The sequence below is a fragment of the Pristiophorus japonicus genome, chromosome 9 (genome assembly GCF_044704955.1).
Source record: "Pristiophorus japonicus isolate sPriJap1 chromosome 9, sPriJap1.hap1, whole genome shotgun sequence".
Taxonomy (NCBI): Eukaryota; Metazoa; Chordata; class Chondrichthyes; family Pristiophoridae; genus Pristiophorus; species Pristiophorus japonicus.
This window is the reverse complement of record NC_091985.1, coordinates 184,220,257-184,364,435: the sequence shown is the minus strand read 5'-3', so window position 1 is coordinate 184,364,435 and position 144,179 is coordinate 184,220,257. Positions and strand designations below refer to the sequence as shown.

At 47.9% G+C, this 144,179-nt stretch overlaps 1 protein-coding gene and 1 long non-coding RNA gene across 2 annotated transcripts; one reads left to right on the top strand and one right to left on the bottom strand.

Moving 5' to 3' along the window:
* Positions 1-33,762: 33,762 nt before the first annotated feature.
* Positions 33,763-65,445, bottom strand: LOC139272783 (zinc finger protein 239-like). The gene is made up of 3 exons (XM_070888895.1): positions 65,123-65,445; positions 51,572-51,659; positions 33,763-36,090 (listed from the first exon to the last, which is right to left on the bottom strand). Exon 3 carries the CDS (start codon positions 35,725-35,727, stop codon positions 35,305-35,307), a length of 423 nt encoding a protein of 140 aa, XP_070744996.1. The 5' UTR covers positions 35,728-36,090; positions 51,572-51,659; positions 65,123-65,445; the 3' UTR covers positions 33,763-35,304.
* A 560-nt stretch (positions 65,446-66,005) lies between these two features.
* LOC139273371 (uncharacterized) lies at positions 66,006-84,710 on the top strand. Its single transcript, XR_011595089.1, has 3 exons — positions 66,006-66,610; positions 74,099-74,189; positions 81,589-84,710. It is a non-coding gene; the product is annotated as an uncharacterized lncRNA (long non-coding RNA).
* Positions 84,711-144,179: the final 59,469 nt, after the last annotated feature.

Here is a 144,179-nt window from a genome sequence, read left to right as displayed (position 1 = left end):
ACGAAGGATCAATGTTATAAAAATCCAGAAGGAATATGGGTTCACCATGACGGCCGCGTGGTGGCCCCTAGATCCTTACTTCCATGGATTGCCCGATGTGTTCATACATTCACACATGCAGGCAAAGGGGGATTGGCAGATTATATTTTGGCAACTTGGTATGCACCAGGTATTTCGGCAATTGCAAAACAAATCTGTGAAAATTGTGTTACCTGTCAGACAATGAATCCGGGTAAGACGGAAAAAGTAGAATCTGCCTCCCACCCAAATCCAGTCGGGCCTTTTGTACATTTACAAATGGATTTTATTGAATTACCTATGTGTATGGGATTCAAGTATGTATTAGTTATTGTAGATGTGTTCTCTAGATGGATTGAAGCCTTTCCATGTAAAAAGGCCGATGCCACTACTGTTGCTAAATGTTTGTTAAAAGAAATTGTACCGCGCTTCGGAATCCCTGCTAAGCTTTCCAGTGATAACGGGTCACATTTCACGGGAACTGTCATAAGAGAAATGTGTAAAGCTTTACAGATTAATCAACGTTTTCATTGCAGTTATCATCCACAATCAGCTGGACTTGTTGAAAGATATAATGGAATGCTTAAAAATAAGCTGGCAAAACTATGCAATGACACTGGACTGAAATGGACAGAACTGCTGCCCTTAGCTTTGATGGTAATGCGATCTGCAACCAACAGAACAACAGGCTTGTCACCACATGAAATAGTTATGGGACGTCCCCAACGACTACCTTTTACAGCACCATTTACTGCAAAACAGATGGACATCCACAAAATGGAGGAAAATATGTTGAATTATTGTATTGCACTAACCAAATGTATTTCCAGCTTTCATTCACAGGTAAAGGAAGCCCAAGTCAAGCCAGCGGAAGGGAAGTGTCATAACCTGGAGCCAGGGGAATTCGTTTACATCAAGATTTTTAAAAGGAAAAGCAATCTACAGCCAAGATTCGAAGGACCATACCAGGTCTTGCTAGCGACCAATACTGCAATCAAGGTAAAGGAAAGACCAACATGGATCCACGCATCCCATTGCAAACGGGCACCCGACCAGGAGGAAGGGACGAAGGAATCAGAGGAACAGAAAAAGGAAGACTGAATAAGGAACTGTATGGACTATGGGGACTGATGGTGCTGGGATTGACAGGGTTTTACTTCGCATTATTGATTACACCAGGGGTACAGACCCACCACCGAAGGGAATTGCACGTAAACGTATTTATGGCACTGAGTCATAGGTATGCTCAAGAAAGAAACTTGTCGAGTTGCTGGATATGTTCCCATGTACCTGTCCACTCCAGGGGGGGTATTCCCCTGAGATCTGTCCCCTTTAACGAATCAGAAATGGTAGAATGGTTGACAGTGCAAAACAGGACAAAACTAACTAAGGGGCCAGAAACAAAGGAGCAAACAGAATGGAGGTCGGCAGGGTATAAACTTACAGCCTTCCAGGGATGGTACCAGCCCAATTATGATAATAACCATCAGCCTCCCTTCCTAAGCATTACTCCCAGAATAAGAAATCCTGAAGGTATAATATGCCTAGTGAGTAATGAAACTAAAAGAAATGGAAATGGAGAGACTGTACAAGATCAGAATGGATTGAGTTGTCCTTGTGAAGGACAAAATGGGGGAATGTGGAAATGTATTTTTATCTAAGCTGATACCAAACGGTATTTGTGTGCCTTTTGATTAAAATGGAGTCCTGGCCCTTCCAGAACTTTCTGCATTTTAGCAGCCAGCTTATTATGAACAGCTAAACCTGCTGTTAGATGGCTGATGGTTATCAGACAGCTAGGAGACAAGTCATGCTGAGACAAGTAACCCCCCATGGTGCTCTCCTATTGTCTACACTACAGGAGTTCCATGTCACCCCACCCTTATCTTCTAGCCATTATCTCTTTCCGAGACCTCATCCATTTGAAGCAAACAGGTAAACTGACCAGGAAATTGGATAATCTGTATTCACAATACAAGACAGGTGATAGCCCATTACCTATGACTCATGGAGTAATGGCCATTTGGCTTTCTGATAACCCTGACAAAAGGGAATATCTTGACACCATTTCAGTACCAGGATATAGTAATTAACTCTTTATCTGTATTCACTGACTGTGAGACAGAGCAATACACAGGGAGAGGCCAGAACTTGGGTTTTACTGTATAAATATCTTGTGAAGCTGTACCATTGCGGAGGTTTCATTTTAGCCCTTGACTGAGTGAAACTTACCCCTTGCGAGCAAGTAAATTAAAAGGGAAACTTCCATCGGAGCTGTAAGTGTCGGAGTCATTCTTTTCGGAGGTCGAGATTTCGACACCTCTAACAGACCTTCCCCTTTGTTCTTTCCTGTCCTCCCCCTTTCAGGGCCCCAGAACTTCCTTAAAAATATGTTGCATTTCCAACTATTTCCAGTTCTGTCGAAGAGTCATCGATCTGAAACCTTAACTCTGTTTCTCGCCACGGATGCTGCATGACCGACTGAGATTTCCAGCATTTATGAAATGTATCGCAGGCTGTTTTGCGAAGCATGAGAGCAAACAGCAGAGGCTTTGACCATCATTTTCCCAACCTCTCTGGCTACAGGTGTGGTGCCTGAGGACTGGAAGGCTGCTAAATGTGTACCTTTGTTTACAAAGGGAGATAGAGATACACTGAGTAGTACAGGCCAACCAACCTAACCTCTGTGGTGGAAAAATTATTTGAAAATATTCTGAGCAACAGGGTAAGAATTAATTTAGAAAGACGTGGATTAATCAAGGAAGGTCAATGTGGATTTGTTCAGGGAAGGATGTGGCTGAATAACTTAATTTAATTTTTTGCGCAGGTAACAAGGAGGGTCGGTGAGGGTAGTGTATTTGATGTAGAGTATGTGGATTTTAGCAAGGCTTTTGACAAGGTCACACATGGCAGACTGCTCCCAAAAGAGAAAGCCCATGGGATGCAGGGCAATGTGGTAAGGTGGAACCAAAGTTTTCTCAGAGGCAGGAAGCAAAGGGTAATGGTTGGTGGGTGTTTTTGTGACTGGAAGGCTGTTTCCAGTGGGGTCCCACGGGACTCCGTACTAGGTCCCTTGTTTTTTGGGGTCTATATCCGTGTATAGACTGGAATGTATGGGATAATAATTCAGAATTTTGCAAATGATACATGAATTGGCCATGGGGTTGATAATGAAGAAGAAAGCAAATAGAATTTAATCTGGAAAAGTGTGAAGTAATGCATTTGTGGAGGGCGAAAATGGCAAGGGAATACACATTAAATGATAGGACACTGAGGAATGTAGAGGAACAGGGGGACCTTGGAGTACAGGTTCACAGATCCCTGAAACATAGAAACATAGAAAATAGGTGCAGGAGTAGGCCATTCGGCCCTTCGAGCCTGCACCACCATTCAATAAGATCATGGCTGATCGTTCAACCTCACTACCCCTTTCCTGCTTTCTCTACATACCTCTTAATCCCTTTAGCAGTAAAGGCAATATCTAATTGAATATATGCAATGAACTGGCATCAACAACTCTCTGCGGCAGGGAATTCCCCAGGTTAACAACTCTCTGGGTGAAGAAGTTTCTCCTCATTTCAGTCCAAAATGGCCTACCCCTTATCGTTAGACTGTGGGCCCTGGTTCTGGACTTTCCCAACATCGGGAACATTCTTCCTGCATCTAACCTGTCCAGTCCCGTCAGTATCTTTTTTGTTTCTATGAGATCCCCTTTTATCCTTCTAAACTCCAGTGAATACAGGCCCAATCGATCCAATCTCTCCTCATATGTCAGTCCCGCCATTCCGGGAATCAGTCTGGTGAACCTTCGCTGCACTCCCTCAACATCAAGAACGTCCTTCCTCATATTAGGAGACCAAAACTGAACACAATATTCCAGGTGAGGCCTCACCAAGGCCCTGTACAACTGCAGTAAGACCTCCCTGCTCCTATACTCAAATCCCCTAGCTATGAAGGCCAATGTACCATTTGCCTTCTTCACTGCCTGCTGTACCTGCATGCCAACTTTCAATGACTGATGTACCATGACACCCAGGTCTCGTTGCACCTCCCCTTTTCCTAATCTGCCGCCATTCAGATAATATTCTGCTTTCGTGTTTTTGCCACCAAAGTGGATAACCTCACATTTATCCACATTATACTGCATCTGCCAAGCATTTGCCCAGTCACCTAACCTGTCCAAGTCACCCTGCAGCCTCCTAGCGTTCTCCTCACAGCTCACAACTCCATCCAGTTTAGTGTCATCTGAAAACTTGGAGATATTACACTCAACTCCTTCATCTAAATAATTAATGTATATTGTAAAGAGCTGGGGTCCCAGCACTGAGCCCTGCGGCACCCCACTAGTCACTGCCTGCCATTCTGAAAAGGACCCGTTTATCCTGACTCTCTGCTTCCTGTCTGCCAACCAGTTCTCTATCCAAGTCAGTACATTACCCCCAATAACATGCGCTTTAATTTTGCACAACAATCTCTTGTGTGGCACCTTGTCAAACGCCTTTTGAAAGTCCAAATACACCACATCCACTGTTTCTCCTTTGTCCACTCTCCTAGTCACATCCTCAAAAAATTCCAGAAGATTTGTCAAGCATGATTTCCCTTTCATAAATCCATGCTGACTTGGACCGATCCTGTCACTACTTTCCAAATGCGCTGCTATTTCAGCTTTAATAATTGATTCCAACATTTTCCCCACTACTGATGTCTGGCTAACCGGTCTATAATTACCTGCTTTATCTCTATCTCCTTTTAAAAAATTGGTGTTACATTAGCTACCCTCCAGTCCATAGGAACTGATCCAGAGTCGATTGACTGTTGGAAAATGATCACCAATGCATCCATTATTTTTAGGGCCACTTCCTTAAGTACTCTGGTATGCAGACTATTAGGCCCCAGGGATTTATCAGCCTTTAGTCCCATCAATTTCCCGAACACAATTTCCCACCTAATAAGGATTTCCTTCAGTTCCTCCTTCTCACTAGTCCCTCGGTCCCCTAGTATTTCCAGAAGGTTATTTGTGTTTTCCTTCGTGAAGACAGAACCAAAGTATTTGTTCCCCATTGCAAATTCACCTGAATCTTATGGGAAGAGACCTACGTTTGTCTTCACTAATCTTTTTCTCTTCACATATCGATAGAAGCTTTTGCAGTCAGTTTTTATGTTCCCGGCAAGCTTCCTCTCATACTCTATTTCCCCGGTCCTAATTAAACCCTTTGTTCTCCTCTGCTGAAACCTAAATTTCCCCCAGTCCTCAGGTTTGCTGCTTTTTCTGGCCAATGTATATGCCTCTTCCTTGGATTTAACATTATCCTTAATTTCCCTTGCTAGCCACGGTTGAGCCACCTTCCCCATTTTATTTTTGCTCCAGACAGAGATGTACAATTGTTGAAATTCATCCATTTGATCTTTAAATGTTTGCCATTGCCTATCCACCGTCAATCCTTTCAGTACCATTTGTCAGTCTAATCTAGCAAATTCACGTCTCATACCAGCGAAGTTACCTTTCCTTAAGTTCAAGACCCTAGTCTCTGAATTAACTGTGTCACTCCATCTTAATAAAGAATTCTACCATATTATGGTCACCCTTCCCCAAGGGGCCTCGCACAACAAGATTGCTAATTAGTCCTTTCTCATTACACATCACCCAGTCTAGAATGTCCAGCCCTCTAGTTGGTTCCTCGACATATTGGTCTCGAAAACCATCCCTAATACACGCCAGGAAATCCTCCTCCACCATATTGCTACCAGTTTGGTTAGTCCAATCTACACGTAGATTAAAGTCGCCCATGATAACTGCTGTACCTTTATTGCACGCATCCCTAATTTATTGTTTGATGCTGTCCCCAACCTCACTACTACTGTTTGGTGGTCTGTACACAATTCCCACTAGCATTTTCTGCCCTTTGGTATTCCGCAGCTCTACCCATACAGATTACACATCATCCAAGCTAATGGCCTTCCTTACTATTGCGTTAATTTCCTCTTTAACCAGCAATGCTACCCCACCTCCTTTTCCTTTCTGTCTATCCTTCCTGAATGTTGAATACCCCTGGATGTTGAGTTCCCAGCCTTGGCCACCCTGGAGCCATGTCTCCGTAATCCCAATTATATCATTTTCATCAATTGCTGCCTGTGAAGTTAATTCATCCACCTTATTATGAATACTCCTCGCATTGAGGCTCAGAGCCTTCAGGCTTGTCTTTTTAACACACTTTGCCTTTTTAGAATTTTGCTGCAATGTGGCCCTTTTGATTTTTGCCTTGGGTTTCTCTGCCCTCCACTTTTACTATTCTCCTTTCTATCTTTTGCTTCTGCCCCTATTTTACTTCCCTCTGTATCCCTGCATAGGTTCCCATCCCCCTGCCATATTAGTTTAACTCTTTTCCAACAGCACGAGCAAACACTCCCCCTCGGACATTGGTTCCGATCCTGCCCAGGTACAGACCATCCGGTTTGTACTGGTCCCACCTCCCCCAGAACCGGTTCCAATGTCCCAGGAATCTTAATCTCTCCCTTCTGCACCACTGCTCAAGCCACGTATTCATCTGAGCCATCCTGTGATTCCTATTCTGACTAGCACATGGCACTGGTAGCAATCCTGAGATTTGTACCTTTGGGGTCCTACTTTTTAATTTAACTCCTAGCTCCCTAAATTTAGCTTGTAGGACCTCATCCCGTTTTTTATCTATATTATTGGTACCGATATGCACCACGACAACTGGCAAGTTCACCCTCCCTTTTCAAAATGTCCTGCACCTGCTCCGAGACATCCTTGACTGTTGCATCAGGGAGGCAACATACCGTCCTGGAGTCTCGGTTGTGGCCGCAGAAATGTCTATCTATTCCAGTTACAATTGAATCCCCTATCACTATTGCTCTCCCACTCTTTTTCCTGCCCTCCTGTGCAGTAGAGCCAGCCACAGTGCCATGAGCTGCTGCTCTCCCCTGATGAGTCATCCCCCTCAACAATACCCAAAGTGGTGTATCTGTTTTGCAGGGGGATGACCGCAGGGGACCCTTGCACTCCCTTCCTTCGACTGCTCTTCCTGTTGGTCACCCATCCCCTATCTGGCTGTGCACCCTTTACCTGCGGTGTGGCCAACTCACTAAACGTGCTGTTCACATCATTCTCAGCATCGTGGATGCTCCAGAGTAAATCCACCCGCAGCTCCAGTGCCACAATGCTGTCCATCAGGTGCAGCAGGCGGATACACTTCGGCACATGTAGTCGCCAGCATCCCTGAGTACCCACATAGCACAGGAGGAGCTCTCCTGCCATGACTTAACCCCTAGATTAACTTAATTTGGCAACAAGAATGATAAAGGTTACCTACTGATAGGAAAAGGAGAAGAAAAACTACTCACCAATCACCAGCCAATCACTTACCCCCTTGGCTGTGATGTCACCTTTTGATTTCTTTCTACTTCTTTGTGTACATTCTGCCCTGGACTCCCGCCTCACCGACTGCCTCTCCGATCTCCCGCTGGACCTTTTTATTGGCCTCGGACACTGCCCCGGACTCCCGCCTCACCGACTGACTCTCCGATCTCCCGCTGGGCCTTTTTATTGGCCTCGGACACTGCCCCGGACTCCCGCCTCACCGACCGACTCTCCGATCTCCCGCTGGGCCTTTTTATAGGCCTCGGACACTGCCCTGGATTCCCGCCTCACCGACTGACTCTCCGATCTCCCGCTGGGCCTTTTTATTGGCCTCGGACACTGCCCCGGACTCCCGCCTCACCGACTGCCTCCTTGATCTCCCGCTGGGCCTTTTTATAGGCCTCGGACACTGCCCTGGACTCCCGCCTCACCGACTGCCTCCTTGATCTACCGCTGGGCCTTTTTATAGGCCTCGGACACTGCCCCGGGCTCCTGCCTCACCGACTGCCTCTCCGATCTCCCGCTGGGCCTTTTTATAGGCCTCGGACACTGCCCCGGACTCCTGCCTCCTCAACTGCCTCCTCTCTCCTGCTGGGCCTTTTTATCCCAGTTGATCAGAACAACGAGCGAATACTGATCTGGTTTCAGTTTCCAGGGTTTGAGCATTGATGTCTGCATGGTTACTGCAGTGGATTATGGTGTTACGTACTTTGACGTTCACAGGGAATGCTAGAAGCTGGAATTTACAAACCTTCTACAACCCTTCCAACTGTCAGCTGGTTAGCGATGATTCCATTGTTCGCACTTCTTTCACTGGGTCTTCTAGCCGGCCACATTCACTCCAAGAGAGATCAGCCAGTTAGTCACAGTCAGTGGTTTCCTTCACTGAAACTGTTTGTGTCTTAAGTTGCCCCAGGTTACAAACCTATTAGGCCTGAAATTCCGCTAGAGGTCTTCCCGTGGGCATTTACCTGTTGCTGCTGCGCCCGCTCGAACTTCCGAGCCTGAGGCCTTCACTCCTACGCAATGGAGCGCATGCACATCAGGACGTGCGCAGGGCTGGAGCTGGAGTCACATGGTTCTGGACAGCCAATCAAGGTACAGTATTTTCTCATTCATAACAATGGGAACTCCGTAAGTTGAAGACCCCATTATTATGAATGAAAAAAAAACAAATACACAAAAAATCAATAAAAAATAGAAAAATACATGACATATTTAAGAATCATTGAAATTAAAGTTTTTATAAAAAATAATATTTTCCTGACTTTTTATAAAGATGCCTTAAAATAAACTTACCGTAGTGGGGAGGGTTTTTAACAATAAAGTATGTTTCATATATGTTTATTTAATTTAATGTTAATGTTTTTATATATTATGAAACACTTGCGCCTGTAACAGTAGGCCATACGTACGCCTGCTTTTTCAGACGCAAGATTTTAAAGGATACTTGGAGGGCAAGATATGCATAAATATCGGAAATCTTGCCCTGCAAGTGTCCTCGCTCCCGATATGCGTGAGGCCTGTCAAGCCAGAAACTTGACAGATCGGAAAAGCCAGTTTTCAATGCATGCACATTGTGCGCTAAAACCTGGCTTTTCTGATGCCTTCCCGGGTCCGTAGGAACTCCGTACAGATGTGGGACATCGGAATTTCAGGGCCAATGTCTGATCTCACTGTAATGCACAGGGTAGGGTCAGGCTTGCCCTGTGATGTCACGGTTTGACCCATCCAGTTACAGGGCCTTACTTTGATGTAACTGTGTTTGGCCAAAAACCCCTGGGCTTTAGATTACAATGACTAGATATGCTAGAATGCAATAACAGCTTTGCACTTGGTTATGATCCAGAGAAGAGGGTGCTCAGACAATGGACAATGTTAAGATTCTTTGCTTTCTCCGTACCCACATCTCTGGGTGGAGGACGATTCTAGCATTCCAATGTCCTTCTGAAAGAAACAGCGCTTGTGTTTCTTGGGTTTGGAGTGCTGGACGCTCAGATCAACGGTGGTGCAGCAGTCATAAGAACATAAGAACATAAGAACATATGAAATAGGAGCAGGAATAAGCCATACGGCTCCTCTAGCCTGCTCTGCCATTTAATACGATCATTGCTGATCTGATCATGGACTCAGGTCCACTACCCTGTCCACTCCCCATAACCCCTTAATCCCTTATCGGTTAAGAAACTGTGTATTTCTGTCCTAAATCCATTCAATGACCCAGCATCCAAAGCACTCTGAGGCAGTTAATTCCACAGATTTACAACCCTCAGAGAGAAGAAATTCCTCCTCATCTGTTTTAAATGGGCGGCCCCTTATTCTAAGATTATGCCCCTAGTTCTAGCTGGAATAAACAAACCTTCTACAGCAACACCCTTCCGACTGTCAGCTGGTTAGCGATGATTCCATTGTTCACACTCCCTTCACCAGGTCTTCTCGCGGCACATTCACTCCTAGAGAAATCAGCCAGTTAGTCACAGTCAGTACAGCTCCCTTTCCTTCACTTAAATTGCTTGTGCAGCCTCTTCTGCCTCATGTTTCCCCTGTTTACAAACCTATCATGATGTCAGTGATCACGTGATGCACAGGGGAGGGTCAGGCTTGCCCTCTGATGTCACGGTTTGACCCATCCAGTGAAAGCGCCTCACCTTGATGTAACTGTGTTTGGCCAAAAAGCCTTGGGCCTTTGGTTGGATGTGCTAGAATGCAATAACAGCTTTACACTTGGTTATGAACCAGAGAGTCAGGTGTGCGGGCGATGGGCAGTGATGGGATTGTTTGCCTTCTCCGTGCCTCCTTCTCTTAGTGGGGCCCAGTTACATTTGTGACTGTTGCTCACCCTGCAGACTGACCCGAGCAATGCCCCGGGAGATCTACCAATGATACAGAACACGGAATGAGCACCAAACTCAAGGGCTGGTAGGAGCTGGTCAGTGAGGGAGCTGGGAGTGGGGCTCAGTAAACATCTGTGAGCAGGCTGCAGGCTCTAGACTACCTATTAACAACGCCAAAGAAAATCGAATAACAGCAAAATGAACTGTTCCAACAACCTACTGTGCATCAGTATTACAGTATCTATTAAACTCTTTATTGCTCATTCTGACTTTCACAAATGATGATACAAGATCAATAGGTTAATACCAACCTTTCAAAGCTTACAACCTTCCCTCTAACCTGCTGGTTGATGATGTTTTCATTGTGTTCTCTTCATAAAGCAAAGATGGTGAGATATTGTATCCGGCCACATTTGCTCCGAGAGAGATCAGCCAGTTAGTCCCAGTCAGTGCTTTCCTTCACTGAAACTGGTTGTGTCTCAGGTTACAAACCTATTGGGCCTGAAATTCCACTAGAGGTCTACCTGTGGGTAAACTAAAGAAAAAAGGTAAAAAACAGCACTTACCTGTTGCTGCTGCGCCCGCTCGAACTTCCCAGCCTAAGGCCTTCACTCCTACGCAGCGCAGCGCGTGCACGTCAGGACGTGCGCAGGCTGGAGCTGGAGTCACATGGCTCTGGGCAGCCAATCAAGATACAGTATTTTCTCATTCATAATAATGGGAACTCCGTAAGTTGGAGACCCCATTATTATGAATGAAAACCCCCTCAAACACACAAAAAATTAATAAAAATAGAAAAATACATGACATATTGAAGAATCATTTAAATTAAAGTTTTTATAAAAAATAATATTTTCCTGACTTTTTATAAAGATGCCTTAAAATAAACTTACCGTAGTGGGGAGGGTTTTTAACAATAAAGTATGTTTCATATATGTTTATTTAATTTAATTTTAATGTTTTATATATTTTTAAACACTTGCGCCTGTAACAGTAGGCCATACGCCTGCTTTTTAAGACGCAAGATTTTAAAGGACACTTGCAGGGCAAGATATACGTAAATATCAGAAATCTTGCCCTGCAAGTGTCCTCGCTCCCGATATGCGTGAGATCTGTCAAGCCAGAAACTTGACAGATCGGAAAAGCCGGTTTTCAGCGCATGCATGTTGTGCGCTGAAACTCGGCTTTTCCGATGCCTTCCCGGGTCCATAGGAACTCCGTACAGATGCGGGACATAGGAATTTCAGGGCTAATGCCTGATCTCACTGTGATGCACAAGGTAGGGTCAGACTTGCCCTGTGATGTCACGGTTTGACCCGTCCAATGAAAGGACCTCACCTTGATGTAATTGTGTTTGGCCAAAGACCCCTGGGCTTTAGATTACAATGACTAGGTGCACTAGAATGCAACAACAGCTTTACACTTGGGTTATGACCCAGAGAAGAGGGTGCTCAGGCGATGGGCAATGATAAGCTTGTTTGCCTTCTCCGTGCCCACATCTCTGGCTGCAGGATGATTCTAGCACTCCAATGTCCTTCTGAAAGAGCGTTTGTGTTTCTTGAGTTTGGAGTGCTCTACGCTCAGATCAATGGTGGTGCAGCAGTCATAAGAACATGAGCACATAAGAAATAGAAGCAGGAGTAGGCCATACGGCCCGTCGAGCCTGCTCCGCCATTTAATACGATCATAGCTGATCCGATCATGGACTCAGGTCCACTTCCCTGCCCACTCCCCATAACCCCTTAATTCCTCATCAGTTAAGAAACAGTCTATCTCTGTCTTAAATCCATTCAATGTCCCAGCTTCCAGAGCACTGAGGCAGCGAATTCCACAGATTTACAGCCCTCTGTGAGAAGAAATTCCTCTTCATCTCAGTTTTAAATGGACGGCTCCTTATTCTAAGATTATGCCCCCTAGTTCTAGTCTCCCCTATCAGTTGAAACATCCTCTCTGCATGTCATGTATGCAAACTTTTTGTATTCACTATGTAAGTAAGTACGATGTACCACCTGAGGGCGCTGCTGTTGGAGGCCCCAGCGGTTACCTGCCCAGGTATGAAAGGGCATATAAAAGGCGGTCAGCCATGCTGCCACTCACTTTATGTCGTATTAAATGTACTGAAGTCACACAGCTCTTAATCACAGTACAAGGCCTCGTGGAGTTATTCGATGGTAATTGCAGACATAACAACTGGCGACGAGTTACAGATCATGAACTTTTACGCAGTCATGGCTGCCGTTGGTGTTTTAGAAACGTTTGCAGAGGGTGAAGAATGGGAAGCCTTTATCGAACGGCTTGACCAGCACTTCGTGGCCGACGACCTGGATGGCGAGGCACTGGAAAGAAAACGCAGGGCGATTCTTTTGACCAGCTATGGGTCCACGGTCTACGGCCTCATCAGGGATCTGCTTGCACGAGTGAAACCAACGGAGAAGTCATATGCAGAGCTGCACACGCTGATTCGGGAACACCTCAAACCAACGGAGAGCATCTTAACAGCCAGGTATCGCTTCTAAACACACCGCCATCCGGAGAGCCAGGGCTTGGCGAAGTATGTCGCCGACTTAATGGCTCGTGGGACCGTGTGAATTTGCGGGATTTTTGAAAGATGCGTTGTGAGACGCTTTTGTGATGGACTTAGGCCACGAGGATATCTTTTGCAAGCAACTAGCTGCCGAAACCATTGACGAAGAAGGCCATCACCATAAGCCAGGCATTCGTGTCCTCGAGTCGCAATACTAAACAGATGACTTCCAACCAGAATCAGAGCTCACTGGCACATACTGTACATAAAATAATGCTGATTGCAGGCAGAACTGTTGAACGAATAAGAACTGTACAGAGCAGAACCTACATGCCTGCTGCTGCCAGACCGCCAAGCGGTGTAAATGCGAAATCTGTAACACACTGCTGGCATTGCGGGAGTAATCATGGGGCCCATCAATGTCGATTTAAAGACTATGCGTGCAAAAGCTGCAGAATACGGGGCCACCTCCAGTGAATGTGCAAATGTACTGCGACTCACCACTTGGCAGTGGAGTCGGCAGAAGAGACCCGATCCAGCGTGGATCACAAAGGACAAGCTAGAGAGGCCACTCAGCCCGAGGGAGCAGTGTGCGGGGTGCACACCTTCTCCACAAAAAGTCCTTCCATGATGATAAAAGTCAAATTAAATGGCGTTCCTGTATCCATGGAGCTGGACACGGGGGAGAGTCAGCCAATTATGAGCCAGAAGGCATTTGAAAGGCTGTGGGGCAACAACAAAGCACAAAGACCCAAGCTGAGCCTGATTCAGATAAAGCTGCGCACTTATACCAAAGAACTGATACCAGTTATTGGCAGTGTGAACGTAAAAGTATCCTATGATGGAGAGGCACTCGAGCTGTCCCTGTGGATTGTACGAGGCAATGGGCCAATGCTGCTTGGCAGAAGCTGGATGGGGAAGATTGGGTGGAACTGGGAAGATGTCAAAGTGTTATCGTCAGTGGACAATGCTTCCTGTGCTCAAGTGCTGAGCAAGTTCCCAGGCATTTATTTGAACCAGGCATTGGCAGCTTCACAGGTGCCAAAGTACATCTTCACTTGGTCCCCGAGGCACGGCCCGTTCATCACAAGGCTCGAGCCATCCCCTACATGATGAGGGAGAAAGTGGAGATCGAATTGGACAGACTTCAATGCAAGGGAATCATATCGCCAGTCGAGTTCAACGAGTGGGCCAGTCCAATTGTTCCGGTACTAAAGAGCGATGGCACGGTCAGAATCTACGGCGACTACAAAGTAACGATCAACTGAGTCTCATTACAGGACCAGTACCCACTACCCAAAGCCAATGACCTTTTCGCGAGATTAGCAGGGGGAAAGGCGTTGATCAAGCTGGATCTAATCTCCGCTTACATGACCCAGGAGCTGGCTGAGTCATCGAAAAAAATTAACATGCATTAACACGCACAAAGGACTGTTCCTGTACCAGAGTTGCCCATTCGGGATTCGCTCGGCTGCATCCATATTCCAAAGAAACATAGAGAACCTGTTGAAATCAGTTCCACACACCGTCGTATTTCAGGATGACATCCTCATCACTGGCCACAACACCTCCGAACACCTGCAAAACCTGGAAGAAGCTTTAAGTCGACTAAACAGAGTTGGACTCTGGTTGAAACGATCCAAATATGTCTTCCTGGCGCCAGAGGTAGAATTCCTGGGGAGTAAATTTGCGACAGACGGCATCAAATTCACTGACTCGAAGACGGAGGCCAACAAGAATGCACCCACACCACGAAATGTAACGGAGCTGCGCTCGTTTCTGGGACTCCTCAACTATTTCGGTCATTTCCTTCCAAGTTTGAGCACCTTGCTGGAACCATTGCACAAGCTGTTACGCAAGGGAGACAACTGGCTTGGGGTAAAAATCAAGAGGCCGCCTTTGAGAAGGCCAGAAAGTTGCTGTGTTTGAATAAGTTGCTGGTATTATATGACCCATGTAAATGTCTAGTTTTAGCATGCGATGTGTCGTCGTACGGTGTCGGGTATGTTTTGCAGCAAGCCAATGCAGTGGGCAAGCTCCAACCATTTGCATCTGTGTCCAGAAGCCTATCAAAGGCAGAAAGAGGCTACAGCATGGTCGAAAAGGAGGCTTTTGCCTGTGTTTATGGTGTAAAAAAGATGCACCAATATTTGTTTGGATTCAGGTTTGAGTTAGAGATGGGCCACAAGCCCCTAATCTCACCGTTTTTGGAAAGCAAAGGCATAAACACCAATGCTTCATCTCGAATCCAAAGCTGGGCACAAACACTGTCTGCCTACAACTATGTGATCTGCCACAGGCCAGGCACTGAAAACTGCGCCAATGCTCTCAGCCACTGCATTGCCCACCAGCCCGCAGACTTGCTACTGACCATGGATATCTTTGATAGCGAAGGGTCACCCGGAACGGCCTACAAAATTAAGACGTGGACCAGCCAGGATCCTCTGCTATCCCTTGTATAAAGTTGGGTCCTCAATGGGAGCCGGTCAGCGGTCCCTAGAGACATGCAAGAAGAGATCAAGCCATTTCACCATCGTAATGACGAAATGTCAATCCATTCATATTGCCTCTTATGGGGCAACCGCGTTATCTTGCCAAAGAAAGGCAGGGAAACCTTCATATGTGACCAACACAGCACCCACCCAGGCATAGTCATGATGAAGGCCATTGCCAGGTCCCACATCTGGTGGTGCGGCATTGACTCGGACCTGGAGTCATGCGTGCACCAGTGTAACACATGCTCACAACTGAGCAATGCTCCCAGGGAGGCTCACTTAGTCTCTAGTCCAGGCCCTCAAAACCATGGGCCAGGATCCATGTGGATTATGCGGGCCCCTTTCTGGGAAAGATGTTCCTGGTTGTTGTGTATGCCTTCTCCAAATGGATTGAATGTGTAATAATGGCATCCAGCACGTCCACAGCCACCATTGAAAGTCTCAGGGTCGTGTTTGCTACCCAGGCTTACCCAACATTCTTGTCAGCGACAATGGTCCGTGCTTCACCAGCTCGGAATTCAATCAATTCATGACCCGCAATGGCATCAAGCATGTCAGATCTGCCCCGTTCAAGCCCGCATCCAACGGCCAAGTGGAACAGGCAGTCCAAACCATAAAGCAGAGCTTGCAACATGTCACAGAAGGCTCCTTACACACCCGCGTGTCCCGGGTACTGCTCAGCTACAGGACACGACCCCACTCGCTTACTGGGGCTCCCCCTGCAGCATTACTAATGAAACGAGCACTCAAAACCAGGCTCTCCTTAGTACACCCTGACCTCATTGATCAGGTGGAAATCAGGCGTTATCAGCAAAACACATACCATGATTGCACGGCTGTATCACGCGACATCACTGTAAATGAACCTGTGTTTGTGCTGAATTACGGTCAGGGCACCAAATAGGTCGCCGGCACTGTATTACCCAAATAGTGTTTGTTGTCAAACTGCTTAACAGTCAAATGTGCAGAAAACATTTGGACCAAACCAAATTACGATTCACAGATAACCAGGAACCACCAGAAGAGGACCTCATCTTCAGCGACCTATCGACAAATGCCCAATCGACAACAGACCTCGCTGCCAACCACGAGGATGATCCCATCATCCACAACAGTCCAGCCCAACCTCATACTCTAAATCGAGGTACTCAACTTGGCAGGATGTGACAAGTGGTATCCCACAGGGATCTGTGTTGGGGCCTCAACTATTCACAATATTTATTAACAACTTAGATAATGAAATAGAAGGTTGTATACCCAAAATCGCCGATGACACAAAGATAGGCAGCATTTCAGGCAGTGTGGATTAAAACATGTCATTAGAAAGAGAAATTGATAGATTAAGTGAATGTGCAAAACAATGGCAAATGGATTTCAATGTAAGCAAATGTGAGGTTATCCACGTAGGATTTAAAAAGGGTAGAACAGGTCACTTTCTAAATGGAGAAAAGCTAAAAGCAGTGGATATTCAAAGAGACTAGGAGGTGCAGGTACGTGGCTCATTAAAATGTCATGAACGGGTACGGCGAGTATTCAAAATAGGCTAATGGAATGCTGGCCTTTATATCTAGTGGACTAGAGTACAAGGGGCAGAAGTTATGCTGCAGCTATACAAAGCCCTCGCTAGACCACACCTGGAGCACTATGAGAAGTTCATGGCACCACACCTTAGGAGGGATATTGGCTTTGGAGGGAGTGCAGCATAGGTTTATCATAATGATACCCGGACTCCAGCGATTAAGTTACGAGGAGAGATTACAAAATGAGGGTTGTATTTCCTAGAATTTAGAAGATTATGGGGTGACTGGATAGATTTTTTAAAGATATTAAGGGGAATGGAGAGGCAGAGAGAGAGAAACTACTTCTGTTGGTTGGGGATTCTAGGACTAGGAGGCATCGTCTAAAAATTACATCCAGACCTTTCAGGAGTGAAATGAGGAAACACCTCTACACAAAAAAGGTGGAAGAAGTTTGGACCTTTCTTCCACAAATGGAAATTTAAGATAATCAGTTGCTCATTTTAAATCTGAGATTGATAGCTTTCTGTTAACCAAAGATATTAAGGGATATGAGGCAAAGGCGGGTATATGGAGTTAGGTCACAGATCGGCCATGATCTCATTGAATGGCAGAACAGGCTCGAGGGTCTGAATGGCCTGCTCCTGTTCTTGTGTTCATATCTACCTGTATCTTCCCGTTATTGAATCTCCCACTCCTGGTGATCTCTTGCTCCAAACTCTCCCCCAGCTTGAGGCAATCCCTCTCCCCAGTGTGTCCCGTTCTATTCATTATTCTTTGAACAAGTACCCTTTGTGCGAACCTGCACACTCTGGGTAAGGCTCATAGAAACATAGAAAATAGGTGCAGGAGTAGGCCATTCTGCCCTTCGAGCCTGCACCGCCATGCAATGAGCTCATGGCTGAACATGCAACTTCAGTACCCCATTCCTGCTTTCTCGCCATACCCCTTGATCCCCCTAGTAGTAAGGACTACATCTAACTCCTTTAAAATTACATCGGTTGCGATGGCCGGGAATCAAACCCGGGTTAACTACTTGGAAGGCAGCTATGCTCACCACTATACCACCATCGCCCATACATGCTCAGCTCAGCTCATGCTTGAATTAACTTGGACTTTTTAGCTAAGGCAAAGGTATGGCAGACATTCTCAGATTTTGACAATGTGTGGGGATGCATTTAATTTGTGTCCATTTCTCCCTCCATACTGAGATACGCCCTGTGTTCTGCTGTCCCACTATCAATGCCGCAGGTGAACTCATAAATCCTCGCCTTTGTCCACGCTTCATTAAAAGACTATTAACCTGACTCAGAGTGAAAGTGAATCCCATGGTGTTTCTGTAATCAGTAACTATTGTGTAAATACGGAGAGAAGTTGAGATCTGCTGACTGCAATGAATCGTTGGCTGGAATCGGAGATAATAGTCAATCAGAAGTGGATGTAATAAATGAGTCACTCTTGTGGATAATTAACTTCATGTTATACTGTGACTGAATCAACAAATTATGGTTTATGATTGTCAGAAGATTATATTGAAAACATGTCATTTTAATCAATTCTGATTCCTCTTCTCCATTATACGCACCAACGGTAGAAACACAGAGCCTATAATTTATTGTGGGGATGCATTTAATTTGTGTCCATTTCTCCCTCCACACTGAGATACGCCCTGTGTTCTGGTGTTCCCACTATCAATTCTTCAGGTGAACTCATAAAACCGCACCTCAGTCCTTGCTTAACTCATGGGCTATTAAACTGATTTACAGAGAAAGCAAATCACATGGTGTTACTGTAATCTGTGGTAATGAGTAACTACTGTTCAAACCAAGGGACATTGAGATCTACTGACTACAAGGAATAGTTGGTCAAGATTCACATTCGAATCTGAGATAATGACATAAGTTCAAAATAAACAAGCAGAAGGCAGTATATTAAATAATTCACGTCATTAACTTCATGTTATACTCTGACTGAATCAACAAATTATGGTTTATGAATGTCAGAAGATTATATTGAAAACATGTCATTTTTAATAATTTCAGATTCGTTTCTCGATTATTCGCATTAAAAGTCACTCGCACAACAAAGATAGAAACACACAGCTTCTTAATTATAATTTTTGTTAAAGCGCAGACTTAAAAATGTCCAGCGAAATGTCAACCAATCTACTCAAACTTGATGAATGGAATTTGAGGAATCTCATTCCGAATCTGGCACGATATTTGTGGGGGTTTATTTAAATATAATTTAATGGAACTCGCTCTTGTGCCGGAAATTGGATCAGGGAAGCAGTGACCTTGTTGAAGAAAATAAACAGTGCAGTGAGATTAATTTCTATCATTATAGACATATCTGCACTTTTCTACAGCCACTATCAGCGGGTCATGAACGTCTTGTTTGGTTGAGCAGATGGAAATAAAGCAGAAAATGCTGCAAATACTCATCAAGTCAGGCAGCATCAGTGGAGTGAGAAAAATAGTTAACCCTTCAGGTTTATGAGCTTTCGTCAGAATTGGAAAAAGTTAGAACTGCAATAGTGTTTAAGCGAAGGCACCTCAAGTCGCTGGAGATATATCACCAACGATGTCTCCACAAGATCCTGCAAATCCCCTGGGAGGACAGGCACACCAACATCAGTGTCCTCGTCCAGGCTAACATCCCCAGTATTGAAGCACTGACCACATTCGATCAGCTCCGCTGGGCAGGCCACATAGTCCGCATGCCCCAGACACAAGACTCCCAAAGCAAATGCTTTATGCGGAGCTCTTTCATGGTAAACGCGGGTAAATTGTGGGTAGTGTACTGATGTGGATAGAGAACTGGTTGGCAGACAGGAAGCAGAGAGTCGGGATAAACGGTTCCTTTTCAGAATGGCAGGCAGTGACTAGTGGGGTGTCGCAGGGCTCAGTGCTGGGACCCCAGCTATTTACAATATACATTAATGATTTGGATGAGGGAATTGAGTGTATTATCTTCAAGTTTGCAGATGACACTAAGCTGGGTGGCGGTGTGAGCTGTGAGGAGGACGCTAAAAGGCTGCAGGGTGATTGGACAGGTTAGGTGAGTGGGCAAACGCGTGGCAGATGCAGTATAATGTGGATAAATGTGAGGTTATCCACTTTGGTGGCAAAAACATGAACGCAGAATATTATCTGAATGGTGACAGATTAGGAAAAGGAGAGGTGCAACGAGACCTGGGTGTCATGATACATCAGTCATTGAAGGTTGGCATGCAGGTACAGCTGGCGATGAAGAAGGCAAATGGTATGATGGTCTTCATAGCTGGGGGATTTGAGCATAGGAGCAGGGAGGTCTTACTGCAGTTGTACAGGGCCTTAGTGAGGCCTCACCTGGAATATTGTGTTCAGTTTTGGTCTCCTAATCTGAGGAAGGACGTTCTTGCTATTGCGGGAGTGCAGCGAAGGTTCACCAGACTGATTCCCGGGATGGCGGGACAAATATGGGGAGAGACTGGATCGACTGGGGTGGTATTCACTGGAGTTTAGAAGGATGAGAGGGGATCTCATAGAAATATATAAAATTCTGACGGGACTGGACAGGTTAGATGCAGGAAGAATCTTCTCGATGTTGGGGAAGTCCAGAACCAGGGGACGTAATCTAAGGATAAGGGGTGAGCCATTTAGGACTGAGATGAGGAGAAACTTCTTCACTCAGAAAGTTGTTAACCTGTGGAATTCCCTACCGCAGAGAGTTGTTGATGTCAGTTCATTGGATAAATTCAAGAGGGAGTTTGCTATGGCCCTTATGGCTAAAGGGATCAAGGGGTCTGGAGAGAAAGCGGAAAAGGGTTACTGAGGTGAATGATCAGCCATGATCTTAGTGAATGGTGGTTCAGGCTCGAAGGGTCGAATGGCCTACTCCTGACCTATTTTCTATGTTTCGATGTTTCTATGAATGAAATCGACTGAGGGTCACCTGGTCAGGACACTCCCAGCTTAACATCTGCAGGGATTTAATATCAAGCAGAGAAATAGAGACTTGGATTTATATTGCGCCTTTCAGGATCATCGGACTTCTGAACGTGCTTTGCAGCCAATGAAATATGTTTGCAATGTTGACACTGTAGTAATGTAGGAAAGGTGGCAGCCATTTTATGCACAGCAAGCTCCTACAAACAGCAATGTGATAATGACCAGATAAGCTGTTGTGTTATGTTGATCGATGGTAAGTATTGGCCAGGACACTGTGGATAACTGACCTGCTCTTCTTCAAAATAGTGGCCGTGGGATTTATTACGTCCACCTGAGAGAGCAGAAGGGGCCTCGGTTTAACGTCTCTTCCTAAAGATGGCACCTCCAACAGTGCAGCACACCCTCATCACTACACTGGTGTGACAGTCTAGATTTTGTGCTCAAGTCCCTGGAGCGGGACTTGAACCCATAACCTTCTGACTCAGAAGCGAGAGTGCTACCCACTGAAGCACAGCTGCTAAGAGTGTGATCAATCGTTTAGTTTCTTCAGACAGTAAGCAGCCCTTTCACAGATAATAGAAACATAGACATTTACAGCACAGAAGGAGGCCATTTCGGCCCATCGTGTCCACGCCGGCCGACAAAAAGCTGCACGGTCCTTGGTCAGCAGTCCTAAAGGTTACATTTAAACCTTTGAACAATGACAGAAAGGCAAAGAGCACTCAGCCCAACCAGTCCACCCCACACAACTGCGACACATCTTATACTGAAACATTCTACATTCGACCCCAACCAGAGCCATGTGATCTGGGAGAGGCAAAAACCAGATAAAAACCCAGGCCAATTTTGGGAGAAAAAATCTGGGAAAATTCCTCTCCGACCCATCCAGGCGATCGAAACAAGTCCAGGAGATCACCCTGGCCGTATTCTATTCCCTGCAGTAGTTACCATTATATCTGCACCATCCAACAAAAGGTCATCCAGTCTAATCCCAGTTACCAGCTCTTGGTCCGTAACCCTACAGGTTACAACACTTTAAGTGCCCATCCACCACTCTTCCAGGCTGCGAGTTCCAGATCCCCACATCACTCTCCCCACGCCACCCCCACCACCCCCGCTCAAATTCCCTCTATACATTCCACCAACCCACGCTAAAACTATGCCCCCTCGTAATAGACCAATGGAAATAGACCCTTACTATCCACTATATCCAGGCCCCTCAATATTTTGTTCACCTCAATGAGGTTTCCTGTCAACCTCCTCTGTTCCAATGAGAACAAACCCAGCCTATCCAATCTGTTCTCATAACTAAGATTCTCCATTCCAGGCAGCATCCTAGTAAATCTCCTCTGCACCCTCTCTAGTGCAATCATGTCCTTCCGATAATACAGTGACCAGAACTGCATGCAGTAATCCAGCTGCGGCCTAACTAAAGTATTATACAAATTAAGCATAACCTCTCTGCTATTATATTCTATGCCTCGGCCAATAAAGGCAACCATTCCATATGCCTTCTTAACCACCTTATACCTGGCCTACTTCTTTCAAGGATCTGTGGACAAGCACTCCAAGGTCCCTTTGTTCATCTACACTATTAAGTGGACTAATGCTTAATGTGTATACCCTTTCCTTATTAGTCCTCCCAAAGTCCATCATCTCACACTTCTCTGAATTAAATTCCATTTGCCACTGCTCTGCCCACCTGACCAGTAGATTGACATCCTCCTGCAGCCCATGACTTTCCTCTTCATTATCAACCATCCAGCCAATTTTACTGTCGTCAGCAAACTTCTTAATCATACTCCCTATATTCAAATTCAAATCGTTGATATATACCACAAAATGCAAGGGACCCAGTACTGAGCCCTGTGGAACCACACTGAAAACATCGTTCCAGTCACAAAAACATCCAGCAATCCTTACCCTTTGCAGATTTATCCTGTCTTTCAGGATTATTCCAATAATTTTCCCACCACTCAGGTTAGCCTGACAGGCCTGTAATTACTCAGCCTATCCCTTTCTCCCTTCTTAAACAAGGGTACTACATTGTTGGTGGCTCTGAAAAGAACCCACGTGTTGTTAGATTAAATCTTGTTCACTTTACTTGTTCTTGCTGGGCCCAGCATTGGATTTCTTTGTCAGAAACACCACCTGGATTTTTGGCTGTTCAGCCATGATCATATTGAATTGTGGAGCAGAATTTCCAGAAGGCATTCGACAAAGTGCCACATAAGAGGTATGGCACAAGGTAAAAGCTCATGGGTTTGGGGGTAATATATTAGCATGGATAGAGGATTGGCTAACTAACAGAAAACAGAGAGTCGGGATAAATGGGTCATTTTCCGGTTGGCAAACAGTAATTAGTGGGTTGCCACAGGGATCGGTGCTGGGGCCTGAACTATTTACAATCTATATTAATGACTTGGATGAAAGGACTGAGTGTAATGTAGCCAAGTTTGCTGATGATACAAAGATGGTGTAGAAGCAAATTGTGAGGAGGACACAAGAAATCTGCAAAGGGATAAGTGAGTGGGCAGATTTTGGCAGATGGAATATAATGTGGGAAAATGTGAGGTTATCCACTGTGGCAGAAAAAATAGTAAAGCAAATTATAATTTAAATGGAGACAAATTGCAAAATGCTGTAGTACAGAGGGACCTGGGGGTCCTTGAGCATGAAACACAACAAATTAGTATGCAGGTACAGCAAGTAATCAAGAAAGCAAATTGAATGTTGGCCTTTATTGCAAGGGGGATAGAGTATAAAAGCAGAGAATTCCTGCTATAACTGTACAGGGTATTGGTGAGGCCACACCTGGAGTACTGCGTTCAGTTTTGGTCTCCATTTTTAAAGCAGGATATAATTGCATTGGAGGCAGTTCAGAAGAGAAGGTTCACTCGGTTTATTCCGGAGATGAGGGGGTTGACTTTAAGGATAGGTTGAGTAGGTTGGGTCGATACACATTGGAGTTCAGCAGGATGAGAGGTAATCTTATAGAAACATATAAGATAATGAGGGGTCTCGACAAGCTTGATGCAGAGAGGATATTTCCACTCATAGGGGAATCTAGAACTAGGGGGCAGAGTCTCAGAATAAGGGCTGCCCATTTAAAACAGAGATGAGGAGAAATTTCTTCCCTCAGAGGGTTGTGAATCTGTGGAATTTTCTGTCCCAGAGAGCTGTGGCGGCTGGGTCATTGAATATATTTAAGGCGGTGATAGACAGATTTTTGAGCAATAAGGGAATTAAAGGATATGGGGAGCGGGCAGGGAAGTGGAGCTGATTCCATGATCAGCCATGATCGCATTGAATGGCAGAGCAGGTGCGAAGGACTAAATGGCCGACTCATGCTCCTATTTCTTATGTTCTTATGTTCTAGGCTTCGATCTGATAGAGCAGTCCCTCATACGGCACCTTACCAAAAACTTTCAGGAACTCTGGTCAGGGGAGGGTGAGGGGTCTGGGTCAGTCTGGGACAGGGGAGTGTGAGGGGAGTCTGGGTCAGGGGAGGGTGAGAATGTTGATTCCTGGATTCTTACCTCAATCTGGTTCAGTAAAATTACTGAGTCGAATACCTCTTGTGCTTTGAACAAAGCAGTCTTTATTTTACCGGCCGGCAAGACTTATCAGACAGAGGATATACATTCTCGATCGAGCGTACACACTCCCTACGGATAAGTGAAGTTACATCGTAAAGCGTCAATAGTTATACATTCTCGGCAAAAGATAACAAGATAGGGCTCGAGTGATATCCTAGTTCAACCTATCTCTTTTGGTCCCTCTTTCCCTTTATCCACTCATAAGCCGACCTAAGTATGGTCTGATTTTAAACAAAGACCTTCTGTTAATGTTTCAGGTTAATAACATGATTTAATAAGACCTTGAGGTTTTTCTGCAAGCTGTGGGTTTTGTTTCAATATGTGTTAGTGTTGTAACATTTCGCAGTCTCGAGTCCGAGATGTCATGGCTATTCCTCCATGAATTGTTTGTTAGCTTATACTGTCCCTATACAATTCCCACGTTCTCAACTTCAATGTCTCTATACATTTTAAACATTCACATTCCCCCCTTTTATCATTCCATGATAACACTTAGGATCATTCTAGGAGTAAAATGTATAGGGAATGTGAACACACCTAATATCCAGAAACGTTCCCATTTTGCGCATAAACATAAGACATGTAGCTCTCGTCTCTGTCTCCCCTCCCATGCGCCGAAACTGTCACATATCAACACTATTATACAGACTGTGGCATACAGACAGTTTCATCTTATGGCTCAGGATTCAGATACATAATCAAATTATTTTGCTGATTAAAAGAGTTCAGTTTTCCCGTCTCTCTTCTCAGGTCACCATCGGTTTAGCTGGCTGTCTATCACTACGGGTAAAAGTTCAAACTGGTCCACGTTCCAATTAGGATGCCAACGGCCTTGTTCAGATATGGAGAAGAGGAAGTCTGGAACAGAAACAGGAGTTAGAATAACCAGTAAAATAGGTTCATTAGAGGATGGTGAGCTTGCAGTGGTGCAGGTGAACCCAGGCACTTTTCCCCTCAACCTTGGCTGCAGTGGGGGTAGTGAGTAACACCTGAAAAGTCCCCTCCCATTGTGGCTCTAATCCCTTCCGAATCCATACTTCCCTGGTGCCACGAGGGACAATTCGGGTAAAACTGGGAGGTCGAGGTGAGCATCTTGAACCTGGTTGTGAACTAGTCGCAGAGCCTGAGTCAGAGAAAGAACATAGGTGGTCATCAGTCGAGCTGAGATCTCATATCTCGGAACAATTTCCCTCATTAACACCTTAACAACAGTCTGAGTCTTATTGTCCAGGTTAGGGTAGGCTTCAATCCATCTGCTAAACACATCTACTATTACTAACACATATTTGTAACACTGAACTTTTTGCAACTCAATGTAGTCCAACTGAAATGTCTCAAAGGGACCTTCGGGTAGGGGCGTTTTACCCCAATCACAGGGGACTCCCTTCCCTGGATTATGTTGCTGGCCAACCAGGCAACGACTACTGATGTTCTGGGTGAGCGCCTGGAGTCTAGGGTGCCACCAAGTAGCCAAAAGTGTGTCACTCGTGGTCCTTGCTCCACAATGAGTAGCAAAATGCATACATTCAATAACCCATGAGGCCAACTCGCCAGACATGCAAGTCTGTTCCGCGGGAGTGGTTCAGAGTTTAGAAACATTGTCATAAGTACATGCATAATGTTTCCACAACAGTTTATCTTTTTCAGGAGCATCCTCCTGTGCTTTTATAACATCTTGGATCGTTGGCATTGGTTTTTCCGAGGCTAACTTATCCTTTGCAGGATTTTTAGTCTGACTCATAATTTTGGGCACTACCATCTGTTGGTCACGAGAGGCCTGTTTGGCCTCTTGGTCAGGACAACGATTCCCTATATCAACCAGAGAATTTCCGGTAGTGTGGGCGGTACATTTGACAACGGCAATGCGTTTGGGGAACATGAGGGCTTGCAACAAATCAGATACTAGCTGTTTATGAGATATCTCATTCCCCTGTGAGGTTAGGAATCCCCTATTTTTCCATAATTGTCCGAAATCATGGGCCACCCCAAAGGCATACCTAGAGTCGGTATAGATATTGACTTTGAGATCTTTGGCCAAGATACAGGCTCGGGTGAGGGCGAATAGTTCAGCTTGTTGAGCACAATAGGCGGATTCAAAGCGGCAGATTCCAAGACCTGATTCTCCTGGTTTACTATGGCGTATCCTGAGATTCGTGTATCTTCTGGATTAATAGAAGTACTTCCGTCAACATACATAAACAATCATGACTGGCTTCTTCCTCATCTTGGGGTGGCTCAGTAAGAATACAGTCTGGATCTTCCATTGGTACATCAACTAAATCTTCCCTGACTGATGTGGCCTCTTAAATTAAAGATAAGCAATCATGACTGGGTTCTTCCTCATCTTGGGGTGGCTCAGTAAGAAAACAGGCCGCATTAATTGCAGTACAGTGCCGAAAGGTCAGTTTAGGATTGCCTGTGATTTCAGTGGGTTCTGTCGGATAGAGGGCCAGTCCACATTGCCCTGCACTGAGATCTCAATCGGATCAATGGGAGTATAACCGACTTGGGAGGGGTCCTCTGCCCACATATGAGGATCCACATAGTCAGGTATGTCCGAGCCAGTATGATGCTGTAGAGTCGTTAAGACCTTCTCGGGGTCCCCATGAAATTGGACTGTTCGGCCATGTTTTACGATTTGCACATCCCGGCTGGTAGGGTCAGCCTCATCTATGGCCTTGCGTACCATAACTCCCAAATCTTTAGCATGGTGAGGGGCTAATACTTCACGAGCAATATGCGGTGCCATTGTGAGGGGCTGTTTCCACAGATTCTTATCCACTTCCACAAAATCTGCCTCTCTTTCCAGTCCAGTCACTCTAGCCCTTAATAGAATTCCCTTCACTTCCCCTTCGTGATCCTGATAAAAGTTCTGCAGGTCCTGATTCTTTCTACTGGGATCGTATGCTAGGGTCACGTTATAGGGTGCCTGCGGCAGGTCCAGAGACCACCACTGAGGGGTTCTAGTGGTATAATACTGCCGCTTAAGGGTTTCCTGTTTTACAATAATCACATCATCTCCACACTCCAAATGCAACTGAAATTTGCAGAGGAGGTCTCTAGCCATCAAGTTACAGTCCAGATTGATTGTGATAACAACTCGATGTTCCACCGATTCTTCCTGGTAACCCATTTTAACCGGTTCTGACACTGGGAATGTCGAGATTTGTCCCAGGAATCCTGAAAGTTCCTGTGTTTCAGTAGAGGCAGGGAGTTTAAGCTTTGATTGTACAGAAGACATGAAGGCTCCCGTATCTATCAAAAAGGGTTGCCACTCATTCAGAATGGGTTCGTCGTCCGGGGAGGATCCCTGCACAATCAAGCTGCGTAGTCAATCGGGGGACAATTGACCAAAGGGGTTGTTCTGGGAGAAGTTAGTGTAAGATCCTCCTCTTCCTCCTCTTCCTTTTCCATGCTGACGGTAGGGGCAATTTTTATTCCAATGTCCTTCCTGCCCACAATTAAAACAGTCAATTCCTCTTACCCAGTCCCAGCCTCTTCCCATACCATGCCGGGGACAATAGGGAGGTTTATTAGCAGGGCTCGGGCCGTTTGTTTGTTTAGTATAACCGTGTCCTTGCTTATCCATCCAATCCTGTATGCAACACTACGGTTCTATTGATCCTTCCTCCCGAGATGGCTCTTCCTTTCTAGTCACATATTCAGTCCTGACCCGGGTTGGGGGCGCACCTCCCCCCTTCCCTTTCTTTTCCTGCCAATAATATCTAACTGCCCTTTCCATTTGTCCGGATAGCGTGAGCAATCAAATAGTTGTTCGAAGATCACATAGACATCTATAGAGAGGTGGTCTACAGCTTGTTGTGCATCAGGGTTTGGCATTGGTCTCACAGGGAATTGGTGTCGGGACTTTGAGATCTTGGAAATCATTTCTAAGTCGGAGGATGTTTCAGAGCTGTCTGACTGCTTGACAGTTCTGCGTCTCGATCGGCGGGGATGTTTGCTATGTCTTTCACAACTTGGACTGGTAGATTGACTAGAAGATTTACGGGACTGTCTGTGATGTCGAGATATAGTTCTGCCCTTTTGAGTATGAGATCTGGTTCTTTTGGCTATATTGCTTGTAAACTGGGGATCCGAATCGCTATCAGAGGATGAGGAGTCAGTTTGGGTTTGTTGCTTTGGTGATATGTGGTTGTTCCTAACTCTTTTTACCGGAGTGTTAGGTGGAGGGTGTTGGGAAGAGGACTGGAGCAAGAGGCCAGGGGGTGCGGGAGGCGCCGTTGGGCGCTGAGTCAGTGGCCACTCATCAATTTCATCATCAGCCTCGGTTAACACAAAGCCAGCCATTTTAACTTGTAGTTGATCAATACCTTTCTCAGAGGTCCCAGAGGATCTCTTAGTAAGTTTCTCATGCGCACAGTCTTTTTTTTTTAAAGACGTCTACAGTTTTAACATGTGTTCCCTCTGTCAATGAAAGTCCTAATTTAATAGCATTTGTTTGCCAACTTGACAGAAGTGATGCATCTTTTAATTAATTTTTTTTTGACAATCCCTGTGCTTTTTTTTAACTACCTCTACGCTTCTAGTGCCACCTAGAGGCCACTGGTCATCCCCTAATAATTTGTTCAGGGCTCCTGATAATTTTCTAAAGTCTTCAGCTCTTTCAGGGAATTCCTCACATAACTTTTGTAACGGACTACCCGCATCCGTTGTTTTATCTAACTGATTACCCATTACCGTGTCGTTACGCGTTCACGTAGTCGTGCGATTTAAACAAACTTAAAACAAACAGACTTTACTGAAAAACAGACTTTACTAATCTAACACATAGCCGCGTTGCCCCACGGCTTGCGTCTCCACGCGATTCCACCGAAACACGCTTGATAAACTCAACAATAAATGGACTTACTGAAATCAGCACTGACTTTCGCGGTTCGCGTTGCTGCGCGTTCGCATCGGCCCACGTTTACTCGCGCGCGTGCCCTCGCGCCGCCGCACGTCTCGCGTCACCACGCGTTTACATTGCCTTGCGTATGCGTCTGCCTTCCTCCACTCGGCCGCACGCTCGCGCCGCTGCGCGTCTCGCGTCGGCCCTACCTTCCGAGTTGCTGCGGGATTTAAATTCAATCAGAGCCTAGACGGGCCAAGTGATATACAAGGTCGACGTCATACCTGAATTGAACACCTATCCTCTATTTAATTCCCCATAAGCCTTATTTTATTCCCTGTGAGCCTAATTTTCTAAATTTGATTTCTTATGAGCCTTATTTAATTTCTTTCAGTTTCCAAATTTCCCTATCCTTTCGCGTCACTGCGCAGTTTAAATTCAATCAGTCAATGAAAGCCCTAATTTAATGGCGTTTTTCTGCCAACTGGACAGGAGTGATTTATTTTTTTTTACTGCAGTGGAATTTTTCTCATAATTTAAAATCTCAGAACATTTTGTTTTCAGCACCTATTTAGTATGTTACTTTTTTTTTGTCTTTTCCATAACTAGAGGGAAGTCTGGCACGTAGGCTGTGGACTGCTTTTTGTTATCTCAATTGTTCCAGCCTCAAGGTCGTGTTATTTAATGTAATATTTTTTTTGAATCCTTTTGAATCCATCTCAGTTGTTTTGCTGTGCCTTCTCTGAATGTTTTCTTTCAACAAGTTTGTGAGCATGTTAAATCCTTTTTATTTTAACCACCGGGACCATGTAATTTTTTCTTTTTTTCAACAAACCTATCCTTTGTGCATTTCCTGGCTCCGTAACTTATCATCCAAATATACGTAATTCAATGAGGTTCACACTCTTAAACTTCCCACATACAGGACAACACTACGAAGGGTTAAAACAAACTTTCATTCTGTTTGAGATAAAACAAACCACAACTCCCCGGCTTTTTTTTTACAATAAAAATCACAGAAGCATTTCTCATTTAAACAGACATTCACAAGAGTCTCTTTTCTTTCCTATTAATTTTTGGATCCATGATTGATCATCTATCCCTATCTAGCTCTAACTATCTTTCCAAGTCGCCGCTTGGTTGGCGTCATCGCGCAATTTCCCTATCTCTATCCCTATTCTAAGTTTGAAAGGTATTCACCAGATTGTCCTGGATCTCGTTCAGACACTACCTGAGAACCAGCGAGTGGCTAAACTTTCCTCAGACTTTTGAAAGCGGGGGAAACTGGAGCAGTATTGAAATCATACTCACTCCAGTGGCCACTTTCCCCTCGTCTCGTCCAAGGCTAGTCTGGCTCTTAATTCGCAAGTTCTCGGCAGTCGTCCTTTGAGATCCCACTTCTGACACCAAATGTTGATTCCTGGATTCTTTTCCCTCAATCTGGTTCAGTAAAATTACTGAGTCGAATACCTCTTGTGCTTTGAACAAAGCAGTCTTTATTTTACCGGCCGGCAAGACTTATCAGACAGAGGATATACATTCTCGATCGAGCGTACACACTCCCTACGGATAAGTGAAGTTACATCACAAAGTGTCAACAGTTATACATTCTCGACAAAAGATAACAAGATAGGGCTAGAGTGACATCCTAGTTCAACCTATCTCTTTTGGTCCCTCTTTCCCTTTGTCCACTCATAAGCCGACCTAAGTATGGTCTGATTTTAAACAAAGACCTTCTGTTAATGTTTCAGGTTAATAACATGATTTAATAAGACCTTGAGGTTTTTCTGCAAGCTGTGGGTTTTGTTTCAATATGCGTTAGTGTTGTAACATTTCGCAGTCTCGAGTCTCAGATGTCATGGCTATTCCTCCATGAATTCTTTGTTAGCTTATACTGTCCCTATACAATTCCCATGTTCTCAACTTCAATGTCTCCATACATTTTAAACATTCTCATTGGGGGGGGGGGGGGGTCTGGGTCAGTCTGGGACAAGGGAGGGTGAGGGGGGTCTGGGTCAGTCTGGTACAGGGGAGGATGAGGGGAGTCTGGGTCAGTCTGGGACAGGGGAGGGTGAGGGGGCTCTGGGTCAGTCTGGGACAAGGGAGGGTGAGGGGGGTCTGGGTCAGTCTGGTACAGGGGAGGATGAGGGGAGTCTGGGTCAGTCTGGGACAGGGGAGGGTGAGGGGGCTCTGGGTCAGTCTGGGACAGGGGAGGGTGAGGGGGTCGGGGTCTGGGTCAGTCTGGGACAGGGGAGGGTGAGGGGGGTCTGGTTCAGTCTGGGACAGGGGTTGGTGAGGGGGGGTTTGGGTCAGTCTGGGACAAGGGAGGGTGAGGGGCTTTGGGTCAGGGGAGGGCGAGGGGGGGTCTGGGTCAGTCTGGGACAGGGGAGGGTGAGGGGCTTTGGGTCATTCTGGGACAGGGGAGGGTGAGGGGGGGTCTGGGTCAGCCAGGGACAGGGGAGGGTGAGGGGGTTCTGGGTCAGTCTGGGACAAGGGAGGGTGAGGTGCGTCTGGGTCAGTCTGGGACAAGGGAGGGGGGGTCTGGGTAAGTCTGGGACAAGGGAGGGTGAGGGGGAGTCTGGGTCAGTCTGGCACAGGGGTGAGGGGGCTCTGGGTCATTCTGGGACAGGGGAGGATGAGGGGGGGTCTGGGTCAGCCAGGGACAGGGGAGGGTGAGGGGGGTCTGGGTCAGTCTGGGACAAGGGAGGGTGAGGTGGGTCTGGGTCAGTCTGGGACAAGGGAGGGGGGGTCTGGGTAAGTCTGGGACAAGGGAGGGTGAGGGGGGTCTGGGTCAGTCTGGCACAGGGGTGAGGGGGCTCTGGGTCAGTCTGGGACAGGGAGGGTGAGGGGGGTCTGGGTCAGTCTGGGACAGGGGAGGGTGAGGGGGGTCTGGGTCAGTCTGGGACAAGGGAGGGTGAGGGGGATCTGGGTCAGTCTGGGACAGGGGAGGGTGAGGGGGGTCTGGGTCAGGAGAGGGTGAGGGGGATCTGGTTCTGGGACAGAGGAGGGTGTGGGTCAGTCTGGGACAGGGGAGGGTGAGGGTGTCTGGGTCAGGGGAGGGTGAGCGGGGTCGGGGTCAGGGGAGGGTGAGCGGGGTCGGGGTCAGGGGAGGGTAAGCGGGGTCGGGGAGGGTGAGCGGGGTCGGAGTCAGGGGAGGGTGAGCGGGGTCGGGGGAGGGTGAGCGGGGTCGGGGGAGGGTGAGCGGGGTATTGGTCAGGGGAGGGTGAGCGGGGTCAGGGGAGGCTGAGCGGGGTCGGGGTCAGGGGAGGGTGAGCGGGGTCGGGGTCAGGGGAGGGTGAGCGGGGTCGGGGTCAATCTGGGACCAGGGCAATTGAGGGAGGTGTTGTCTGCTCCAGCCCTGTACAGTGCCCGGTTAATGGGGTACATTTCCTGAGTGTGTGCTGGAAATTGAAGATGTTTGCTTTGTATTTCTGTACCCAACCAGAGTCAGCATCTTCGGGGGGTAGGAGTGCTGCTGGGGATAAATGTAACTCCCTGCAGCTCACAGTGACAGTAGAGCTAACATGGGGGGTCTGGGGGAGCAGAATGATCGCTCCCCCAGTGTGGAGGCCCAGTGTCCCAAGTCTGTGGGCCAAAGCTCTGCGGTCTGGAGGGCTTCTCCAGGGTCTGTGAGGTCCCATGTGATCTCTGTGTCTTCCCAGGCTGCAGCGCAGAATGTGGGGAATCGGCATCAATCTGACTCAGAATTCATGACCAGAATGTTTGGAGAAGTTCCCCTTCTGTCTGTGGACCCTCCAGCAGAGTGACTACCCCAGAGACAGGGCAGTTCGTGCATCCCCCATAGTGTGCAGTATGTTCCGTGTCTGACCCTGAGCTGCCCCAGGGAGGGGACATTGTGTGATGTCCCTGTGGGGTGCAGTGTGTTCAGTGTCTGACCCTGAGCTGCCCCAGGGAGGGGGCAGTGTTTGATGCCCCTGTGGGGTGCAGTGTCTGACCCTGAGCTGCCCCAGGGAGGGGGCAGTGTTTGATGCCCCTGTGGGGTGCAGTGTCTGACCCTGAGCTGCCCCAGGGAGGGGGCAGTGTGTGATGTCCCTGTGGGGTGCAGTAAGTTCAATGTTGACCTGGATCTGCCCTCATTCCTCCTGCTCTCGGGGGCAGTCACGCTCCAATCAGTCTGAATTAATTGGAGGGACAGCGTCATCTACTGGACACCGGCGGTATTTCAGGACACATCATGTCTGGCTCCATCCCAACCTGCAGCTTCAATTCATTTTATCAATTGTTAAACTTAAGCTCCATTTATTGCAGCTTTCAATATTTGAATAAAACTCTTTTGATATTTAGTATCGGTTTTTACGGACTCTAGGGAAGGGAGAACTTAAAACAATCACTATCACTAAAGAAAAAGTACTCAGTAAAATAATGGGACTCAAGGTGGATAAGTCCCCTGGAACTGATGGCCTGCATCCTAGGGTCTTAAAAGAAGTGGCTGCAGAGATAGTGGATGCATTGGTTGAAATCTCCCAAAACTCCTTGCATTGTGGAGAGGTCTCCGCAGTTTGGAAAACCACAAATGTAACACACCTATTTAAAAAGGGAGACACAGAAATCAGGAAACTATAGACTAGTTAGCCCAGCATCTGTTGGTGGGAAAAAGCTGGACTCCTTTATTAAGGAAACAGTAGCAGGACATTTAGAAAAGCATAATACAGTCAGGCAGAGTCAGCATGGTTTTATGAAAGGGAAATCATGTTTGACAAATTTGCTGGAGTTCTTTGAGGATGTAACGAGCAGGGAGGATGAGGGGGAACCAGTGGATATGGTGTATTTGGATTTGCAGAAGACTTTCAATAAGGTGCCACATAAAAGGATACTGCACAAGATAAAAGTTCACAGGATTGGGGGTAATATATTAGCATGGATAGAGGGTGGGCTAACTAACAGAAGAGAGTCGGGATAAATGGGTAATTTTCCGATTGGCAAACAGTGACTAGTGGGGTGCCGCAGGGATCGGCCTCAACTATTTACAATCTATATTAATGACTTGGATGAAGGGACTGAGTGTAATGTAGCCAAGTTTGCTGATGATACAAAGCTGATGGGAAAGCAAATTGAAGGAGGACACAAAGAATCTGCAAATAGATGCAGACAGGCTCAGTGAGTGGGCTAATATTTGGCAGATTGAGTATAATGTGGGAAAGTGAGAGGTTATCCACACTGACAGGAAAAATAAAAATACAATTTATTATTTAAATGGAGAGCTATTACAAAATGCTGCAGTACAGAGGGACCCGATTGCCCTTATGTGTGAAACACAAAAAGTTAGCGTGCAGTTACAGCAAGTAATTATAAAGTCAATAGAAATGTTGGACTTTATTGCAAGGGGGATCGTGTATAAAAGCAGGGAAGTCCTACTACAACTGTACAGGGTATTTGTGAGATACACTGAGTATTGTGTACAGTTTAGGTCTCCTTATTTAAGGAGGGATATACTTGCATTGGAGACAGTTCAGAAAAGCTTCACTAGTTTGATTCCTGAGATGAAGAGGTTGACTTATGGGGATAGGTTGAGTAGGTTGGTCCTATACTCATTGGAGTTTAAAAGAATGAGAGGTGATTTACTTGAAACATATGATACTGAGGGGACTCGACTAGGTAGATGCAGAGAGGATATTTCCACTCGTGGGGGAATCTAGAACTAGGGGGCATAGTTTAAGAATATGGGATTTAGAACTGAGATGAGGAGAAATTTCTACTTTGAGGGTCGTAAATCTGGAATTCCCCACTCCAGAGAGCTGAGGAGGCTGGGCCATTGACTATATATAAGGTGTAGCTGACCAGATTTTTCAGCGATAACGGAGTGAAGGGTTATGGTGAGCAAGCAGGAAAGTGGAGCTGTGCCCAAGATCAGATCAGCCATGATCTTATTAAATGGCAGAGCAGGTTCGCGTGGCTAATGGCCTACTCCTGCTCCTATTTCTTATGTTTTTTTTAAAAAGGGTGAAGTAATGGATGCAAACACAATCAGCATTATTTTTTAATCTGAGCATTTTCCCGTTGATTAATTGGTCAAATATCCAGAATATTAAACTCCAGCCCAGTTATCGGGGGAATCAATATCAGCAGAAAAAAAGCCCAACTGTCAGAATGGACTCGATTCAGTCTGGGACAACAGCAGAATCCAAACCCTGCAGTCACTTGTGAACTCGCTGGTGTGTCAGCAGGTGGGATGACTGAGTGAATCCCTTCCCACACTCGGAGCAGGTGAACGGCCTCACTCTAGTGTGAACTTGCTGGTGTGTCAGCAGGTGGGATGACTGAGTGAATCCCTTCCCACACTCGGAGCAGGTGAACGGCCTCTCCCCAGTGTGAACTTTCTGGTGTCTCAGCAGGTGGGATGACTGAGTGAATCCCTTCCCACACTCGGAGCAGATGAACGGCCTCTCCCCAGTGTGAACTTTCTGGTGTGTCAGCAGGGTGAATGAGGCAGTGAATCCCTTCACACACTCGGAGCAGGTGAACGGCCTCTCTCCAGTGTGATTGCGTCGATGAATTTCCAGCTCAGACGGGGAACTGAATCCCCTCCCACAGTCCCCACATTCCCAAGGTTTCTCCATGGTCCGGGTGTCCTTGTGTCTCTCCAGGTTGGAAGATCAATTGAAGCCTCGTCCACACACAGAACGCGTGTATGGTTTCTCCCCGCTGTCAATGCTGCGATATTTTTTCGGCTGTGTCACTGGTTAAAGCTCTTTCCACAGTCAGTGTACTGGAACACTCTCACTCGGGTGTGTGTGTCTCGGTGCTTTTCCAGTCACACTGATGTTTGAAATCTGTTCCCACAGACAGAACAGACAAACATTTCTCCTTCCACATTCAAAGGCCGATGATATTCAGGTCCTGATGAATCGAGTGATTCTGACAGATCTTGACATGATGTTTGGTTTGAGTTTCCCGTCTGCAAATCCTGCCCTTCGAACAACCTGGAAAAGGAGTTTACAAAAATCATTACTGCAAGTAAAGGACAGTAATTCACAACCGACAAATTTAGATTGTATGGAACATTATTTCCTCTCTTGTTCCTCCAAAGCAGTAAATCCCTGCCCCATTCTCTCTTCCCTGTCCCTGTCCTGAAATTCAAACACATCGCACGTCTCAAGCCAGCTTGTCCTCCGCTCCCAATTATCATCACCAACCCTGGCTGGGTTCAGTTCTACACTCACTGGTTCCTGTGGAAAGATAGAAAAAGGAGCAACCATAGATTGCAAGGCTTGCTGGGACATTATATTTGGTCAACCTAAGAATTAGAGCTTACTTCAGCAACTATACCAAAGAAGCTGTCAGCAGTTGAAACCACGGGTTGCGATACCTTGCAGCAACTGAGGTCATCTGTCTTTTCTGTTTAATTATAACCACAATGAGGATGTGATAACCAAAAACTGGACACTGGAGTGTACAGGGGGCAAGGAAAAGGTTAGCCCAAATAAGGAAAGGATAGCAAAGACAAGTATCCATTGGGTAACACTGATGAGGTAATTAATTACACTGCTGTAGAAAGAGACTGTTGAATCTTGCAGACTCTGCACTATTACAAAAAAGAGGAACCATTACACATGATTCCCTGGGACTTGTTTACTTGGGTGTATAAATATGTTCCAATTTCTGTGGATTGCAGAGTTGGTAACCCTAGCCTTTGTCAAGGGCACTCTCCCCTTGTATACAAGTAAAATAAACTAACAATCTGCTTGTGTCAAGAGTCTGGCTGGGTTCAGTTCTACACTCACTGGTTCCCCTCCCCTGAAGGTACTGACTCTGGCTGGGTTCAGTTCTACACTCACTGGTTCCCCTCCCCTGAAGGTACTGACTCTGGCTGGGTTCAGTTCTACACTCACTGGTTCCCCTCCCCTGAAGGTGCTGACTCTGGCTGGGTTCAGTTCTACACTCACTGACTTCCCTCCCTCTCGCTCAATCCCAGAGGGTGCTGACTCTGGCAGGATTCAGTTAACATAAGATAAGAAATAGGAGCAGGAGTAGGCCATTTGACCCCTCGGGCCTGCTCCCCCATTCAATAAGATCATGGCTGATTGCATCATGGGCTCAGCTCCACTTCCCTTCCCGCTCCCCATAACACTTTACTCCGTTATCGCTCAGAAATCTGTCTATCTCTGCCTTAAAATGTATTGAATGACCCAGCCTCCACAGCTCTCTGGAGCAGAGAATTCCATAGATTTACAACGCTCTGAGAGAAGAAATGTCTCCACATCTCAGTTTTTAATGGGCGGCCCTTTATTCTAAGACTATGTCCCCTAGTTTTATTTTCCCCTATGAGTGGAAATATTCTCTCTACATCCACCTTGTCGAGCCTCCTCATTATCTTATAAGTTTCAAAAAGATCTTCTCCACTGTGTATAGGCCCAATCTACTCAACCTATCCTCATAAATTAACCCCTGTTCTCCGGTATTGAACCTTCTCTCAACAGCTGCCAGTGCAAGTATATCCTCTCAAATACGGAAACCAAAACTGTATGCAGTACTCCAGGCATGGCCTCACCAATAGCCTGTAAAGTTGTAGCAGGACTTCTCTGCTTTTATACTCTATCCCCCTTGTAATAAAGGCCAACATTCCATTTGCCTTCCTGATCACTTGCTGTACCTGCATACTAACTTTGTGTGTTTCATGCACAACGACCCCCAGATCCCTCTGCACTGCAGCACTTTGCAATTTTTCTCCATTTAAATTATAACTTGCTTTCTATTATTTCTGCCAAAGTGAATAACCTCACATTTTCCACATTATACTCCATCTGCAAAATATTTGCCTACTCACTTAGCCTGTTTATATCCCTTTGCAGATTGTGTGTGTCCTCCTCAGTTTGCTTTCCCACCCAGCTTTGTATCAGCAGCAAACTTGGCTACATTACACTCGATCCCTTCACCCAAGTCATTAATATAGATTGTAAATAGTTGAAGACTTAACACCGATCCGTGCGGTACCCCACTAGTCACTGTTTGCCAACCGGAAAATGACCCATTTATCCCGACTCTCTGTTTTCTGTTAGTTAGCCAATCCTCTATCCATGCTATATATTATTCCCAACCTCGTGAACTTTTATCTTGTGCAGTAATGTTTTATGTGGCACCTGATGAATGCCTTCTGGAAATAATCCAAACACACCCCATCCACTGGTTCCCCTTTATCCACCCTGCTCGTTACATCCTCAAAGTACTCCAGCAAATTTGTTCAACATAATTTCCCTTTCAAAAAACCATGCTGACTCTACTTGATTGAATTGTGCTACTCCAAATGTCCCATTACTGCGTCCTTAATAATAGAAGTTGGAAAGATGCTGTCTCTTGTCATTCTCTGATACTATGTGACAGGTGAGTGTAGGATAGATACTGTCTCTCTCATTCTCTGATACTATGTGACAGGTGAGTGTAGGATAGATACTGTCTCTCATTCTCTAACACTATGTGACAGGTGAGTGTTGGATAGATACTGTCTCTCATTCTCTGACACGATGTGACAGGTGAGTGTTGGATAGATACTGTCTCTCATTCTCTGACACTATGTGACAAGTGAGTGTAGAATAGATACTACCTCTCATTCTCTGACACTATGTGACAGGTGAGTGTTGGATAGATACTGTCTCTTGTCATTCTCTGACACTATGTGACAGGTGACTGTAGAATAGATACTGTCTCTTGTCATTCTCTGACACTATGTGACAGGTGAGTGTATGATAGAAACTGTCTCTCTCATTCTCTGATACTATGGGACAGGTGAGTGTAGGATAGATACTGCCTCTCTCATTCTCTGACACTATGTGACAGGTGAGTGTATGATAGATACTGCCTCTCTCATTCTCTGACACTATGTGACCGGTGAGTGTTGGATAGATACTGCCTCTCTCATTCTCTGACACTATGGGCCCAAGTTTCCACATGATTTGCGCCTGATTTTTAGGAGCAACTGGTGGAGAACGGACTATCTTAGAAATCGCAATTCTCCACATTTTTTTTTCTGCAGTTCTAGTGAGGTAGAACAGTTCTACTTTGGAACAGAATGTTTTCTTCAAAAGGGGGCTTGTCAGGCCACTGACGCCTGATTTGAAAGTTTCCACAGTGAAAACATACTCCAAATTAAAGTAGAATGGAGCAAGTGAAGATTTTTGTAGAACTGAAAAAACCTGTTCTACACATTAAAAAATCAGACGCAGGTTACAAAGTAGGCGTCCAGAACGAGGTGGGGGGCAGGGGGGGGGGGGGGGGAGTCATTCAATTCTACAATCAATCCTTATTTATACTTCTACAAATATTATACAAATAAACCCAACCTGAATAAACATTTATAAGCAAAGAAAAGATTAAATAAACCATCTTCCTACCTGTGTGAAAGTGCTTCAGCCATCGTTCGTTCCCATGGGGGTTGGGGAAGGAGACAGCGGTTTGTTGCCGCCGTGGATGGGAGGGAGGGGAAGGAGACAGCGGTTTGTTGCCGCCGTGGATGGGAGGGAGGGGAAGGAGACAGCGGTTTGTTGCCGCCGTGGATGGGAGGGAGGGGAAGGAGACAGCGGTTTGTTGCCGTGGAGGGGAGGGAGGGGAAGGAGACAGCGGTTTGTTGCCGCCGTGGAGGGGAGGGAGGGGAAGGAGACAGCGGTTTGTTGCCGCCGTGGATGGGAGGGAGGGGAAGGAGACAGCGGTTTGTTGCCGCCGTGGATGGGAGGGAGGGGAAGGAGACAGCGGTTTGTTGCCGTGGAGGGGAGGGAGGGGGAGAAAACCGCCGTTTGTTGCCGCCGTGGAGGAGAGGGAGGGAAAGGAGACAGCGGTTTGTTGCCGCGGAGGGCAGGGAGGGGAAGGAGACAGCGGTTTGTTGCCGCCGTGGAGGGGAGGGAGGGGAAGGAGACAGCGGTTTGTTGCCGTGGAGGGGAGGGAGGGGGAGGAGACAGCGGTTTGTTGCTGCCGTGGAGGGGAGGGAGGGGGAGGAAACTGCCGTTTGTTGCCGAGGAGGGTGGGGAGGGGAAGGAGACAGTGAGAAGGGTAGCCTCAGTGCTGATGGCAATGTGCTTTTATTTAAAAAAATTTCAAAAATCAAACAGCTATAAAGAACTACAAAAATGGTCGAGTGCCAATGTTTCCTTCACACTGCGCGTACGCGAACGCTCCAACGCGCACGCGCAGCGTTGCAGGCAGGAAAAAAACTAATTTAAATAGTACCCGCCCCCTCCCACTTAGAAAATCGGCGCGAGTGTAGGCTCCGCCCCCGTGGGCGCCGCGCCAAACAGACAAGGACATGCAAAGCGCTCGAGAATAGCGCGTTATTTTTCTGGCACCGTTTTAGGCGCGAAAAACGGGCGCCCAGCTTGGAGGGGCGCCCGTTTTTTATCCTGTGGAAACTTGGGCCCTATGTGAGGTGCTGATTGACAGGTGAGTATAGGATGTACAATGCCACTTTCAATCTCCGGTGCAGTGTCAGTGTGGGACTGACTGGTGATTATCGGATAGATACTGACACTTTCACTCTCTGAACCATTGACAGTTAAATATAGAATTAATATTGTGGGTGTCTGGTATGGGGGTGTGAATTTGACTCTGTATCTGTCCATCTCTTGAGGGTTTTACTCTGTATGTTAGTTTCTGACAGGAGAGTGTGGGTTTTATTCTGTACCTGTCAATTTCTGGTAACTGCCTGTGGGTTTCATTCTGTATCTTTCCATTCCTGTTGTGTGAGTGTGTGTTTTGTCCTGTACCTGTCCATCTCTGTTATGTGAATGTGAGCTCGACTCCACACCCGTCATTCTCCAGTCTGTTAGTATTGTTTTACTGTGCACCACCAATTCCTGATAGAGTATTGGTTTTACTTTCTAACTGTCAATTTTTGGTGAGGAGATGAGTATTTACCCTGTATCTGTCGGTCTCTGGTAAATGAGTCTGAGTTTCACTCTGTATCAATCTGTCTCTGGTATGTGAGTGTGGGCCTTTCTCTGTATCTCTTCAGTTCTGTTTTATTCTATATCTGTCAAGTTCTGATATGTGAGTATGGGGTGTAATCATTTTATTTTATCAATTACTCTACGAAGTTGTATATTTTATACTATACCTGTCAGTTTCTGGTATGAGTGTGGGGTACAATCTGTACCTGTCAGTCTCTGGTATGTGAGTGTGGAGTATAATCTGTATCTGTCAGTCTATGGTATGTGAGTGTGGTGTATAATCTGTACCTGTCAGTTTCTGGTATGTGAGTGTGGGTATAATCTGTACCTGTCATAAGAACATAAGAATTAGGAACAGGAGTAGGCCATCCAGCCCCTCGAGCCTGCTCCGCCATTCAACAAGATCATGGCTGATCTGGCCGTGGATTCAGCTCCACTTACCCGCCCGCTCCCCGTAACCCTTAATTCCCTTATTGGTTAAAAATTTATCTATCTGTGATTTGAATACATTCAATGAGCTAGCCTCAACTGCTTCCTTGGGCAGAGAATTTCACAGATTCACAACCCTCTGGGAGAAGAAATTCCTTCTCAACTCGGTTTTAAATTGGCTCCCCCGTATTTTGAGGCTGTGCCCCCTAGTCCTAGTCTCCCCGACCAGTGGAAACAACCTCTCTGCCTCTATCTTGTCTATCCCTTTCATTATTTTAAATGTTTCTATAAGATCACCCCTCATCCTTCTGAACTCCAACGAGTAAAGACCCAGTCTACTCAATCTATCATCATAAGGTAACCCCCACATCTCCGGAATCAGCCGAGTGAATCGTCTCTGTACCCCCTCCAAAGCTAATATATCCTTCCTTAAGTAAGGTGACCAAAACTGCACGCAGTACTCCAGGTGCGGCCTCACCAATACCCTGTACAGTTGCAGCAGGACCTCCCTGTTTTTGTACTCCATCCCTCTCGCAATGAAGGCCAACATTCCATTTGCCATCCTGATTACCTGCTGCACCTGCAAACTAACTTTTTGGGATTCATGCACAAGGACCCCCAGGTCCGTCTACACCGTAGCATGTTGTAATTTCTCCTCATTCAAATAATATTGCCTTTTATTGTTTTTTATGGATGACCTCACATTTTCCAACATTGTATTCCATCTGCCAAACCTTAGCCCATTCGCTTAACCTATCTAAATCTCTTTGCAGCCTCTCTGTGTCCTCAACACAACCCGCTTTCCCACTAATCTTTGTGTCATCTGCAAATTTTGTTACACTACACTCTGTCCTCTCTTCCAGGTCATCTATGTATATTGTAAACAGCTGTGGTCCCAGCACCGATCCCTGTGGCACACCACTAACCACCGATTTCCAACCCGAAAAGGACCCATTTATCCGACTCTCTGCTTTCTGTTAGTCAGCCAATTCTCGATCCATGCTAACACATTTCCTCTGACTCCGCGTACCTTTATCTTCTGCAGTAATCTTTTGTGTGGCACCTTATCGAATGCCTCTTGGAAATCTAAAGACACCACATCCATCAGTACACCTCTATCCACCATGCTCGTTATATCCTCAAAGAATTCCGGGAAATTAGAGTTAAACATGATTTCCCCTTCATGAATCCATGTTGCGTCTGCTTGATTGCACTATTCCTATCCAGATGTCCTACTATTTCTTCTTTAATGATAGCTTCAAGCATTTTCCCCACTACAGATGTTAAACTAACCGGCCTATAATTACCTTCCTTTTGTCTGCCCCCTTTTTTAAACAGAGGCGTTACATTAGCTGCTTTCCAATCCGCTGGTACCTCCCCAGAGTCCAGAGAATTTTGGTAGATTATAACGAATGCATCTACTTTAACTTCCTCCATCTCTTTTAATACCCTGGGATGCATTTTCTCAGGACCAGGGGACTATTCTACCTTGAGTCCCATTAGCCTGCCCAGCACTACCCACCTAGTGATAGTCTCAAGGTCGTCCCTTCCCACATTCCCGTGACCAGCAATTTTTGGCATAGTTTTTGTGTCTTCCACTGTGAAGACCGAAGCAAAATAATTGTTTAAGGTCTCAGCCATTTCCACATTTCCCGTTATTAAATCCCCCTTCTCATCTTCTAAGGGACCAACATTTACTTTAGTCACTCTTTTCCATTTTATTTCTCGGTAAATGCTTTTACTATCTGTTTTTATGCTTTGCGCAAGTTTACTTTCATAATCTATCTTTCCTTTCTTTATTGCTTTCTTCGTCATTCTTTGCTGTCGTTTAAAATTTTCCCAATCTTCTAGTTTCCCACTAATCTTGGCCACCTTATATGCATTGGTTTTTAATTTGATACTCTCCTTTATTTCCTTGGTTATCCATGGCTGGTTATCCCTTCTCTTACCGCCCTTCTTTTTCACTGGAATATATTTTTGTTGAGCAATATGAAAGAGCTCCTTAAAAGTCCTCCACTGTTCCTCAATTGTGCCACCGTTTAGTCTGTGTTTTCAGTCGACTTTATCCAACTCTGCCCTCATCCCACTGTAGTCCCCTTTGTTTAAGCATGCATAGTATGCTCGTTTGAGACACTACTTCCTCACCCTCAATCTGCATTACAAATTCAACCATGCTGTGATCACTCATTCCGAGAAGATCTTTTACTCGGAGATCGTTTATTATTCCTGTCTCATTACACAGGACCAGATCTAAGATAGCTTGCTCCCTTGTAGGTTCTGTAACATATTGTTGGAAGAAACAATCCCGTATGCATTCTATGAATTCCTCCTCAAGTCTACCCTGTGCAATTTGATTTGACCAATCGATATGGAGGTTAAAATCCCCCATGATTACTGCCATTCCTTTTTCACATGCCTCCATTATTCCCTTGATTATTGTCCGCCCCACCGTGACGTTATTATTTGGGGGCCTATAAACTACGCCCACCAGTAACTTTTTCCCCTTACTATCTCTAATCTCCACCCACAATGATTCAACATTTTGTTCATTAGAGCCAATATCGTCTCTCACAACTGCCCTGATATCTTCCTTTATTAACAGAGCTACCCCACCTCCTTTCCCTTCTTGTCTATCTTTCCGAATTGTCAGATACCCCTGTATGTTTAATTCCCAGTCTTTGCCACCCTGCAACCTCGTTTCTGTGATGGCCACCAAATCATACCCATTTGTAATGATTTGTGCCGTCAACTCATTTACTTTATTTCGAATGCTGCGTGTGTTTAGGTAGAGTGTTTTAATACTAGTTTTTAAACCATGATTTTTAGTTTTGACCCCTCCTGCAGCCCCTTTATATTCATACATATTGTCCCTTCCTATCACCTTGTGGTTTACACTTACCCCAGTGCTACTCTGCTCTGTTGCCTCCTGCCTTTTGCATTCTTTCTTGGGGTCCTGTTCATCTGAGCTCTCAGCCACTCTAACTAGCTCAAAGCCCTCTTCTGGGTTCCGAATACTCCTTACATTGAGGCACCGAGCTTTCATGCTTGCCTTTTTATTACACTTTGACCCTTTAGAATTTTGCTGTACAGTGGCCCTTTTTGTTTTTTGCCTTGGGTTTCTCTGCCCTCCATTTTTACTCATCTCCTTTCTGTCTTTTGCTTTTGTCTCCATTTTGTTTCCCTCTGTCTCCCTGCATTGGTTCCCATCCCCCTGCCATATTAGTTTAACTCATCCCCAACAGCACTAGCAAACACTCCCCCTAGTACATTGGTTCCGATCCTGCCCAGGTGCAGACCGTCTGGTTTGTACTGGTCTCACCCCCCCCAGAACAGGTTCCAATGCCCCAGGAATTTGAATCCCTCCCTGCTGCACCACTGCTCAAGCCACGTATTCATCTGTCAGTCAATGGTATGTGAGTGTGGGGTATAATCTGTACCTGTCAATTTCTGGTATGTGAGTGTGGGGTATAATCTCTACCTGTCAGTGTCTGGTATGTTAGTGTGGAGTCAAATCTGTACCTGTCAGTTTCTGGTATGTGAGTGTGGGCTATAATCTGTACCTGTCAGTTTCTGGTATGTGAGTGTGGGTTTAAGCGGTACCTGTCAGTCTCTCGTATGTGAGTGTGGGGGGTAATCTGTTCCTGTCAGTCTCTGGTATGTTAGTGTGGGGTCAAATCTGTACCTGTCAGTCTCTGGTATGTGAATGTGGGGTATAATCTGTACCTGTCAGTTTCTGGTATGTGAGTGTGGGGTATAATCTGTACCTGTCAGTATCTGGTATGTGAGTGTGGGTATAATCTGTATCTGTCAGTTTCTGGTATGTGAGTGTGGGTATAATCTGTACCTGTCAGCCTCTGGTATGTGACTGTGGGGTATAATCTGTACCTGTCAGTTTCTGGCATGAGTGTTGGGTATAATCTGTACCTGTCAGTGTCTGGTATGTGAGTGTGGGCTATAATCTGTACCTGTCAGTTTCTGGTATGTGAGTGTGGGTATAATCTGTACCAGTCAGTGTCTGGTATGTGAGTGTGGGTATAATCTGTACATGTCAGTTTCTGGTATGTGAGTGTGGTGTATAATCTGTACCTGTCAGTTTCTGGTATGTGAGTGTGGGGTATAATCTGTACCTGTCAGTTTCTGGTATGTGAGTGTGGGTATAATCTGTACCTGTCAGTTTCTGGTATGTGAGTGTGGGTATAATCTGTACCAGTCAGTGTCTGGTATGTGAGTGTGGGTATAATCTGTACATGTCAGTTTCTGGTATGTGAGTGTGGTGTATAATCTGTACCTGTCAGTTTCTGGTATGTGAGTGTGGGGTATAATCTGTACCTGTCAGTTTCTGGTATGTGAGTGTGGGTATAATCTGTATCTGTCATAAGAACATAAGAATTAGGAACAGGAGTAGGCCATCCAGCCCCTCGAGCCTGCTCCGCCATTCAACAAGATCATGGCTGATCTGGCCGTGGATTCAGCTCCACTTGTGGATATCTGAACGGAATATATGGAATTAAGGACAGTAAAGTAAACGGGATATATGAAAATGTATAAGCCATGGAAGAATAGCTGGGAGAATGTCAGATTGCAAATAGTGCAACATCAGCATAGCTAACAGTCTGTCTCAAGGTTTCAAGTCACTAATCCTGCCAATAATATATAATTGTAACATGAAATACATCTGCAGAATTGCAAGGTCTCAGTAAATAGTCACACCATTAGATTGAAACATTTGGAGGCAATACTTGAGCTTTCAAGAAGAACATCTCATATAGATTGACTAATGAGTGGCTGAGTTAGACTGTCAATCCATTTGTATTTTGTTATCTGATTTCAAAACTGTATAACTGTTAACGCTTTACGATGTAACTTCACCTATCCGTAGGGAGTGTGTACGCTCTATCCAGAGAGTATATCTTCTGTCTGATAGGTCTTACTGGCCGGTAATAAAGACTGCTTTGTTCAAAGCACAAGAGGTATTCGACTCAGTAATTTTACTGAACCAGATTGAGGTAAAAGAATCGAGGAATTAACATTCTTACCCGCCTGCTCCCCGTAACCCTTAATTCCCTTATTGGTTAAAAATTTATCTGTGATTTGAATACATTCAATGAGCTAGCCTCAACTGCTTCCTTGGGCAGAGAATTCCACAGATTCACAACCCTCTGGGAGAAGAAATTCCTTCTCAACTCGGCTTTAAATTGGCTCCCCTATATTTTAAGGCTGTGCCCCTAGTTCTAGTCTCCCCGACCAGTGGAAACAACCTCTCTGCCTCTATCTTGTGTATCCCTTTTATTATTTAAAATGTTTCTTTCAGATCACCCCTCATCCTTCTGAACTCCAACAAGTAAAGACCCAGTCCACTCAATCTATCATCATAAGGTAACCCCCACATCTCCGGAATCAGCCGAGTGAATCGTCTCTGTACCCCCTCCAAAGCTAGTATATCCTTCCTTAAGTAAGGTGACCAAAACTGCACGCAGTACTCTAGGTGCGGCCTCACCAATACCCTGTACAGTTGCAGCAGGACCTCCCTGCTTTTGTACTCCATCCCTCTCGCAATGAAGGCCAACAATCCATTCGCCTTCCTGATTACCTGCTGCACCTGCAAACTAACTTTTTGGGATTCATGCACAAGGACCCCCAGGTCCCTCTACACCGCAGCATGTTGGCATTTCTCCCCTTTCAAATAATATTCCCTTTTACTGTTTTTTTTCCCCCAAGGTAGATGACCTCACATTTTCCAAGATTGTATTCCATCTGCCAAACCTTAGCCCATTCGCTTAACCTATCTAAATCTCTTTGCAGCCTCTCTGTGTCCTCTACACAACCCGCTTTCCCACTAATCTTTGTGTCATCTGCAAATTTTGTTACACTACACTCTGTCCCCTCTTCCAGGTCATCTATGTATATTGTAAACAGTTGTGGTCCCAGCACCGATCCCTGTGGCACACCACTAACCACCGATATACAACCCGAAAAAGACCCATTTATCCCGACTCTCTGCTTTCTGTTTGCCAGCCAATTCTCGATCCATGCTAACACATTTCCTCTGACTCCGCGTACCTTTATCTTCTGCAGTAACCTTTTGTGTGGCACCTTATCGAATGCCTTTGGAAATCTAAGTACACCTCTATCCACCATGCTTGTTATATCCTCAAAGAATTCCAGTAAATTAGAGTTAAACATGATTTCCCCTTCATGAATCCATATTGCGCCTGCTTGATTGCACTATTCCTATCTAGATGTCCCGCTATTTCTTCCTTAATGATAGTTTCAAGCATTTTCCCCACTACAGATGTTAAACTAACTGACCTATAATTACCTTCCTTTTGTCTGCCCCCTTTTTTAAACAGAGGCGTTACATTAGCTGCTTTCCAATCCGCTGGTACCTCCCCATAGTCCAGAGAATTTTGGTAGATTATAACGAATGCATCTGCTATAACTTCCGTCATCTCTTTTAATACCCTGGGATGCATTTCCTCAGGACCAGGGGACTTGTCTACCTCGAGTCCCATTAGCCTGTCCAGCACTACTCACCTAGTGATCATGATTGTCTCAAGGTCCTCCCTTCCCACATTCCCGTGACCAGCAATTTTTGGCATGGTTTTTGTGTCTTCCACTTCCGAAGCAAAATAATTGTTTAAGGTCTCAGCCATTTCCACATTTCCCATTATTAAATCCCCCTTCTCATCTTCTAAGGGACCAACATTTACTTTAGTCACTCTTTTCTGTTTTGTATCTCGGTAAAAGCTTTTACTATCTGTTTTTACGTTTTGCGCAAGTTTACTTTTGTAATCTATCTTTCCTTTCTTTATTGCTTTCTTCGTCATTCTTTGCTGTCGTTTAAAATTTTCCCAATCTTCTAGTTTCCCACTAATCTTGGCCACCTTATATGCATTGGTTTTTAATTTGATACTCTCCTTTATTTCCTTGCTTATCCATGGCTGGTTATCCCTTCTCTTACCGCCCTTCTTTTTCACTGGAATATATTTTTGTTGAGCACTATGAAAGAGCTCCTTAAATGTCCTCCACTGTTCCTCAATTGTGCCACCGTTTCGTCTGTGTTTTCTGTCTACTTTATCCAGCTCTTCACTCATCCCACTGTCGTCCCCTTTGTTTAAGCATGCATAGTATGCTCGTTTGAGACACTACTTCCTCACCCTCAATCTGTATTACAAATTCAACCATGCTGTGATCACTCATTCCGAGAGGATCTTTTACTCGGAGATCGTTTATTATTCCTGTCTCATTACACAGGACCAGATGTAAGATAGCTTGCTCCCTTGTAGGTTCTGTAACATATTGTTCTAAGAAACAATCCCTTATGCATTCTATGAATTCCTCTTCAAGGCTACCCCGTGCAATTTGATTTGACCAATCGATATGGAAGTTAAAATCCCCCATGATTACTGCCATTCCTTTTTCACATGCCTCCATTATTCCCTTGATTATTGCCCGCCCCACCGTGACGTTATTATTTGGGGGCCTATAAACTACGCCCACCAGTGACTTTTTCCCCTTACTATCTCTAATCTCCACCCACAATGATTCAACATTTTGTTCATTAGAGCCAATATCGTCTCTCACAACTGCCCTGATATCTTCCTTTATTTACAGAGCTACCCCACCTCCTTTCCCTTCTTGTCTATCTTTCCGAATTGTCAGATACCCCTGAATGTTTAATTCCCAGTCTTGGCCACCCTGCAACCTCGTTTCTGTGATGGCCACCAAATCATACCCATTTGTAATGATTTGTGCCGTCAACTTATTTACTTTATTTCGAATGCTGCGTGTGTTTAGGTAGAGTGTTTTAATACTAGTTTTTAAACCATGATTTTTAGTTTTGACCCCTCCTGCAGCCCCTTTGTATTCATACATATTGTCCCTTTCCATCACCTTGTGGTTTACACTTACCCCAGTGCTACTCTGCTCTGTTGCCTCCTGCCTTTTGCATTCTTTCTTGGGGTCCTGTTCATCTGAGCTCTCAGCCACTCTAACTAGCTCAGAGCCCTCTTCTGAGTTCCGAATACTCCTTACATTGAGGCACCGAGCTTTCATGCTTGCCTTTTTATTACACTTTGACCCTTTAGAATTTTGCTGTACAGTGGCCCTTTTTGTTTTTTGCCTTGGGTTTCTCTGCCCTCCATTTTTACTCATCTCCTTTCTGTCTTTTGCTTTTGTCTCCATTTTGTTTCCCTCTGTCTCCCTGCATTGGTTCCCATCCTCCTGCCATATTAGTTTAACTCATCCCCAACAGCACTAGCAAACACTCCCCCTAGGACATTGGTTCCGATCCTGCCCAGGTGCAGACCGTCTGGTTTGTACTGGTCTCACCTCCCCCAGAACAGGTTCCAATGCCCCAGGAATTTGAATCCCTCCCTGCTGCACCACTGCTCAAGCCACGTATTCATCTGTCAGTCTATGGTTTGTGAGTGTGGGGTACAATCTGTACCTGCCAGTCTCTGGTATGTGAGTGTGGGGTATAATCTGTACCTGTCAGTTTCTAGTATGTGAGTGTGGGTTTAAGCGGTACCTTTCAGTGTCTGGTATGTGAGTGTGGAGTCAAATCTGTACCTGCCAGTTTCTGGTATGTGAGTGTGGGGTATAATCTGTACCTGTCAGTTTCTGGTATGTGAGTGTGGGTTTAAGCGGTACCTGTCAGTCTCTCGTATGTGAGTGTGGTGGATAATCTGTACCTGTCAGTCTCTGGTATGTTAGTGTGGGGTATAATCTGTACCTGTCAGTCTCTGGTGTGTGAGTGTGGAGTATAATCTGTACCTGCCAGTCTCTGGTATGAGAGTGTGGGGTACAATCTGTACCTGTCCGTGTCTGGTGTGTGAGTGTGGGTATAATCTGTACCTGTCAGTTTCTGGTATGCGAGTGTGGGTATAATCTGTACCCGTCAGTGTCTGGTATGTGAGTGTGGCTTTAATCTGTACCAGTCAGTGTCTGGTATGTGAGTGTGTTTATAATCTGTACCTGTCAGTTTCTGGTATGTGAGTTTGGGGTATAATCTGTACCTGTCAGTTACTGGTATGTGAGTGTGGGTATAATCTGTACCTGTCAGTCTCTGGTATGTGAGTGTGGGTATAATCTGTACCTGTCAGTTACTGGTATGTGGGTGGGAGGTGTAATCTGTATCTGTCAGTTTCTCGTAAGTGACTGTGGGGTACCATCTGTACCTATCAGTATCTGGTATGTGAGTGTGGGGTATAATCTGTACCTGTCAGGTTTTGGTATGTGTGTTGAGGTTTAATCTGTGCCTCTCAGTTTCTGCTATGTAAGTCTGGGTTTAATCTGTACCTATTTGTTCCTGCTCTGTGATTGTATGTTTTAGACAGTGCCTGTCAGTTCTTGCTATGTTTGGAATTCACTGTATCTGTCAGTCTCTGCTATGTGAACGTGAGAATCAATTTTACTTTTTACCTGTATTTCTCTGATATGTGTGAGTGAAGATTTTGCCTTCTACCTGTTATTTTTCTGATGTGTGCGTGTGGGTTTTACTCTGCCCCTATCAGTTTCTGCGATGCAAGTAACAATTTTACTTACTGCCTTTCAGTTTTCCGGTATGTGCACATGGGATTTACACTTTATCTGTCACTCTCTGGTAAGCAAGTGCGGAGTTTATTCTGTTACTGTCACTTTCATATATGTGGGTGTGTGTTGTATACTGTATCTGTCAGTCTATGGTACGGGAATGTGGGTTTTATTCTGCACCTGTCATCTTCTGGTATGTTCGGGGGGTTAAATACTGAATCCGTCAGAATCTGAAACCAAATATCGCTTTTGCTCTGTACCCATCAGCTTCTGATATGCACGTGTGGTTTATACTATCTGTTTGACATTTTTTCTGATAGATGATTGTGTGTTTTATTCTCTACCTGCTAGTTTCTGGCAAGTGAGCGTGGGTGTTTAATGTACCTGTCAGTGTGATCTGTTTCAATGGTTTAACAGCATCTGATTCTACTGCTCCATGTGGCTGTAAGATTCACAATGTAACTCTGCCACTTCGGATCACCATGGGACTGACAGCTTCTGCTGCCTGTGACAATAGGATTGAGGCCAGTTCTGGGTCTCTGCTCTCTGTGAGTGATAATCTACTTACTGTGTGTGAGAAGGAGCTGTCTGCACTGTTCCTTGTGTTCCGGTGGAGGAAAAATCATATTTGTTCTGGCTGGTTAAAGAATTTTGCTCTGAGAATAATAATACGAGAACATTATTAGTTATAAGATATGGATGCGGGGGAGAATATGATGTAACTGAGGGAGTGACAATGTATCTCTCGATCACCAGCGACACGGTTCTGGAGAACTCAGCTCACCGCAACAATATAACCCGTCTTTAAAATATCTTCTCCCACACTCCTCTTCTGGTGCCTGTAATAGATGCACTTTGTGAAACTCCCCACATCCTCACTGCCAGGCTGTGTTTCCACTGCTCTCTGTCCAAGAACAACAGACACGGTGAGATTGGAACTGAATCAGGGACATTCACTGCTGATTTGTGGAAAGAAAGCAGCAATGATTTGAAACAGTGAGGTGATTTTCTTTCTCTGTTACCTTACACTGTTCACACACAGTCCGAGAATTGTCTCTCCCTTCCCCCACTCTCTCCATGTTCCGGAACTAGTTCCTGCTCCACTCTGCCTCTTACACACAGTCCCCAACTCCCCCTGACCTCCTCACTTAATCTATGATCATGCCCTCGAGTTCTACTCTTCCCCATCAGTGGAAACATCCTCTTTGCATTCACCTTGCCATGGCAGGAGAGCTCGGACACATGTCGTGCTCCTTCTGCGCTATGTGGGAAGTCAGGGATGCTCCCAGTGTCCCTGACGACTACTTATGCAGTAAGTGTATCCGCCTGCAGCACCTGACAGACCACATTGCGGCACTGGAGCTGCGGGTGGATTTACTCTGGAGCATCCACGATGCTGAGGATGACGTGAATAGCACGTTTAGTGAGTTGGCCACACCGCAGGTAGAAGGTACACAGCCAGATAGGGGATGGGTGACCAACAGGAAGAGCAGTGGACGGAAGGTAGTGCAAGGGTCCCCTGCGGTCATCCCCCTGCAAAACAGATACACCGTTTTGGGTACTGTTGAGGGGGATGACTCATCAGGGGAGAGCAGCAGCAGCCAAGTTCATGGCACTGTTGGTGGCTCTGCTGCAGAGGAGGGCAGAAAAAAGAAGGGAAAGCTATAGTGGTAGGGGATTCTATTGTAAGGGGAATAGATAGACGTTTCTGCAGCCGCAATCGAGACTCCAGGTTGGTATGTTGCCTCCCTGGTGCAAGGGTCAAGGTTGTCTCGGAGCGGGTGCAGAACATTTTGAAGAGGGAAGGTGAACAGCCAGTTGTCGTGGTGCATGTCGGTGCCAACGATATAGGTAAAAAATGGGATGAGGTCCTACAAGACGAATTTAGGGTGCCAGGAGGTAAATTAAAAAGTAGTACCTCAAGCGTAGTCATCTCAGGATTGCTACCAGTGACACGTGCTAGTCAGAGTAGGAATCGCAGGATAGCTCAGATGAATATGTGGCTTGAGGAGTGGTGCAGAAGGAAGGGATTTGAATTCCTGGGACATTGGAACCAGTTCTGGGGGAGGTGGGACCAGTACAAACCGGATGGTCTGCACCTGGCCCAGGATCAGAACCAATGTCCTAGGGGGAGTGTTTGCGAGTGCTGTTGGGGAGGAGTTAAACTAATATGGCAGGGGGTTGGGAACCTATGCAGGGATACAGAGGGAAGTAGAATGGTGGCAGAAGCAAAAGATAGAAGGAAGAAAAGTAAAAGTGGAGGTCAGAGAAACCCAAGGCAACAAGCAAAAAGGGCGACATTACAGCAAAATTCTAAAAGGGACAAAATGTGTTAAAAAGATGAGCCTGAAGGTTCTGTGCCTCAATGCGAGGAATATTTGTCATCAGGTGGACGAATTAACTGCGCAGATAGCTGTTAACGGATATGATGCCATTGACATCACAGAGACGTGGCTCCAGGATGACCAAGGCTGGCATCTCAACATCCAGGGGTATTCAACATTCAGAAAGGATAAACAGAAAGGAAAAGGAGGTGGGGTGGCATTGCTGGTTAAGGAGGAAATTAATGCAATAGTAAGGAAGGACATTAGCTTGGATGATATGGAATCTGTATGCTTGGAGCTACAGATTACCAAATGGCAGAAAACGCTAGTGGGAGTCGTGTACCGATCACCAAACAGTAGTAGTGAGGTTGGGGACAGCATCAAAACAAGAAATTAGGGATGCGTGCAATAAAGGTACAGCAGTTATCATGGGTGACTTTAATCTATATATTGATTGGGCTAACCAAACTGGTAGCAATGCGGTGGAGGAGGATTTCCTGGAGTGTATTAGGGATGATTTTCCAGACCAATGTGTCAAGGAACCAACTGCAAATGTGACGCCCCTATTTAAAAAAGGAGGCAGACAAAAAAGCAGGAAACTATAGACCAGTTAGCCTAACATCTGTAGTTGGTAAAATGTTATTGTCCATTATTAAAGAAGCAGCAGCAGGACATTTGGAAAAGCAAAATTCGGTCATGCAGAGTCAGCATGTTTGACAAATATGCTGGAATTCTTTGAGGATGTAACAAACAGGGTGGATAAAGGGGAACCAGTAGATGTGGTGTATTTGGACTTCCAGAAGGCATGTGACAAGGTGCCATATAAAAGGTTACTGCACAAGATAAAAGCTCACTGGGTTGGGGATAATATATTAGCATGGATAGAGGTTTGGCTCACTAACAGAAAATAGAGAGTCGGGATAAATGGTTCATTCTCTGGTTGGCAATCAGTAATGAGTGGGGTGCTGCAGGTATCAGTGTTAGGACCCCAACTATTTACAACCCATATTAACGATTTGGAAGAAGGGACTGAGTGTAACGTAGCCAAGTTTGGTGACGATACAAAGATGGGAGGAAAAGCAACGTGTGAGGAGTGCACAAAAACTCTGCAATAGGCGAAGTGAGTGGGCAAAAATTTGATAGATGGATATAATGTTGGAAAGAGTGAGGTCATGCTCTTTGGCAGAAAAAAATCAAAGAGCAAGTCATTATTTAAATGGAGAAAGATTACAAAGTGCTGCATTACAGCGGGACCTGGGGGTACTAGTGCATGAAACACAAAAGGATAGTATGCAGGTACAGCAATTGATCAGGAAGGCCAATGGAATCTTGGCCTTTATTGCAAAGGGGATGGAGTATTAAAGGAGGGAAGTCTTGCTACAGCGACACAGAGTATTCTTGAGGCTACACCTGGAATACTGCATGCAGTTTTGGTTTCCATATTTATGAAAGGATATACTTGCTTTGGAGGCAGCTCAGAGAAGGTTCACTAATTGATTTTAGAAATGATGGGGTTGACTTATGAGGATAGGTTGAGTAGGTTGAGCCTCTACTCATTGGAATTCAGAAGAATGAGAGGTGATCTTATCGAAATGTATAAGATTATGAGGGGGCTTGACAAACATAGAAACATCGAAAATAGGTGCAGGAGTAGGCCATTCGGCCCTTCAAGCCTGTACCACCATTCAATAAAATCATGGCTGATCATTCACCTCAGTACCCCTTTCCTGCTTTCACTCCATACCCCTTGATCCCTTTAGCCGTAAGGGCCACATCTAATTCCCTCTTGGACATATCCAACGAACTGGCATCAACAACTCTCTGCGGTAGAGAATTCTACAGACTAACAACTCTGAGTGAAGAAGTTTCTCCTCATCTCAGTCCTAAATGGCTTACCCCTTATCCTTCGACTATGTCCCCTGGTTCTGGACTTCCCCAATAACGGGAACATTATTCCTGCATCTAACCTGTCCAGTCCCATCAGAATTTTATATGTTTTTATAAGATCCCCTCTCATCTTTCTAAACTCCAGTGAATACAGGCCCAGTCGATCCAGTCTCTCCACATGTGTCAGTCCTGCCATCCCAGGAATTAGCCTGGTGAAGCTTCACTGCACTCCCTCAACAGCAAGAATCCTCAGATTCGGAGACCAAAACGGAACACAATATTCCAGGTGAGGCCTCACTCAGACCCTGTATAACTGCAGTAATACCTCCCTGCTCCTATACTCAAATCCCCTAGCTATGAAGGCCAGCATATCATTTGCCTTCTTCACCGCCTGCTGTACCTGCATGCCAACTTTCAATGACTGACGTACCATGACACCAGGTCTCGTTGCACCTCCCCTTTTCCTAATCTGCCGCCATTCAGATAATATTCTGCCATCGTGTTTTTGCCAACAAAGTGGATAACCTCATAGGTATCCACATTATACTGCATCTGCCATGCCTTTTCCCACTCGCCTAACCTGTCCAGGTCACCCTGCAACCTCTTAGCAACCTCCTTACAGCGCCACCAAGCTCAGTGTCGTCTGAAAACTTGGAGATATTACACTCAATTCCTGCATCCAAATCATTAATGTATATTGTAAATAGTTGGGGTCCCAGCACTGAGCCCTGTGGCACTCCACTAGTCACTGCCTGCCATTCTAAAAAGGGTCCGGTTATCCCAACTCTATGTTTCCTGTCTGCCAACTCGTTCTCCATCCACATCAGTACATTACCCCCAATACCATGTGCCTTAATTTTGCACACAAATCTCTTGTGTGGGACCTTGTCAAAAGCCTTTTGAAAGTCCAAATACACCACATCCACTAGTTCTCCCTTGTCCACTCTACTAGTTAGATCCTCAAAAAATTCTGGAATATTTGTCAAGCATGATTTCCCTTTCATAAATCCATGCTGACTTGAACCAATCCCGTCACTGCTTTCCAAATGCGCTGCTATTTCATCTTTAATAATTGATTCCAACATTTTTCCCATTACTGATGTCAGGCTAACCGATCTATAATTACCTGTTTTCTCTCTCCCTCCTTTCTTAAAAAGTGGTGTTACATTAGCTACCATCCAGTCCATAGGAACTGATCGAGTCGATAGACTGTTGGAAAATGATCACCAATGCATCCACTATTTCTAGGGCCACTTCCTTAAGTACTCTGGGATGCAGACTATCAAGCCCCAGGGATTTATCGGCCTTCAATCACATCAATTTCCTTTATATAATTTCCTGCCTAATAAGGATTTCCTTCAATTCCTCGTTCTCACTGGACCCTCGGTCCCCTAGTATTTCCGGAAGGTTATTTGTGTCTTCCTTCGTGAAGACAGAACCAAAGTATTTGTTCAACTGGTCCGCCATTTCTTTGTCCCCTATTATAAATTCACCTGAATCTGACTGCAAGGAACCTACGTTTGTCTTCACTAATCTTTTTCTCTTCACATATCTATAAAAGCTTTTGCAGTCTTTTTATGTTCCCAGCAAGCTTCCTCTCATACTCTATTTTCCCCCTCCGAATTAAACCCTTTGTCGTCCTCTGCTGAATTATAAAATTCTCAGAGTCCTCAGGTTTGCTGCTTTTTCTGGCCAATTTATATGCCTCTTCCTTGAATTTAACACTATCCTAAATTTCCCTTGTTAGCCACAGTTAAGCCACCGACCGTTTTATTTTTACTCCAGACAGGGATGTGCAATTATTGAGGTTCATCCATGTGATTTTTTAAATGTTTGCCATTGCCTATCCACCGTCAACCCTTTAAGTATCATTTGCCAGTCTATTCTAGCCAATTCACGTCTCGTAGCATTGAAGTTACCTTTCCTTAAGTTCAGGATCTTAGTCTCTGAATTAACTGTGTCACTCTCCATCTTAATAAAGAATTCGACCATATTATGGTCACTCTTTCCCAAGGGGCCTGGTACAACAAGATTGCTAATTAGTCCTTTCTCATTCCACATCACCCAGTCTAGGATGGCCATTATTAAGGAAACAGTAGCGGGACATTGAGCAAAGCATGATTCAATCAAGCAGAGTCAGCATGGCTTTATGAAAGGGGAATCACGTTTGACAAATTTGCTGGAGTTCTTTGAGGATGTAACGAGCAGGGTGGATAAGGGGGAACCAGTGGATGAGATGTATTTGGATTTCCAGAAGGCATTTGATAAGGTGCCACATAAGAGGTTACTGCACAAGATAAGAGCTCACGGGGTTGGGGGCAGTATATTAGCATGGTTAAATAACAGAAAATAGAGTCGGGATAAGTGGGTCATTTTCCGGTTGGCAAACAGTAACTAGTGGGGTGCCACAGGGATCGGCGCTGGGTCCTCAACTATTTACAATCTATATTAATGACTTGGATGAAAGGACAGAGTTTAATGTAGCCAAGTTTGCTGATGATACAAAGGTGGGTGGGAAAGCAAATTGTGAGGACACAAAATATCTTCAAAGGGATATAGACAGGCTAAATGAGTGGGCAAAAATTTGGCAAATGTAGTATAACGTGTGAAAATGTGAGGTTATGCACTTTGGCAGAAATAAAAGAAAAATTAATTTTAATTTAAATGGAGGAAAACTGCAAAGTGGTACAGTACAGAGAGACCTGGGGGTCTTTGTGCATAAAACACAAAAAGTTAGTATGCAGCTACAGCAAGTAAGCTGGAAGGCAAATGGAATGGTGGCCTTTATTGCAAGGGGGATAGAGTATAAACACAGAAAATTCCTGCTACAACTGCACAGGATATTGGTGAGGCCACATCTGGAGTACTGCGTACAGTTTTGATCTCCTTATTTCAGCAGGGATATACTTGCATTGGAGGCTGTTCAGAGTTTGATTCCGAAGATGAGGGGGTTGTCTTATGAAGATAGGTTGAGCCTATACACATTGGAGTTCAGAAGAATCAGAGGTAATTTTGTTGAAACATATGATAACAAGGGAGCTTAAAAAGGTGGATGCAGAGAAGATATTTCCATTCATAGGGTAAACTAAAACTAGGGGGCATAGTCTCAGAATAAGGGGCCACCCATTTAAAACTTAGATGAGGAGAAATTTCTTCGCTCAGAGGGTTGTAAATCTATGGAATTCTCTGCCCAAGAGAGCTGTGGAGGCTGGGTCATTGAATATATTTAAGGTGGAGATAGACAGGTTTTTGAGCGATGAGAGTAAAGGGTTATGGGGAGTGGGCATGGAAGTGGAGCTGAGTCCATGAACAGATCAGGCATGATCTTATTGAATGGCGGAACAGGCTCCAGGGGACAAATGGCCTTCTCCTGCTCCTATTTCTTATGAGATAACAACCCTGGGACTGTACGTGGGGATTCTAACCCTGGGACTGTAGATGGGGATTCTAACCCTGGGAGTGAACAGCTCTGGGGCTTTCCTGTTACAATTGTCTGGGACGTAAACCGTAAGCTTAGCACTGAGCAGCGCCTTCAGGAGATGGTGAGAAATCCGAGGTGTTGAGTGAGAATAAAATTAAGTTGTTGCTTTATGCAGGACCGGTTGGAAACAGACACTGACGCACCTGACGTTGCTCCTGCACCAAGATGGCCGCGCATGCGTTTTGCTGCTCAATAGTTCAAGATGGTGGAACGCTGAACTTGCCTTCCTGTACAAAGGTGGCCGCCGTTACCCTGGGCCTGTGACCGGGAGAAAGTCTCGAGGCAGCAGTCGCCGATATTCCGGCGGGCACCAGTTGTTTATGAAGCCTCCCCGGCTCCCCGCTGGTCCCTTACTCCTCTCCGTACAGCTGAAAATATGTCCTTTTGCGCAGCAGATTTTGACCTTATCCGCTCCGCCATTACACGCTCCGCGCATGCTCCAAACAGCCTGGTCCTACGCCTGCGCACTGGGTCCCTGTAATCTGGGCTCAGCACATTCTCCCCCGCGGGGAATGCTGGGTAAATGCGAAAGGCCGCGTCAGTGGATGGAAGAGGATTTACTGGGATTGCATTGGGCACTGAACTATGTTCATTCTGGTAGTTAGACTTTGTTCCTGCTGCTCTTTATAACCCTTGTACCTGCGCTGGAGATTGATGTTCTGTATAAATATTAAATAAATCAGCTTGTTTCAAACACCTTGTGTGGAATATTTGATTTCTCCATAATAAGAGGAGACTAATTAATGTTCCCGTCCCTTCCATTTTGGGCCTTTTCTTACTCTAGATTATTTCACTTCTCACCCAGTTCATCTTTTCCCACATCAAATCCCAAGCTTGTTTCGTTTGAATCTACGGCTTGTGGGTGTCATGGACTGAACCGGCGTATCTCACTTTACACTCATTTGACGTTCTTTTCAACCAACCCTTGAAAGCACGATCTTGCTTAAGACTGGAAATCTGTTATTTTCTGTATTGTTTAATGATTTTTGAATGCAGTTAATAGAACGTCACACATACTGCATGTGATTGCCGATGAAATGTTCTTATCTTTGTAAATGTCTTTGCTAATTTTGATGGGTTAGTTGATTATAATTGTTTGTTACTAACATACCTTGCAGTATTTTTTGCATCAAAATAATTGTTTAAATACTTCCTTTATCGGGTCATTAGCTCCTCTGCCGATCTCTGTTTCCTCTTATGGGGAAATCTAGAACTAGGTGGTATTGTCTGAGAATAAGGGGTCGCTCATTTAAAACGAAAATGAGGAGGGATTTCGTCTCTTGGAGGGTCATAAATCTTTGAAATTCTTTACCCAAGAGAGCAGCATAAGCTGGTCATTGAATATATTTAAATTGGAGATAGACTGAATTTTGAAGGGGAGTCAAGAGTTATGGGAAGAGAGCAGGGAAGTGAAATTGAGGCCACGATCAGATCAGCCAAGATAAGATCAGCCATGATCTTATTGAATGGTGGAGCGGGATCAAGGGGGCAGTGTAAGTGGGCCCTGGATTTGTTGCCTCAGTGTCAGTGGTCCCTGGATTTGGTGTCACAATGTATGTGGTCCTTGTATTTGGTGTCACAATGTAAGTGGACCCTGGATTTAATGTCACAATGTATGTGGTTCCTGAGATGGAGAGTGACACAGTTAATTCAGAGACTCGGGTCCTGAGATTAAGGAAAAGGTACTTCGATGGTATGAGATGTGAATTGGCTACAATAGACTGGCAAATGATATTTAAGGGTTGACGGTGGATAGGCAATGGCAAACATGTAAAGATCACATGGATGAACTTCAACAATTGTACATCCCTGTCTGGAATAAAAATAAAACGGGGTAGGTGGCTTAACTGTGGCTAACAAGGGAAATTAAGGATAGTGTTAAATCCAAGGATGAGGCATATAAATTGGGCAGAAAAAGCAGCAAACCTGAGGACTGGGAGAATTTTGTAAAACAGCAGAGGAGGACAAAGAGTTTAGTTCGGAGGGGGAACATAGAATATGAGAGGAAGCTTGCTGGGAACATAAAAACTGACTGAAAAAGCTTCGAAAGATATGTGAAGAGAAAAAGATTAGTGAAAACAAACATAGGTCCCTTGCAGTCAGATTCAGGTGAATTTATAATGGGGAACAAAGAAATGGCAAACCAGTTTGACAAATACCTTGGTTCTGTCTTCACGAAGGAAGACACAAATAACCTTCCGGAAATACTAGTGGACCGAGGGTCGAGTGAGAAGGAGGAACTGAACGAAATCCTTATTAGGCAGGAAATTGTGTGAGGGAAATTGATGGGATTGAAGGCCAATAATTCCAGGGGGCCTGATATTCTGCATCCCAGAGTACTTAAGGAAGTAGCCCTAGAAATAGTGGTTGCATTGGTGATCATTTTCCAACTGTCTATCGACTCTGGATCGGTTCCGATGGACTGGAGGGTAGCTAATGTAACACCACTTTTTAAAAAGGAGGGGAGCGAAAAAATGGGTAATTATAGACTGGTTAGCCTGACATCAGTAGTGGGGAAAATGTTGCAATCAATTATTAAAGGTGAAATAGCAGCACATTTGGAAAGCAGTGACGGGATCAGTGCAAGTCAGCATGGATTTATGATGGGGAAATCCTGCTTGACAAATCTTCTAGAATTTTTTGAGGATGTAACTAGTAGAGTGGACAAGGGAGAACCAATGGATGTGGTGTATTTGGATTTCAAAAGGCTTTTGACAAGGTCCCACACAAGAGATTGGTGTGTAAAATTAAGGCACATGGTATTGGGGGTAATGTACTGACGCGGATAGAGAACTGGTTGGCAGACAGGAAGCAGAAAGTCGGCAGAAACCGGTTCTTTTTAGAATGGCATGCAGTGACTAGTGGGGTGCCGCAGGGCTCAGTGCTGGGTCCCCAGCTATTTACAATATACATTAATGATTTGGATGAGGGAATTGAGTGTAATATCTCCAAGTTTGCAGATGACACTAAGCTGAGTGGCGTTGTGAGCTGTGAGGAGGACGCTAAAAGGCTGCAGGGTGACTTGGACAGGTTCGGTGTGTGGGAAAATGAGTGGCAGATGCAGTATAATGTGGATAAATGTGAGGTTATCCACTTTGGTGGCAAAAACACGAAGGCAGAATATTATCTTAATGGTGGCAGATTAGGAAAAGGGTAGGTACAACGAGACCTGGGTGTCATGGTACATCAGTCATTGAAAGTTGGCATGCAGGTGCAGCAGGCGGTGAAGAAGGCAAATGGTATGTTGGCCTTCATAGCTAGGGGATTTGAGTATAGGAGCAAGGAGGTCTTACTGCAGTTGTACAGGGCCTTAGTGAGTCCTTATCTGGAATATTGTGTTCAGTTTTGGTCTCCTAATCTGAGGAAGGACGTTCTTGCTATTGAGGGAGTGCAGGGAAGATTCACCAGACTGATTCCCGAAATGTCAGGACTGACATATGGGTAGAGACTGGATCGACTGGGCCTGTATTCACTGGAGTTAGAAGGATGAGAGGGGATCTCATAGAAATATATAAAATTCTGACGGGACTGGACAGGTTAGATGCAGGAAGAAAGTTCCCAATGTTGGGGAAGTCCAGAACCAGTGGACATAATCTAAGGATAAGAGGTAAGCCATTTAGGACCAAGATGAGGAGAAACTTCTTCACTCAGAGTTGTTAACCTGTGGAATTCCCTACCACAGAGAGTTGTTGATGCCAGTTCATTAGATATATTCAAGAGGGAGTTAGCTATGGCCCTTACAGCTAATGGGATCAAGGGGTATGGAGAGAAAGCAGGAAAGGGGTACTGAAGTGAATGATCAGCCATGATCTTATTAAATGGTGGTGCAGGCTCGAAGAGCGGAATGGCCTACTCCTGCACCTATTTTTATGTTTCTATGTTTCTTTGTGAGAGTTAATTCCCTTTCCCACTGAATACTGCGGACAGACATGGTCACCGTAGTAAGAGAATGATCAGTGTGACATCACTTTTTAAACAAGAGCACACAAGACAATGGGTCATCAATAATGGTAAAGGGATTAAACACTCTGCAATTACATTGTAAATAATAGGAAACAAAATGCTGGAAAATAACTGGTGAAGATAATAACTTATGTCTGTCGAATTGTCTAGCAAACATTAAGAATGATGTGTTTAGTTTACAAACACACACACGGACATATATATACACTGTTATATGAAATATCAAAATATTACACTCCAGCCCAGTTTTATGGGTTATCATCAACAGAAACAAATCCCAACTGACAGGACGAACACCATTCAGTCAGAATGCGATTAACAACAGTAATAACAGTCGAACCCAACCCCTGCAGTCACTTGTGAACTTGCAATTCAGGTGACTGAGTGAATCCCTTCCCACACTTCCCCAGTGTGAACTCACTGGAGTTTCAGCAGATCGGATGACTGAGTGAAACCCTGCCCACACACAGAGCAGGTGAATGGCCTCTCCCTGGTGTGAATGCGACGATGAATTTCTAGATCAGACGGGGAACTGAATCCCTTCCCACAATCTCCACATTCCCACGGTTTCTCCATGGTGGGGGCGTCCTTGTGTCTCTCCAGTTTGGACGATCAGTTGAAGTTTCGTCCATACACAGAACACATGTAATTTCTCCGCTCTGTGAATGGTGCGATGTTTTTTCAGGCTTAGTAATTGCTTGAAGCTCTTTCCACAGTCAGTACACTGGGACACTCTGACTCGGATGTGTGTGTGTGTGTGTGTGTGTCTCGGTGCCTTTTCAGTCACACTGATGTTTGAAATATTTTTCCACAGACAGAACAGACATAACAACATAAGAAATAGAAGCAGGAGTAGGCCATATGGCTCCTCGAGCCTGTTCCGCCATTCAATACGATCATTGCTGATCCAATCATGGACTCAGGTCCACTTCACTGCCCGCTCCCCATAACCCCTTATTCCCTTATCTCTGTCTTAAATGTATTCAATGTCCCAGCTTCCACAGCGCTCCGAGGCAGCAAATGTCACAGATTTACAACCCTCTGAGAGAAGAAATTCCTCCTCATCTCTGTTTTAAATGGGCGGCCCCTTATTCTAAGACATGCCCTCTAGTTGTAGTCTCCCCCATCAGTGGAAACATCCTCCCTGCATCCACCTTGTCAAGCTCCCTCATAATCCTGTACATTTCAATAACATCACCTCTTATTCTTCTGAACTCCAATGAGTAGAGGCCCAACCTACTCAACCTTTCCTCATGTCAACCCCCTCATCCCCGAAAGCAATCTAGTGAACCTTCTCTGAACTGCCTCCAAAGCATGTATATCCTTTCGTAAATATGGAAACCAAAACTGCACACAGTATTCCAGGAGTGGCCTCACCAATATCTTGTATAGCTGTAGCAAGACTTCTCTGCTTTATCCGCCTTGCAATAAAGGCTAACATTCAATTTGCCTTCCTGATCACTTGCTGTACCTGCATACTAACTTTTTGTGTTTCATATTCCAGTACCCCCAGGTCCCTCTGTACTGCAGAAATTTGCAATTTTTCTCCATTTAATTTATAATTTGCTTTTCTATTTTTTCTGACAAAGTGGATAACCTCACATTTTCCCACATTATACTCCATCTGCCAAATTTTTGCCCACTCACTTAGTCTATCTATATCTCTTTGTAGATTGTTTATGGCCTCCTCACAATTTGCTTTCCCACCCATCTTTGTATCATCAAGAAGCATGGCGACATTACACTTGATCCTCTCATCCAAGTCATTAATATAGATTGTAAATAGTTGAGGCCCCAGCACCGAACCCTGCGGCACCCCACTAGTCACTGATTGCCAAACAGAAAATGATCCATTTATCCCGACTCTCTGTTTTCTGTTAGTTAGCCAATCCTCTCTCTATGCTAATATATTACCCCCAACCACGTGAACTTTTATCTTGTGCAGTAACCTGTTATGTGGCACCTCGTCAAATGCCTTCTGGAAATCCTAATATACCATATCCACTGGTTCTCCCTTATCCACCCTGCTCGTCACATCCTCAAAGTACTCCAGCAAATTTGTGAAATGAGAGTTCCCTTTCATAAAACCATGCTGACTCTGCTTGATTGTATTATGCTTTTCCAAATGTCCTGCTACTGTTTCCTTAATAACGGACTCCAGCATTTTCCTAATGACAGATGTTAGGCTAATTGGTCTATAGTTTCCTGCTTTTTGTCTACCTCCTTTTTTTAGGACAAAGCAGCCCACTTGATTGGCTCTGCATCCACCACCTTCAACATTCACTCCCTCCACCACCGGTGCACCGTGGCTGCCGTGTGCACCATCTACAAGATGCACTGCAGCAACTCACTAAGGCTTCTTTGGCAGCACATCCCAGACCCGCGACCTCTACCACCGAGAAGGACAAGGGCAGCAAGCGCATGGAAACACCATCACCTGCAAGTTCCGCTCCAAGTTACTCACCATCCTGACTTGGAAATATATCGGCCGTTCCTTCATAGTCGCTGGGTCACAATCCTGGAACTCCCTCCCTAACAGCACTGTGGGAGCACCTTCACCACACAGACTGCAGCGGTTCAAGAAGGCGGCTCACTCTCACCTTCTCGGGGGCATTTAGGGATGGGCAATAAATGCTGGCCTCGAGAGCGCCGCCCACATCTGAAGAACAATTGAAGAAAGGAATCAAATTAATCAGAATGCACCAGATTAAAGTGACAATTCAGCACTTTCTGGGGAGGTGATCGGCCCAGACACATTGGGACTGAATAGTATTTAGAAAGATCCAGATAAAGGGGCAGGGGAAACACAGATACAAACAGAGACACAAATATAGCCACACGCGTACACACAGACACACATATAAGCAGACACATAATCACACACACACACAGGTACAGACATCTCCCAAACACACACACAGCCCGGACACAGACATATATCACACACACAGCCTGTACACAGACATATATCACACACACACAGCCCGTACACAGACATATATCACACACACAGCCCGTACACAGACATATATCACACACACAGCCCGCTCCTGATGCCAGCTTACTTGACGTCACACAGACTGCGTTGCCAAGTTACCGACGTCACAAAGCTCGCGTTGCTGGGTTACGGACTCTACACGCGCTGGGGCGGTTGAAGGGCGCGCCAGGATTCAAATCAGGAGCCACGTGACTGGGAGCGGGGCGCTTTTGGAGCTGTGCCGGGCGTGGATTGGTGGGAACAGCTGTCAATCAGCTGCTTTCACCCAATAGCAGCGACGGAACATGTCCACTCGCAGAGCGCGCTCAGCGCATGTCTCGGATCCCCGGATGTTGACTGTTGGTGAAGGAACTGCAAAATGGCGGCAAGTGATGGGCGGTTGAGGGAAACTGTCGTGGGGGCTGAGGGGGGGGGGAGATTATATCTCTACCTCCCCCTCTCCCCCTCCCTCTCAGACAGTGTGTAACCCGGGGGTGGGCCCAGTTAAATCAGACAGTGTGTAACCCTGGGGCCCAGTGAGATCAGACAGTGTGTAACCCTGGGGCCCAGTGAGATCAGACAGTGTGTAACCCGGGGGCCCAGTGAGATCAGACAGTGTGTAACGCGGGGAGAATTCTGGTGATTTTCTGTAAGCCCAGAAGGGCGGGACAGAGATCTGAGGAAAAGGATAAAATCAAACAGAAATACTGGACATGTACTTTGCTGAAATGTTGGGAAAACACTTTACACTCCATTCCATTTCACAACATTAATATTCTTCTCATTTTCTGCCCTGTCATAATTAGCTCTCCCCCTGGTGAATGGCAGAGTGACTGAGAGAGTTCCACAGCTGGAAGGAAACAGGGATTGTGGACTGAGGAACAACAGCAGGTGAACCAGCGCAGGATTGTGAGAGCACCAACCAGTGAGCCCCTTCCGATTGAAAGTGCTTCAATAGATCGACTGGGGAGGAAGGTAAGAGAAAGTGCCATTTACTCAGATACACACCGGTCCTGTGGACAGTACACACAGGTTACACAGTAAGCCAGGAAATGAGACTGGGAGAGTCTGACCACCGAGCACAATTATCCAGCATGAGGCCGTGTAATGGGATGTGAAGTGAGATCAGTTTCTGTCTCTAAACACAGTCACAGTGAATCTTGTGTGTGTTTTAGAGTAAAGGGCTTTGATCTAAGAGGTGACTCCAGTTTGAGGCAGAGCCCAGCAGATGGACCGGTCTCTGTACATTAGGTGCGGCTGCACTCACACTGACACCATCAGATCTCAATGTTCAAATATTTCCCATCTGGTGAGAAAGCCAATGGAAAGATTGAAGCGGAAGCTCAGAGACAATTCACTGATCACGATGCACAGACCCATCTGAAAGACCAGCACGGCCTATCACCCATAGAATCAATTATTCATTCATCAACATTTAGAATTATAAGAAAATATATTGATAACTATTTATATTGATAACTACTAATATTGAAGCATTGATCACTAGAGATATGTAGTATTCTAATATACTGAAACACAGATATTGAGAGTTGCAGTTTATTGATTGGCGTCGTACTTGACCCCGAGATGAACTGCTGAACCCATATTCCCTCAATCACTGAGTACGCTTACTTCCACCTCCATAATATCGCTGGTCTCTACCCCTTCCTCAGCTCATCTGCTCAAACCCTCATCCATGCCTCTGATCGGCCTCGCACCTCGCACTCTCTGTAAACTTAAGCTTAAACTTAGGGGGCATAGTTTTAAGGTGGTTGGTGGAAGGTTTCGAGGGGATTTGAGGGGGTGGGGGACTTCTTTACGCAGAGGGTTGTGGGGATCTAGAACTCACTGCCTGGAAGAGTGGTGGATACAGAAACCCTCACCACTTTTAAGAGATGGTTGCATAGGCACTTAAAGTGCCATAACCTGCAGGGTTACGGACCAAGAGCTGGTAATTGGGATTAGACTAGATCACCTCTTGTTGGCCGGCGCAGATATAATGGTAAGTGCTGCAGTGAATCGAATACGGCCAGAGTGACCTGGACTAGTTTCGATTGCCTGGATGGGTAGGAGAGAAATTTTCCCAGATTTTGTTTCCCTAAATTGGCCTGGGTTTTTACCTGGTTTTTGCCTCTCCCAGGACATCACATGGCTCTGGTTGGGGTGAAGTGTAGAATGTTTTGGTGCAAGGGGTGTCGCAGTTGTGTGAGGCGGACTGGTTCGGCTGGTGCTATTTACCTTTCCGCCATTGTTCATTATTCAAAGGTTTATATGTAACTTTAGGGCTGCTGACCAAGGGCCGTGTGGCTCTTTGTCGGCCAACGTGGACACGATGGTCCGAAATGGCCTCCTTCTGTGCTGTAAATTTCTATGTTTCTAAAACACTCCTGCCCGTATCCTTACTCAAGAACACAAGTAGCAGCAGCAGGAGTAGGCCATACGGCCCCTCCCATCTGCTCCGCCATTCAGTACGATCTGTATTCGATAGAGAATTTTAAAAGATTCACAACTTTGAATGATGAAATAGCTCCTCCTCATAGTCTTAAATGGCCGATCTCTTATCCTAATACTAGGACCTCTAACTCTAGACTATCCAGCCCTTGTCAATTCCTCTAAGAATTTGATATGTTTCAATGATATCACCTTCCGTTCTTCTAAACTCCAGAGAATATCGGCCTATTCTACTCAATCTGTCCTCAGCCCTCTCATCCCAATTTGTAACAATTTCTGTTCACCCATCACCCCTGAGCTCGCTGAACTACATTGGCTCCTGGTCCATCAATGCCTCGCTTTCAAAATTCTCATCCTTGTTTTGAAATCAGTTCAGGATCTTGCCCCTCCCTATTGCTGTAATCTCCTCCAGCCCTACAACCCTCAGAGATCTTTGCATTCCTTCAATTCTGGCCTATGAGCAGCCCCAATTTTCATCCCACCAATATTGGTGGCTGTACCTTCAGCTGCCGAGGCCATAAGCTCTGGAATTCCCTCCCTAAACCTCTCGATCTTTATAATACTCCTTAATACCTACCCTTTTGAACAAGCTTTTAGTCACCTGTGCTAATATTTCCTGACGTGAGTGGGTGTCAAATTTTGTTTGCTAACGGTCCTGTGAAGTACCTTGGGACATTTTACTACGTTTAAGGCGCGTTATAAATGCAATTTGTTGCTGATAACTGAAGATATTTCGAATTGTAATATAATGAAACTGCAGGCATGGGGAATTGCAATCGATTGATAACTGCAGAGGAAGAGGATTGTTATGTATTGCTAATAGCGTGAATTCTTTTAACGTGAGGTGGCTCTTGCACATTAGCTACCACACGGGCTTGGCAGAGAAAAGGTCTTGGTCCAATGGCAAGGGGAACCCAAGATGATTGGAGACCAGGCTCTGCTGCATGATTCCTCTGGCACTGATTCTCACTGGAATACAGTTTCCTCTGGCACTGACTCTCACTGGGGCAGTTTCCTCTGGCACGGATTATCACTGGAATACAGTTTCCTCTGGCACTGACTCTCACTGGGGTAGTTTCCTCTGGCACTGACTCTCACTGGAATACAGTTTCCTCTGGCACTGACTCTCACTGGGGTACAGTTTCCTCTGGCACTGACTCTCACTGGGGTACACTTTCCTCTGGCACTGACACTCACTGGGGTACAGTTTCCCCTGGCACTGACTCTCAGTGGGGTACAGTTTCCTGACACAGATTTACTGTTTATCTAATTTGTGCTGCCCCTGCCCTGGGACTGCTTGATGGGACAGTTTAGAGGGAGTTTTAACCTGAAACTGATCAGGAGCTGCGGGTGGAAAGTTGTCAGTGCAGTGGCAGATCGTACTGCTGCTGAATTTTAATTGATAAGCTGCCAGCAGCGCATTCGGGACGGACACCGAAGTTTGCCCTGCAGCAGTGTAGATGGAACTTTACTCTGTATCTAACCCATACTCCACCTCGTCTGTGGGAATTTAGTGTGAATTTGAAAGCAATTGCTAGGGTAGATAGAGAGAAATTGATTCTGCTGCGGTGGGTGTCTAGGACGAGGGGACATAACCTTAAAATCAGAGCCAGGCCATTCAGGAGAGATGTTAGGGAACACTTCTTCACTCAATGGATGGTTGAAGTATAGAACTTCCCAAATAAGCAATCGATGCTCGCCCATTGAATAATTCTGGGCCGGTTGTGATTTCTGCCCAATGACCCGTTGCTTGTTCCCTTGGATTGGATCTTTATTTATTCCCTTTGGTTTCATTTCAGTTTCACTGCTGGACCCACCACTCAAAGCACTTTGTCTGATCTGCCCCTGGGAATGAGCAGACTCCTCTCTCATCTCCCACACTGCACCAGCTCTCCTCCTCTTTCCCCCTGGGTTGTGTTACACACTTTGGGCCTTCCCCGGGGATTCTCAGTATGAACAGGGGGATGTGTGTTGAGACAGGATGTCCCAGCTCTCCACCTTTAAAGGGACAAGGAGAGGACCAGCTGGGCTGAATGGCCCTGCTTTATGACATCACTACAGTGCCGAGCAACCACCCTCCCAGGGCCCTGCTCATTATGGGCTGGGTTGAGCTCAGTGCTGTTACAGGAAGGGAAACAGGAGCAGGATTCGAGCCGTGTGTTGCCCAGGATTAATGGGGAGAGGTACAGGATCAATTTATACCTTATTGAATGAGAAATGTCAGTGTCCTGGACACTCCATGTCCCTCAGTATCTGTGTCGGGGAGCGACCGATGGGTTCACTCTGTATCGAACCCGTGCAGTGCCTGACTGGAGAGTGGTTGATGCTGGTACGAGCTGCTCAGCTCAATGAGCACAACATTTAACCCAAAGATAAACCCTGGACACAGGTCCTGAAGGACAGGGAGTGTCTAATAATTTGACTGGTGTCCTTGATCAAATTTAAACACCTCACATCTCTTTTTAGATTTGTTCATGGGATGTGGGCGTCGCCTCTCACCTCTCATTCTAAATACTCGAGAATATAGGCCTGGTCTACTCAATCTCTCATAGGACAATCCCCCCATCCCAGGAATCAGTCTGGTGAACCTTCGTTGCACTCCCTCTATAGCAAGTTTATCTTTCCTTAGGTAAGGAGACCAAAACTGTGCACAGTACCCCAGGTGTGGTCTCACCAGGGCCCTGTATAATTGCAGTAAGACGTCTTTAGTCTTATACTCAAATCCTCTTGTAATAAAGACCAACATAACATTTGCTTTCTTAATTGCTTGCTGTACCTGCATGTTAACTTTCAGTGATTTGTGTACAAGGACACCTAGGTCCCTCTGAACACCAACATTTCCCAATATCTCACCATTTAAAAAAAATACTCTGCCTTTCTATTTCTACCATGTGTATAACTTAACATTTCTTCACACAATATTCCATTTGCCATGTTCCTGCCCACTCATTGAGCCTGTATATATCCCCTTGAAACATCTTTTTATCCTCCTCACAACTTACATTCCCAATTAGCTTTGTATCCTCAGCAAACTTCAAGATATTACATTTGGTCCCCTCATCCAAATTATTGATATAGATTGTGAATAGCTGGGGCCCAAGCACCGATCCTCGCAGCACCCCACCAGTTACAGCCTGCCAACCTGAAAATGACCCGTTTATTCCTACTCTCTATTTTCTGTCTGTTAACCAATTCTTAATCCTTGCTGGTATATAACGCCCAATCCCATGAGCCCTAATTTTGTTTAATAATCTCGTGTGGCACCTCATCGAATTCCTGCTGTAAATCTAAATAAACCACATCCAGTGATTCCTTCTGATCTATCCTACTAGTTACTACCATGCCAAGAACAATTTCCCTTTCATAAATCCATGTTCATTCTTCCCAATCCTGTTATTAGTTCCGAAGTGACCTGTTACTATGTGCTGAATAATAGATTTTAGCATTTTCCCTACTACTGATGTCAGGACTACCGGTACTGCACGGGTTTGATACAGAGTAAATCTCACTCCATCCTGTCCCAAACACTGCCAGGGTTGATAGAGTAAATCTCAGTCTACAATATCCCAAACACTCCCAGGGCAGTTATACACGGGTTAGATACAGAGTAAAGCTCCCTCTACACTGTCCCATCAAACTCTCTCAGGGCAGGTACAGCATGGGTTAGATACAGAGTAAAGCTCTCTCTACACTGTCCCATCAAACACTCCCAGGGCAGGTACAGCACAGGGTTAGATACAGAATAAAACTCCCTCTGCACTGTCCCATCAAACTCTCCCAGGGCAGGTACAGCATGGGTTAAATACAGAGTAAAGCTCCCTCTACACTGTCCCATCAAACACTCCCAGGGCAGGTACAGCATGGGTTAGATACAGAGTAAAGCTCTCTCTACACTGTCCCATCAAACACTCCCAGGGCAGGTACAGCACAGGGTTAGATACAGAATAAAACTCCCTCTGCACTGTCCCATCAAACTCTCCCAGGGCAGGTACAGCATGGGTTAAATACAGAGTAAAGCTCCCTCTACACTGTCCCATCAAACACTCCCAGGGCAGGTACTGCATTGGTTAGATACTAAGTAAAGCTCCCTCTACATTGTCCAAATAAACACTCCTAGGGCAGGTACAGCATAATTTAGATACAGTGTAATTCTCTCTCTAACTTCATTCTACAATTGTACAGGGCCTTGGTGAGACCACACCTGGAGTACTGTGCACAGTTTTGGTCTCCTAATCTGAGGAAGGATATACTTGCCTTGCTTAGATACCGAGTAAACTCCCTCAACATTTTCCCACCAGACATTCCAAAGGCAGGAGTAGGCTACTTGACCCCTCGAGCCATTTAATAAGATCACGGCTGATTGGATCATGTATTCAGCTCCACTTCCCTGCCCGCTCCCCATAACCCTTTATTCCCTCATCGCTCAAAAATTTGTCTATCTCCGCCTTAAATTTATTCAATGAACCAGCCTCCACAGCTCTCTGGGGCAGAGAATTCCACAGATTTACAATCCTCTGAAGAAATTCCTCCTCATCTCAGTTTTAAACGATCAGTCTTTTATTCTGAGACTCTGTCCCCTCATTTTGGTTTCCCCGATGAATGGAAATATCCTCTCTGCATCCACCTTGTCGAGCCCCCTCATTATCTTATCTGTTTCGATAAGATCACCTCTCATTCTTCTCTACTCCAGTAGGTATAAGTCCAACCTACTCAACCTATCTTCATAAGTCAACCACCTCATCTCCGGAATCAAGCTAATGAACCTTCTCTGAACAGCCTCCAATGCAAGTAAATCCTTCCTTAAATACAGAGACCAAAGCTGTATGCAGTACTCCAGGTGTGGCCTCACTAATATCTTGTACAGTTGTCGCAGAACTTCTCTGCTTTTATACTCTATCCCCCTTGCAATAAAGGCCAACATTGCATTTGCCTTGCTGATTATTGCCGTACCTGCATACTAACTTTGTGTTTCATGTAAAAGGACCCCCAGGTCCCACTGTACTGTAGCACTTTGCAATTTTTCTCCATTTAAATTATAATTTGCTTTTCTATTTTTTCTGCCAAGTTGGATGACCACACATTTTCCCACATTGTACACCATCTGCCAAAATTTTGGCCAGTCACTTAACCTGTCTATATCCCTTTGCAGATATTTTGTGTCCTCACAATTTGCTTTCCCACCCATCTTTGTATCATCGGCAAACTTGGCTGCATTACACTTGATCCCTTCATCCAGGACATTAATGTAGATTGAGGACCCAGCACCAATCCCTGTGGCACCCCACTAGTCACTGTTTGCCAATAGAAAATGACCCATTTATCCCGACTCAGATACAAAGTAAAACTCCATCTACACTGCCCCATCAAACACTCCCAGGGCAGGTATAGCACAGGTTAACTATAGCGTAAAGCTTCCTCTACACTGTCCCATCAAACACTCCCAGGGCAGGTACAGCATGGGGTTAGATACAGAGTAAAGCTCCCTCTACACTGTCCCATGAAACACTCCCAGGGCAGGTACAGCACAGGTTAGATACAGAGTAAAGCTCTCTCTACACTGTCCCAACAAGCAATCCCAGGGCAAGTACAGCACAGGGTAGATTATAATATAAGAAATAGGAGCAGGAGTAGGCCACTTGGCCCCTCAAGACTGCTCCACCATTTAATAAGATCATGGCTGATTGATCTAGTGCTCAGCTCCACTTTCTTGCCTGCTCCCCAGAACACTATTCCTTTATCGTTCAAAACTCTGTCTATCTCTGCCTTTAATATATTCAATGGCTCAGCCTCCACAGCTCTCTGGGGCAGAAATCCCACAGATTTACAACCATCAGAGAAGAAATTCCATCTCGTCTCAGTTTTAAATGGGACGCCTCTTATTCTGAGACTATGTCCCCTAGTTTTAGTTTTCCATATGAGTGCAAATATCCTCTCTGCATTCACCTTGTCGAGCCCCCTCATTATCTTATATGTTTCGATAAGATCACCTCTCATTCTTCTCTACTCCAATAGGTATAAGCCCAATCTACTCAACCTATCTTCATAAGTCAACCACCTCATCTCCGGAATCAACCGAGTGATCCTTCTCTGAACAACCTCCAATGCAAGTATATCATTCTTTAAATACGGAGACCAAAACTGTATGCAGTACTCTAGGTGTGGCTCACCAATATCCTGTACAGTTGTAGCAGGACTTCCCGGGTTTTATACTCCATCCCCTTTGCAATAAAGGCCAACATTCCATTTGCCTTCCTGATTACTTGCTGTACCTGCAGACTAACTTTTTATGTTTCATACACAAGGACCCCAAGGTGTGACTCTACTACAGCACTTTGCAATTTTTCTCCATTTAAATTATAATTTGTGTTTCTATTTTTTCTGCCGCAGTGGATAACCTCACATTTTCCCACATTATACTCCATCTGCCAAATGTTTGCCCACTCACTTAGCCTGTCTATATCCCTTTGCAGATTTTTGTGGCCTCTTCACAATTTTCTTTCCCACCCATCTTTGTATCATCAGCAAGCTTTGCTAGATTACACTTGGTCCCTTCATCCAAGTCATTAATATAGATTGTAAATAGTTGAGGACCGAGCACCGAGGCTTATGGCACCCCTCTAGTTACTGTTTGCCAACAGAAAAATTACCCATTTATCCCGATACAAAGTAAAGCTCCAGCTACACTACCGTCAAATACTCCCAGGGCAGGTACAGCACGGGTTAGATACAGAGTAAAGCCTCATCAATATTGTCCCATCAAACACTCCCAGGGCAGGTACAGCACAGGTTCGATACAGAGTAAAGCTCCCTCGACACTGTCCCATCAAGTATTCCCAGGGCAGGTGCAACACAGGTTAGATGCAGAGTAAAGATCCCTCTACGCTGTCTCACCGGACGTTCTCAGGGCAGTTACAGCACGGGTAACATAAAGATTAAATCTCCCTCTAGCCTGTCCCAAACACTCCCAGGTTAGGTACTGCATTGGTTAGATACAGAGTTAATCTCCCTGTACGCTGTCCCATCAAACACTGCAGAACAGATACAGCATGGGGTAAGATACAGAGTAAAGCTCCCTCTACAGTTCATTGGATATATTCAAGAGGGAGTTAGATATGGCCCTTACGGCTAAGGGGATCAAGGGTATGGAGAGAAAGCAGGAAAGCAGGTACTGAGGGAATGATCAGCCATGATGTTATTGACTGGTGGTGCAGGCTCGAAGGGCCGAATGGCCTACTCCTGTTCCTATTTTCTATGTTTCTACACTGTCCCATCAAATCTTATTGAATGGGGAGCAGGCTCGGGGGTCCGGGTGGCCCACTCCTGCTCCTATTTCTCCTGGTCTTATGTACCCAGCATGCCTCGCGGGGGAGAATGTGCTGCACCCAGACTACAGGAGCTCAGTGCGCAGGCGCGGGTCCTGGCTGTGTTTGGAGCATGCGCGGTGCGTGTAATGGCGGAGGCGACATGTTTTGGACAGGCTCCACAGAATTGTCCTTTTCAGCGGGACGGAGCGGAGTAATGGACCAGCGGGGAGCCGGTGAGGCTTCATAAACAGCCGGTGCCCACCGCAGGCCCGGAATAATGACCGGAATATCGGCGGTTGCAACTTCGGGGCTTTCTCCCGGTCACAGGCCCAGCCTAACAGTAGCCATCTTGGTACAGGAACTGAACTCAGCCAGAGTCAGCACCTTCAGGGGAGAGGAACCAGTGAGTGTAGAACTGAACCCAGCCAGAGTCAGTACCTTCTGGGGAGGGGAACCAGTGAGTGTAGAACTGAACCCAGCCAGAGTCAGCACCTTCAGGGGAGGGGAACCAGTGAGTATAGAACTGAACTCAAACAGAGTCAGCATCTTCAGCGGGGGAGAGGGGAACCAGTGAGTGGAACTGAATCCAGCTAGAATCAGCACTTAAGGGAAAGAGAGGGAGGGGAACAAAATAATATAATAGCAGCAGGAATAGTCCATACGGCCCCTCGAGCCTGCTCCACCATTTAATACGATCATGGCTGATCCGATCATGGACTCGGGTCAACTTCCCTGCCCAATCCCCATAACCACTTAATCCCTTATCGGTTAAGAAGCTGTCTAGCTCGGTCTTAAATTTATTCAATGACCCAACTTCCACAGCTCTCTGAGGCAGCGAATTCCACAGATTTACAACCCTCCGAGAGGAGAAATTCCTCCTCATCTCAGTTTTAATTGGGTGGCTCCTTATTCTAAGTTTATGCTCCCTAGTTCTAGTGTCCCCCATCAGTGGAACATTCTGCAACGGCCTTCTCAAGACCCCTCCTAATCTTACACGTTTCGTTAAGATCACCTCTCATTCTTCTGAATTGCAATGAGTAGAGGCCCAACCTCCTCAACCTTTCCTCATAAGTCAACCCCTCATCTCCGCAATGAACCTAGTGAACCTTCTCTGAACTGCCTCCAAAGCAAGTATATCCTTTCATAAATATGGAAACCAAAATCTTTACGCAGTATTCCAGGTGTGGCCTCACTAATACCCTGTATAACTGTAGCAAGACTTCCCTGCATTTATACTCAATCCCCTTTGCAATAAATGCCAAAATTCCATTGGCGTTCCTGATCAATTGCTGTACCTGCATACTAACCTTTTGTGTTTCATGCACAAGTACCCCCAGCTCCCACTGTACTGCAGCACTTTGCAATTTTTGTCCATTCAAATAATAACTTGCTCTTTGATTTATTTCTGCCAAACCTCATACTTTCCAATATTAGACCCCATCTGCCAAATGTGTGCCCACTCACTTAGCCTGTCTGTGTCCTTTGCAGGTTTTTTGTGTCCTCCTCACACATTGATTTTTCTCCCATCTTTGCATCGTCGACAAACTTGGCTACGTTACACTCAGTCCCTTCTTCCAAGTCGTTAATATAGATTGTAAATAGTTGGGGTCCCAGCACTGATCCCTGCGGCACCCCACTAGGTACTGATTGCCAACCCGAGAATGAACCATTTATCCCGTTTTTCTGTTAGTTAGGCAATCCTCTATCCATGCTAATATATTACTCCCCAATCCGGCGATATTTTATCTTGTAGGGTAACCTTTTATGTGGCACATTGTCAATGCTTTCTGGAAGTCCAAATACATCACATCCACTGGTTCCCTTTTATCCACCCTGTTCGTTACATCCTCAAAGAATTTCAGCAAATTTGTCAAACATGACTTCCCTTTCATAAATCGATGGTGACCCTGCCTGACCAAATTATGCTTTTCCAAATGTCCTGCTACTACTTCTTTAATAATGGACTCAAACATCTTCCCAACCACAGATGTTAGGCTAACTGGTCTATAGTTTCCTGCTTTTTGTCTGCCTCCTTTTTTAAATAGAGGCATTACATTTGCAGTTTTCCAACCTGCTGGGACCTCCCCAGAATCCAGGGAATTTTGGTAAATTACAGCCAATGCTAATTCCCCGGTCTCATCCTCCTAGATTTCATAGGGTGCATAAGGGACAGATTACTTGAGCAGTATGTAACTGAACCAAACAGCGGGCAGGCTATTTTGGATCTGGTTCTGTGTAATGAGACAGGATTAATAAACAATCTCCCAGTAAAGGATACCCTTGGAATGAAAGCCCATAGCATGGTTGAATTTCAAATTCAGATGGAGGGTGAGAAAGTTGGATTTCAACCAGTGTACTCAGCTTAAATAAAGGAGACTTCAAAGGAATGAGGGATGAGTTGGCTGAAGTGGACTGGGAAAATAGATCAAAGTGCAGGATGGTTGATGAACATAAAAGATTCTGACGAGACTGGACAGGTTAGATGCGGGAAGAATGTTCCCGATGTTCCCGGGGAAGTTCAGAACCAGGGGACATAGTCTTAGGATAAGGGGTAGGCCATTTAAGAGAAACTTCTTCACTCAGAGAGTTGTTAACCTGTGGAATTCCCTGCCGCAGAGAGTTGTTGATGCCAGTTCATTGGATATATTCAAGAGGGAGTTAGATATGGCTCTTACGGTTAAGGGGATCAAGGGGTATGGAGAGAAAGCAGGAACGGGGTACTGAAGGAATGATCAGCCATGATCTTATTGAATGGCGGTGCAGGCTCGAAGGGCCGAATGGCCTACTCCTGCACCTATTTTCTATGTTTCTATAACTGAAATCGACTGAGGGTCACCTGGTCAGGACACTCCCAGCTTAACAATGTGTACATTTAAGGAGATATTTCACAACTCTCAAGAAAAATATATTCCAGTGAGGAGGAAAGGTCGTAAGAAATAAAGGACAGTATCCAATTTAAAAACAAGGACATACAATGTGGCCAAAACTAGTTGGAGGACAGAGGTTTGGGAAGCTTCTAAAAGCTTACAAAGAATGAATTAAAAAATGATCAAGAAAGGGAAGATAACTATGAAAGTAAACTAGCACAAAATATAAAAACAGATAGCAAGAGTTTCTATCGGTATATAAAAAGGAAAAGATTGACGAGAGTAAATGTTGGTCCCTTAGAGGACGAGACTGGGGAGTTAGTAATGGGGAACATGGAGATGGCAGAAACTCTGAACAAATATTTTGTATCAGTCTTTACGGTAGAGGACACTAATAATATTCCAACAGTGGATAGTCAAGGGGCTACAGCGGGGGAAGGAACTTAACACAATCACAATCACTGAGGAGGTGGTACTCAGTAAGATAATGGGACTAAAGGCGGATAAATCCCCTGGAACTGATGGCTTGCATCCCAGGGTCTTAATAAAAGTAGCGGCAGGGATAGTGGATGCATTGGTTGTAATTTACCAAAATTCCCTGGATTCTGGAGAGGTTCCAACAGATTGGAAAACTGCCAATGTAACGCCCCTATTTAAAAAAAGGAGGCAGACAAAAAGCAGTAAACTATAGACCAGTTAGCCTAACATCTGTGGTTGGGAAAATGTTGGGGTCCATTATTAAAGAAGTAGTAGCAGGAAATTTGGAAAAGAAAAATTCGGTCAGGTAAAATCAGCATGGATTTATGAAGGGGAAGTCATGTTTGACAAATTTGCTGGAATTCTTTGAGGATGTAACGAACAGGGTGGATAAAGGGGAACCAGTGGATGTGGTGCATTTGGACTTCCAGAAGGCATTTGACAATGTACCACATAAACGGTTACTGCATAAGATAAAAGTTCACAGTGTTGGGGGATTGCAAAGTGCTGCAGTACAGCAGGACCTGGGGATACATGTGTATGAAACACAAAAGGTTAATATGCAGGTACAGCAAGTGATCAGGAAAGCCAATGGAATCTTGGCCTTCATTGCAAAGGGGATGGAGTATAAAAGCAGGGAAGTCTTGCCACAGTTGCACAGGGTATTGGTGAGGCCACACCTGGAATACTGCGTGCAGTTTTGGTTTCCATATTTACGAAAGGATATACTTGCTTTGGAGGCAGTTCAGAGAAGATTCACAAGGTTGATTCCAGAGATGAGAGGGTTGACTTATGAGGAAAGGCTGAGTAGGTTGGGCCTCTACTCATTGGAATTCAGAAGAATGAGAGGTGATCTTATTGAAAAGTATAAGATTATGAGGGGGCTTGACAAGTGCATGCAGAGAGGATCCACTGATAGGGGAGACTAGAACTAGGGGGCATAATATTAGAATAAGGGGCCACCAATTTAAAACTGAGATGAGAATTTTTTTCTCTGAGGGTTGTTGATCTGTGGAATTCACTGCCTCAGAGAGCTGTGGAAGCTGAGACATTGAAAAAATTCAAGACAGAAATAGACAGTTTATTAAATGACACGGGAATAAGGGGTTATGGAGAGCGGGCAGGGAAGTGGACCTGAGTCCACGATCGAATCAGCCAAGATTGTAATCAATGGCAGAGCAGGCTCGAGGGGCCGTATGGCCTACTCCTGCTCCTATTTCTTATGTTCCTACGTACGAGCATACCATCCGCCCCCTCCCCCCAGCGAGGATATTGGTACCGGCGCTGTTGAGGTGCAAGCCATCTGGCCTGTACAGGTCCCACCTCCCCCAGAAGCGGTCGCAATGCCTCAGGAAACTAAAGCCCTCCTGCATGCACCATCTCTCCAGTTACGCATTTATCTGCTCGAGCCTCCTATTTCTGTACGCACTAGCTGGTGGCACCGGGAGTAATCCGGAGATAACTACCTTTGAGGTCCTGCTCCTAGCTCCCTAAACTCTGCCTGCAGGACCTCATCCCTCTTTCTACCTATGTCATTGGTCCCGATATGGACCACAACCTCTGGCTATTCACCCTCTTCCCCCCAGAATGCCCTGGAGTCGCTCGGTGACATCCTGGACCTGGTACCTGGGAGGCAAACATACCATCCTGGAGTCACGTCTGCGGCCGCAGAAATACCAGTCTGCTCCCCTGACTATTGTATTCCCTACCACTATAGCTCTTCCATTCTTCTTCCTCCCCCCTGTGCAGCTGAGCCACCCGTGGTGCCGTGGACTTGGCTCTGGCTGCACTCCCCAGAGCCACCATCGCCCTCACCGGGACTCAGAACAGAGAACCGGTTGGCGAGTGAGATGGACTCGGGACTCCTGCACTACCTGCCTGGTCCTCCTCTTCTGTCCGGTGGTCACCCACTCCCTCTCTGCCTGCACACTCTAAAGCTGCGGGGTGAGCACCTCTAGAAACGTGCTATCCACAAGCTCTCAGTCTCACGGACGCACCACAGTGATTCCAGACGCTGCTCAAGCTCCAAAACACACAGCTCGACTTGGTGCAGCTGAAGACACCTCCTGCACACGTGGTCCTCCCGACAGCACGAAGCATCCAGGATTTCCCACATGCCACAGGATGTGCAATCCACGGGACTGGGCTATCCTGCCATCCCTCTAGTTACACTCGGAACTATCAAGTAGAACTAAACTCTAAACCTTAGAAAAACACACCCAACCACTATTCAGCAATCAGCTGATTTAACTAACCTTTATTTAAAGACTAAGTACTAACTTAACAGAGAGAAAAAAACCTTCAGAGGAGGAGAAGGAGGGGAACCAGTGAGTGTAGAACTGACTCCAGCCAGAGTCAGTACATTCAGGGGAGGGGAACCAGTGAGTGTAGAACTGAACCCAGCCAGAGTCAGCACCTTCAGGGGAGGGGAACCAGTCAGTGTAGAACTGAACCCAGCCAGAGTCAGCACCTTCAGGGGAGGAGAGGGAGGGGAACCAGTGAGTGTAGAACTGAACCCAGCCAGAGTCAGCACCTTCAGGGGAGGGGAACCAGTGAATGCAGAACTGAACCCAGCCAGAGTCAGCACCTTCAGGGGAGGAGAGGGAGGGGAACCAGTGAGTGTAGAACTGAACCCAGCCAGAATTGGTGGTGAAAACTAGGAGTGGAGGAGAAACAGTTTAGAAATGTGCGATGGATTTGGATTTCAGCACAGCAGGAGGGACAATGTGTGGGACAGGGATTTACAGCTTTGGAAGAACAAGAGAGGAAAGAATGTTCCATGGAAACTAGATGTGTCTATCCTGAATTTCTGTCTTGTACTGACAGTGATGAGTTTTGTTATCTCCTTTTACAGCGTATTCGAAGGGGAGATTTTCAGACAGGAAACACAAACCAAACAACACGTCAAGATCTGACGGAGTCAATCCATTCATCAGGACGTGAATATCATCGGCCTTTGAAAGTGGAAGGAGAAATGTTTGCCTGTTCTGTCTGTGGGAAAAGATTTCAAACATCAGTGTGACTGGAAAAGCACCGAGGCGCACACACACCCAAGTGAGTGTTCCAGTGCACTGACTGGAAAGAGCTTTAACCAGTTACACAGCCTGAATAAACATCGCACCATTCACAGTGGGGAGAAACTGTAAATGTGTTCTGTGTGTGGGCGAGGCTTCAACTGATCGTCCAACCATGGAGAGTCACAAGGATACCCGCACCACGGAGAAACCATGGAAATGTGACTGCGAAGGGATTCAGAAAACCATCTGAGCTGGAAATTCATCGACACAGTCACACTGGGGAGAGGCCGTTCACCTGCTCTGAGTGTGGGAAGGAATTCGCTCATTCATCCAACCTTGTAGCTCACCAGCGAGTTCACACTGGGGAGAGGCCGTTCCCCTGCTCTGAGTGTGGGAAGGGATTCACTCGGTCATCCCACCTGCTGAAACACCAGCGAGTTCACAAGTGACTGCAGGGGTTGGAATGTGCTGTTATTGCTGCTGTTAATCACATCCCGACTGAACCATGTTCATTCTGATAGTTGTGGTTTGTTTCTGCTGATGTTAATAACCCTATATCTGGGCTGGACTTTAATATGCTGGATATATTGCTGATTTTGTTCTTGAGGCTGCAGTGTCCATTTATGAAACGCTGTGTGTTATCTTTCCCCTTAATTCAGCGACTCACAACAGAAATTCAATTTGGAATAAAATTATGAACTTTTACTTTAATTCTAAATTGATCTTTGGTTCAAAATCTACACTTGTGTGTGAAAGATTCTACTGAATAAAATCTCCAATTAGAAAGAGCTTGCTGACAATTCTTACTGACTTGCACATTTCACACAGGGCCCCTCCATTATCCACCAGAAAGAAAGGGAATGGGAATTGGCGGGAAATCAGTGTCCCCAAATGTTGCCTCTCCCGTCTTGTGTAGCAATACCCTCGGCATGGGAATAGAAACATAGAAAATAGGTGCAGGAGTAGGCCATTCGGCCCTTCTAGCCTGTACCGCCATTCAATGAGTTCATGGCTGAACATGCAACTTCAGTACCCCATTCCTGCTTTCTCGCCATACCCCTTGATCCCCCGAGTAGTAAGGACTTCATCCAACTCCTTTTTGAATACATTCAGCGAATTGGCCTCAACAACTTTCTGTGGAAGGGAATTCCACAGGTTCACCACTCTGGGTGAAGAAGCTTCTCCTCATCTCGGTCCTAAATGGCTTACCCCTTATCCTTAGACTGTGACCCCTGGTTCTGGACTTCCCCAACATTGGGAACATTCTTCCTGCATCTAACCTGTCTAAACCCATCAGGATTTTAAACGTTTCTATGAGATCCCCTCTCATTCTTCTGAACTCCAGTGATTACAAGCCCAGTTGATCCAGTCTTTCTTGATAGGTCAGTCCCGCTATCCCGGGAATCAGTCTGGTGAACCTTCGCTGCACTCCCTCAATAGCAAGAATGTCCTTTCTCAGGTTAGGAGACCAAAACTGTACACAATACTCCAGGTGTGGCCTCACCAAGGCCCTGTCCAATTGTAGCAACACCTCCCTGCCCCTGTACTTAAATCCCCTCGCTATGAAGGCCAACATGCCATTTGCTTTCTTAACCGCCTGCTGTACCTGCATGCCAACCTTCAATGACTGATGTACCATGACACCCAGGTCTCTTTGCACCTCCCCTTTTCCTAATCTGTCACCATTCAGATAATAGTCTGTCTCTCTGTTTTTACCACCGAAGTGGATAACCTCACATTTATCCACATTATACTTCATCTGCCATGCATTTGCCCACTCACCTCACCTATCCAAGTCGCTCTGCAGCCTCATAGTGTGGATATCTGAACGGAATATATGGAATTAAGGACAGTAAAGTAAACGGGATATATGAAAATGTATAAGCCATGGAAGAATAGCTGGGAGAATGTCAGATTGCAAATAGTGCCACATCAGCATAGCTAACAGTCTGTCTCAAGGTTTCAAGTCACTACTCCTGCCAATGACATCTAATTGTAACATGAAATAGTCACACCACTAGATTGAAACATTTAGAGGCAATACTTGAGTTTTCAAGAAGAACATCTCATATAGATTGACTAATGAGTGGCTGAGTTAGACTGTCAATCCATTTGTATTTTGTTATCTGATTTCAAAACTGTATAACTGTTAACGCTTTACGATGTAACTTCACCTATCCGTAGGGAGTGTGTACGCTCTATCCAGAGAGTATATCTTCTGTCTAATAGGTCTTACTGGCCGGTAATAAAGATTGCTTTGTTCAAAGCACAAGAGGTATTCGACTCAGTAATTTTACTGAACCAGATTGAGGTAAAAGAATCCAGGAATTTACATTTGGTGTCAGAAGTGGGATCTCAACGGACGACTGCCGAAAACTTGCGAATTAAGAGCCAGACTAGCCTTGGACGAGACGAGGGGAAAGTGGCCACTGGAGTGAGTATGATTTCAATACTGCTCCAGTTTCCCCCGGTTTCAAAAGTCTGAGGAAAGTTTAGCCACACACTGGTTCTCAGGTCGTGTCTGAACGAGATCCAAGACAATCTGGTGAATACCTTTCAAACTTAGAATAGGGATAGAGATAGGGAAATTGCGCGATGACGCAAACCAAGCGGCGACTTGGAAAGATAGTTAGAGCTAGATAGGGATGGATGATCAATCATGGATCCAAAAATTAATAGGAAAGAAAAGTGACTCTTGTGAATGTCTGTTTAAATGAGAAATGCTTCTGTGATTTTTACTGTAAAAAAAAAAAGCCGGGGAGTTGTGGTTTGTTTTATCTCAAACAGAATGAAAGTTTGTTTTAACCCTTCGTAGTGTTGTCCTGTATGTGAGAAGTTTAAGAGTGTGAACCTTATTGAATTACGTATATTCGGATGATAAGTTACGGAGCCAGGAAATGCACAAAGGATAGGTTTGTTGAAAAAAAAAGAAAAAATTACATGGTCCCGGTGGTTTTAAAAAAAAAGAAAAACTTGTTGAAAGAAAACATTCAGAGAAGGCACAGCAAAACAACTGAGATGGATTCAAAAGGATTTTTAAAAAAAATTATATTAAATAACACGACCTTGAGGCTGGAACAATTGAGATAACGAAAAGCAGTCCACAGCCTACGTGCCAGACTTCTCTCTAGTTATACAAAAAAAAGTAACGTACTAAATAGGTGCTAAAAAAAAAATGTTCTGAGATTTTAAATTATGAAAAAAAATTCCACTGCAGTAAAAAAAAAAATCACTCCTGTCCAATTGGCAGAAAAACTCCATTAAATTAGGGCTTTCATTGACTGATTGAATTTAAACTGCGCAGTAACGCGAAAGGATAGGGAAATTTGGAAACTGAAAGAAATAAATTAAGGCTCATAAGAAATCAAAATTAGAAAATTAGGCTCACAGGGAATAAAATGGGGATTTAAATAAAGGATAGGTGTTCAACTCAGGTACGACGTCGACCTTGTATATCACTTGGCCCGTCTAGGCTCTGATTGAATTTTTAAAAAAAACCCCGCAGCAACTCGGAAGGTAGGGCCGACGCGAATGCGCAGCGGCGCAAACACACAGACAACACGAGACGCGCAGCGGCGCGAGCGTGCGGCCGAGAGGAGAAGGGCCGAAGCGAACGTGCAGGGAAGCGAACGCGCAGTAAAGCGAACGCGCAGTGACGTAGACGCGCAGTACGTAAACGTGCAGTGACGTAAACGCGTAGTGACGCAGAGGCGCAGCAACGCGAATCGCGAAAGTCAGTGCTAATGTCAGTAAGTCTTTGTAAGTCCTAAGTGTTTCGAGTTTTAAGTATTGAAATCGCGCGGCGACACGAACCGCGCGGCGACGCGGGTAAGTGTTAGAAGTCTTTGTCTATTTTGTATTGAAATCACGCGGTGACGTGAACCGCGCTGCGATGCGGGTAAGTGTTAGAAGTCCTTGGTTATCTTTTAAAGTTTTAAGTATCTTAACTTGCGCGGCGACGCGAGCCACGGGTCGACGCGGGTTGCGCGGCGACGTGAACTGCGAGGCAACGCGGATTGCGCGCGACGTGAACTGCGAGGCGACGTGAGAATTTTAAGTATCCTAAATCGCGCGACGACGGGGGTCAGTGTTAGCATTAGTAAAGTTTGGTTATTTGGAGTTAGTTAAAGTCAGTGTTAGTTTCTGTAAAGTCTGTCTATTTTTAAGTTTGTTTAAATTGCACGACAACACGAACGCGTAGCGACACAGTAATATGAGGAGCAGCGTGAAAATGGGTAATCAGTTAGATAAAAGCATGAATGCGGATAGTCCGCTACAAAAGCTATGTGAGGAATTCCCTGAAAGAGCTGAAGACTTTAGAAAATTATCAGGAGCCCTGAATAAATTATTAGGGGATGACCAGTGGCCTCTAGGTGGCACTAGAAGCGTAGAGGTAGTTAAAAAAAAAAAGCACAGGGATTAATTTGGAGAAACATAGAAACATAGAAAATAGGTGCAGGAGCAGGCCATTCAGCCCTTCTAGCCTGCACCGCCATTCAACGAGTTCATGGCTGAACATGAAACTTCAGTACCCACTTCCTGCTTTCACGCCATACCCCTTGATCCCCCGAGTAGTAAGGACTTCATCTAACTCCCTTTTGAATATATTTAGTGAATTGGCCTCAACTACTTCCTGTGGTAGAGAATTCCACAGGTTCACCACTCTCTGGGTGAAGAAGTTTCTCCTTATCTCGGTCCTAAATGGCTTACCCCTTATCCTTAGACTGTGACCCCTGGTTCTGGACTTCCCCAACATTGGGAACATTCTTCCTGCATCCAACCTGTCCAAACCCGTCAGAATTTTAAACGTTTCTATGAGGTCCCCTCTCACTCTTCTGAACTCCAGTGAATACAAGCCCATTTGATTCAGTCTTTCTTGATAGGTCAGTCCCACCATCCCGGGAATCAGTCTGGTGAATCTTCGCTGCACTCCCTCAACAGCAAGTATGTCCTTCCTCAAGTTAGGAGACCAAAACTGTACACAATACTCCAGGTGTGGCCTCACCAAGGCCCTGTTCAACTGTAGCAACACCTCCCTGCCCCTGTACTCAAATCCCCTCGCTATGAAGGCCAACATGCCATTTGCTTTCTTAACCGCCTGCTGTACCTGCATGCCAACCTTCAATGACTGATGTACCATGACACCCAGGTCTCGTTGCACCTTCCCTTTTCCTAATCTGTCACCATTCAGATAATAGTCTGTCTCTCTGTTTTTACCACCAAAGTGGATAACCTCACATTTATCCACATTATACTTCATCTGCCACGCATTTGCCCACTCACCTAACCTATCCAAGTCACTCTGTAGCCTCATAGCATCCTCCTCGCAGCTCACACTGCCACCCAACTTAGTGTCATCCGCAAATTTGGAGATACTACATTTAATCCCTTCGTCTAAATCATTAATGTATAATGTAAACAGCTGGGGCCCCAGCACAGAACCCTGCGGTACCCCACTAGTCACTGCCTGCCATTCCGAAAAGTACCCATTTACTCCTACTCTTTGCTTCCTGTCTGACAACCAGTTCTCAATCCACGTCAGCACACTACCCCCAATCCCATGTGCTTTAACTTTGCACATTAATCTCCTGTGTGGGACCTTGTCGAAAGCCTTCTGAAAGTCCAAATATACCACATCAACTGGTACTCCTTTGTCCACTTTATTGGAAACATCCTCAAAAAATTCCAGAAGATTTGTCAAGCATGATCTCCCTTTTACAAATCCATGCTGACTTGGACCTATCATGTCACCATTTTCCAAATGCGCTGCTATGACATCCTTAATAATTGATTCCATCATTTTACCCACTACTGAGGTCAGGCTGACCGGTCTATAATTCCCTGCTTTCTCTCTCCCTCCTTTTTTAAAAAGTGGGGTTACATTGGCTACCCTCCACTCGATAGGAACTGATCCAGAGTCAATGGAATGTTGGAAAATGACTGTCAATGCATCCGCTATTTCCAAGGCCACCTCCTTAAGTACTCTGGGATGCAGTCCATCAGGCCCTGGGGATTTATCGGCCTTCAATCCCATCAATTTCCCCAACACAATTTCCCGACTAATAAAGATTTCCCTCAGTTCCTCCTCCTTAATAGACCCTCTGACCACTTTTATATCCGGAAGGTTGTTTGTGTCCTCCTTAGTGAATACTGAACCAAAGTACTTGTTCAATTGGTCTGCCATTTCTTTGTTCCCCGTTATGACTTCCCCTGATTCTGACTGCAGGGGACCTACGTTTGTCTTTACTAACCTCTTTCTCTTTACATACCTATAGAAACTTTTGCAATCCGCCTTAATGTTCCCTGCAAGCTTCTTCTCGTACTCCATTTTCCCTACCCTAATCAAACCCTTTGTCCTCCTCTGCTGAGTTCTAAATTTCTCCCAGTCCCCAGGTTCGCTGCTATTTCTGGCCAATTTGGGGAAGGGGACGAGGAAAAGGGGATAAAAATTTAATTGCAACCTGGCGATATTATTGTCAGAAATTAAAAGATGCATCACTTCTGTCAAGTTGGCAAACAAATGCTATTAAATTAGGACTTTCATTGACAGAGGGAACACATGTTAAAACTGTAGACGTCTTAAAGAAAGAATGTGCGCACGAGAAACTTGCTAAGAGATCCTCTGGGACCTCTGAGAAAGGTATTGATCAACTACGAGTTAAAATGGCTGGCATTGTGTTAACCGAGGCTGCTGATGAAATTGATGAGTGGCCACTGACTCAGCGCCCAACGGCGCCTCCTGCACCCCCTGGCCTCTTGCTCCAGTCCTCTTCCCAACACCCTCCACCTAACACTCCGGTAAAAAGAGGAGTTAAAAATAACCCCATACCACCAAAGCAACAAACCCGAACTGACTCCTCATCCTCTGATAGCGATTCGGATCCCCAGTTTACAAGCAATATAGCCGAAAGGACCAGATCTCACACTCGAAATGGCAGAACTATATCTCGACATCACAAACAGTCCCGTAAATCTTCTAGTCAATCTACCAGTCCAAGTTGTGAAAGACATAGCAAACACCCCCGCCGATCGAGACGCAGAACTGTCAAGCAGTCAGACAGCTCTGAAACATCCTCCGGCCTAGAAATGATTTCCAAGATCCCAAAGTCCCGACACCAATTCCCTGTCAGACCAATGCCAAACCCTGATGCACAACAAGCTGTAGACCACCTCTCTATAGATGTCTGTGATCTTCAAACAACTATTTGATTGCTCATGCTATCCAGACAGATGGAGAGGACAGTTAGATATTATTGGCAGGAGAAGAAAGGGGAGGGGGGAGGTGCGCCCCCAACCCGGGTCAAGACTGAATACGTGACTAGAAAGGAAGAGCCATCTCGGGAGGAAGGATCAATAGAACCACAGTGTTGCATACAGGATTGGATGGATAAGCAAGGATACGGTTATACTAAACAACCAAACTGCCTGAGCCCTGCTAATAAACCTACCTATTGTCCCCGGCATGGTATGGGAAGAGGCCGGGACTGGGTAAGAGGAATTGACTGTTTTAATTGTGGGCAGGAAGGACATTGGAATAAAAATTGCCCCTACCGTCAGCATGGAAAAGGAAGAGGTGGAAGAGGAGGGGTCAAGGGGGGAGAGGAGGATCTTACACTAACTTCTCCCAGAAACAACCCCTTTGGTCAATTGTCCCCCAATTGACTACACAGCTTGATTGTGCAGGGATCCTCCCCGGACGACGAATCCATTCTGAATGAGTGGCAACCCTTTTTGATAGATACGGGAGCCTTCATGTCTTCTGTACAATCAAAGCTTAAACTCCCTGCCTCTACTGAAACACAGGAACTTTCAGGATTCCTGGGACAAATCTCGACATTCCCAGTGTCAGAACTGGTTAAAATGGGTTACCAGGAAGAATCGGTGGAACATCGAGTTGTTATCACAACCAATCTGGACTGTAACTTGATGGCTAGAGACCTCCTTTGCAAATTCCAGTTGCATTTGGAGTGTGGAGATGATGGGATTATTGTAAAACAGGAAACCCTTAAGCGGCAGTATTATACCACTAGAACCCCTCAGTGGTGGTCTCTGGACCTGCCGCAGGCACACTATCACGTGACCCTAGCATACGATCCCAGTGGAAAGAATCAGGACCTGCAGAACTTTTATCAGGATCACGAAGGGGAAGTGAAGGGAATTCTATTAAGGGCTAGAGTGACTGAGCTGGAAAGAGAGGCAGATTTTGTGGAAATGGATAAGAATCTGTGGAATCAGCCCCTAACAATGGCACCGCATATTGCTCGTGAAGTATTAGCCCCTCACCATGCTAAAGATTTGGGAGTTATGGTACGCAAGGCCATAGATGAGGCTGACCCTACCAGCCGGGATGTGCAAATCGTAAAACATGGCCGAACAGACCAATTTCATGGGGACCCCGAGAAGGTCTTAAGGACTCTACAGCATCATACTGGCTCCGGCATACCTGACTATGTGGATCCTCATGTGTGGGCAGAGAACCCCTCCCAAGTGGGTTATACTCCCATTGATCCGATTGAGATCCCAGTGCAGGGCAATCCGACAGAACCCACTGAAATCACAGGCAATCCTAAACTGACCTTTCGGCACTGTACTGCAATTAATGCGGCCTGTTTTCTTACTGAGCCACCCCAAGATGAGGAAGAATCCAGTCATGATTGTTTATGTATGTTGACGGAAGTACTTCTATTAATCCAGAAGACACACGAATCTCAGGATATGCCATAGTAAACCAGGAGAATCAGGTCTTGGAATCTGCCACTTTGAAACCGCCTATTCTGCTCAACAAGCTGAACTATTCGCCCTCACCCGAGCCTGTATCTTGGCCAAAGATCTCAAAGTCAATGTCTATACCGACTCTAGGTATGTCTTTGGGGTGGTCCATGATTTCGGACAATTATGGAAAAATAGGGGATTCCTAACCTCACAGGGGAATGAGATATCTCATAAACAGTTAGTATCTGATTTGTTGCAAGCCCTCATGTTCCCCAAACGCATTGCCATTATCAAATGTACCGCCCATACTACCGGAAATTCTCTGGTTGATATAGGGAATCGTTGTCCTGACCAAGAGGCCAAACAGGCCTCTCGTGACCAACAGATGGTAGTGCCCAAAATTATGAGTCAGACTAAAAATCCTGCGAAGGATAAGTTAGCCTCGGAAAAACCAATGCCAACCATCCATGATGTTATAAAAGCACAGGAGGACGCTCCTGAAAAAGATAAACTGTTGTGGAAATATTATGCATGTACTTATGACAATATTTCTAAACTCTGGACCACTCCCGCGGAACAGACTTGCATGTCTGACAAGTTGGCTCTATGGGTTATTGAATGTATACATTTTGCTACTCATTGTGGAGCAAGGACCACGAGTGACACACTTTTGGCTACTTGGGGGCACCCTAAACTCCAGGCGCTCACCCAGAACATTAGTCGTCGTTGCCTGGTTGGCCAGCAACATAATCCAGGGAAGGGAGTCCCCTGTGATTGGGGTAAAACGCCCCTACCCGAAGGTCCCTTTGAGACATTTCAGTTGGACTACATTGAGTTGCAAAAAGTTCAGTGTTACAAATATGTGTTAGTAATAGTAGATGTATTTAGCAGATGGATTGAAGCCTACCCTAACCTGGACAATAAGACTCAGACTGTTGTTAAGGTGTTAATGAGGGAAATTGGTCCTAGATATGAGATCTCGGCTAGACTGATGACCACCTATGTTCTTTCTCTGACTCAGGCTCTGCGACTAGTTCACAACCAGGTTCAAGATGCTCACCTCGACCTCCCAGTTTTACCCGAATTGTCCCTCGTGGCACCAGGGAAGTATGGATTCGGAAGGGATTAGAGCCACAATGGGAGGGGCCTTTTTAGGTGTCACTCACTACCCCCACTGCAGCCAAGGTTGAGGGGAAAAGTGCCTGGGTTCACCTGCACCACTGCAAGCTCATCACCATTTAAACAAATTTTGCTGGTTAGTCTAATTCCTGTTTCTGTTCCAGATCTCCTCTTCCCCATAGCTGAACAAGGCAGTTGAAGGAGGATCAGTTTGAACTTTTACCTGTAAGACAGCCAAATACACTGACGGAGACCTGAAGAAGGGAAACGGGAAAACAGAACTCTTTTTATCAGCTAAATAATTGGACTATTTATAAGATGAGACTGTGTCTGTATGCCACTGTCTGCATAATAGTGTTGATATGACAGTTTTGGCGCACGGGAAGGAAGACAAAGGCGAGAGCTCCATGTAAACACCTTTTTGTATATGTCTTACATTTATGCGGAAAAAGGGCACTTCACTAGATGCTGGGTGTGTTCACATATCTCTATACATTCCAAAGGGGGAATTCCTTTGCGCACCGTTCCACTGACCCTAACTGAGACTGTTAGATGGATTCAAAGAAACAATATTGGAACAGGTAGCTAACCGCACTGCTGAGGCTCTGGAGGGCATCACAGCTGAAATGGTAGCGATAAGGACCGTAGCATTACAAAACCGAATGGCCCTCGATTACCTGTTAGCTGAGAAAGGGGGAACGTGTGCCCTGATAGGATCTGAATGTTGCACTTACATTCCTGATAGTTCAGAAAACATAACCCACCTTGTCGATCACATAAGGAGGGAGGTGAAGAAGTTATCCACACCAGCAAAAGAACTTAGCAGGTTTGATTGGTTTCTGGGTGGATCTTGGAGATCCTATCTAATACATGGGGCAATTGTTCTCATCGTAATAATTACCTGCTGTTTGATTGTTGGTTGCCTTAACCTCTGCTGTAAAGTAATGATGACAAGGTTAGCAGACCCTCTTGTGGTCAAGGGTTCCCGGGTTATGATCCAACAAACTAGAGAACTACTCAACAATGCAATACTCCTAGAATGATCCTAAATGTTATCATAGAATGATAAAAGGAGGGATGTGGATATCTGAACGGAATATATGGAATTAAGGACAGTAAAGTAAACGGGATATATGAAAATGTATAAGCCATGGAAGAATAGCTGGGAGAATGTCAGATTGCAAATAGTGCAACATCAGCATAGCTAACAGTCTGTCTCAAGGTTTCAAGTCACTACTCCTGCCAATGACATCTAATTGTAACATGAAATAGTCACACCATTAGATTGAAACATTTAGAGGCAATGCTTGAGCTTTCAAGAAGAACATCTCATATAGATTGACTAATGAGTGGCTGAGTTAGACTGTCAATCCATTTGTATTTTGTTATCTGATTTCAAAACTGTATAACTGTTAACGCTTTACGATGTAACTTCACCTATCCGTAGGGAGTGTGTACGCTCTATCCAGAGAGTATATCTTCTGTCTAATAGGTCTTACTGGCCGGTAATAAAGATTGCTTTGTTCAAAGCACAAGAGGTATTCGACTCAGTAATTTTACTGAACCAGATTGAGGTAAAAGAATCCAGGAATTTACATTAGCATCCTCCTCGCAGCTCACACTGCCACCCAACTTAGTGTCATCCGCAAATTTGGAGATACTACATTTTATCCCCTCGTCTAAATCATTAATGTACAGTGTAAACAGCTGGGGCCCCAGCACAGAACCTTGCGGTACCCCACTAGTCACTGCCTGCCATTCTGAAAAGTCCCCATTTACTCCTACTCTTTGCTTCCTGTCTGACAACCAGTTCTCAATCCATGTCAGCACACTACCACCAATCCCATGTGCTTTAACTTTGCACATTAATCTCTTGTGTGGGACCTTGTCGAAAGCCTTCTGAAAGTCCAAATATACCACATCAACTGGTTCTCCCTTGTCCACTCTACTGAAAAATCCTAAAAGAATTCCAGAAGATTTGTCAAGCAGGATTTCCCTTTCACAGAGAGTTGGTGGGCTGGAGGAGGTTACAGAGATAGTGAGGGGTGAGGCCTTGGTGGGATTTGGACAAGAGGAGTATTTTAAAGGTTGAAGCCACCAGCTGTCTCCCCCAGTGCAGAATGTGACTCACTGCTAACAGGAAAGATTTTTGTTTAACGACGAAAGATGCATAATGAGGGTAAATCAATCTCTGTACCTTTAACTAACAGCAACATGGAAAGAGGGAAATGAATGACCTTTAAACACGTAGTTATCAACCCCCGACACTGTAACTTGTTTCTCATTATAGAAGCATAGAAATTTGCAGCACGGAAGGAGGCCATTTAGGCCCATCGTGTCTGCACAGGCCGACAGAGAGCTATCCAGCCGAATCCCACTTTCCAGCTCTTAGTCCGTTGCCTTGCAGGTTACAGTACGTCACATACACATTCAAGTATTTTTTAAATGTGGTGAGGGTTTCTGCCTCTACCAACCTTTCAGGCAGTGAGTTCCAGACCCCCAACAGCCTCTGGTTGAAGAAATTCCCCCTCAAATCCCCTCTTAAACCCCCTACCAATTACTTTAAATCTATGCCCCCTGGTTGGTGACCCCTCTGCAAACGGAAATAGGTCCTTCCTATGCACTCTATCTAGGCCCTTCATAATTTTATACACCACTATAAGGTCTCCCCTCAGCCTCCTCTGTTCCAAAGAAAACAAACCCAGACTATTAAGAGGGTTGGTGGGCTGGAGGCAGTTACAGAGATAGGCAGGGGTGAGGCTTTGGAGGGATTTCAACAAGTGGAGGAGTACTTTAAAAGCTGATGCCACCAGCCATCTCCTCCAGCACAGAATGTGACTCACTACCAATAGGAAGGATGTTACTTTAACTACTGTGAAAGTATAATGAGGGGAAATCAATCTCTGTACCTTTAACTAACAGTGACATGGTAAGAGCGAAATGAATGATCTTTTCAACATCTATTCCACTTGGCACTGAAGTGTCTGGAACCATAATAGGAACTCCAGGGAAACAAAATACTGACAAATATTAAACTGTTTTGTTGACAAAAGAAACCTGAATTTAACTGTTAAAAGATAAATTCTTTAAGAGGGGTTCACACTGACTCACCTGACAGACCAACTCAGGATCCAAACCTCAAGCACCGCAATTGGTTGCAGAACACGCTGCTGCCTTGGTCCACCTGTCATGTATGTAACCCCAGGCAACCTGTATAATACCGCCACCAGAGAGCTTACCTATTGGAGTCCCAAGGGATCCCAGCGTCCCTTGGGAGCACTGTACACACGCAGGCCTACCACGCTGTACCAGCATTCGAGAGTCTGAATAAAGGAGCTAAGGTCACACTTACTCATTGTCTACAGTACCCAGTTGCATTACTTTATTATAAGCATAACAATTGGTGATGAGATAACGAACAACCACGCAAAAATGCAGAGAACTGTTGGTATCCTGGAGAAATTCTCAGAAGGGGATAATTGGGAGGCCTTCATGGAGCGACTTGACCAATACTTCGTAGCCAATGAGCTGGAAGGGGATGAGAACGCTGCCAAATGAAGTGCGATCCTCCTCACTGTCTGCAGGGAAACAACTTATGGCCTCATGAAGAATCTTCTCGCTCCTGTGAAGCCAACAACCAAATCCTATGAAGAACTGTGTACACTGGTCTGGGAGCACCAAAATCCAAAAGGAAAGCTTTCTGATGTCAAGGTATTGATTCTACATGTTTCAGCGGTCTGAAGGCCAGGAAGTGGCAAGCTACTTCGCTGAACTAAGGCACCTTGCAGGACATTGTGAATTCGATGGATTCCTTGAGCAAATGCTAAAAGACTTGTGTGTGCTTGGCATTGGCCATGAGGTTATCCTTCGCAAACTATTGACTGTTGAAACACAAACCTGAGCAAAGCCATAATGATAGGCCAGGCATTTATGTCCACCAGCGATAACACCCAACAAATTTCGCAGCATAAAGAGGTTTCGACAAGTACTGTACACAAAGTAACATCGTTTTCAGGCAGGAAATGCATATGGCAGAAAGTACACGCCTGCAGCTGTGCGACCTCAGATGACCCAGAGTTTGCCATCAAACGTTAATGCGAGGCAGTTAATACCTTGTTGGCGCTGCGGAGGTGATCATCGAACCCATCAATGCCGCTTCAAACACTATATGTGCAAAGGCTGTGGAACAATGGACACCTCCAGCGAATGTGCAACCCCTGCAAACCACCACGTTGCAGAGGAGGATGGATCCACAGCGGATCAGGCTGAACTAGAGACTCGAACCGAGGAGGCAGAAGTGTACGGGGTACACACCTTCACCACGAAATGTCCACCGATCATGCTAAAATTAGAACTGGACAGAATTCCAGTATCCATGGAACTAGACACGGGTGTGAGTCAGTCTATCATGAGCAAAAACGCCTAAGACAGGCTGTGGTGCAACAAGGCACACAGGCCCAAGCGTAGCCCCATTCATACCAAGCGAAGAACTTACACTAAAGAGCTGATCGCTGTAATTGGCAGCGCAGTATTAAAAGTCTCCTATGATGGAACAGTACACGAACTCCCACTATGGATTGTACCAGGAGATATCCCCACACTGTTCGGCAGAAGCTGGCTGGTAAAAATCCACTGGAACTGGGACGACATCCGAGGGCTCTCATCCGTCGGCAATGCCTCATGTGCCCAGGTTCTGAGCAAGTTCCTGTCATTGTTTGAGCCAGGCAGCAGAATTTTCTCAGGGGCGAAGGTGCAGATCCACTTGGTTCCTGGTACATGACCCATCCACTACAAGGCATGGGCGGTGCCATATATGATGCGAGAGAAAGTGGAAATTGAGCTGGACAAGCTGCAACGAGAAGGCATCATCACGCCGGTGGAGGTCAATGAATGGGCCAGTCCAATTGTTCCAGTTCTCAAAGGCGATGGCACCGTCAGAATTTGTGGGAATTATAAAGTAATGATTAACCATTTTTCTCTACAGGACCAGTATCCCCTACACAAGGCAGACGATTTATTTGCGGCCCTGGCTGGAGGAAAGACGTTCACCAAGTTGGACCTGACTTCGGCCTACATGACGCAGGAGCAGGCAGAATCTTCGAAAGTTCTCACCTGCATCAACACGCACAAAGGTCTGTTCATCTACAACAGATGCCCGTTTGGGATTCGATCGGCCACGGTAATTTTTCAAAGGAACATGGAGAGTCTGCTAAAGTCGGTTCTGCGCACTGTGGTTTTGCAGGACGACATACTGGTCACAGGTCGGGACACCGTCGAACACTTGAAGAACCTGGAAGTGGTTCTAAGTTGGCTAGATCGCGTGGGACGCAGGTTGAAACGCTCGAAGTGTGTTTACCTGCTGCCAGAGGTTGAGTTCATAGGGAGAAGAATCGCGGCAGATGGCATCAGACCCACTGACGTCAAGAACGAGGCCATCAAGAACGTGGCGAGATCACAGAATGTGATGGAGCTGCGGACGTTCCTGCGACTCCTCAACTATCTTAGTAATTTCCTACCTGGGTTAAGCACCTTGCTAGAACCCCTACACGTGCTGCTACGCAAGGGAGATGACTGGGTATGGGGGAAATCACAAGGGGCTGCTTTTGAGGAAGCCAGAAATCTGTTATGTTCCAACAAACTGCTTGTTCTGTATAACCCATGTAAGGAGGACGCAAAGAGGCTGCAGGGTGACTTGGAAAGGTGAGTGGACAAATGCATGGGACGTGCAGTATAATGTAGATAAATGTGAGGTTATCCACTTTGGGGGCAAAAATACGAAGGCAGAATATTATCTGAATGGCAGTAGATTAGGAAAAGGGGAAGTGCAATGAGACCTGGGTGTCATGGTTCATCAGTCATTGAAAGTTGGCATGCAGGTTCAGCAGGCCGTGAAGAAGGCAAATGGTATGTTGGCCTTTATAGCTAGGGGATTTGAGTATAGGAGAAGGGAGGTCTTACTGGAGTTCTACAGGGTCTTGGTGAGACCTCACCTGGAATATTGTGTTCGGTTTTGGTCTTCTAACCTGAGGAAGGATGTTCTTGCTATTGAGGGAGTGCAGCGAAGGTTCACCAGACTGATTCCAGGGATGGCTGGACTGACAGATGAGGAGAGACAGGATCAACTGTGCCTTTATACACTGGAGTTTAGAAAAATGAGAGGCGACCTCTTGAAACGTATAAGATTCTGACAGGACTGTACAGGTTAGATGCGGGAAGAATGTTCCCGATGTTGGGGAAGTCCAGAACCAGGGGACACAGTCTCAGGATAAGGAGTAGGCCATTTAGGACTGAGATGAGGAGAAACTTCTTCACTCAGAGAGTTGTTAACCTGTGGAATTTCCTGCCGCAGAGAGTTGTTAATGCCAGTACATTGGATATATTTAAGAGGGAGTTAGCTATGGCCCTTACAGCTAAAGGGGTCAAGGGGTATGGAGAGAAAGCAGGAAAGGAGTACTGAGGGAATGATCAACCATGATCTTATTGAATGGTGATGCAGGCTCCAATGGCCGAATGTCTTACTCCTGCGCCTATTTTCTATGTTTCTATGTTTCTAACCCATGTAAACATTTAGTGCTATGTTGTGATGTGTCTTCGTATGGGGTCAGGTGTGTGCAACAAGCAAATGAATCGGGAACATTGCAACTGGTCACCTATGCATCCAGGAGTTTGTCCAAGGCCGAAAGGGCCTACAGCATGATTGAAAAAGAAGCACTGGCATCCGTTTACGGGTGAAGAAAATGCACCATATCTGTTTGGTCTCAAGTTTGAGCTGGAAACCGACCATATCCCTATTCTCAGAGAGCAAAGGGATTAATACCAATGCCTCTGCTCGCATCCAAAGATGGGTGCTTATGCTGTCTGCATATAATTATGTAATACGCCACAGACCAGGCACAGAGAACTGCGCTGATGCTCTCAGTCGGCTACCATTGCCCACCACCGGGGCGGAAATGGCACAGCCTACAGACTTGCTCTTGGTGATGGATACATTTGAAAATGAAAAGTCACCCATTGCGGCCTGCCAGATCAAGAGCTGGACCAGCCAGGATCCTTTACTGTCCCTTGTAAAAAAACTGTGTCCTCCATGGGAGCTGTCCAGCGTCCCAGCGGAGATGCATGAAGAGATAAAGCCGTTCCATACAGACAGACTGTCTTTTGTGGGGCAATCATGTGGTTTTGTCTAAGAAAGGCAGGGAAACGTTCATACATGACCTACACAGTATCCACCCAGGCATAATAATGATAAAAGCTATAGCCAGATCCAATGTGTGGTGGCCCAGCATCGACTCAGATTTGGAGTCATGCAGGCGCCAATGCAACACTTGCTCTCAACTGGGTAATGCACCCAGGGAGGCACCGCTAAGTTTGTGGTCATGGCCCTCCAAACCATGCTCGAGGATCCACATTGAATTTGTGGTCCCATTTCTAGGCAAAATGTTTTTGGTTGTTATGGATGCTTATTCGAAATGGATTGCGTGTGTAATAATGTCTGTAAGCACATCCACTGTCACCATCGAAAGCCTACGAGCATGGTCTGCCTGATGTCCTTGTCAGCGACAATGGGCCGTGCTTCACCAGTGCTGAATTCAAGGAATTCATGACCCACAATGGGATCAAGCCTGTCACATCTGCGCCGTTCAAGCCTGCATCCAATGGCCAGGCAGAATGGGCAGTCCAAATCATCAAGCAAAGCTTGAAATGTGTGTTGGAAGGCTCCCTGCAGACCTGCCTGTCCCGAGTCCTGCTCAGCTACCGCACCAGACCCCACTCGCTCACTGGGGTTCCCCCAGCCGAACTGTTCATGAGAAGGGCGCACAAAACAAGGCTCTCTCTTGTTCACCCTGATCTCCATGATCACGTCGAGGGCAGGCAACATCAACAAAGCATGTACCATGATCGCGCAAACTTTTCACGCGATATTGAAGTCAATGTCCCTGTATTTGTACTCAACTATGGACATGGTCCCAATTGGCTCGCTGGCACGGTCATAAGCAAAGAGGGGAATAGGGTGTTTCAGGTCAAACTTGCTAATGGACCAACTTGCAGAAAGCATTTGGACCAAACCAAACTGCGATTCTCAAACAGCCACGAGCAACCCGAAGAGGACACCACCAACTTCGACCCGCCAACACACACAAGTAGTAACCGACATCACAGTCGACCACGAAGCTGAATTCACCATTACCTGCAGCCCGGCAAGACCAGCTGCCTAGCAGCCCAGTGAAGAACCAACAAACTCACCCACACCTGCATTTGTACCGAGACAATTGACAAGGGAGTGAAATGCCCCAGATATTCTCACCCTGTAAATAAGTGTACTATTGACATTGGGAGTGAGTGATGTTATTTATGCAACCCTAGGTAACCTGTATCATACACTGCCACCAGAGGGTATACCTGTTGGAGTCCCATGGGATCCCAGCATCCCTTGGGAGCACTGTATATAAGCAGGCCTCCCATGCTGTACCGGCACTCTGGAGTTTGAATAAAGGAGCTAAGGTCACATTTAGTCATGTCTACAGTACTCAGTTACATTACTTTATTATGAACATAAGAGTAGGGGCTGGAGGAGGTTACAGAGATAGGGAGGGGTGTAGGGCTGGAGGAGGTTACAGAGATAGGCGGGGATGTAGGGGCTGGAGAGGTTACTGAGATAGGGGGAGGTGTAGGGGTTGGAGGAGGTTACAGAGATAGGGAGGGGTGTAGGGGCTGGAGGGGGTTACAGAGATAGGGAGGGGTGTAGGGGTTGGACTAGTTTACAGTGATAGGGAGGTGTGTAGGGGCTGGAGGAGGTTACAGAGATAGGGAGGGGCGAGGGTCATGGAGGGATTTATCGGTGCAGGAGGGCAGGTCCCCAATGGTCCTGGTTAACCCTTGCCACTGGACCAAGACCTTGCTCTGTCAAGCCCGTGTGGTGGCTGGTGTACAATCCACACACAGGTACATTCCACCCTTCAGGATGTAGTTCGGGTTTCGGAATATTAGTTCCTTAATTGAAACACCTGTCATCCTCGATACGAGGGTCCGCCTAAGATCATTCTGTGATACAAATAAATGATGTGACGTTTTTCTCTCTTTCTTCCGTTTCTCCGTTTCCCACATTACAACAGTGACCACCCTCCAAAAGTATTTCATTGGCTGTAAAGCGCTTTGTGACGTCCGGTGGTAGTGAAAAGCACTATATAAATGCAAGTGTTTCTTTATTCCTTCCTAACTTCTCCCTTTCCTATCTTCTATCGTTCTGCCCCTGCATTTGTTTCCCCCGCTTTCCCTTCCTCTCCTACCCCTTGATTTTCCACAATCCAGTTCCCGCTTTAATGGGGTCGGGACTGAATTATAGTTGCACAACCATAATTTGCGCGGATGAGCAGCTCCGCTTTAAGGGCGATCCAGGAAGCGGCCGTGCGGTCAGAAGCGCGATGACGCAATGACGCTGGGGCGGCAACGGAAGGGCAGCTGGAGCGGCCCTGTGATTGGTTGCTGACAGCTGTCCATCACCCAGCCGAGTCGGCAGATTCCCTCACAGCCGGGCGGCTCTGCCATTGGCTGAAGCAGCTGCCCATCAAGCAGAGGGCCCGCTGCCATTGGCTGAGGCGAAGGATGCTGTGTAAAGCGCCCTCTCAGGACCAGGAAAGGTATTACTGGGTCCCATCAAACACAACAATAACTTATATTTACATAGCACCTTTACCGTACACTCCCAGGGCAGGTCCAGCACGGGTGTAGATCGCAGAAGAAACAAAGACGTGCATTTATATAGCATCTTTCACGGCCACTGGACGTCTCAATCACTTTACAGCCAATGACGTATTTTTGGGGTGTGCTCACTGTTGTATTGTGGGAAACGCGGCAGCCATTTGTGCACAGCAAGATCCCACACACAGCCATGTGATAATGACCAGATCATCTGTTTTTGTTATGTTGATCGAGGGATAAATATTGGCCCCAGAACACCGGCGAGAACTCCCCTGCTCTTCTTCCAAACAGTGCCCTGGGATCTTTTACATCCGCCTGAGAGGGCAGATGGAGCCTCGGTTTAACGTCTGATCTGAAAGACGGCATCTCCGACAGTGCAGCACTCCCTCACTACTGCACCTCCGACAATGCGGCACTCCCTCAGTACTGACCCTCCGACAGTGCGGTGCTCCCTCAGCACTGCCCCTCCGACAGTCCTACGCTCCCTCAGTACTGTTCCTCTGACAGTGCAGCCCTCCCTCAATATTGCCCCACCGACAGTGCAGCGCTCCCTCAGTACTGATCCTCCGACAGTGCGGTGCTCCTTCAGCACTGCCCCTCCAACAGTGCGGCGCTCCCTCAGCACTGTCCCTCCGACAGTGCGGCACTCCCTCAGTACTGTCCCTCCGACAGTGCGGCACTCCCTCAGTACTGCCCCTCCGACAGTGTGGCACTCCCTCAGCACTGTCCCTCCGACAGTGCGGTGCTCCCTCAGCACTGCAATGGTGTGTCAGCCTGGATTTACATGCTCAAGTCCCTGGAGTGGGACTTGAACCCACAACCTTCTGACTCAGAAGCACGGGTGCTACTCACTGAGACACGGCTGACAGGGCAGGTACAGCACGGATTAGTTATTGTATTACACCCAGAACTTGGATTAATGCTGCCTCCTGGTGGTGAGTTACTGTATTAGACCCAGTACTTGGATTAATGCTGCCTCCTGATGGTGAGTTATTGTATCACACCCAGAACTTGGATGAATGCTGCCTCCTGATGGTGAGTTATTATATTACATCCAGAACTTGGATTAATGCTGCCGCCTGCTGGTGAGTTATTGTATCACATCCAGAACTTGGATGAATGCTGCCTCCTGGTGGTGAATTATTGTATTACACCGAGAACGTGGATGAATGCTGCCTCCTGGTGGTGAGTTATTGTATTACACCCAGAACATGGATAAATGCTGCCTCCTGGGGGTGAATTATTGTATTACACACAGAACTTGGACGAATGCTCCCTCCTGGTGGTGAATTATTGTATGACACTAGGCTCTTTGGTGGAGCTCTCCAATTAGCCCCACTATCCCGACCCCCTGCTCTTTCACCATTGCCCTGCAATTATTTCCTTTACAAGTATTTCCCAATTATCTTTTGAAACTTGCTGTTGAATCTGCTTCCACCACACTTTCAGGAAGCCCATTCCCAATCTCAACAAATTGCTGCATATTTTTCCCCTCATCTCACCTCTGGCAACTTTGTCACCAGGAGGCAGCCTCGCTCCATGTCCTGGATGTAATTCAGTAACTCACCACCAGGAGGCAGCCTCGCTCCATGTCCTGCGTGTAATTCAGTAACTCACCACCAGGAGGCAGCCTCGCTCCATGTTCTGGGTGTATATCAGTAACTCACCACCACGAGGCAGCCTCGCTCCATGTCCTGGATGTAATTCAGTAACTCACCACCAGGAGGCAGCCTCGCTCCATGTCCTGCGTGTAATTCAGTAACTCACCACCAGGAGGCAGCCTCGCTCCATGTTCTGGGTGTATATCAGTAACTCACCACCACGAGGCAGCCTCGCTCCATGTCCTGGGTGTAATTCAGTAACTCACCACCAGGGGGAAGCCTCCCTCCATGTCCTGGATGCAATTCAGTAACTCACCACCAGGAGGCAGCCTCGCTCCATGTCCTGGGTGTAATTCAGTAACTCACCACCAGGAGGCAGCCTCGCTCCATGTCCTGGGTGTCATTCATAGAAACATAGAAACATAGACATAGAAACATAGAAAATAGGTGCAGGAGTAGGCCATTCGGCCCTTCTAGCCTGCACCGCCATTCAATGAGTTCATGGCTGAACATTCAACTTCAGTACCCCATTCCTGCTTTCTCGCCATACCCCTTGATCCCCCTAGCAGTAAGGACCTCATCTAACTCCTTTTTGAATATATTTAGTGAATTGGCCTCAACAACTTTCTGTGGTAGAGAATTCCACAGGTTCACCACTCTCTGGGTGAAGAAGTTCCTCCGCATCTCGGTCCTAAATGGCTTACCCCTTATCCTTAGACTGTGACCCCTGGTTCTGGACTTCCCCAACATTGGGAACATTCTTCCTGCATCTAACCTGTCTAACCCCGTCAGAATTTTATATGTTTCTATGAGGTCCCCTCTCATTCTTCTGAACTCCAGTGAATACAAGCCCAGTTGATCCAGTCTTTCTTGATAGGTCAGTCCCGCCATCCCGGGAATCAGTCTGGTGAACCTTCGCTGCACTCCCTCAATAGCAAGAATGTCCTTCCTCAGGTTAGGAGACCAAAACTGTACACAATACTCCAGGTGTGGCCTCACCAATGCCCTGTACAACTGTACAACAGTAACTCACCACCAGGAGACAGCCTCGCTCCATGTCCCGAGTGTAATTCAGTAACTCACCACCAGGTGGCAGCCTCGCACCATGTCCTGGGTGTAAGTCAGTAACTCACCACCAGGAGGCAGCCTCGCTCCATGTCCTGGATATAATTCAATAACTCACCACCAGGAGACAGCCTCGCTCCATGTCCTGGATATAATTCAGTAACTCACCACCAGGGGGCAGCCACGCTCCATGTCCTGGATGCAATTCAGTAACTCACCACCAGGAGGCCAGCCTCGCTCCATGTCCTGGGTGTAATTCAGTAACTCACCACCAGGAGGCAGCCTCGCTCCATGTCCTGGGTGTCATTCAGTAACTCACCACCAGGAGACAGCCTCGCTCCATGTCCCGAGTGTAATTCAGTAACTCACCACCAGGTGGCAGCCTCGCACCATGCCCTGGGTGTAAGTCAGTAACTCACCACGAGGAGGCAGCCTCGCTCCATGTCCTGGATATAATTCAATAACTCACCACCAGGAGACAGCCTCGCTCCATGTCCTGGATATAATTCAGTAACTCACCACCAGGGGGCAGCCTCGCTCCATGTCCCGGGTGTAATTCAATAATTCACCACCGGTAGGCAGCCTCGCACCATGCACTGGCTATAATTCAATAACTGACCACCAGGTGGCAGCCTCGCTCCATGTCCTGGGTGTAATTCAATAACTCACCACCAGGAGGCAACCGTGCTCCATGTTATGGGTGTAATTCAACAACTCACCACCAGGAAGCAACATCGCTCCCTGTTATGGGTATAATTCAATAACTCACCACCATGAAGCAGCCTCGCTCCCTGTTATGGGTGTAATTCAATAACTCACCACCATGAGGCAGCCTCGCTCCCTGTTATGGGTGTAATTCAACAACTCACCACCAGGAGGCAACCTCGCTCCATGTCCTGGGTGTAATTAATCAACGCCTCAATTTCAAAATTCTCCTCTGTATTTAGAAATTCCTTCATGGCCCCCAGCCCTGCCCATCGGTATAACCTCCAGCCCCACAACCCCACTGCCAATTCTGGCTTCTTGAACATCCCTGATTATAATGTTGTTTGATAATCGCCCCGTGTGAAACGGCTTGGGACGTACTATTCGTCTAAAGGCGCTATATCAGTGCAAGTGGTTGCTGAGGTTGAATGGCCTGATTCTGTGCTCTATCATTCTCGGAGAAATTAGGGCAGGTGACCAAAAGCTCGGTCAAAGTGGTCCGTTTGAAGGAGCATCTTGAAGGATGAGAGAGGTAGAGAGGCGGACAGGTTGAGGGAGGGAGCTCCAGAGCTTGGGACCCAGGCAACAGAAGGCACAGCCACCAACGGTGGAGCGATTATAATCAGGGATGCTTAGGAGGGCAGAATTAGAGGAGCGCAGACATCTCGGGATGTTGTGAGACTGGAAAAGATTAGAGATAGGGAGGGGTGTAGGGGCTGGAGGCGGTTACAGAGATAGGGATGGGTGCAGGGGCTGGAGGAGGTTAAAGAGATAGGGAGGGGTGTGGGGGCTGGAGGAGATTACAGTGATAGGGAGGGGTATAGGGGCTGGAGGTTACAGAGATAGCGAGGGGTGTAGGGGCTGGAGGGGGTTACAGAGATAGGGAGGGACATGGGGGTTGGAGGAGGTTACAGAGATAGGGAGGGGTGTAGGGACTGAATGAGGTTACTGAGATAGGGAGGGGTGTAGGGGCTGGAGGGAGTTACAGAGATAGGGAGGGGCATAGGAGCTGGAGGAGGTTAGAGAAATAGGGATGGGTGTAGGGGCTGGAGGAGGTTAGAGATAGGGAGGGGTGTAGGGGCTGGAGGAGATTACAGAGATAGGGAGGGGCGAAGCCATAGAGAAATTTGCAAATAAGAATGATAATATTGAAATCAAGGCTTTGCTTAACTGGGGAGCTAATTTAGGTCAGTGAGCACAGGGGGTGATGGGTGAGTGGGACTTGGTGCGAGTTAGGACACGGGGCAGTGACCACAGTGGGTGATGGGTGAGTGGGACTTGGTGCAAGTTAGGACATGTGGCAATGACCACAGTGGGTGATGGGTGAGTGGGACTTGGTGCGAGTTAGGACATGTGGCAGTAAGCACAGGGGGTGATGGGTGAATGGGACTTGGTGCGAGTTAGGACACGGGGCAGTGACCACAGTGGGTGATGGGTGAGTGGGGCTTGGTGTGAGTTAGGACACGGGGCAGTGAGCACAGGGGGTGATGGGTGAGTGGGACTTGGTGCAAGTTAGGACACGGGGCAGTGAGCACAGTGGGTGATGGGTGAGTGGGACTTGGTGCAAGTTAGGACACGGGGGCAGTGAGCACAGGGGGTGATGGGTGAGTGGGACTTGGTGCGAGTTAGGACATGGGGCAGTGAGCACAGGGGGTGATGGGTGAGTGGGACTTGGTGCAAGTTAGGACACGGGGCAGTGAGCACAGGGGGTGATGGGTGAGTGGGACTTGGTGCGAGTTAGGACACGGGGCAGTGAGCACAGGGGGTGATGGGTGAGTGGGACTTGGTGCAAGTTAGGACACGGGGCAGTGAGCACAGGGGGTGATGGGTGAGTGGGACTTGGTGCGAGTTCGGACACAGGGCAGTGAGCACAGTGGGTGATGGGTGAGTGGGACTTGGTGCGATTTAGGACATGGGGCAGCTGAGTTTTAGATCACCTCTAGTTTACACAAGGGTATAATTCCCTCCCTCACAGCACTGTTGGAGCATCTTCACCACACGGACTGCAGCGGTTCAAGATGGCGGCTCACCACCACCTTCTCAAGGAGCGATTATGGATGGGCAATAAATGCCGGCCTCGCCAGTGACGCTCACATCCCAGGAACAAATGCAAAGGAGGAAATAGCAGAGGCCTTGACCATCATTTTCCAGTCCTCTTTGGATCTGGGCATGGTGCGGAGGATTGGAGGACTGCTAATGTAGTACCCTTGTTTAAGAAGGGAGAAAGGGATAGGCCAAGTAATTACAGGCCTGTCAGCCTAACCTCAGTGGTGGGAAAATTATTGTAAAAAATCCTGAAAGACAGGATAAATCTGCATTTGGAAAGGCAAGGATTAATTAGGGACAGTCAGCAAGGATTTGTTAAGGGAAGGTCGTGTCTGATGAACCTGATTGAATTTTTTGAGGAGGTAACTGAGACGGTCGATGAGAGTAGTGCGTACGATGTAGTATATATGGACTTTAGCAAGGCTTTTGATAAGGTTCCACATGGTAGACTGGTCATGAAAGTTAAAGCCCATGGAATCCAGGGCAAAGTTGCAAGTTGGTTCCAAAATTGGCTTGGAAGCAAAGGGTAATGATTGATGGATGTTTTTGTGACTGGAAGGATGTTTCCAGTGTGATTCCACAGGGCTCAGTACTAGATCCTTTGCTTTTTGTGGTATTTATCAACGATTTAGATTTGAATATAGGGGGTATGATTTAAAAGTTTGTAGATGACACTAAAATTGGCTGTGTGGTTGATAATGAAGAGAAAAGTAATGGGCTGCAGGTGGATATCAATCTACTGGTCAGGTGGGCAGAGCAATGGCAAATGGAATTTAATTCAGAGAAGTGTGAAGTGATGGACTTTGGGAGGGCTAATACAGAATGGGTATACACATTAAGCGGTAGTCCACTTAATAGTGTAGATGAACAAAGGGACCTTGGAGCACTTGTCCACAGAACTCTTTTTGGTTGGATAACGAAATAAACATTAAATCAAATGCCTCCCAATCTGGGGGACACTCCAAACATTTTTCAAACTGCCCATTTTTTTGGTTTTTTTGTTTGTTTTTTTTTACTTTTTTTTTACTGGGCCATAAAATCATTAATTCTAAAAGTGCCCCCTATAAAAGGGGAGGGGGACACTAAAACCGGCAATTAAAACAAATCAAACTGTAAAATAAATAAAATCAAATTAAAATTTGGTTGCCGGGGGTGATGATGCACTCCAGTCCCTCCGATGCCCACCTCTCACGGAAAGCCACGAGCGTACCGGTGGACACCGCGTGCTCCATCTCCAAGGACACCCTGGCGGGGATGTACGCGCGGCAGAGAGGCAGGCAGTCAGGCTGAATGACCCCCTCGACCGCTCACTGCCTGGACCAGCTGATGGCACCCTTGGCCGTGCCCAGGAGCAGTCCTACGATGAGACCCTCGGACCTACCCGCTCCCCTCCGCACAGGGTGCCCAAAGATCAGGAGTGTGGGACTGAAGTGCAGCTAGAATTTCAGGAGCAGCCCCTTTAAATAATAAAACAAGGGCTGCAACCTCGTGCATTCGATAAAAACATGGAACACGGACTCTTCCAGACCACAGAAATTGCAGGCGGCCTGGGAGCACGTGAACTGGCTTAAAAATTTATTGCACAGCACTGCTCCGTGCACCACCCTCCAGGCCAAGTCCACGATAAATACTGGGAGGACTCCCGCGAAGAGTGCCCTCCATCGGGGACCCCCACCTCATCCGGACGGCAAGATGGTATGCCATGGCGTGTCCGGACGGCAGGCGAGGATGGCAAAGTTGAGAGTGTGCAGGAGCAGCCTGTACAGGAAACCCCTCCACGCGGAACTGAAAGACACAGAGGGGATTTCCCCGAGGCGGCTCAAGTTGTGGGGTGCCGGCTCCCGAGGGAGGTTCCGGGGTTTGGCGCTGATGAGGAATTCTGTCCGGACGGGGGTCAGTTCAGACGGGATCTCCCCACGTGCTTGAGCCTCCTCGATGCACTTAACGGAGTCGGGGCCCAGAGCTGTTTTTAGCGACTCGATGGCATCGGCCACGCGGCGGACGTTGGTCGAATTTAGGCACCGCGCCAGCGTGTCTGGTGCCATCCAGCCCGCTCCTCTGCCATCGAGCAGGTCCCTGACCCTGGTCACCTTACCAGCCACAGCCCTCTCATCCGACCGCCACCTAAAACCTCGGTCGTGGAGATACGGATTCCCGAGCAGCGGCTCCTACAGGACAGCCGCCACTCCAGCCGGTGGAGAGCTGCGCTTGGTGGAGACTTTGTTCCAGACCCTGATGAGTTCCTTGTAAAAGACAGGCAGCTCCTGGAAGCCAGTCCTGACGCCCCCCGAGCTCACAAACAGGAGCTGCGTGTCGTAGTTGAGGCCGTGCTGCTGGCGGAAGAAATACGTTGCCAGAGCACGCCACCTCGGAGGGGGCTTGACGTAAAGGTATCTCTGCAGGGTCTGAAGATGGAAAGTCGCGAGCTGGGTGCTGATGCACACCAATGACTGACCGCCCTCCCCAAGCGGGAGAGTCAAGACCACCGCAGAGACCCAGTGCTTCCTGTTGTTCCAGAAGAAGTCCACCAGCTTCTTCTGTAACTTGGTGACAAACGCAGGGGGAGGGGTCAAAGTGACCAGCCGGTACCACAGCATGGCGGCCACCAGCTGGTTTATGACTAGCGCTCGACCCCTGTAGGACAGCACTAGGAGCAGTCCTGCCCAGCGCCCTAGGCGAGCGGCGATCTTGGCCTCCAGCTCTTGCCAGTTCGCCGCCAGGCTTCGTCGTCGGGGCTAAGGTAGATTCCCAGATAGAGGAGATGGGTCGTGCTCCAGGCAAAAGACCTGAGCTCCTCCGGCAGGGAGTCCACCCGCCACTGACCCACCAGGAGTCCGGAACATTTCTCCCAGTTGATCCTGGCAGAGGATGCGGCCAAGCAAATCTCCTGGCACTCTCGCATCCTCCGCAGGTCAGCTGGATCCTCTACCGTGAGGAGCACGTCATCGGCGTAAGCCGAGAGGATGACCTCCAAGCCCGGCCCTTGCAAAGCCAGTCCCATCAACCTCGTCCGCAGGAGGCGCAGGAAAGGCTCCACGCAGATGGCATATAACTGGCCGGACATGGGACATCCCTGGTGCACCCCTCTACCAAAGCGAAGGGGCGCCGTCAAGGACCCGTTAACCTTAATCAGACACTCCGCGGCGGCATACAAAAGTTGGATCCGGGCGACGAAATGCGCCGGAACCCGAAAGCGCGCAGAGTTCAGAGCAGATAGTCGTGATCCACCCTGTCGAACGCCTTCTCTTGGTCGAGAGATAGGAAGGCGACCGACAGAGCAGCCTCCTGGGAATGATGGATGAGGTCCCGGACCAGATGGATGTTATCGTGGATTGTCCGGCCCGGGACCGTGTAGGACTGGTCGGGGTGGATCATGTGGTCCAGCACGGCGCCAAGGCGAGCAGACATCGCCCTGGCGAAGATTTTGTAGTCCGTGCTGAGGAGGGAGACCGGGCGCCAGTTCTTAAGGAGGCGGAGATCGCCCTTCTTAGGCAGCAGGACGATGACTGCCCTGCGCCAAGAGAGGGGCATCTCCCCAGTCGCCAGACTTTCCCCCAGGACCCGCGCGTAGTCACCCCCCAGGACATCCCAGAATGCCCTGTGGAACTCCACGGTCAGCCCGTCCAGCCCCGGGGCTTTTTCCCTCAAGAGCCGGTCGAGGGCACCGGTCAGCTCCGCCAGGCTTAGCGGAGCTTCCAGATTTTCGGCGGCCTCCGGGCTGACCTTCGGCAGGTCCTCCCACAAAACTCTACGCGCTTCCTCACTGGACGGCTCCGGAGAGAACAGAGCCCCGTAATATTCCCGGGCCCTGTTGTTGACGCCCTCCGGATCCGAGACGAGAGAGCCGTCGTCGGCCAGCAGCGTCAAGAGCTGCTTACGGACATTCTGCCTTTTTTCCAGCGAGTAGAAGAAGGGGAAGCCGCGGTCCAGATCCCGCAGGAACCGGATCCGCGACCTCACGAACGCGCCTCGGGACCCGACGAGCTGTAGGTCCTTCAGCGCGGCCTTCTTCGCTTCGTACACCGTCCGCAGGGCCGGGTCCTCGACGACTTGACCGAGACGGGACTCCAGGTCGAGCACCTCTTTTTCTCGGCGCCCGACCCTGGCCTCCCGCCTCTTGGTCGACCCCCTCACGTACTCTTGACAGAAGACGCGGACGTGAGCCTTGCCCACGTCCCAGCATAGCCTCAAGGAGGGGAAGCCCCCCTGCTTCCTTCTCCAGTCGGCCCAGAAACGATGGAACGAGTCCTGGAACCGCACGTCCTCCAGCAGCTGGTTGTTAAAATGCCAGTACGCGGATCCCGTCCTCGCGCGGAGCGAAGCGAGCTCCGCCCACACCAGGTGGTGGTCCGAACACGGCATTGGCCGCATGGAGGCCACCAGGACGCAGGAAACGTACGCCCGAGACACGTAAAGGCGGTCGACTCTGGACCATCCTACTCCAGGCCTCACCCAAGTAAAGGCGCTGAAGTCGGGATGGAGATTTCGCCAGACGTCCACCAAGTCGAAGGACCCGACCAGGTCCCTCAACTTCTCCATCGCCGTCATGCTCTGCGGGGCACCGGAGCAGTCACTCGCCTCGAGGGTGCAGTTAAAATCCCCCCCGAGGGCAATGCAGTCGCCGATGTCGACGGAGCCAAGAAGAGCGGACACTTCTTCGAAGAAGCGCGTTTGCTGCGGGCCGGGCTGAGGGGCGTATACGTTCACGAGATGGAGTGGCACGTCCCCCAGGTGAACCGTGACGTGCAGCAAGCGGCATGGCACGGTCTCTTCGACCCCCAAGATCTCCGGCTGAAAAAACGGGGCCAACAAGATGGCCACCCCACAAGAAGTGGTAGTGAGGTGGCTCATGCGGACCTCTCCTTGCCATTCCAGGAGCCACGTGGCTTCATCTCCCGCAACGGTGTGGGTTTCTTGCAGGAAGCACTCCGCATATTTCCCCTCTCGCAGGAGCGAAAAATTGTTAAATCTATGGTCTGCCTCTCTGCCGCCGTTGATGTTGAGGCTGGCTATGGTTATCTTCATGACAAAAGCATAGTGCAACCTCTACCTAACTTATTGTGGCGGGGGAGTGGAGTCGTTTGTTGACGTCCACTCCTTCAGCAGCCCAGCGAGGAACCTTTTGAGCCGGTGCAGCTCAAGGCCTTGAGCCTTTGATAAGGGCCCGCCCATGGCCATGGTTTTAGCGAAAGCGCGGACGGACGCGACGAGCAGCCCCTGCTCGGACCATCTTTCCAGGGCCAGATGGGCTCGGTAGCAGTGACCCTCACTCTGGACCAAAAAGTCTCGGAGTTCATCTACGGGAATGATGGGGGACTCAGCGGGCACGAGGAGATCCACCGCCTCACTGCGAGATCCAGTACGTGGACCCCGTCCTCGCGCAGAGCGAAGCGAGCTCCGCCCACACCAGGTGATGGTCCGAACACGGCACCGGCCGCATGGAGGCCGCCGGGACATAGGAAACATACGCCCGAGACACGTAAAGGCGGTCGACTCTGGACCATCCTACTCCAGGCCTCACCCAAGTAAAGGTGCTGGAGTCGGGATGGAGATTTCGCCAGACGTCCACCATGTCAAAGGACCCGACCAGGTCCCACACTTCTCCATCGCCGTCATGCTCTGCAGGGCACCGGAGCGGTCCCTCGCCTCGAGGGTGCAGTTAAAATCCCCCCCGAGGACAATGCAGTCGCCGACGTCAACGGAGCCAAGAAGAGCGGACACTTCTTCGAAGAAGCGTGTTTGCTGCGGGCCGGGCTGAGGGGCGTACACGTTCATGAGATGCAGCGGCACGTCCCCCAGGCGAACCATGACGTGCAGCAAGCGGCCTGGCATGGGCTCCTCGACCCCCAAGATCTCCGGCTGAAAATGCGGGGCCAACAAAATGGCCACCCCACAAGAAGTGGTAGTGAGGTGGCTCATGCGGACCTCTCCTTGCCATTCCAGGAGCCACGTGGCTTCGTCTCCCGGAACGGTGTGGGTTTCTTGCAGGAAGTACACCGCATATTTCCCCTCCCGCAAGAGCGAAAAATTGTTAAATCTACGGTGTGCCTCTCTGCTGCCGTTGATGTTGAGGCTGGCTATGGTTATCTTCATGACAAAAGCATAGTGCAACCTCTACCTAACCTATTGTGGTGGGGGAGTGGAGTCGTTTGTTGACCTCCACTCCTTCAGTAGCCCAACGAGGAACCCTTTGAGCCGGCGCAGCTCAAGGCCTTGCGCCTTTGATAAGGGCCCGTCCGCGGCCATGGTTTTAGTGGCGGCGCGGACGGACGCGATGAGCAGCCCCGGCTCGGACCATCTTTCCAGGGCCAGATGGGCTCGGTTGCGGCGACCCTGGCTCTGGACCAAAAAGTCCCGGAGTTCCTCTACGGGAATGCGGGGGGACTCAGCGGCGGGCACGAGGAGATCCACCACCTCACTGGCGATGGACTCGAGATCTTCTCCCTCGTCCCCCACCGAGTCCCCGTCCCCCTCCGGGAGGTCGCCGCCAGCAGCCGGCCCGTCGACCGCACGAGGTATTGCAAATGGCCCGGCCGCTCCATTCGGCCCTGGCTCTGCCCCGATACCACCCCCAGGATCGTCGGCAGAGGAGCACCCCCGAGGACAATGCAGTTGCCAACATCGACCGAGCCAAGAAGAGCGGAAAGCTCTTCGAAGAAGTGCATCTGCTACGGTCCGGGCTGAGGGGCGTACACGTTCATGAGATAGAGCGGCACGTCCCCCAGGTGAACTGTGACGTGCAGCAAGCGACCTGGCACGGGCTCGTTGACCCCCAAGATCTCCGGCTGAAAATGTGGTGCCAACAAGATGGCCACCCCACAAGAAGTGGTAGTGAGGTGGCTCATGCGGACCTCTCCTTGCCATTCCAGAAGCCAGGTGGCTTCATCTCCCGCAACGGTGTGGGTTTCTTGCAGGAAGCACTCCGCATATTTCCCCTCTCGCAGGAGCGAAAAATTGTTAAATCTATGGTCTGCCTCTCTGCCGCCGTTGATGTTGAGGCTGGCTATGGTTATCTTCATGACAAAAGCATAGTGCAACCTCTACCTAACTTATTGTGGCGGGGGAGTGGAGTCGTTTGTTGACGTCCACTCCTTCAGCAGCCCAGCGAGGAACCTTTTGAGCCGGTGCAGCTCAAGGCCTTGAGCCTTTGATAAGGGCCCGCCCATGGCCATGGTTTTAGCGAAAGCGCGGACGGACGCGACGAGCAGCCCCTGCTCGGACCATCTTTCCAGGGCCAGATGGGCTCGGTAGCAGTGACCCTCACTCTGGACCAAAAAGTCTCGGAGTTCATCTACGGGAATGATGGGGGACTCAGCGGGCACGAGGAGATCCACCGCCTCACTGGCGATGGACTCGAGATCTTCTCCCTCGTCCTCCACCGAGTCCCCGTCCCCCTCCGGGAGGTCGCCGCCAGCAGCCGGCCCGTCGACCGCACGAGGTATGGCAAACAGCCCGGCCGCTCCATCCGACCCTGGCTCTGCCCCGAACCCACTCCCAGGATCGTCGACAGAGGAGCCCCCACTGGGCTCTTTTAAAAGCGGTGCTGGGTCAGGAAGTGACAGCGGAAGGGGTTCCCCCTCCGCCCAAGGAACCGGGGAAATCGGAGAGACCTGGTTTAGGAAATTCTCCAGGTCCTCCAAGTACCCCAACTCCAAAGTACGTTGTTCTGCTCCCTCCCCGCCGCCACCCCCCGGCCCAGCGTGTACAGATTCATTAAAATTGTTAATACTGTGTATTTCTACCGAGTCGAGCAAGTCCCGGGGGAAGTTGGATATTGGCTGGGCGGGCTCAGGTTCGGCCTTTTCGGCCCCGCCCGCCTCAGTCCCCGGGACGCTCGACCCGGTGGCATCAGATCCCTCCGCTGGCCCCACGCCATCCACGACAGGCAGATCCTCCACGCCATCCCCAGGAGGCAGAGGCTGGGCAGCCTCGACTGCCCCTCCCTCCCCGGGGACAGATTCCTCCCGTCTACGGCGCAGTTTGCGGGCGCTGGTGGGGGACACGGGACACGCGGCGGGCACCGACTCCTCCACGGAGGGATGTTGTTCCCCCTCCGCCTCATTGGAGCGGCGCCTCCTTTTGTTCCTGGGGGTGCGCGGAGGCAGGGAGACCTCCAAGTCTGCCGAGGCCTCCCGCTCCGCCCCTCCCTTTTTCTTACTTTGCCCGTGCCCGAGCCCCTCCGCGGTATTGGTCAAGGGCTCGGGCACGGGCTCAGGGCACCCCACGCTCGCCGGTGACGGGGTTGGGCTGAGCGCGGTGGTCAAGCTGTCTGGCGCACTGAGGGGACCCGCCTCGAGATGCTTTGCCTTCCTCCGCACCTTCTTTCCGATCGGACGCACTCCCTCCCCCCCGCCGGAGGCCGTGAAAACAAAGGCCCCCGACGATGCCCGCGCACCTACGGCTCCCGGCACACGGACGCAACTAGGGGGAGGGGTGGCGGCGGCGCCAGCCTTGGCCACCTTCGGTGGTTTGGCGGCCTTGGAGGCGGGGCATTTCTTGCGAACGTGCCCCACCTCCCTACAGGCATGGCACTGCACGCCATCCGACGTCCAGAAGACACGGTAGGCAGTCCCCTCGTGCACCACATTAATATTGCCCTCTGTTGTCTCCTCCCGCACCTGCCGGACAAAGAGCTGGCGGCGGAAGGAGAACACGTGGCGCAGGCTGTTCTCCCTGAGGCCGAGCGGTATGGGGTTGATCTCTGATCTTACCTCCCCCAGTTGGTGTAAGTGAGGGAGGAGGAGCTCAGCGGGAACAAAGGGCGGGACGTTTGCAAGGATGACCCTCTGCGCAGTGGCCTTGAGAGGGTCCACTGGCAGGAACGTCCCGCCCACCGTGAGCCCCTTTTCAAGGCGCCGGCTCCCGAGGGAGGTTCCGGGCTTTGGCACCAATGAGGAATTCCATCTGGACGGGGGTCAGTTCGGACGGGATTTCCCCACATGCTTGAGCCTCCTCGATGCACCTAACGGAGTCGGGGCCCAGAGCTGTTTTTAGCAACTCGATGGCATCGGCCGCGCGGCGGACGTTGGCAGAATTTAGACGCCGCACCAGCGTGTCTGGCGCCATCCAGCCAGCTCCTCCGCCATCGAGCAGGTCCCTGATCCTAGTCACCTCACCAGCCACAGCCCTCTCGTCCGACCCCCACCAGAACCTCGGTTGTGGAGGTACGGATTCCCGAGCAGCGGCTCCTGCAGAACAGCCGCCACTCCAGCCGGTGGAGAGCTGGGCTTGGTGGAGACTTTGTTCCAGACCCTGGTGAGTTCCTTGTAAAAGACAGGCAGCTCCTGGAAGGCGGTCCTGACGCCCCCCAAGCTCACAAACAGGAGCTGCGTGTCGTAGTTGAGGCCATGCTGCTGGCAGAAGAAATACGTTGCCAGAGCACGCCACCTAGGAGGGGGCTTGACGTAAAGGTATCTCTGCAGGGTCTGAAGATGGAAAGTTGCGAGCTGGGTGCTGACGCACACCAACGACTGACCGCCCTCCCCAAGCGGGAGACTCAAGACCACGGCAGAGACCCAGTGCTTCCTGTTGTTCCAGAAGAAGTCCACCAGTTTCTTCTGTATCTTGGTGACAAACGCAGGGAAGGGGTCAAAGTGACCAGCCGGTACCACAACATGGCGGCCACCAGCTAATTTATGACTAGCACTCGACCCCTGTAGGACAGCACTTGGAGCAGTCCTGTCCAGCGCCCTAGGCGAGTGGTGACCTTGTCCTCCAGCTCTTGCCAGTTCGCCGCCAGGCTTCCTCATCGGGGCTAAGGTAGATTCCCAGATAGAGGAGATGGGTCGAGCTCCAGGCAAAAGGCCTGACCTCCTCCGGCAGGGAGTCCACCTGCCACTGACCCACCAGGAGTCCAGAACATTTCTCCCAGTTGATCCTGGCAGAGGATGCGGCCGAGTAAATCTCCTGACACTCACGCATCCTCCGCAGGTCAGCGGGATCCTCTACCGCGAGGAGCACATCATCGGCGTAAGCCGAGAGGACGACCTCCACGCCCGGCCCTTGCAGAGCCAGTCCCGTCAACCTCGTCCGCAGGAGGCGCAGGAAAGGCTCCACGCAGATGGCATACAACTGGCCGTACATGGGGCATCCCTGGCGCAACCCTCTCCCAAAGTGAAGGGGCGCCGTCAAGGACCCGTTAACCTTTATCAGACACTCCATGGCGGCGTACAAAAGTCGGATCCGGACGACGAAATGCGTCCCTATCCCGAAAGCGCACAGAGTGCCAAACAGATAGGCGTGATCCACCCTGTCGAACGCCTTCTCTTGGTCAAGAGATAGGAAGGTGACCGACAGACCAGCCTCCTGGGAATGATGGATGAGGTCCCAGACCAGATGGATGTTATCGTGGATTGTCCGGCCCGGGACCGTGTAGGACTGGTCGGGATGGATCATGTGGTCCAGCACGGCGCCAAGGCGAGCAGACATCGCCCTGGCTAACATTTTGTAGTCCGTGCTGAGGAGGGAGACCGGGCGCCAGTTCTTAAGGAGGCGGAGATCGCCCTTCTTAGGCAGCAGGACGATGACTGCCCTGCGCCAAGAGAGGGGCATCTCCCCGGTCGCCAGACTTTCCCCCAGGACCCGCACGTAGTCGCTCCCCAGGACGTCCCAGAACGCCCTGTGGAACTCCACGGTCAGCCCGTCCAGCCCCGGGGCTTTTCCCCTCAAAAGCCGGGCGAGAGCGCCGGTCAGCTCCGCCAGGCTTAGCGGAGCTTCCAGATTTTCGGCGCCCTCCGGGCCGACCTTCAGCAGGTCCTCCCACAAAACTCTACGCACTTCCTCACTGGACAGCTCCGGAGAGAACAGAGCCCCATAATATTCACGGGCCCTGTTGTTGACGCCCTCCAGATCCGAGACGAGAGAGCCGTCATCGGCCAGCAGCGTCAAGAGCTGCTTATGGACATTCTGTCTTTTTTTCAGCGAGTAGAAGAAGGGGGAACCGCGGTCTAGATCCCACAGGAACCGGATCCACGACCTCACAAACGCGCCTCGGGACCCGACGAGCTGCAGGTCCTTCAGCGCGGCCTGCTTCACTTCGTACACCATCCGCAGGGCCGCGTCCAAGACGACTTGACTGAGACGGGACTCCAGGTCGAGCACCTCTTTTTCTAGGCGCCCGACCCTGGCCGCCCGCCTTGTGGTCGATGCCCTCGCGTACTCTTGACAGAAGACACGGATGTGAGCCTTGCCCACGTCCCACCATAGCCTCAAGGAGGGGAAGCCCCCCTGCTTCCTTCTCCAGTCGGCCCAGAAACGATGGAACGAGTCCTGGAACCGCACGTCCTCCAGCAGCTGGTTGTTAAAATGCCAGTACGTGGACCCCGTCCTCGCGCAGAGCGAAGCGAGCTCCGCCCACACCAGGTGATGGTCCGAACACGGCACCGGCCGCATGGAGGCCGCCGGGACATAGGAAACATACGCCCGAGACACGTAAAGGCGGTCGACTCTGGACCATCCTACTCCAGGCCTCACCCAAGTAAAGGTGCTGGAGTCGGGATGGAGATTTCGCCAGACGTCCACCATGTCAAAGGACCCGACCAGGTCCCACACTTCTCCATCGCCGTCATGCTCTGCAGGGCACCGGAGCGGTCCCTCGCCTCGAGGGTGCAGTTAAAATCCCCCCCGAGGACAATGCAGTCGCCGACGTCAACGGAGCCAAGAAGAGCGGACACTTCTTCGAAGAAGCGTGTTTGCTGCGGGCCGGGCTGAGGGGCGTACACGTTCATGAGATGCAGCGGCACGTCCCCCAGGCGAACCATGACGTGCAGCAAGCGGCCTGGCATGGGCTCCTCGACCCCCAAGATCTCCGGCTGAAAATGCGGGGCCAACAAAATGGCCACCCCACAAGAAGTGGTAGTGAGGTGGCTCATGCGGACCTCTCCTTGCCATTCCAGGAGCCACGTGGCTTCGTCTCCCGGAACGGTGTGGGTTTCTTGCAGGAAGTACACCGCATATTTCCCCTCCCGCAAGAGCGAAAAATTGTTAAATCTACGGTGTGCCTCTCTGCTGCCGTTGATGTTGAGGCTGGCTATGGTTATCTTCATGACAAAAGCATAGTGCAACCTCTACCTAACCTATTGTGGTGGGGGAGTGGAGTCGTTTGTTGACCTCCACTCCTTCAGTAGCCCAACGAGGAACCCTTTGAGCCGGCGCAGCTCAAGGCCTTGCGCCTTTGATAAGGGCCCGTCCGCGGCCATGGTTTTAGTGGCGGCGCGGACGGACGCGATGAGCAGCCCCGGCTCGGACCATCTTTCCAGGGCCAGATGGGCTCGGTTGCGGCGACCCTGGCTCTGGACCAAAAAGTCCCGGAGTTCCTCTACGGGAATGCGGGGGGACTCAGCGGCGGGCACGAGGAGATCCACCACCTCACTGGCGATGGACTCGAGATCTTCTCCCTCGTCCCCCACCGAGTCCCCGTCCCCCTCCGGGAGGTCGCCGCCAGCAGCCGGCCCGTCGACCGCACGAGGTATTGCAAATGGCCCGGCCGCTCCATTCGGCCCTGGCTCTGCCCCGATACCACCCCCAGGATCGTCGGCAGAGGAGCACCCCCGAGGACAATGCAGTTGCCAACATCGACCGAGCCAAGAAGAGCGGAAAGCTCTTCGAAGAAGTGCATCTGCTACGGTCCGGGCTGAGGGGCGTACACGTTCATGAGATAGAGCGGCACGTCCCCCAGGTGAACTGTGACGTGCAGCAAGCGACCTGGCACGGGCTCGTTGACCCCCAAGATCTCCGGCTGAAAATGTGGTGCCAACAAGATGGCCACCCCACAAGAAGTGGTAGTGAGGTGGCTCATGCGGACCTCTCCTTGCCATTCCAGAAGCCAGGTGGCTTCATCTCCCGCAACGGTGTGGGTTTCTTGCAGGAAGCACTCCGCATATTTCCCCTCTCGCAGGAGCGAAAAATTGTTAAATCTATGGTCTGCCTCTCTGCCGCCGTTGATGTTGAGGCTGGCTATGGTTATCTTCATGACAAAAGCATAGTGCAACCTCTACCTAACCTATTGTGGTGGGGGAGTGGAGTCGTTTGTTGACCTCCACTCTTTCAGTAGCCCAGCGAGGAACCCTTTGAGCCTTGTGCCTTTGATAAGGGCCCGCCCGCGGCCATGGATTTAGCAGCGGCGCGGACGGACGCGACGAGCAGCCCCGGCTCGGACCATCTTTCCAGGGCCAGATGGGCTCGGTTGCGGCGACACTGGCTCTGGACCAAAAAGTTCCGGAGTTCCTCTACGGGAATGAGGGGGGACTCAGCAGCGGGCACGAGGAGATCCACCGCCTCACTGGCGATGGACTCGAGATCTTCTCCCTCGTCCCCCACCGAGTCCCCGTCCCCCTCCGGGAGGTCGCTGCCAGCAGCCGGCCAGTCGACCGCACGAGGTATGGCCAACGGCCCGGCCGCTCCATCCGGCCCTGGCTCTGCCCCGATCCCACCCCCAGGATCATCGACAGAGGAGTCCGCACTGGGCTCTTTTAAAAGCGGTGCTGGGTCAGGAAGTGACAGCGGAAGGGGTTCCCCCTCCGCCCCAGGAACCGCGGAACACGGAGAGACCTGGTCAAAGTAATGTTCCAGGTCCTCCAAGTACCTCAGCTCCAAAGTTCTTCTCCCTCCCCGCCGCCACCCCCCGGCCCAGCGTGAACAGATTCATTAAAATTGTTAATACTGTGTATTTTTGCAGAGTCGAGCAAGTCCCGGGGGAAGTTGGATATTGGTTGGGCGGGCTCAGGTTCGGTCTTTTCGGCCCCGCCCGCCTCAGTCCCCGGGACGCTCGACCCGGCGGCATCGTATTCCTCTGCTGGCCCCATGCCCCCCACGACAGGCAGATACTCCACGCCATCCCCGGGAGGCAGAGGCTGGGCAGCCTCGACTGCCCCTCCCTCCCTGGGGACAGATTCCTCCCGTCTACGGCGCAGTTTGGGGCGCTGGTGGGGGACACGGGACACGCGGCAGGCACCGACTCCTCCACGGAGGGATGTTGTTCCCCCTCCGCCTCATTGGAGTGGTGCCTCCTTTTGTTCCTGGGGGTGCGCGGAGGCAGGGAGACCTCCATGTCTGCCGAGGCCTCCCGCTCCGCCCCCCCCTTTTTCTTATCTTGCCCGCGGCCGAGCCCCTCTGTGATATTGGTCAAGGGCAAGGCATGGGCTCAGGGCACCCCGCGCTCGCCGGTGACGGGGTTGGGCTGAGCGCGGTGGTCAAACATTCTGGCGCACTGAGGGGACCCGCTTCAAGATGTTTCGCCTTCCTCCGCACCTTCTTTCTGATCAGACGTTCTCCCTCCCCCCCGCCGGAGGCCGTGAAAACAAAGGCCCCCGACGATGGCCACGCACCTCCGGCTCCTGGCACGCAGACGCTACTAGGGGGAGGGGTGGCGGCGATGCCAGCCTTGGCCGCCTTCGGTGGTTTGGCGGCCTTGGAGGCGGGGCAGTTCTTGCGAACGTGCCCCACCTCCCTGCAGGCATGGCAACGCACGCCGTCCGACGTCCAAAAGACGCGGTAGGCAGTCCCCTCGTGCACCACATTAAAGTGCCCTTCCGTCATGTCCTCCCGCGCCAGCCGGACAAAGAGCTGGCGGCGGAAGGAGAACACATGGCGCAGGCTGTTCTCCCTGAGGCCGAGCGGTATGGGGTTGATCCCTGACCTTACCTCCCCCAGTTGTTGTAGGTGAGGGAGGAGGAGCTCAGCGGGAACAAAGGGCAGGACGTTTGAAATGATGACCCTCTGCACGGTGGCCTCGAGAGGGTCCACCGGCAGGAACATCCCGCCCACCTTGAGCCCCTTTTCAAGGGCCAGGGACACCGCCCGCTCCGACCCCAGGAAGAATACAGCCTTCGCAGACATCTTGGAGGCTGCGACAATGGCCGAGGGGCCAACTACCCCAGCCATCGCCCGCACGCACTCCTCGATGTTTATTGTGGGGTGAGTGTAGCTCTTGACCCCGTGTTTTTTTGTTATCAGTCTGAATGGTGGCAGGGCAGCAGGAGGCACAGGAGGTGCCGTGGATGTGGACGCCGCCTGCACATATATCCTTGCTGGCCCTGCCACTGGCGTGGATGGGGTCGCCATCACAGGGCCCCTTTAAGGGCTACACCCACCCCAATGTCACAGGCCTTAATGGTCTTTAATTGGCCTCGTTGGTGTTTTGAGCAGAGGGAGCTCTTAATGGGGCACACCTCTCCCCTAGTTAATGAATGGGGAGGGGCCTTGCTCCCTCTGCTCAGTTGTCTTAATTGTTTTTTACAATTAGGAGGAAAGGGCTCTCAGAGAGAGAGGGGAGAGACAGAGAGAGAGAGAAAGAGGGTGGGGGGTGGGAAAGAGGGAAGCTGCGAGGGCAGGTCTCCCCTCACAGCGATGGGTGGGTGTTTCTTGGGGTGCACTCCCCACATGGCAAAAAACACAGTCTTTGTAGAATGGTCTTCGGTTGGGGGGGAAAAGATGTCTTCACCTGGGACAGCTGGAGCCACCCAGGCACACACTCCCAACGATGTTTAATAGGGTGATTAGTAAATCTTCAGCCAGGCAGCTCCAACTATCCCAGGCTAGGCAATGGGGGAGGGGTGCTTCAGTGGTGTGTGGGGCCTAGCTGTAAGCAAGACCCCCACACACACTTCCACACACACACCCCGCGATGTTCCGGGCCTCGAAGAAAATCTATCTTTCTCCCCCCACCATTAAAACAATGTCTTTCGGGGAATGCACCAACACCCACCTGTAGAATGTTGTAGAATCTCCCTCCTTCCACACAGGTTGTTGCTCTTTTCCCCCTCTCTCCAACTCTCTGTAGTTGTAATAAGTGATACATTTTCTGCTCTCCTCCTCTCCCTCTGGACGTTGAATGTGTAGTAAGCCAGCCCTCTCCTCCTCTTCCTGGGCTGGTCTCAGGGCTCACTCAAGGCTTTCCAGACAGGAGCTTCAGCAGGGAGTTCCTTCTCTCTCAGCAGCACAGCTCCAACTGATTAGGCCACGCCTCCAACTGCTCCACCATTGGTCCACAGATTCCCTGAAAGTAGCAGGCCAGGTGAATAAGGTGGTTAAGAAGGCATATGGAATGCTTGCCTTTATTGGCTGAGGCATCGAATATAAGAGCAGGGAGGTTATGCTTAAATTGTATGATACTTTGGTTCGGCCACAGCTCGAGTGTTGCATGCAGTTCTGGTCGACGTATTATCGAAGGACGTCATTGCACTAGAGAGGATGCAGAGGAGACTTACTGGGATGCTGTCTGGAATGGAGAATCTTAGTTATGAGGACAGATTGGATAGGCTGGGTTTGTTCTCATTGGAACAGAGGAGGTTGAGAGATCTCATTGAGGTGTACAAAATATTGAGGGGCCTGGACATAATGGATAATAAGGGTCTATTTCCATTGGTGGAGGGGCCTATTGCAAGGGGGCATAGTTTTAAGGTGGTTGGTGGAAGGTTTAGAGGGGATTTGTGGGGGTGGGGGTTCTTTACGCAGAGAGTTGTGGGGAACTGGAACTCGCTGCCTGGAAGAGTGGTGGATGCAGAAACCCTCACTACTTTTAAGAGATGGATGGATGGGCACTTAAAGTGCCGTAACCTGCATGGTTACAGAGCTAGAGCTGGTAACTGGGATTAGACTGGGTGACCTTTTGGTGGACGGAGCAGATATAATGGTAAGTGCTGCAGGGAATAGAATACGGCCAGGGTGATCTCCTGGACTATTTTCGATCACCTGGATGGGGGTCTGCGAGGAATTTTCCCAGATTTTTTCTCTCTAAATTGGCCTGGGTTTTTATCTGGTTTTTGCCTCTCCCAGGAAATCATATGGGTCCGGTTGGGGACGTCTTGCTACAGTTATATGGGTATTGGTGAGGCCACACCTAGAATACTGCGTGCAGTTTTGGTTTCCATACCTACGAAAGGATATATTTGCTTTGGAGGCAGTTCAGAGAAGGCTCACTAGGTTGATTCCGGAGATGAGGGGGTTGGCTTATGAGGAAAGGTTGAGTAGGTTGGGCCCCTACTCATTGGAATTCAGGTGATCTTATCAAAACGTATAAGATTATGAGGGGGTTTGACAAGCTGGATGCAGAGAGAATGTTTCCACTGATGGGGGAGACTAGAACTAGAGGGCATGATCCTAGATTAAGAGGTCACCTATTCAAAACAGATGAGGAGAAATTTCTTTTCTCAGAGGGTTGTAAATCTGTGGAATTCGCTGCTTTGGAGAGCTGTGGAAGCTGGGACATTGAATAAATTTAAGACAGAAATAGATAGTTTCTTAAACGATAAGGGAATAAGGGGTTATGGCGAGCGAGTGGGGAAGTGGAGCTGAGTCCATGATCGGATCAGGCAAGATCGGAGGGGGAGAGGCAGGGGGTGAGAGGGGGAGGGGGTTGAGAGGGGGAGGTGTTGAGAGGGGGAGGGGGAGAGGGGGAGATCGTATTGGATGGAGGAGCAGGCTCAAGGGACCGTATGGCCTACTCCTGTTCCTATTTCTTATGTTCTTATGACAGCGAGGGAGGGACAGAGAGGGAGGGACAGAGAGGGAGAGACAGAGAAGGAGAGAGACTGAGAGAGAGTGCAAGATATACTCTCTTGCTCTCCCCCCTCTCTCACCCTCCCCCTCTCCCTTCCCCTTCCCTCTCCCCGTCTCCCATCCACCTCCCTCTCTCTCTCCCTCCCACACTCTCAGCACCTCACCCCCGCTCACCCTACTTCCCTCTCCCCCTCCCCTCTCACCCCCTCCCTCTCCCGCTCCCCCTCCTAACCCTCCATCCTCACCCTATACCCCTTCCCCTCCTCCCTCCCCCTCTCCCCTCTCTCTCCCCCTCCTCCCCCTCACCCCCTCCCTCTGATGAAACTCCGAATCTAAGTAAAGCCATAACGATAGCCCAGGCACTTATGTCTACCAGCAACAACACCAAACAGATTTCACAGAGTAAAGACGTTTCGACCAGTACTGTGCACAAAATAATATCGTTTTCGAGCAGAAATATACATGGCAGAACGTACACACCGGCTGCTGTTGCCCGACCTCAGATGACCCAGAGTCCACCATCAATGGTTAATGCGAGGCAGCTAACACCTTGTTGGCGCTGTGGAGATGATTATCGGCCCCATCAATGGCACTTCAAATACTATGCATGCAATGGTTGCAGAACAATGGGGCACCTCCAGTGAATGTGCAGGCGAACTGCAAATCCTGCAAACCACCACATTGCAGAGGAAGATTGATCCGCTGTGGATCAGGCTGAATTTGAGACTCGTACCGAGGAGGCAGAAGTGTACGGGGTGCACACATTCACCTCGAAATATCCACCAATAATGTTGAAAGTTGAACTGAACGGAATTCCAGTATCTATGGAACTGGACACGGGTGCGAGTCAGTCCATAATGAGTAAAAACGCCTTCGACAGGCTGTGGGGCAAAAAAGCACACAGACCCAAGCTCAGCCCCATTCACACCAAACTAAGGACTTACACCAAGCAAATAATCCCTGTAATTGGCAGTGCAGAAGTCAAATTCTCCTATGATGGAGCAGAACACAAACACCCACTGTGGATTGTGCCAGGGGATGGCCCCACAATGTTTGGCAGAAGCTGGCTGGGAAAAATCCGCTGGAACTGGGATGACATCCGACCGCTTTCGTCCGTCAACGACGCGTCATGTGCCCAGGTTTTGAGCTGGGTTCCCATCGTTGTTTGAGCCAGGCATTGGAAGCTTCTCAGGGGTGAAAGTGCAAATCCATTTCGTTCCCGGTACGTGACCCATCCACCACAAGGCACGGGCGGTACCATATATGATGCATGAGAAAGTGGAAATTGAGCTGGACAGGCTGCAGCGAGAAGGCATCATCGCGCTGGTGGAATTCAATGAGTGGGCTAATCCGATTGTCCCAGTACTTAAAGAGAACAGCACGGTCAGAATTTGTGGGGACTACTAAGTAACGACTAATCGGTTTTCACTACAGGACCAGTACCCGCTACCCAATGCATCCAACCTATTTGTGACTCTGGCTGGAGGAAAGACATTCACCAAGCTGGACCTGACCTCGGCCTACATGACACAAGAGCTGGAGAAGGCTTCGAAAGGCCTCAACTGCATCAACACGCACAAAGGTCTGTTCATCTATAACAGATGCCCATTCAGGATTCGGTCGGCCGCGGCAATCTTCCAATGGAACATGGAGAGCCTGCTAAAATCAGTTCCTCACACTGTGGTTTTCCAGGACGATATACTGGTTACAGGTCAGGACACCATCAAGCAGTTGAAGAATCTGGAAGAGGTTCTTAGTCAATTGGGGCTCAGGTTGAAACGCTCGATATATTTTCCTGGCGCAGGAGGTTGAGTTCCTGGGAAGAAGAATCGCAGCAGACGGCATCAGACCCACCGACGCCAAGACAGAGGCCATCAAGAATGTGCCGAGATCATAGAATGTGATGGAGCTGCGATCGTTCCTGGGACTCCTTAACTATTTCAGTAATTTCCTACCTGGGTTAAGCACCCTGCTAGAACCCCTACATGTGCTACTGCGCAAGGGAGATGACTGGGTATGGGAGAATTCACAAGAGGCTGCCTTTACGAAAGCCAGAAATCTGTTGTGTTCAAACAAACTGCTTGTCCTGTATAACCCTTGTAAAAGATTAGTGCTAGCTTGAGATGTGTCATCATACGGGGTCGTGTGTGTGTTACAACAGACTAACAAATCGGGGATTTTGCAACCAGTCACTTATGCGTCCAGGAGGTTTTCCAAGGCCGAAAGGGCCTACAGCATGATTGAAAAAGAGGCTCTGGCGTGCGCTTACTGGGTAAAGAAAATGGACCAGGACTTATTTGGCTTCAAGTTTGAACTTGAAACTGACCACAAGCTGCTCATATCACTGTTCTCTGAGAGCAAAGGGATTATCACCAATGCCTCTGCCCGCATCCAAAGATGGGCGCTCATGCTGTCAGCATACAACTAAGTAATCCGCCACAGACTGGGCACACAGAACTGCGCTGATACTCTCAGTCGGCTGTCATTGCCCACCACCGGTGGAAATGGCACAGCCAGCGGACTTGCTCACGGTAATGGATGCATTCGAAAACGAAAAATCCCCCATTACAGCCCGCCGGGTCAGGACCTGGACCAGCCACGATCCTTTACTGGTTTTGGTAAAAAAAAAACTGTGTCCTCCATGGAAGCTGGTCCAGCGCCCAGCGGAGATGCAGGAGGCGATTAAGCCATTCCACAGGCACAAAGACAAAATGTCCCTGCACGCAGACTGTCTGTTGTGGGGTAATTGCGTGGTCTTGCCCAAGAAAGGCAGTGATATGTTCATTTGTGAACTGCACAGCACACACCCAGGCATTGTAATGATGAAAGCCATAGCCAGATCCCATGTGTGGTGGCCCAGCATCGACTCAGATTTAGAATCATGCGTGCACCATTGCAACACTTGCTCGCACCTGAGCAATGCACCAGGAGAGGCAGCGCTAAGTTTGTGGTCGTGACCCTCCAAACCGTGGTTGAGGATCCACGTGGACTATACAGGCCCATTTCTAGGCGAAATGTTTTTGGTTGTCGTGGACGCTTACTCAAAATGGATTGAATATGCAATAATGTCTGTAAGCACGTCCACGGCCACTATTGAAAGCCTACGAGCCATGTTTGCCATGCCCAGCTTGCCTGATGTCCTAGTCAGCGACAATGGATCGTGTTTCACCAGTTCTGAATTCAAGGAGTTCATGACCCGCAATGGGATCAAGCACATCACATCTGCCCCCATTGAAGCCCGCATCCAATGGCCAGGCAGAGTGGGCAGTTCAGACCATCAAGCAAAGCCTGAAACGCGTGTCGAAAGGCTCCCTGCAGTTCCGCCTATCCCGAGTGCTGCTCAGCTACCGCACCAGACCCCCCACTCACTCACCGGCGTTTCCCCCAGCCAAACTGCTCATGAAAAGTGTGCTCAAAACAAGGCTCTCTCTTGTCCACCCTGATCTCTATGGTCACGTAGAGAGCAGGCGGCATCAACAAAGTGTGTACCATGACCGCGCAAATTTGGCATGCGATATTGAGATCAATGATCCTGTGTTTGTATTCAATTATGGACAGGGTCCCAGATGGCTCGTTAGCATGGTCATAGCCAAGGAGGGGAGTAGGGTGTTCCAGGTCAAACTGGCCAATGGACTAACATGCAGAAAACATTTGGACCAAATCAAATTATAGTTCACCAACAGCCATGAACAACCCGAAGAAGACACCACCAATTTTGACCCTCCAACACACACACAAGTGGCAACTGACATTATGGTTGACCACGAAGCCGAACTCACCATCCCCAGCAGCCCAGTGAAGAACTCACCACCTCATTCACATCCGCATTTGTACCGAGACAATCGAAAAGGGGGTGAAAAGCCCCAAATCATCTCACCTTGTAAATAAGTGTACTATTGACTTCACGGGGGAGTGATGTTATGTATTTAACCCCTTGTAACCTGTATTGCACTACCACCAGAGGGCCTACCTGTTGGAGTCCCAAGAGATCCCAGCTTAAAGGAGCTGAGGTCACACTTGCTCATTGTACACAGTATTCAGTATTCAGTTTATTACAAACATATCAGAGGGAGTGCAACAAAGGTTCACCAGACTGATTTCTGGGATGGGGGGATTGTCCTATGAGAGATTGAGCAGACCAGGCCTATATTCTCGAGCATTTAGAAGAATGAGAGGTGAGAGGCGACGCCCACATCGCATGAAGGAATTTTTAAAAGTCATGAGTGAGGTGTTTAAATTTGATTAAGAACACCAGCCAAATTATTAGAGACACTCCCTGTCCTTCAGGACCTGTGCCCAGGGGAGAAGCTGATGGGTTTATCTGATCATCTTTGGGTTAAATGTTGTGTTCATTGAGCTGAGCACCTCGTGCCAGCATCAACCACTCTCCAGTCAGGCACAGCATGGGTTAGATACAGAGTGAACTCATCGGTCGCTCCCCGATACAAATACTGAGGGACAGGGAGTGTCCGGGACACTGACCTTTCTCACTCAATAAGGTATAAATTGATCCTGTACCTCTCCCCATTAATCCTGGGCTCCTCACAGGCCGAATCCTGCTCCTGTTTCCCTTCCTGTAACAGCACTGAGCTCAACCCAGCCCATAATGAGCAGGGCCCAGGGAGAGTGGTTGCTAAGCACTGCAGTGATGTCATAAAGCAGGGCCATTCAGCCCAGCGGGTGCTCTCCTTGTCCCTTTAAAGGTGGAGAGCTGGGATATCCTGTCTCAACACACATCCCCCTGTTCATACTGAGAATCCCCGGGGAATGCCCAAGGCCCAGAGTGTGGAACACAACCCAGGGGGAAAGAGGAGAAGAGAGGGGGAGGTAAATGAAGGAGTAGGGACTGAGGGCCACCAAGCTTCAGTTTTAGAGCCTGTAGACTACAGGAGGGGCAGACTGAGTTCTGTAGTTTCAGGATCCAGGGAGAGAACAAGGAGCAGATGGGGGGACTGGTGTGGGTTCCAGCACAGTGAGGATGTAGGGGGAGGGAGATTGTGTCGGGCCGTGTATTAGGCGTGTAGGAGGGACAAGAGAGGAAAGGTCAGAGGAGCAATTACTGCAGCACAACCAATAGTGAGAGAGAGAAGGTGGGGTCAGAGTGGGCCCTGGACAGGCCGGTAAACTGTTTGCTGTGACAAGCTTTCCTTCTGTCACAAATGGCCTCCTGTAGCCCAGTGACACAAGCAGCCCGTTAAACACCACCAATGTCCTTTGGTCTGGTGAGGTCTCCCTTTGTGAAACATCGGCTGTTTTTACAGCTCCTCATTCTGACTCGCTCACAGAGAGAAATGAGCTTCAGAACTGCTGACACTGTCCCTTTGAAGATCGATTGCCCATTGAGTTTGATTAAATTGATGTTAAACTAAAAATACTGCTTTGCCCTGTGACAATAACAGATTATCAGAATATTCCCCATAGGTTAAAAAACAATATTACAGGGACTCACTGCCCTGGATAGTTGGACTGGACCTGTGATATAATAGAAATGTATTTCCTGTCAGACTTAGACATCTTGTAGATCCATCTTTAAAAAAGTTGTGAGAACTCAGTTCTCAGATGTATTCCACACAATTTTTAACAAGTGCTTAATCAGCTTGGCTTATTGTCGAGACATCAAGGACCTGACACACTGGGTGTGGGACACACACCTGATTTATTGGACATTGATACAGATTAAACTCCAGCCCAGTTATAGGGGTTACTAACATCAGTTTTACCAAACCCCAACTGCCCGAATGAACATGGTTCAGTCCTGGATATGATTAACAGCAGAATCCAATCCCTGTACTCACTTGTGAACTTGCTGGTGCCTCAGCAGGTTGGATAAATGAGTGAATCCCTTTGCACACTCGGGGAAGGTAAACAGCATCTCCCCAGTGTGAATTCACTGGTGTGTCAGCAGAACCTTTGTGCTTTTAAAGCTCTTCTCACTATCAGAACGTTTCAAAGATCTATTATCAGTGTGAACAAGCTGGTGTGTCCGGAGGTTGCATGACGGAGTGAATCTCATCCCACACACACAGCAGGAGAATGGCCTCTTCCCAGTGTGAACTCACTTGTGGGTCAGCAGTTTAGATGAGCGAGTGACTCCCTTCCCACATACGGAGCAGGTGAACAACCTTTACCGGATGTGAACTCACTGGTGTTTCAGTAGGTTGGACGAGTGAGTAAATGTCTTTGCACAGTGACAGCACCTAAATGATACCTCGTCATTGAATATTTGCTGGTGTTTCAGTAGGTTTGATGATTCTTTGAAAGTCTTCAGACAGCAAGAGCAACTGAACGGCCTCCCCGGTGTGACTGTGTTGATGAGTTTCCAGCTGGGAGGGGGAATTGAATCCCTTCCCACAGTCCCCACATTTCCACAGTTTCTACATGGTGTGTGTCCTTATGTCTCTTCATGGTTGGACGATCAGTTGAAGCCTCGTTCACGCACACAACACGTGTACGGTTTCTCCCCGCTGTGAATGGTGCGATGTTTTTTCAGGTTGTGTAACTGGTTAAAGCCCTTTCCAGTCGGTGCACTGGAATACTCTCACTCGGGTCGGTGCTTTTCCAGTCACACTGATGTTTGAAATCTTTGCCCACACACAGAACAGATAAACCTTTGCCCTTCCACACTCAGAGCCCGATGATATTGGGGCCCTGATGAATGCAGTGACTGTGTCAGACCTGGGTGTGATGTGGACTGGGACTTTGCTCTGCAAATGCTGCTCCCCTTTTCTCTCAGCCTGGAACACCAGTTGACAAAAGCCCTCACTGAGTCCCGCATCGAAACTCTTAACAATTCGAGTGTGTGAGGGACGGAGCTTGTGGCTCCCCAGTGGGCGGGGCTGAGCCCAGGTGGGAGGAGCTTGGGCTTCCCAGTGGGCGGGGCTGAGCCTGGGTGGGAGGGGCTTGTGGCCCCCCCCAGTAGGCGGGGCTGACCCGGATGGGCAGGGATTGTGCCCCCCCCCAGTGTGCGGGGCTGACCCCAGGTGGAGGGGCTTGGGCTCCACAGTGTGCGGGGCTGAGCCTGGGTGGGAGGGGCTTGTGGCCCCCCCCCAGTAGGCGGGGCTGACCCGGATGGGCAGGGATTGTGCCCCCCCCCCAGTGTGCGGTGCTGAGCCCAGGTGGAGGGGCTTGGGCTCCACAGTGGGCGGGGCTGAGCCCAGGTGGGAGGAGCTTGGGATTCCCAGTGGGCGGGGCTGAGCCTGGGTGGGAGGGGCTTGGGACCCCCCAGTGGGCGGGGCTTCAGGGTCTCTGTTCCTCACCGGGTCCCAGTGCCTGGGAGATGGAACATCCTGGACCACAGCTTTTTCATCACCTTTACAATCAGAGAGTGGTCACAGCACGGAAGGAGGCTATTTGGCCCATCGAGCCCGTGCCGGCTCAATGCAAGAGCGGTGAGCTGGTCCCACTCCCCCACCATTTCCCGTAGCCCCACAAACTTCTCTCCTTCTTGGAAGCTGTGATTGAGTTTGCCTCCACCTCCCTTTCTGGCAGTGCATTCCAGATCCTGACCACTTGCTGCATAAAAAAGGTTTTTCTGATGTCGCCCTTGGTTCTTCTGCCCATCACCTTAAATCTGTGTAATCTGCTTCTTGAACCTTCCACCAATGGGAACAGGTTCTATCAACTCTGTCCAGACCTCTCATGATTTTGAACATCTATCAATTCTCCTCTTAATCTCTGCTCTAAGGAGAACAATCTCAGCTTCTCCAGTCTATCCAAGTAACTGAAGTCCTTCATCCCTGGAATCAATCTTGTCAATCTTTTCTGCACCCTCTCCAAGGCCTCCACATACTTTCAAAAATGCAGTGCCAGAATTGGACACAATGGGCCCAAGTTTCGGCCTCAGTTGCTCCTGATTTTTTGGAGCAACTGGTGTAGAATGGAGTATCTTAGAAATTCAAATTCTCGACATTTAGTTTGCTCCAATTCTAGTCAGTTAGAACAGTTTCACTTTGGAACAGAATTTTTTTTTCAAAAGGGGGCGTGTCCAGCCACTTACGCCTGTTTTCAAAGTTTCGGCGGTGAAAACTTACTCTAAACTAACTTAGAATGGATTAAGTGAAGATTTTTGTATGCTCGAAAAAACCTTGTCTACACTTTAGAAAATCAGGCGTAGGTTACAAATCAGGCGTAGGGAATAGGGGGAGGGGGTTTAAAGGGAAGTTTACAAACATTAAACACTTCAGTTTTACAAATAAAGAGCCATCATCAATAATAAATGATAAAAACATCAATAAATCAATCAAAAAAAATTAATAAGAAATAATTTTTTTTTTAAATCAATAAATAAAACATTTTCTACTTACCGGCTGCAGCACCAGGAGCCCTCCAACAGCGTGCTGGGATGCCCCCCTCCCCCCACCCCCAGTGTGTCTCTGTCAGTGTTTCTATCTCTCTGTCTGTGTGTGTCTCTCACTCTCTGTCTGTCAGTGTCTGTGTTTCTGACAGCGAGGGGTGGACGTGAGGGGGAGGATGGGGAGGGGTGGTGGAGGGGAGGGGGAGGAGGAGTGGGGGGGGAGGAGGAGTGGGGGGGAAGAGGGGGTGGGGGGGGGAGAGGGGTTACAAGGAAGGGAGGGAGGGGAAGGGGAGTGAGAAGGGAGGGAGAGGAAGGGGGGAGGGAGGGGAAGGGGGGTGAGAAGGGAGGGAGGGGAAGGGGGGTGAGAAGGGAGGGAGGGTGAGAAGGGAGGGAGGGGAGGGTGAGAAGGGAGGGAGGGGAGGGTGAGAAGGGAGGGAGGTGAGTGGGGGTGAGAAGGGAGGGAGGAGAGGGGGGGTGAGCAGGAAGGGAGGGGAGGTGGGGTGAGAAGGGAGGGAGGGGAGGGGGGTTGAGAAGGGAGGGAGGGGGGGTGAGAAGGGAGGGAGGGGGGGTGAGAAGGGAGGGAGGGGAGGGGGGGTGAGAAGGGAGGGAGGGGATGGGGGGTGAGAAGGGAGGGAGGGGAGGGGGGGTGAGAAGGGAGGGAGGGGAGGGGGGGTGAGAAGGGAGGGAGGGGAGGGGGGGTGAGAAGGGGGGGAGAAGGGAGGTAGGGGAGGGGGTGTGAGAAGGGAGAGGGGGTGAGAAGGGAGGGGGGTGAGAAGGGAGGGGGGTGAGAAGGGAGAGGGGGTGAGAAGGGAGGGAGGGGAGGGGAGGGGGGGTGAGAAGGGAGGGAGGGGAGGGGGGGTGAGAAAGGAGGGAGGGGAGGGGGAGGAGAGGTAGGAGGAGGGAGGGGAGGTGTGGAAGAAAGAATCTATGAACACCTGGCTTAATTTAGAGGGAAGGGTTAAATTCTGTTTTTTGCTATGCTTAAAGAAATAATAAGACTAGAAAAATAGCCACGCTTTTTAGCCTTGAAACTTAGAGATGCAATTAGGTGACTATCTGGTATTAAAAGGGAGTCTCCTTTTGCCTTTGCTTATCAGACTGTGAACAGAGAGAAACTATGCAAGGACAGATAGAGTGTGTACCTCCCGAGACAACCTTTGTACTCGCGGGACTAATGAATAAGATTCTTTTTCTATTTCTGTATTCAATTTCTGTATAAAGATAAGTGCAATTTGCTTGTACGACAGAGTTTTGCCTTGGTACGGTCCAAGCAGGCTCTCCGAGATATATCTTGCTTTTTAAAATAAATTCTCTCGAAGTGCAGTTCTGAAAGTCTCCGCCTGAGTTAATTTAAGCTAAATATTTCCTCGACAGATTCTGGCGTAGTCCGGCAGGATCTCTAAAAAAAAAAACGAGATCCAAAAGAACTAAATTTAACTTTTAAAGAGAAAAGAGGAATTTTAAGGACCTTCCTAGCTGAAAGGAGGAAGGTGCCTAGGCCGTCCTAGCTGAAAGGGGGACGGGCTGCTGAGATCCCCTAGAGGGTGAGGCATAAGGTAGCTACCGCTAAGAAGCTAAAATAACAAGGCGGCAAAAGGAGACCCCGAGCTGAGCAGAAAAGAGAACACCGGTGAGCGCTTTGTAAATTATTGTATATTTTGTAGGATTGTCCTAACTCTCATTTCAGAAAAGATCGCGAGACGTTGCACCCGGAAGAATGGGAAACGGCTCTAGTCGAGCAGGGCGCTCGCGCCCAGCTCCTAGAAAAGGAAAGAAGGACGACCTCTCAACTGAAAGAATGAAAGTACATCCTAAGACTGAGAAAAGAATCAGTAAGGTAGTAAAGCAACGAGAGAAGGTAGGAGATCCCATTGTACCGCCCGGCTCGCCGGCGGACACTGTAATTAAAGAAACAGGAGACGACAGATACGCGGTAACGTTTAGTAGCGATTTGTACGGTTGGTCTGATGGGGATTGGCCATATGGAGGAAGTTTTAAATTGTCCTTAATTGAGGAATGGAGACAGACCACCACAAATGGGACAGGGGACCCCAGTTGGGATAAAGATTATATGGAGAATTGTTTTAAAAAATGGACAGAGGTGGCAAAGAGGCACCAGCCCCTAAAAATAAAAAGAAAGAGGAGGAGGGTAAGGAGAAGCCCCCTCCCTCTTACAGCCCCCCGAGTGCCCCGGTTTTGACCGCTTCCCCTGTCGGCTTATACCCCCGTCTTCCAACCACCAAGCCGGATAATTGGCAGGAGATTATAGAAATAGTGGCCGCTCAGCTGGATAAGACAGGCCGATTCCTCCACTACCCCCACGACACAAGCCCCCGTGTAATGATCAGAACAACGGCTGTCCTAAAGCCCTGGACACCGGGAGAAGCTCGGGATATGATATCAGCTGCCCCTAATCCTGTTAAGAAGTCAGTAGCCTTTCACAACTGGCTTGAGCAAACCTGTACCATTTATTAAAGGGAGCTAAAAAGCATGGAGATATAGGGGAAGTCACCCGCTGCTTGCAGAAAGCAGAAGAATAGATTTTGCAGGCAGATGGAAAAATAGTTGGGACGAGCATGCAGGAATACCAATGGATCAAAATGAACCTTTGGCAGTGCAAACCTTGTTAAATTGTATGTTGCCACAACAAGCAAGAACATACAAAATAAGGGTTTTGGACTGGCAAGGAAAAAGTTGGAAAGAGACAGTTACAGTACTGGCTAACATGGATAGAGAGGGACTATTTACCTATAAGGAAAATATGGCTAAAACAGGTCAGTAAATCAGCAAAAGGGACGAGGACAGGCACAGAATAATCAGCATAGGGATGCCCCTGAGGCTTAGTGGTACAGGCGGCAGCCCTCCGCTTATCGGCAGACATAGAAGAAAACCCTCTGGCAGTAGTAAAAGTAGGAGACACTTATGTAAAGTTCCTGGTGGATACTGGTGCTACTATGTCTTCTGTACCATCCTCTGTGGGATTACCTGTAAGCAACACCACCGTCTTAAGTATGGGTGTGGCCGGTATCCCCATGAAAGAATTTTTATCTGAACCTACCAAATTGATAATTGAAGGACAACCAGTTAATGATGAGACTTTGATAGACTCTAAAACAACACCGCTCCCTTTATTGGGAAGACAGACTTTGTGCAAACTAGGAGCCACAATTTATTGCACAAAGGAAGGAATGTACATGGAGCTCCCTCCAAATAATATTCATCAGTTCTTTAATGGGATTAAAAAAGAGAAAAGGGAGGATAACAAAGAAAAGGCTGCCCTCTATTGTTGGCAATTGATTGGCATATTCTATTCCCCCTTGATACATGAAGTTATACAAAACTGAAAAGCTAAATTTGACTCTAATACTGAAGAATTGATGTATATAATTTTGACAAGCTTTGAGGCAGTTCAGCTTCACTGTACAGCCTGGTACACTCGTCAAAAAGCTGAAACTTACCAGTGTTTGGTACAATCCTTTTTAAATAGAGAAGAAATAGTAGAAGCTATGCCCCGCATTTATTTTGGACCAGAAGGATTGGGGGTAGCCATGGATTTGACACCCTTACAGCAACAGTGGTTTAGAGAAGCGAACTCGACACCCCATCTGACATTGGCTGTAAAACCGCCAGCGAAACCTAAAGATATGGGTCCGATGATTGTAGGAATAGAAAGAGAAAAACAGCAACACGGCTTATCAACCTTGGGCAGTAATAAAATTGCAAAATGTTCAGATAGACTTTATCACCCACAACAGGGGGATTCTCCAGTGGAAAGGTAAAAATCATGCCTCCACTTTTGAAAAACAGCAACCCCCGGAACAACCAAGCCCTAAGCTGCCAATGGCATTGAATCAAGTATCTTCTGAACTTTGGGCAAAGCATAAGAATCATGTTGGGCAAGTACATTCTGCAGTACCCCATCGGGTACAATTGATAAAGAACGCCGTGTTACCAAGCATTAGGCAGTACAGACTGCCTCCAGAGGCAGAAAATGGGATAGAGCCAGTTATTTCTGCATTGTTGGAACAAGGAGTTTTAGAATAGACACAGAGCCCGTGTAACACTCCGATACTGCCCATACCAAAGGTTAATAGGCCGAATGAATGGAGATTTGTGCAAGATCTGAGAGCTATTAATAAGATAGTAGTCCTATCACCCCTGTGGTACCGGACACCAACATTATACTATCTGCTATACCACCAACAGCAACTGTTTTTACTGTAATAGACATATGTTCAGCTTTTTACTCTCTCCCGTTAAATCAAGAAAGTCAGTATCTGTTTGCTTTCACCCACAAGAAGCAGCAGTACACATGGACCAGGTTGCCCCAAGGATACACCGAAAGCCCCGCAGTATTTGCAACAGCAGTACTAACCCAAGAACATGGTGGGGGAAATAGACCAGTTGCTTATTATTCGGTTTTGCTGCCTCCAGTAGTAAGGGGAATGCCAGCATGTCTACGTGCTGTAGCTGCTACTGCGGTCATGGTGGAAAAGTCGGTACCTATTGTTTTGGATCATCCATGTACTGTCATTACAGCCCATGCTGTGTTATTAATTTTGAATTCAGCTGCCACACAACACTTTACAGCGTCTCGAAGAACAGGTTATGAAGTATTACTGCTGTCACACCCTAACTATACCTTTCGACGTGCACCGGTAGTGAACCCAGCCACCTTTCTTCCTACTAAAGAAGTAGAGGATCCAGACCAGCATGATTGTCTGTTAACGGTGGAAGTAGCCACCTTACCAAGACCAGATTTGCTCACAGAACCCATGGACAATCCTGATCTTATTCTCTATACGGATGGATCATCACATAGTCCGTCGGATGGTTTGTTTTTGGCAGGCTATGCTATTGTAAACCCCCACGAAACTGTTGAAGCATTCGCCCTGCCTCCCAGAACCTCGGCTCAGGCTGCTGAATTGTTTGCCCTCACTAGAGCTTGTATAATAGCTAAAGATCATACTGCTAATATCTATACTGATTCTAGATATGCATTCGGTGTGGTCCATGATTTTGGACAACTGTGGAAAAACAGAGGCTTTATCACCTCTGATGGAAAGCATATTAAGCACTCTCAAATGGTGCTTAATCTATTAGACGCCATTCAGTTGCCAAGTAAGGTAGCCGTTATCAAATGTGCAGCTCACACAACCGGTGAGGATGAAGTATCAGTAGGAAATAGGAGGGCTGACGAGGCAGCCAAACAGGCCGCTTCGGCACAGGCAGACTGCCTTCAAGCAGTCTCAGTCTCCCCTCCACAGGTACTTGACATCCAACAACTTAAAACAGCCCAACAACAAGTTACCACGCAGGAAGGAAGAACTTGGGAAAACCAGGGTTGTTTTCTAAAAAACGACATTTGGTATCACCCTGATGGGCGAACTGTTTGCCCTAGATCTCTATTTTTGCCCCTGTCATGCCTAGCACACGGTCAGGCTCACATGGGCAAAGGAGGGATGATACATGTTATTAATGCACAGTGGTATGCACCAGGAATAACAGTAGTAATTGAGAAAGTTGCTAGAACATGCCAAATTTGTCAACAAAATAACAGAGGTAAAACACCTGATGGATATGATCATCTACCCCAACCAAGTATGCCCTTTGAAAATGCCCAAACAGTAGTAAAAATTCTATTTAAAGAAATAGTACCAAGATATGGGATACCTATGGGAATCAACAGTGACAGGGGAACCCACTTCACCGGAAAAATAGTGCAAAACCTTGCAGAAGCGTTAGGGTTCCAGTGGAAGTTACATATACCATATCAGCCACAGTCCTCGGGAATGGTAGAAAGAGTAAATGGGATAATAAAATCTACCCTTACCAAGGTATGTCAGGAGACTGGACTGAAGTGGCCAGAAGCCTTACCATTAGTATTGTATACAATGAGAAACCAGAAAAACCGAAACACTGATTTGACACCACATGAAGCCTTATTGGAAAGACCAATGCCTACTGGCGTAAAACCACCACTGGCAGATGAAAAAATAGCATTAATTTAGAATGATGAAAAATCACTAAAGTATGCTCAGGCCATGTGTGAAATAGCAAAAAGTCTGCATGAACAAATAAAGCAGACACAGGTGCCCCCGTCGGAAGGAAATGTGCACCCTTTCAGACCTGGAGATCAAGTGTTAGTAAAAACATTAAATAAAGAATCCTTTTCTCCTAGGTGGAAAGGACCGTATCAGATAATTCTCACAACACGAACCGCTTTGAAGTTGGAAAAGCACCCGAACTGGGTGCATGCAACCCGCTGTAAATATTATTTCCCCGACGAATTACAGCTGAAGGAAAAGGCATTGAACCAGGACGTACTATGGTCGCCCGACTAAGAAAACAGCCATCTTCTAGCTGAAGAACTGTACCTGCTCTTGTATTAAATATTTGGACTTGAAAATATTGCCCAAAATTCACGGACGGATGTCAGAGCTCATTTGTGTGCCAGTTTGGGCCTTTATTATTTGGGTCACTGTTACTATCGTGTGGATGTGTTGTTATTGTAACAACTTATTTCAAGAGTGGTATAGAAACAAACAAGAAAGGGAAGATGGGAAGGGACTCTTGGAAAAATTATAAATGGACGTTAGGTATACTGATCATTTTAGCGACAGGGAACTCCCGGCAGGAGGAAGAAGTCCTAAAAGAAGGAAAAATATGGTATGGGAAAGAAGTAATAGTATAAGGCAGCAAGGCAATTTTATATGCCCAGTAGGCCAAAGTTGTAAAGTAGGGAATTTTACGGCACGATGTGAGGCATGTGGAATGAAGGAAGAAAGAGGGGAATTCCAGTTTATATTGGGGAAAGGGTATCGGTTGTTCATAGAATACCAGGCCGATGTGTGGATGAAGTGTGACCGGAGCACAGGGAAAAACAAGAGATGGGGGTGCATAGGAAGGCCGGACAGGAGAAAAGGTAGTTATTCTTTTACAAGTATGGTAGAAGGGCAGCGGATGTTGTGCATGAATAACACCCCGGTGAATGGAGGAGACCCATTTGTGGTAAAATGGTCAGTAAAAGAATCCGGCCACCCAGAAGACCGGGACCCGGGACATCTAAAAAGGATACGGACCACTTGCATCCCAGTGGTAAGATCCCCAGGTGTATTAAATCTAACAATACGAATTAAATATCCCCCAAAGAAAGAAGATGGTTGCCACACAACCAGTGTTAAGGTATCTTTTGAAAACGAAAGACCCCAAAGAAAGAAACGGGATGTGTTAGAGACTGTGTTAGGTGGAATGGGAGCAGGAATAGGAGCATTGAACTCCATGGATATCGAGACCCTACAAAATAAAATCCAGGCCATCGGAGGACTGGTAGGGGAAGATATAAAGATCAGAAATGCCTGGGATGAAGGATTACAGTAGTACTGAAGCTTGCTATACACCCCATAGTAATCATAGGTGTGGTCATGCTTGTATTATTATAATCCTTTGCGGAATGTGGATAAAATTAAAAAATGTAATTAGTCAAGTAATAGGCCTGCTCTCCGAGATAGAAAGAAAAGGTACATACATGAAAGGAAGGTTAAGTCGCTTAGAGGAAAAGGTTGATGAAGACGAATATCTCCAAATGTGACCCTATCCTGAAGGGTATACACCCCCTTTTGCTCAAGAAGAGAATACAGGAAATTGTGTTGATCTAAAAAATAAAAAGATCAACAAGGAGGGAATTGTGGAAGAAAGAATCTATGAACACCTGGCTTAATTTAGAGGGAAGGGTTAAATTCTGTTTTTTGCTATGCTTAAAGAAATAATAAGACTAGAAAAATAGCCACGCTTTTTAGCCTTGAAACTTAGAGATGCAATTAGGTGACCATCTGGTATTAAAAGGGAGTCTCCTTTTGCCTTTGCTTATCAGACTGTGAACAGAGAGAAACTATGCAAGGACAGATAGAGTGTGTACCTCCCGAGACGACCTTTGTACTCGCGGGACTAATGAATAAGATTCTTTTTCTATTTCTGTATTCAATTTCTGTATAAAGATAAGTGCAATTTGCTTGTACGACAGAGTTTTGCCTTGGTACGGTCCAAGCAGGCTCTCCGAGATATATCTTGCTTTTTAAAATAAATTCTCTCGAAGTGCAGTTCTGAAAGTCTCCGCCTGAGTTAATTTAAGCTAAATATTTCCTCGACAGGAGGGAAGGGAGGGAGGAGGGGGGCTGGGAGAAGGGAGGGAGGAAGGGGAGGGGGGAAGAGAAGCGAGGGAGAGGAGGGGGGAAGAGAAGAGAGGGAGAGGAAGGGGGGTGAGAAGGGGGAAGGATAGAGAGAGAGAGAGAAAGAAAGGAGAGGGAGGCTGAACAGGTCGGGCCCGGCCGGGCCCAAGACTTCGAGCTTAGACTTACTGGATTGACAGGTAGGTGGCGTCGGGTCCGGGGTCCGGGGGAGTCGGGAGCGCGGATCAGGGGGAGTGCGGGTCGGGGCGGAGGGGAGGGGGGGTCGGTCGGTTTGGGGGGGCGGAGATCGGTCGGGGGGAGGGGGGAGATCGGTCGGGAGCGGAGGTCGGTCGGGGAGGGGGGGGGGAAGGTCGGGAGTGGGGGAAGCGGAGGTCGGGTCGGGGGGGGCGGTCCGGTGGGGGTGGGGTGGGAAGCGGGAGTCGAGTCGGGTCGAGAGGAAGCAGGAGCTGGGTGTTGGAGGAGCCTTATGCACGCAACCCCAGTGAGGCCATTCGGCCAGGGCTAGGGGCTGCGTGCTTCAGCCCCTCCCACACAGTTTCGGGCGCCTGGAGCTACTGCACATGCGCGCCCACTGTAGCACGCATGTGCAGAGGTCCCGGCACTGTTTTCAGCGCAGGGACCTAGCTCCGCCCCCTACAGCTTTTGCTGCGCCGTGCCGAGGGCCAGAGGACCTGCCAGGAGCCGGAGAATCTGGAAGTTTTTTTTAGGCGCACTTTGTGGCGCGAAAAACGGGCGTCCAGGTCGGGGCTGCGCCGTTCTCGGCGCGGCCCGAAACTTGGGCCCAATACTCCAGTTGCAGATAGTGCAGATGACACGAAGCTGGGTGGCAGTGCGAGCTGTGAGGAGGATGTTAATAGGCTGCAGGGGGACTTGGACAGGTTAGTTGAATGGGCAAATGCATGGCAGATGCAGTATAAAATGTGAGGTTATCCACTTTGCTGGCAAAAACATGAAGGCAGATTATTATCTGAATGGTGACAGATTATGAAAAGGGGAGGTGCAAAGAGACCTGGGTTTCATGGTACATCAGTCATTGAAGATAGGCATACAGGTACAGCGGGCAGTAAAGAAAGCAAATGGCATGCTGGCCTTCATAGCGAGGGGATTTAAGTATAAGAGCAGGGAAGTCTTATTGAAGTTGTAAAGGCCCTTGGTGAGACCACACCTTGAGTATTGTGTGCAGTTTTTGTCTCCTAACCATGAGGAAGGACGTGCTTGCTATTGAGGGAGTGCAGCGAAGGTTCCCCAGACCGATTCCCGGGATGGCAGGACTGACATATGAGGAAAGACTGGATCGGCTAGGCTTATACTCACTGGAATTTAGAAGAATGAGAGGGGATCTCATAGAAATTTATAACATTGACGGGACTGGACAGGTTAGATGCAGGTAGAATGTTCCTGATGTTGGGGAAGTCCAGAACCAGGGGTTACAGTCTAAAGATAAGGGGTAAGCCATATAGGACCGAGATGAGGAGAAACTTTTTCACCCAGAGAGTTGAGAACCGATGGAATTCTCTACCACAGAAAGTTATTGAGTCCAGTTCGTTAGATATATTCAAAAGGGAGTTAGATGTGGCCCTTACGGCGAAAGTGATCAGGGGGTATGGAGAGAAGGCAGGGGCGGGGCACTGAGGTTGCATGATCAGCCATGATCATATTGAATGGTGGTGCAGGCTCGAAGGGCCGAATGGCCTGCTCCTGCACCTATTTTCTGTGTTTCTATGTTTGAGGCCGAACCTGTATTTTTCGAGGTCCATCATAATATCCATGTTTTGTAATCTATGCCTCTATGATGCCCAGGAGCCTGTAAGCATTTTTAAACTGCTTTCTCAACCTGCCCTGCCCCCTGCAACGATTTGTGCACATAGACCCCTCGGTCTCTCTGTTCATGTACCCCTTTAAAAATGTACCCTTTAGTTTATATTGCCTCTCCTCGTTCTTCCTACCAAAATGTATCACTTCAAACTTTTCTGTGTTAAATTTCATCTGCCACGTGTCCGCCCATTTCACCAGCCTGTCTGTGTCCTCCTGAAGCCTATCACCATCCACTGTACTGTGTCTGTCCATTTCACCAACCTGTCTGTGTCCTCCTGAAGTCTATCACCATCCCCTCACCATTCACTGTACAGTGTCTGTTCATTTCACCAACCTGTCTGTGTCCTCCTGAAGCCTATCACCATCCCCTCACCATTCTCTATACTTCCAAGTTTTGATCCATCTACAGATTTGGAAACTGTGCCTTGTACACCCAGGTTTGTGTCATTAATATTTATCAAGAAAAGCAGTGGCCCCAGGACCGAGCCCTGGGGAACACCACCGTGTAACTTCCTACAGTCCGAAAAACAACTGTTCCCCACAACTCTCTGTTTCCTCTCACTGAACCAACTGAGTATCCATGCTGCCACTGTCCCTTTTATTCCATGGGCTTCAATTTTGCTGGTATTGGTAACATGCCCGGGATCATAGCGAGGAGATTTGAGTACAGGGGCAGGGAGGTGTTATTGCAGTTGTACAGGGCCTTGGTGAGGCCACACCTGGAGTATTGTGTACAGTTTTGGTCTCCTAACTTGAGGAAGGACATTCTTGCTATTGAGGGAGTGCAGGGAAGGTTCACCAGACTGATTCCGGGATGGCGGGACTGACATATCAAGAAAGACTGGATCAACTGGGTTTGTATTCACTGGAGTTCAGAAGAGTGAGAGGGGATCTCATAGAAACGTTCAAAATTCTGATGGGTTTAGCCAGGTTAGATGCAGGAAGAATGTTCCCGATGTTGGGGAAGTCCAGAACCAGGGGCACAGTCCAAGGATAAGGGGTAAGCCATTTAGGACCGAGATGAGGAGAAACTTCTTCACCCAGAGAGTGGTGAATCTGAGGAATTCTCTACCACAGGAAGTTGTTGAGGCCAATTTACTAAATATATTCAAAAAGGAGTTAGATGTAGTCCTTACTACTAGGGGGACCAAGGGGTATGGCGAGAAAGCAGGAATGGGGTACTGAAGATGCATGTTCAGCCATGAACTCATTGAATGGCGGTGCAGGCTCGAAGAGACGAATGGCCTACTCCTGCACCTATTTTCTTTGTTTTTATGTTTCTATCACTAAACACAAAACCCAGTCTGTTAATCACTTTCAGCTACTGGACTTAGCGTGCGCCACAGAGCATCTCTTCCACCTTCAATGTGTGAATAGAGCATCACGCCTGCAAAGCTGGTTCAAGTTTATATCCACGCAGCAAATATACTTAAGAAAAGCCTGTCGGCCGATGAGACACTGTTCAGGTGCCAGTGTGCTGCTGGTTTGCCCAACATTTTGCCTGTAATGGAAAATAACTGAACATTTCTCCCAGTGTAACCTTTGCTGTAATGAAATGTGTCTTTTAATAAGCCTCATGTCCTTGCTCATGTCTGCTGCAGTTGTGTAGAGAGGGAATGTGTGAAGTGATGGTATTTGTATGGAGATGTGAAACAAGGAAACGGTATCTGTGTGTCACAGCCTTGTGGTCA

What these genes read in the sequence shown, in the direction of transcription:
- LOC139272783 (XM_070888895.1), bottom strand. Translation starts at nt 35,727, where the DNA reads ATGGAGAAACCTTGGGAATGTGGGGACTGTGGGAGGGGATTCAGTTCC.